The sequence below is a fragment of the Dipteris shenzhenensis genome, chromosome 25 (assembly GCF_047967505.1).
Source record: "Dipteris shenzhenensis isolate YYH24624 ecotype China chromosome 25, Dip_SZ_1.0, whole genome shotgun sequence".
Taxonomy (NCBI): Eukaryota; Viridiplantae; Streptophyta; class Polypodiopsida; order Gleicheniales; family Dipteridaceae; genus Dipteris; species Dipteris shenzhenensis.
The window spans coordinates 7,286,007-7,430,185 of record NC_141620.1 but is presented as its reverse complement, the minus strand read 5'-3'; the positions used below and the strand labels follow the sequence as shown (position 1 = coordinate 7,430,185).

At 44.4% G+C, this 144,179-nt stretch overlaps 1 protein-coding gene across 1 annotated transcript; it reads left to right on the top strand.

Moving 5' to 3' along the window:
- Positions 1-37,120: 37,120 nt before the first annotated feature.
- On the top strand, positions 37,121-143,602 carry LOC147885390 (TLR4 regulator/MIR-interacting MSAP protein). Its single transcript, XM_087396733.1, has 9 exons — positions 37,121-37,388; positions 55,730-55,756; positions 70,567-70,646; positions 96,733-96,805; positions 97,072-97,126; positions 97,269-97,320; positions 97,430-97,454; positions 121,885-121,976; positions 143,359-143,602. Exons 1-9 carry the CDS (start codon positions 37,275-37,277, stop codon positions 143,405-143,407), a joined length of 567 nt encoding a protein of 188 aa, XP_087252859.1. The 5' UTR covers positions 37,121-37,274; the 3' UTR covers positions 143,408-143,602.
- The last annotated feature ends 577 nt before the right edge of the window (positions 143,603-144,179 follow it).

The window sequence follows — 144,179 nt, the reverse complement described above, 5'->3', positions numbered from 1 at the left end:
GAGTCCAAGCAAGGAAAGTACAAGAAGGGCACTCCTTCATTTTGTTATCCACTCCCTCTTGCTTCTTGCGAGGAGGGGGAGTGAGAATGTTGGCATTTTGGGGGGCTAGGGGTGTTGACGTGGGACGATGAATAGGCTCTCGTTTGAGTCTTTTTATTTTTTTATTTTATCGCATATCCCGCTGCTCCACACAACACAACGTCGTCGACCCCGCAATGCAAATGCACACAAGGAGGCTGTGCTCTTTGGAATAGCTCACCGCATTGGATATTTTGTAAACGCTCATCCATAGACACAGAATTGACATGGATCGAGTGAGATTCGTAATGCCTCTGTAGCTTTTTGTCCGCCTTCATTCCCGAGAGACCTCTCCCAATCCCTCCCTCCATCCATGTTCCTTAGATTGTCGACCATGAACACTGTCTCTCAGGCCCAGCCTCTTGGAGATACTTCGCATCGTTGTACGCTTGGCTCGGCGTTGCCTTCTTGGTCTCCCACTCCACCTAACGGCTTCTTGCAACTCAAGCGTAAGTATTATTCCCTGTCTGTGACGGGTCGCTTTCCACAAACGGCCCATGTTTTAGTGAATATCTACAATAGGAGGAGAGCGGTACTACCCTTACGCTGCTCGTCTTCGGAGAGTGCTCAAGCAGATCAAGCGGAATCCAACAGCTTTGTTGAGCTCCCTCTTTTCCCTCTGCCTCTTGTCCTTTTCCCTGGTGCCATTCTGCCTCTTCAAATTTTCGAGTTCCGTTACCGCATGATGATGCACACACTTCTCCAAACCGATCTGCGCTTTGGGGTAATTTACACGGATCCGCAATCCACTGGATTGGCAGAAGTGGGCTGTGTTGGGGAGGTCGTAAAGCACGAGAGGCTGGTGGACGACCGCTTTTTCTTGATTTGCAAGGGTCAGGAAAGATTTAAAGTAGAAGCCATAGTGAGGACTAAACCGTATTTAGTGGCTCAAGTTCAGTGGCTTGAGGATCGGCCCTCAATTGAGCAAGAAGATTTGGAAGCTTTAGCGAATGAAGTGGAGAAGTACATGAAGGATGTGATACGCCTTTCGAATCGGTTGAATGGGAAGCCTGAGAAGGAGACCCCGGAAGACCTGAGGAAAAATCTTTTTCCTACGCCGTTCTCCTTCTGGGTAGGCAGCACTTTTGAGGGAGCTCCTGCTGAACAGCAAGCTCTTTTGCAGCTTGAAGATACTGCACAGCGACTCAGACGGGAGAAAGAAACTCTCAGGAATACCCTCAACTATTTGAGTGCAGCATCAGCAGTTAAAGATGCGTTCCCGTCCTCTGATTAGAGGGTTGCAGGCTTGTGCCATCATTGTGGATGAGTTTTTTGGGTCTTAATGCCAGGCAAAGTTAAGTTTGAAGGCACGCAGGATACGATCATGAACTTGAGCTTCTTGCAGAGCGACTGTTCTGTAAATTAATTGAAGAAAAAGTTAAACCCTGTGCATGCGAGTTTCAAGCTCATTTTGCTTGTCGAGGAGTTCATGCAGAAGGGATTTTTTTCAAAGGTTTTGTTTCCGCTATACTGGAAAAGTCTGTTTTGTGTGCTGATGATTGTGACTAGGTCTTCTAATGGAAGAGTATAAGGAAATTTCCTCTCTCGAACGCACGGGAGCTAAAGTTGAATATAGTATTTTCTTTGGTAATGGAAATCCTGTTGAATTTTTTAACAGTGTGTATAAAGTGTTGGTATGCAGACCCTTGACGTCTCAGCTTTTGGTCGTTTGTACCTCCTCGGGTCTGCCGCATAGTTTAGTGACTTTGTCATGATTTAATCTGATTATTCTGAGCAGGCTGCTCTACAAGGCAGGACAGTGCAGACAGAATTTGAGGACTTAATACGCTTGGTGGTAATGAAAAGACATTGACATGATATTTTTGTTGAACTGCACAGGTTGTTATCGCCTTGTATCAGTATCGGCAAGAACAGGATTGTTAAACTGGTAGCTTATCAGCAATACTCTCCTAATCAACTCCATAGCTTCCACAAATTTCTTTTCTCCTCTCTCTCGAGGCTATGGATACTTACCCCTCTGCATGCTAGTAATGGTTTTTGCCTCGTCCTCTCAAGGTGTGCAGCTGATTTCGCAAATGAAGGTTTGGCAGTTGAGAATGAAGCGTGTATAGCCTTCCTTTTTCTTTTTCGTTTTGGCAGGGGAAACATAATTCTGTATGTAACGATTTGGCCTGTATATGGCCCGCATGCTGAAGTCACAACTTCCACCCACTCCTGGATCAAATCAATTTTTTTTGCAAGCACATTGTTTTTATATTCTATCATATTGACATTTTCATGAAATTGGAATCGACAACTTCCACATTCAGTTAAGGTTCTTTTTTCATAGCATTTGAGTAAGCAATTTGGCCTCCTTTTTTTGAAGGTCTGTGCTGGATGTGGGATGTAAAGGTTAATTAAACTTTGCTATTGATAAGAGATTGTGTTTTTGTTTGACTGCGCTTGGTGTGCTTTCGTAGGGCATCCCCCTAGTTTTCAAAGCCAGCGTCAATCCTTAGAATATTATGAAGCTTGCAGTGTTAACCTTTCCAATAATTCTTTCCCCACATCCAACCATGGAAGGAATTGTAATGTGTGTAAGCCGTTTCCAGATTGTATTACAATTTGTAGTAGCAATTGTGACAAACATGAAAATCCAAAGCCTATCGTTTCATAGAAAGCCCTTGTTGGAAGGTGCAATGTGTGGAACTGGTTAAGGTTGTAATGATATGTGTGGTCACATCAAACAGTCTTTGCAAAGTCACTTGTTCTCTTCACTCCTAGGAGAGAACACAAGTAGAGTGAAAGTGCAACGTGTAGCCAAAGCTGTGCACACACAGCATTCAAAGATCACTTAGAGCATTTGGTGGGAGCTAATTTAGCATCCAATGCACTGGTGAGAATTAATTTTGTTCGGGGACAATGGTCTTTGCAAGGTTGTCAATCTTGGATACCTTTATAATACATGTTAGGCTCCTGAGCTGGTTGACATTTACAATTGAGAATGTGGTCCAGTCAGGCTCTGAGCCCTTTACAGTGTCATCTTTTTAATGTCTGGGCTGGAATTTACCTGGATTTGATGTAGAATCAAGCACCCTCTCTAAGGACTGGAAGGCAGATTACATCTTTTCAGGTACAATTTCATGCAAGTAGCCTCAATAGAGTCAGGTCGACAGGTGTTCTCTTCTCAGAAAAGAACAAATTTTTTTAAGGATTTCATGAAATCAAATTTTAGAAAACCTGTCTTTGATAAGCACCATTGAATGGGTTAAATCATGAGGGAACCCATTGTGAAGACAGAACTAAAAGCAGAGAAGTATTGAACAAGTTCAAAGTCCTCTTTACTTTTTTATAAATTTAAGGGGCTGAAACCTTAGTATATTATTTTAAGCACATCGCGAAATTCAGCTGATGAATGTGCCATACAAGTAACTCGAGGCAAGGGCTGCCACAACTGCCACATCAGTTTGAAATTGACATGTGGCATGGATTGCCAAATCACCAAATTGACATGCTATGGGCTGCCACATCAGCCCCATGACATGGCATTATGTGGTAAAACAGCCCTGACATGGCAGTGATGTGGCAGTAGATCTTCACAGATAGACATATCGCATGACATGGCACCAACTTTCAAGGGAATTCTCCAAAGTCCTCCAAAAGTGGGAAGGAAAGTTGCCTATGCCATAGTCCACCAATGCCAAGTCTACTTGCCAAACCCAGGTGTTCCAGTCCCTACTTTTCATCTGTGGAAAACTCACTCCTATTTTTTGGGGGAGGTTCAAACTCACTTGGGACTATAAAAGGAGTGGGAGGACTCAGAATTCCTTTGCAGCTCTCCTATCCCTTTATTGGAGCAGAGCTTTCCTCCTCTTTGGAGTGCATTGCCGTGGGCCTTCTTTTTCACTCCCTATGGAGCTAATTCAACTGAATTTTCCTACTCCTAAGTATAGTCATGTTTTGCCCTCTTCTCTCTTGAGCAGTGATAACCAGTAATAGCCATTACGGTGCCAGCCTCTTTGCTCAAATATCAGCCTGCAACAACCGAGAGCCATCTTTGCCGCTCTTCATGCTCAGTTGAACAGCTTGCTGCAGTCTGTCATTTTGCAGCACCTTAAACAGTCTATCGTTGTGTGCTTTTCCACCTTAAACAGTCAATTCTTGTGTGCGCTTCCACCTATTGGCAGTCAGCTCTTGTGCACAGTTGTGGCTCAGTTTCAAGCCATTGATAGCCAGGCTGTCAGCTCATTTGCTCAATTTTTTGCAGGCGTTGCAGCCAGCTAGCAGCACATATTGCATGCTCAGTTTTAATTCCCAATTATGATTTCAATTGTAAGCATAGCAACCAGCCAGTCTACTTAGAAGAAATGTGACTTTCAAGTGTGTTTAAGAGAATGTTTTTTTAAATCATGTTTTTAATAAAATTTTATTTACAAAGGGATATCATTTTTTCAAAAAAGGTTATAGATTTGTTTAGAAAAGGTGTTTTTTAATCATACAAAATTTAAATTTAAGGGACTTAAAAAATAGGCCTTGAATGCCCTTGGTATATATAGGGTTTATATATAGTGACTTTCTATACATTGCATCCTAGACACATTATTGCAACAAACCTTAGGCAATGCTATGAGCTCTTTTGGGTTGGTGATGCCCTTGTTTGTCACAATCTTTCTGAATATGTGCTCTCGGTTGCATGATTGGCTTTACTTTTGGACATTCAGCTTTGACATAGCCATCTACAACATACAGTCATTGACTAATTAACTGGTCTTTTATCATCTAAGAGGACTTCATTCTTTCATTTATAGTTTCGTTTTTCCTTTGGCATATCTGGGATGATCTATAACGTAAAGAGCGGAAATGAACATCAATGCACATGATCTAAGTTGTACTCGTTATACAGAATTCCATTGGATAGTCATGATGCTCACACATGCACATATTATTTTGATATTTCAGTATCTTCTTCAAATGTGGTCTCTAGCATATGCACTAGAGAATCCAAAAAGACCTTGTACATGCATCATCTACTTATCCAGTGCAATTTAAGAGGGGGTCGTAGCACGACTCGTCTACTGATGGATGGCTTGCATGAAAATTGCTATTAAGATCGCAAAGGAGTTCGGCAAAAGGATGGCAAAAACAATTAGGATCGATGAAGAAAATGCAACTTGGGCAAGGATTTGCTTGCTGCAAGCTCTACAGGACTCCAAAGGACACAATGCTGGCGTCACTTCTAAAGCACACAAACAGTGATATCCGTACAATTGAACACCAAAAACTAGCTACTGCCAAAATACAATCAGGTTTGAGATGGCTCGAACAAGGTGATAAACCTTCCTCCTCCTTAGCAGCGATCCGTGAAAAGAAATCTAGGGAACAAATCTCTGATATTGCAGACGACGACGGGAATCAATTTACCGAGAAAGAAATAGCCGAGGTGTTTGCAAAACACATCGCTAAAACCTCTCAACCGCCTGATTACAAGCAAAGAGTAGATGCCTTTCTAGAGAATGTGCAGAGGTTTGTGATGCCTCATGAGGCGGTATTGCTGCAGCGACCCTTTTCGGAGTCGGAGATCAAATTTACAGTGATAAATATGCCTAAAATTAAGTCCCCTGTCTTAGATGCTTTTCAATGAACTTTTTCCAACATTTTTGGGAACCCCGTGGGAATGACACGGCACAGCTTATCAATTGGTGCTACCGAAAAAGGCTCCTTACCGCGATCCGTTAACACGGGAGTAATAGAATTCGTTTCCAAATCACCGAACGGACTCTCGGTCAACCAGTGGAGACCATTGGCCATGCTTAACTGCATGTATAAAGTTCTCGAATAGGGTGAAATTCATTCTTAGCCGTCTTATCCAGCAAAGACAGTATGGGTTTTTGCAAGGAAGATGCATACAGGATGCCGTAATGAATGTTATGCTCTTGCTGGACTATGCAATCACCTGCAACGAGAGATATATGATGATAAACCTCGACCTGGGAAAAACCTATGACCGAATCAGTTGGTCATTCCTTCTAGAATCTATACAGAGGCTAGGATTTGGTACAGGATTCTTCTGCACATTGACTAAAGTTCTGCTCACAAATGGTTTTGCAAAGGTCTCTCTCAACGGATATCACTATGACTCATTTAGATTGCAGAGGTCCGTTCGACAAGGATGTCCACGGGCTTCGCTTCTCTTTGCAATAGTTACGGAGACGCTCCTTTGCCATCTGGATTATTGTTTAAACAGAGGAGTCATTAAGGAATTCTGTTGCCCGGTGGCTCAACTTTCTGCTCGCAGATTTTTGCAGACGACAACACTAGCATCATAGAAGCAACGGAGGAGAATGCCCAGAATCTCTTGAAAGTCTATGAGGACTTCGTTGTTGTATCAGATTCCAAGATCAATGAAGCTAAAACCACGGCGGTGATACTGGACTGCAATGGAATTCCGGATTGGTCAAAGAGTTTTAGTTTCAAATGGTTCAATGATACTTAGATGCCCAGTCGGGTATTCTGTTTCTCTCAAGAACAAATTCAAGTGGTGTCTGGACAGAATCACGTCTAAAATTGACAAGTGGAAGGGTAAGAATTTGTCCTTTGCAGGAAGGCTAACAGTGGCAGTTTATGTGATCTCAATTATGCCCCTTTCTATGGAAGGATCAATGGCATTCCTAATCTTGGAAGTTGACCACTACCCCGCAGATAGATGGAGGCCTGGGACTTGAAAGGTTAAGCACCAAGTGTGACCACCTGTGCTCTAAATGGCTATTAAGGTTGGGATGCAATCAACCTTGGGCTGTAATTACTCGTGCATGGAAATGTAGTGGAGCACCCAATGGGATCATGGCCCCATGGCAGCACGCAATTCTTTTGGGGTCGACTGTCAGGATACAGCCCTCAAAACTGCTAAGACGATTTAATCAAAGATGAACAAGGAAAGCTCAAGGGATCTACTAGAATGGTCGAAGAAGTCTTGGAGGAGACGACTCACTGGGGAGATCACTTTGGCTTAGCTGTTAGGCACTAAGCAAAGGGCCTTCCTATGTTGACCGGCATCCTAGAGTGGTGAAAAAACTTGATAGAATGGGGCTTATGCTCTTCTGGGACGTATGGGATCCTAGTGGCACAGAATTAGAGAACTTTTCTCCGTAAATGACGGAAAGAGTATCGATTGTACGTGAACTTCTAGATAGCATAAGCAAAAGCTGGCTGACTAGTGGCTCGCAAAAGGTCACAGGTGAATATAGAGGATCTTCCATGTGGGAAGCCTCTACATAGAAGCTCACTGAAAGATCTAAAACGGCCCCCAAACCTATGGGCTTTGGTGGAATTTTTCGCCCAATGGAGGCGACAGGCGCCGCATAACGGGGAGATTCAGAATCCAAAGGGTATGGTCAGCAACACAATCCAATAAATTTAATCTACTTTGCAAGCTAATTGCGTGCAAGTTCCCTCTACATGAGAGGATTACCAAATGGAAACCCAAGGTCTCTCCACTTTGTTCATTATGCAGAATCAAGGTTGAAACGCACATGCATCTATTCTAGGAATGCTTAGAGACTCGATCAACATGGTGAAAAGCTAGCAACTGGTTGAAGAGGAGCGTGCAATTTTCATCCAACTGTCCAGATAGAGGGAGTTTGAATGATGTCACTTATGTGGTTTGGCAGGTAGCTAGAGCATGCAAGATTTCCAATATAAGGAAGCTTTGCAATGAGATCGTTTCTCAGAGGAGGTTATCTAATCTAGCTCTCTTTAATAAGACACTAGAATACCTTATTGAAGGGGCAAATTGATGTGTGTGTGTGTGTGTGTGCCTATGGGCTTGGAGTCCTATGCAAGAAGTATGTGAGTGTAGGTGTGCTAGAAGGTTCTAGTTAGGTGTGTCAGGTTGGTGTGATGAGTGAGTGATCATAGGAGGTGATTGATTGAGATAATCAGGGAGATGATTATGGATCTGGGTCTACCTACATGGAGGCAGTTGCCTATATATGTAACCACTCTTGGAATAAAGATTTACATTTGTGCCTCATTGCTTCTTCCATGGATTCACACGTGGTATCAGAGCTTGCTGAAGATTCTAGTGTCTTTGAAGAGATTCTTTAAAGATTCCCTCTAGATTCTCTCTTCTTTCCCAAATGGAGTTTTCTTCCTTCCTTCCATGAATTTCCTTAAGCTCATTCTCCTCCTACAAGCCACCATTGCTCTAGCCCTTTCAGGTGTAGATTCTCCTAGTTAGGGCGACCTTCCACCTGAGAGGAATTGAAAGATTATGGCCTCTATAGCCCGTGCTTACACTCGCCCTATCCTGCGCCATTTCTGATGATACAGCCTGCTGGAGCCACCATTTCAAAAACGGTCTGAGGTGCACTTAGGCGACCCTATGGGCTACCTACTGGTGAATTTTGAGAGCAAATGGACTAAGGAATGAGGAGAAACTATAAAAAAACCAGTCGGGTTTTTCAAGGAGACATGTTTTTAGAGGTGGAGAAGATGCTGCTGCCCCTGGAGGTGTGAAGCTCTTTTTGGTATGAGACTTGCAATGAGTCTTCTACTCCCAAGGATCATTAATTACGCAGTAAATGCCCTCTGATTGATGCCTTGTGGTGTGAGGTAGCAATCCTCCAAGGTTACTCTATTTTTGCAAGCATTTCTTGACTATTTTTTTGAAAATAGATGCTACACTAAATGCTAAGTTGATGCTTGAGGAGTTAGAATTCAAATCAGAGATTCAGAGATTTCTTTTTAGATCAGAGAATGCTCTTTGAAGTTCAGGTGATGTTGATTTCTTGACAAAATGCCAAACTCTCAATCTTCTTCTTCAAGTGCCAAGAAGACTATAAAGACAAAGTACAAGGTAAAGAAGATCCCAGTTAAGAGGTTGTGGGAGAAGCCAACTAGTTATGAATATGCCAAACAATTAGGATTTTCAGAAATCTTACCTTGCAATTTGCATCTATATGGTGAAGGTGATTTTTTTGTTCAAAAAGATTGACGTTTTGTAAAGGGATTAGACACTGCCATTAATTTAGTAAGACCTTCCCAAAATGGCTTCCAAACTGAAAATAGATAAGTTTGAAGGAGAGGGGTTCCACACTTGGCAAACAAAACTCAAGTTTATTCTCATGAAAAAGGGAATATGGAAGGTAGCAAATGGAAAAGAAACTAAACCTACAACTAGAGAAGGAGAAGCTTCATGGCTTCCAAAAGATGAAAAAGCACTTGCTATAATTGCTCTTGGTTTGAGTGATTCCTTTATTCATCACATTGATGGATGTGAAATTGCTCATGCTGCATGGACTCATCTTGAGCATGTGTTTGGAGCACAGGGAATATGCTCTAAGTTTAGCTTGCTTATCAAGTTCTTTGACTTAAAATTGGATAGAGGGGAATCCATCTCTTCATCTAAATTCAATGAAGAGCATTTTGACACAGTTATATGGCATCAAGTTTAATGTTGATGAAGATATTGTAATTGCCATCTTACTTAGAAGTCTCACTAAAGAGTATGGCACTATTGTAACCACACTCACCAATATTCCAGAGATAAGTCTGATAGAAATTGAAGCATCACTCTTGGAGGACGAGAGAAAGATCAAACAAAGAAGTGATTACAAAGAAGGGGCATATTACAAAGAAGGGGCATATTTGGCCAAAAACAACTTAAGCAACTTCAAGGGAAAGAGCAAAATGAAATGTAACTTTTGTGGCAAACCTGGACACTTCGAAAAGGAATATTATGCCAAGAAGAGATGTTCAGCCAATCTTGTTGAGGAAGCAGAAACTGAAGAAGAAAAAGAACCAAAGAATGTCAAAGCTCTCACTGCTTACAACACCCAAGTCAAATCTGACAAGGGTAAGGATCCATATGTTTTCTAAGTTATGTGTGTGTAAGGTCAATAATGGTTCTTTGCCATGGATAGTCCATCCTTAAAAGATTGTTAGTCTTTTGAGATTTTTCCTTTTTGGACTCATTAGGCTTTACATACATAGTCAATGTCCATCTCCCAGTTGTAAACCAAGAATCCTAAAGAGTGAGTCACAGGTTAGGGCCATGAGTGTTGCCACATGATGGTGGGCAAGCCATGAAGCATCCCATGTACTACTACTGAGGGATGAGGTCATCAATTTGTGGGGGGGAATGAAGGGGCAAATTGATGTGTGTGTGTGTGTGTGTGTGTGTGTGTGTGTGTGTGCCTATGGGCTTGGAGTCCTATGCAAGAAGTGTGTGAGTGTAGGTGTGCTAGAAGGTTCTAGTTAGGTGTGTCAGGTTGGTGTGATGAGTGAGTGATCATAGGAGGTGATTGATTGCGATAATCAGGGAGATGATTGTGGATCTAGGATCTACCTACATGGAGGCAGTTGCCTATATATGTAACCACTCTTGGAATAAAGATTTACATTTGTGCCTCATTGCTTCTTCCATGGATTCACACTTATAAGCACTATCAAGTTTTTCGCTAGAAAAAATGAGACGTTCAAGCTTTTTACTGCCCTTTATAACTAAAGCTTTTGTTACTACCCACCTAGGGAGGCCGCGGACTTTCTTTGTAGTTTCTCTTCCTTTCTTTGTTAATAAATATATTTTCTCGCAAAAAAAAAAAACAATAGTGTAAATTCAAAAACATATAACCGCATTTTTTGTTGTCATTCTATGGCTATGGGGTTGTCATTGTGATTTGTCATGTGTAGTCCTATATATTAAGGGCCACATAAAGTGTTTCTCCTCACTTTTATTCTTCCTTTGGCCATCATGTCTATTGTTGGATCATCCCTTTTTGAACTCTTTTTTTAAATCCATTTCAATGGCTAAACATCATATTCTAATATTTCTTGTGATTGCTCAGAGTTCCCTTCGAGAGTTCTCTATGTATAACTCCAAGGGGTATCACTCTCTTCCCTCAGTTCCTATTCCAAATCTATCGTATTTCTTTCTAGAATGTAGTCTCTCTAGTGGCAATGTACTATTGGTCAAGAGCTTGATTTTTATTCCATTGACTTTGTTTTTGCATTTGTCTCCTCTTAATGAAATATTCTATGGTGTAAAGGAGGGCTTCTCCTTAAGGAAGTAGTTTTTCATTTAATGCTATAATTTAAGTAAGCTTTTAGGGGGGGGGGGTTTGAGTAGGAAATCCTCAAAAGGAGTATTTTTTCCTTTCACTAAGGCTCTACCCTCAGGGGGGTTTCTCCCAAGGTCAATATAATTCTTTGTATAGGTAGAGCTTCTCTTATAGAGATTTTTTTCCTAATGGCAAGTTTCAACCTATTCCTTCCCACTCAGGTATGTGCTATCTTGGGGAAGGATTTTGTGTGTCTGTATGTGTGTGTGTGTGTGTGTGTGTGTGTGTGTCTGTGTGTGTGTGTGTCTGTGTGTGTGTGTGTCTGTGTGTGTGTGTGTGTGTGTGTGTGTGTGTGTGTGTGTGTGTGTGTGTGTGTGTCTGTGTGTGTGTGTGTGTGTGTGTGTGTGTGTGTGTAAGACATTACAACACCCCTTTCCATAGTGAAGAGAAGAAAATTGAAAGAAGGAATGAGAAATGTTTAATGACAAACTTTAAAATAAATAGAAAATCCACTATGAATGAAATAGCATCACTACAGGGTGAACATTTTTTTATGAAAAAAGGAAATTCGAGAAGTCGAGCTTGATAAGTCGTTGGCAGCATCATTTTTATTGAAGAGGGGAATCTGCCCACCTGCCACCATCCAACAAGAAAAACATGTTAAGAACTAGCTTCAAACTTAGTTGGGAAGACAGGTGTCATAAACACCCCTCCCTTATTATCGAGGTCACAATAAAAACAATAACTAAACCATAAACTTATCACGCTAAATGTAAACCTATGAGTGTAAGGTTGAAAAGAGTAATAATGATGGACAAACTTGGGAATAGAAGAGGGGTTAAAAGTATTCTTAGGTGAAGGAAATGAAAAAAAAGGGGGGGGGGGGGGGAAGTCTTTAAAAGGATAAGTGGTGGAAGAATTATTCTTATCGATCAAATTAAAAGAGAGACTAATCATAACGAAAAATATTTCGACATGACATGTAGAGTGATGAAAAAATAATGAGGGATTAAACTAATCAACAATTAAAATAAAAGAGAGACTAATATAACAAAAAAGAAAAAATAATCTTTACGACATGTAGAGTAATAAGGAAAAAGAAGTCTATGTAAGCAATTAATTACAATAAGATTAGTAAAGAAGTCTAGAAAATAATAAAGGAAGAATACTCAATTTGAAAAGAAGAAATAAACTTTATAACATGTAGAGTAAAGAAGAAAATAATGTGGAAAAAGGAAACCTGTGTGAGCATTAATCATAACAATAAGAGTATATAGGAAAATAGAAACAAGAGGGGGTGAAGAGAAATGTAAAAAAGGGGGGTAAAGAGAGATGTAAAAAGAAGGGGGGGAGCGGGGGGGGGGGCTATAGTAAAGGAGGGTGGCAAAAGTACAAAGGGACATGGAGGAGTTGAAGGAGTGGAACATTGAAGGGTAAAGAGTACCTCAGAATACAGCAAGTGAGGTGGCGAGTGGAGAAGGATTTGCTGATGGAGACTTCGAGATGAGGGCAGATAGTGTAAGTGTGTGTAGAGCGGGGACGTGCATCATGCATGCCACGTAGAAAAAATTGGTCGCAAGGGTGGGAAAGCGGGCACGTGTTAGAGCCAGTCTAGGTGGCGGCTCGTGGCACAAGCTGGGTAGGTGATAGAGTTGATAGATGCGAGCAGTAGAGTAGGCAAAAGGAGTTGGTGGGGGGGTTTATATAGCCAAGAAAGTGGGTGTCGTAATTGGTGATAAGCAATAGTTGAGCCATGGACAGGCCCCTGCGGGACATTACACAGAAGGCGACGATGAAGAATTAATGTAGGGGAATGGGTCAGTGCTGCACGGAGGGTGCCAGAATACGATGACTGTGGTGCGAGGGTAGAGTAGGGTAGAGATACAAGGAGGTGTACGTAGATGAGGTTCTTATATATAGTACATAAGGTAGTCAAGCTAAATGAGAGGGGATAAGGAAGCAAGCAGTCGGGGGAGAAGCTTAAAGATGGGCATGGAAATCAAAGGTCGGGGGAGTCATAGAGGTGAGTGTGGAAAACCATGAGTGCATTAGAGCCGAGAGGTTAATTAGAAGGTTAAGGGGGGGGGATTAAGAAGGGTTAAGTTGGCAGAATAGGAATTAGTTTGGGGTAGTCAGGGAACAGTTAGAGTGCGACTTGGTTAGTGAGAGAAGGGGGGTTTAGTTAGTGAGAGCGAAGTTAGGAAAAAGTAAACAAATTGAAGACAAAATAAAAATTTTGACTTTTAAGGAACTATTAATAAAAATAAACTTTTAAGGGAAGTATTAATTAAAAAACTAACTTTTAAGGGAAGAAAGAAGAGTTAAAATTGAAGAGAATAGCGGTTAAAGGAAAAAAGTATAGGGAAGAAAAAGGGATAAAAATTTCGGTTTTTAAAAGACTAAGAGAGAGATAAAAGGGACCATTAAGTCGAAAGCAAAGGCGAAATTGAGGGAGAGTTGGGTGTAGTAGGAATAAATTAATAATAATGGAAAATTTTGGCAAAATAAAGAGAATAAATAAACATTTTTTTCAAAAAATTAAGAAAATAAGGAGTACTAAGTTAAAATATAGGGTTTTAAATAATTAAAACATTTTTTTGAAGAAATTAGAAAAGTAGAGAGAGAGAGAGAGAGAGAGAGAGCGAGAGAGAGAGAGAGAGGGAGGGAGGGAGGGAAAGAGAGAGTAGAGGAAAATAAGGTTTAAAAATAAGAGAATTTTAAGAAAATATTTAGGAAAGGATAAAGTAAAGAAAATTAGAAAAAATATATATATATAGAAATAATAGGGAGAATTAGAAATTAATTAGAGGAGTTAGGAAATTAAGAAAAAAATAAAAGAGAAAAAAGACAGGATAAGGGATAATATAAACAATTAGCAGAAACCAGTGAAAACTAAAGAGGTGGTAGAGTGGGACAAATCAGAGGTTTTAGGGGGGAAAGTTTAGGAGAAGGAGAGGGGAGAGAAGGGTAAAGAGAGAGTGAGGAAAAAATTCTAGAGAGAGAGAAAAGGGGGAAGGCAATTTTAAAGGAATTTCAAAGGAATATAAAGGGTAGAAAAAATAATTAGTGTGGTCAAGAGGAAAAAAGGAAAAGTGTGTGTGTGTGTGTGTGTGTGTGCGCGCGCCCACCTTTGCCCAAGTAGGATACAATACACTAGGTGAGACAGTAGGTCGTCAACTAGTGTCATGACCTACTGTCTACCCAAAAAGGTAAAGAAGTATTGAGAAGTGCCATTTTAAGGAATAGAAAATATGTACTTGGATAAGGTAGGTATAAATTTAGCAATGTGGAGGCTAATATATTAAATTGAGGTCTTCATAAAAGCAATAACAAGCAAGGAGAGGAAAGTGGGCAATTCTGACATTTGTTTGGGTTTGCAGAGTGCTTAAAAAGGTAAAAATAAAAGAGGTAAGTGGAGTACCTTGATGACTTAAAGGTCCTATGTGCAACCGTCCAAAGTTGCAAGGGAAAGCGTGTGTGTGTAGAAGACATTATGACACCCCTTTCCATAGTGAAGAGAAGACAATTTAAAGTAGGAATGAGAAATGTTTAATGACAAACTTTAAAATAAATAGAAAATCCACTATGAATGAAGTAGCATCACTAGAGGGTGAACATTTTTTAATGAAAAAAGGTAATGTGAGAAGTCCAGCTTTGATAAGTCGTTGGCAGCATCATTTTTATTGAAGAGGGGAATCTGCCTACCTGCCACCATCCAACAAGAAAAGCATGGTAAGAACCAACTTCAAACTTAGTTGGGAAGACAGGTTTCATAAACACTCGCTTGTTATCGGGGTCACAATAAAAACAATAACTTAACCATAAACTTATCAAGCTGGATGTAAACCTATGAGTGTAAGGCTTAAAAGAGTAATAATTATGGACAAACTTGGGAATAGAAGAGGGGTTTAAAATATTATTAGGTGAAGGAAATTAAAAAAAGGGGGGGGGGGGGGGGCAATCTTTAAAAGGATAAGGGGTGGAAGAATTAATCTTATCAATCAAATTAAAAGAGAGACTAATCATAACGAAAAATATCATGCATGCCACATATGGTCGTAGTTCTCGTACGATAGTGGGAAATCGGGCATGTGTTAGAGCCAGTCTGGGTGGAAGCTCATGGCATAGGCTAGGTAGGCGACAGAGCTGACAGACGCGAGTAGTAGAGTAGGCAAAAGGAGTTGGTGGGGGGGTTTATATAGCCAAGAAAGTGGGCATCGTAATTGATGATAAGCAACAGTTGAGCCATAGATAGGCCCCGGTGGGACATCATGCAAAAGGCTACGGCAGAGAATTAATGTAGGGGAATGGGTCATTGTTGCTGCACGGGGGGTGCCAGAATACGGTGACTATGGTGCTAGGGCATAGTAGGGTAGATATAGGAGGGGTTGTACATAGACGGGGTTCTTATATATAGTATATAAGGTAGTTGGGTTAAATGAGAGGGGATAAGGAAGCGAGCGGTTGGGGGAGAAGCTTAAAGATGGGCATGGAAATCAAAGGTCAAGGGAGTCATAGAGGTGAGTGTGGAATACCGTGAGTGCATTAGAGCTGGGAGGTTAATTAGAAGGTTAGGGGGGGGGATTAATAAGGGTTAAGTTGGCATAATAGGAAGTATTAATAAGGAAAGATGAGTTAAAATTGAAGAGAATAGGGGTTAAAGGAAAAAAGTATGGGAAGAAAAAGGGATAAATTTTTTTGTTTTTAAAAAATTAAGAGAGAGATAACAGGGACCATTAAGTGGAAAGCAAAGGGGAAATTGAGGGAGAGTTAGGTATAGTAGGAATAAATTAATAATAACGGAAATTTTTGGCAAAATAAAGAGAAAAATAATAAACATTTTTTTCAAAAATTTGAGAAAATAAGGAGTACTAAGTTAAAAGATAGGGTTTTAAATAATTAAAACATTTTTTTGAAGAAATTAGAAAAGGAGAGAGAGAGAGAGAGAGAGAGAGAGAGAGAGAGAGGGAGGGAGAAAGGGAGGGAGGGAGGGAGAGGGAGAGTGGAGGGAAATAAAAAAATAAGAGAATTTTAGGAAAATATTTAGGAAAAGATAAAGTAAATAAATTAGAAAAAATAATATATAGAAATAATAGGGAGAATTAGGAAATAATTAGAGGAAATAGGAAATTAAGAAAAAAATAAAAGAGAAAAAAGAAAGGATAAGGGATAATAGAAACAATTAGGAGAAACCTGTGAAAACTAAAGAGGTGGTAGAGTGGAACAAATTGAGAGGTTTTTAGGGGGGGAAGTTTAGGAGAAAGAGAGGGGAGAGAAGGGTAAAGAGAGAGTGAGGAAAAAATTCTAGAGAGAGAGAAAGGGGGCAAGGCAGTTTTAAAGGAATTTCAAAGGAATATAAAGGGTAGAAAAAATAATTAGTGTGGTCAAGAGGAAAAAACGAAATGCGTGTGTGTGTGTGTGTGTGCGCGCGCGCGCATGCATATATTAATTGAGACTATCTTGCTGTTGAGACTTTGATGTCCAAACAACTTATGCAAATAACAAGTCTTTCAACACAAAACATTTGCGTAGAAAAAAGCATGTGCTCTTTTGTGGATGTTGTAAAATAACATAAGCATTATTACATGCTACTACTAAAATGGGAACTATTAAAGAATTAGTGCTCTTTTGTGGATGTTGTAGAATAACTAAAGAAGATCATAAGCATTAGTAAATGTTACTAGTAAAATGGGAGCTACACTAACTTCTGAACTACACATGTAAAATATATGCATGCCTAAGAGTGCAAAGAAAATTGTTTTGGTAACCTTAGTACATGTGCTACTACTAAAAAGGAAACTACACTGGCATCTGAACTACACATATAAAAGATATGTTTGATTAAGAGTGCAAAAGAAATTGTCTCATAACCTTGCTATGATGCGAATCTATCATTGGGTCCATGAATTGAAGTCATTTGGGTCACTCTGAACACTCTAGACACCTTATGATGAGGATGAAAAAAGGCAAGGATACTATAGTGGCTAATGCACTTTCTAGAATGTGGGCAAGCCATTGAAGATTAATGAAGAATAGGTGTGTGGTATACAAGAATAATCTATTAATGATTTAAAGGCTTTCAAGATCTTCTAAGCTCTTCAAAATCCTAATTGCATGGAATTTGAATTCAAAATCAAAGTGGATTGATGATGACTTGCATGAGGAATCACTAGTGTAGCCCAAAATGCATGCACTTATAGGGTTCCTTCCTAGTCCAAGCCTTGCAACTATAGCTCTAGAGTCATGGGTGAGGAATTCTTAGCTTAGATAGGGTGTATGGTCATGAGTACAAGATTCATGTCTTCTTATTTGAGATCTAGTTTAGATGGCTCACAAAAGTCCACCATCCCTTGGGATGTTGATCATAAGAAACCAACCTTTACATTTAGAGTTTGGTTTTCTATTTTTTGTCGAACAATCTAGCGAGATTTACCTCTACCTCTATGTAATCAGGAAACTAATCTTTGCACTAGACTGGGGGTGGTCTTGGGTGTTGAGAACAAACAATTCATGATCCAAAGAGGTAACCCTCAAGCGAGTTGAAGATCTACCTAATCACACTAATGATATGCTGAGGATATGCTCTAGGAATGGGCATGCATAGGGAACAACCCCTAGTCCACAAAAAAGGCTAAACCAAAGCCTCAGCCTCCACTAGCCTATAAAAAATATAATTGACTACTACGAGCACCAACAAGGAACCACCTCTTCCTAAGGAAGGAGTTAAACATTTCTAAGGCAAGTACCCAAAAGGGGAGCTACCATGCTATTGCACAAAAAATACCCCCTTAGAGGGTAAATCCGAGGGCAACAAGATTATATGCAAAGATAGATTTGCTATGCTAAATAGAAATTTTATTAAGAAACAAATCAATGAATCCCATAGGCATTGAAAAAAGACGATGACAAGGTTGTTCAAGAATGCTTAGTCAAAGGAATTTGAAGATGACATTAACAAAATGAAGATGATTAGATCAGGGGGTGATCAAAGGATGAAGACTCTGAGGAAGATATACATCCGACTATCTTTCAGAACCAAAGGATCGTAGGAATGGCTAGCATTAGCAAACATCTACACATAGTATCACATAAAATTTAGCAATATATAAGAGGGTAGATGAAGGCAAACAACCAAAAAAAAAGTAGCATCAAGCAAGCATGAAACAACAAACAAGTGATAATTAGCTATAACCAAGCATATGCACAAAAATTCCAAGGAAAATAAGAGCAATGCATAACAATACTACTAGCTATAGTCCACTAGGTTTTTGACAATTATTTTATTCAAAAAAATAATATTGAAAGCTCCATTATGAAGTGATAATGAACCCTTTTTTGTCCTAGTATGCAACATACAGGTTCTTTGTGGGATAGCTATGAAACTCTAGTTATTGTAGATCTCCATAACTTCATCACTTTGGAGGATCATGCATTCTAGGATAGAGCTAAGCCATAAGACTCACATGGTCCATACATCTTATTAATAACCCCCTTTTGTAGAAGTTAGATCCATGGTGGTTTGCTTCTTGCGGAGCCATGAGATGGCCTTAACACTTAACATGAAGTAGTACTCAAAAGTGGATCCATATGTGTCCATATCTCCTGGAGACAATCCAGATTTTGCATTGGAAGCCCATTTGTATTGGTTCATCTTCCAAATGGATCATGGATGTTAAGTCAACATTTTTGAGTGGCAAACTCAAGGGGGAGGTCTACATGAAGCAACCATTGCAATTCCAATCCAAAGTGACAAAGTGTGCAGACTCCAAAAAGAATTGTACAAGATGAAACAAGCTCCATGAACATGATAAGAGAGGATTGGCAATTATTTTGGAAGAGTAATTTTAACTTGGATTGCATTAGATGTAAAACAATATCTCCATTTAGAGAGGGACATGAAGTTGATGGTGATTCTTTCATTAGATGATTTTATTATAACAGTAGAACATGAAGAGAAGATTAAATACATGAAAACTCTATCCAAGGTAGAGTTTATTAGTGTAAAGAAGATTAAAGAAATGAATATTATATTTAAGATAGAGTTTAATATGACTGACCTTGATCTGGTTCATTACTTTCTCGAAGTCAAAGTTTAAAAAGAGTAGGGTAGCATGTTTATCTTGTAAATATTTCCTAGAGATACTAAAGTGACTCCAAACAGAGAATTGGAAGGATATAGGTACTTTGATTGTAGGTCGGAAAAGAGTTGAGCATCAAACATGTGACTCAATGGGTAGACTAGACTCACACACTAGTTTAGGAGTCTATTGTATCTAGTGAATACTCAACTTGACATCACATTCTCTATTAGATTGCTCTATCAAGTTGCATTGACACCAAGGGACATGCACTATATGACTTGGCTTCTTGTGCTACTATATTTGATGGGTAACACCATGTATGAGCTCACATACTAAATTGGAATCAACGTCCATGGGTATTGTGATTTAGATTGGGTGGAGAATTGGTTTTGCCTACTAGAACCTTTCTTTTTCTACTTTTTGTAAGGGAGCATAATCATTTGGACCACCACAAATAGTGCTTGAATTTGACATGTATACTTTCATCCAAGGATCGATGAAGCTTCTACAATTATAAATATTCTTCAAACTTACATGTTAATTTGTGAGATTGTTGTTATTGTTTCATCTTTCATATGAGCTTGGTAATTTATTAGTATCTACCCATTAGCCTTGGAACCCTATGGGTCAATAGTCAATGAACTATAGATTATATTTTTATTCATTCTTCTATCAATTCATGAGTGATTATATCAGTGTAAATTTCTTAGTATAATCATTGATATTTCTCTTTGGACTCAATGAGAATACACATATTAGTTTATACACCAAGTAAAATGGGTTGTTGCCAATAGTCTTTTTATTTGTGAGATTTATGTCCAAATTGCTTGTGTGACTTTCTAATCCCAATCTCTAAGGTGAGTGTGTCTTCCATAGGACCTATTAGTAATTTCAATTTGCCTATTATCCTTGGAATTGTATGTTTCAATAGTCAATGAACTTTAGATTATATTTAATTTCATTCTTCTATCAATTCATGAGTGATTCTATTAGTGTAAATTTATGTGTATAACCTTCTCAAGGTGCTCCAAATTTTAGATAATATGATCCATAAGGGCTTGGTCATGATAACAAAATTGTTCTTATTGGTTGCTACAACTTCACTTTATAAAATTGTTAGTGTTGCCACTCTGGTTTGCCAACTAGAATCCTTGTAGAGATGCCTTTGAGGAGTGCTCAGTACCCAATGTAGAAGCGGTCCAGCCTCTCTCAAGCAATCCATCATGTCTCCTCTGGCCAAATATGAGAAGAGGAGGCTGCCAAGGATCTTGCTGAACTCTGGCTCTCTCCACGGGTCTCTATTATTGATCATGAAGATGAATTGTTCCCATGTGCTCTGCTTTGCTACTGGCATCTCATAGGAGGAGGCACCACCCTGCTTGTCCTCCCCAAACTCCAAGTTGTTGAAGTATCCTCCAATGATTTAAGAGTCAACATCTAGAAGACACTTTGTCATCCTCCTCCAAAAGGTTGGACGGTGCTATCTGCACCCTGGGGCATACACATTCAAGATCCCAATCCTAGACTCACACACCCTGGGATAAGCTCATCCTGATCATAGACCTTTGGGGCCACTGTCTAGGAGATCGAGATGCAGACCCCTCTGCTCCATCCTACACCAGAAGATCACACCTCTGAGCCTCTCACCGAGAGAGGGTGGTAGTGCCGTCTGATGTCTGATTCTGAGAACATGTGCTCCTGTATCAAAAGGAAATCCACTACTCACCCTACCATTGCCCTCTGCAACTTCTATCACCAAAGGGTCAGGTATTGCAGTTAAATACGAGCACGGTCGTGGAGCTCATGCACGTTCCAACTCACTATGGTCCAACTCATGAGGACAGGGAATCAGGAAACAAGGATCTCTTGTGAGTGGGTGCTTGTTCCAAAAAAATTACCTTTTGTTACCTTTAAGGGGGTTTGGAGGGCAAGTAGTCCATGTCTGTACGTCGACGTACCTGGGTGGACATCGGTTCTATGCCAATCTTCTATGCCCACTACAACTTGAAGGAGACGTTTGCTCCAAACAACTTAGCACACTATTGGAGTGGCCAATAGTGTGCTTGATTAATCCTTGCCTCAAGCGGCAATCTGATAAACCCTACTGCTGTCAATCCATAAATTGGCTTCTCCCACGTGAAGCTCAAAACTAAAAATTCACTTCGGCACCATGGGCATGCCAAAGATCTAGTCCCTGTGGACCCATCCATTTGTCCATCATGCATGATATATGATCCCCCATCATAGCATCAAATACCGCCAAGGTCCACTTCTCCAACCCTATGAAGGCGAACTAGAATTGCCAAACTAGATGTCTTTGGGAGCCCACTATGCTGATCAAGCCCCCTTTTCAAAGCTGCAAGGTCATAAGCATCACCTCTAGTGTGACAGAGGGTAAGAGTCTAGGATCTCTAAGTAATTCCATGGCCCCAATCTCCAAAATTCCCTTGGAAGAGGGCACCCAGGCTAGAGTTTGAGAGTTGTTGATCGAGAGGATTAGCCCCTTCCCTTATATGGGAGGGGGGGGTGGGGGATAGGATGCTGAGACGAGGAAGCAAACAGGGATGTGAACATACCCTTTCCTACTGGCAAGGGAGCCGAGGAAGGTCTAACGGGGGGTGGGAGGAGGGGAGGCTGAAGAGGCTGCTATGGAGGGGGAAGGTGGGGCAGAGGTAGGGAGGGAGGGGAGGGGGGAGGTGGGGGGAGGCAGAGGGAGGGGGGTAGGTGGTGAGGATGACCATAACAGGAGGGGTGAGGGTGGAAGAGGGGGTGCGGAGAGAGGGGGTGGGAGAAAGGGGTCCGAGGGGAGGAGGGCAGGGAGGAGGGTGGGGAGGAATAGGGGCAATCATAGGCCCACCCTCTTGATCTAGCACTGGGACTCTAGATCCCCTCCTCCTCAATCGTTGACGTGCTACCCTCCACAGCTTCCACAATCGCAATGCCAGAAGCTCTCAAGGCTCGTTGTTGATGAATGGGTGACTGCGGTTGTTGGACCTCCACTAAGAGAGAATAACCTGGCTGAACAGTAGCCCCTGTTGTGTGGGGGGGGTGTCTCCAACCACGAGCTCCTGTAGCTGCTCCTTCACAGGTGCCTCTATGACCTGCTCTCTCTCTCTCTCTCTCTCTCTCTCTCTCTCTCTCTCTCTCTCTCTCTCTCTCTCTCTCTCTCTCTCTCTCTCTCTCTCTCTCTCTCTCTCTCTGTCTCTCTCTCTCCCCCCCTTGCCCCCTTGCATCTAGCCCATTGCCTATGGCGATTTAGAGCCAATTTGCTTCGTTTCTTTTTCTTTTTCCCCACCTCAGTCCACTCTCCCTATGAAGGTGTCACCCAAGGGGTCTAAGACTCCTCCTACTCTTCTCTAAGGGGGTGTTGGGCCCTAGCTTGTTGACTCTACCTACCCTGCAAGAGTTGGGGGGAGGAGCCCAGCCCTGACCACTGACGAAGTGTACCCCCCTCAAGGGTCTCAAGGAGGATCAACTCTAGGAGGGACTCTGGGCTCTCAACCATCAATATGATCTGGGGGACTCCGTCTTCTGCTACCACTAATGCTGTTGAATTTGGTGGGGACTCCAGCATGATGCCAAATGCTCTACCAATGGAGGGGAGTATGTCTCTATATTCCTTTGGGAGCCCCAAGAAGCAGAGTGTCATCAGGAATCAGGAAACGTGGTGTGTCATGTCCATGTCTTCCACTGTAAATCCATGGTACCAAGGGAAAAGGTACACCAGATGTGGGCCAAGGAGAATGGGGCTCTGCTCCACAAGTGTCAAGGCGGTAGCATGAGAGCTTAGCTGGATGCAAAAGATGCCTATTCTGTAGATTGTGACCTCCTGGATGTGGTCGCCTTCTAGTACCGAGCTCGACTATATCCACTCTCTCACCTGCCTCCTTGTGGGATCAAGGCCCACAATTTTGCCCATGACTAGCTTGTCCTAAAGTGATTGGATTGCAGGCTGCACCTATTTATTGTCAGTTGGAGAAAGGATTACCTTAACGACTATGGGATTCGAGCATGCTACCATAGAGCCCCTCTAGACAGACCAATGGGTCACCACCAAGATTTGCTTTCTCTAAATAAGCACCAAAACTCCTACACAAAGAAGGGAAAAAGAAAAAGAAACTCCACTTGGAATGTGGGAAGATTCCTCACCCCCATGAAAGGCTAGGGAGAGACCTTGAAGAAAGAGTCACCTCAGAAGCCCCTGCAACCCAAACCTTAATGCACGCAAGGCCCAAGGATTAATGGAGTCGAGAAAGGGCTAGAAGGCTACAAGGAGGTCCTTTGAGAAAGGTGGCTAGACGAGAGAGGAGGGAATGGGGAAGAGGAAGGCGTGGAAGGAGGCAGAGAAGGAGGCGGGGAAGGAGGCAGAGGAGGGGGCGGAGAAGGAGGTGGAGAAGGGGGGCAGAGATGGGGAAGGAAGCAGGGATGAAAGTGGTGAGGAAGGAGGTGGAGAGGAAGGCGGGAAGGGAGGCGGAGGGGGAGGCGGAGAAAGGGGGCAATGGGAAGGAGGCAGAAAGGTGGTAAGGGAGGAGACAGAGAAGAGGCAAGGAAGGAGGTGGGAGATGGCGAGGGAAGGAGGAGGTGGAAGAGGACTGGAGGGAGGACGGAAATGGCGGGGAGGGCAGGCAGCAAGAACAACCAGAGAGCTCATCCAAGCACAAGTACAAGGACTTGATTAGGTGTCAAACAATCTAATAAGCTGAAAGGATTACGAGTGTGGATGGTAGAGGAACTCATAAAAACTCAGCTAAAGACTAAGGCCTTAGAGCTTACAAAGGTAAAGGCAACCAAAAAAGAAGCAAATTGGGATGTCTTTTGAGATGGCAAGGCTTTAATAAAAAGCCAAGTCCAAAGGCTCTCACTCTATAATTGATGTATGATTTGCTTTTTTTCTACTCTCAATTCTTTTTGTTCATCTTTATTATTGAAAAAGTTGTATATGCTGGAAGTAATATAATTCAATCTTCTTTCCTTTTAAAAAAACAAGTTGTATACGTTGGAAGTAATATAGTTCAACCTTCTTTCCTTTTTAAAAAAACAAGACAAAACAAAACCAAGAGGACATCACCATTGCTTGATTAGTAGATTTCAATTCTAGGACATTAGCTCTTTGAGGCAATCTCAAACACTTAGAGAATCCTAAAGGAGGCTAGAAAATATAAAGCTATAATAAGAGCTATGAGAATGGATAAGCTTAGAGCAGAGTTGGAAACCATTGAACATAAGGCTAGACAATAGGACATTCAAGCTCAATTGCAGTTGTTGCAAAAGAAAAAATAGATCAGACATCAAGAGCTAATCAGAATAAGGGATGCTAAGATTTATTTTTTTAGAATGGTGGGCAGGTAAGATTGATAGACCTTCAAGATCAATTTTAAAACTCATCAAAAGGAATTTATTGAAGAAAATATGAAATTTATCCTTTGGCACTTTCAAAATCTACTCGGTACAACTTTTGGTAATGATGAGGAAATTCTAGACGCATGGACTAGATGCCATCAAGTCAGGCAGAGTATGGTCTCTAATTTAAGCTCATTTATGGAGGTGTCCCAATTAAGTTTTTGCAGTGGGACCTTGGGGAATGGGAATGGATAGATGAAGGGCACCGAGAGAAGGGCATCCCCTTCTTTCGTTGTACATCTATAACAGTTTGCCAGAAGATTTTGTGCCTTTACACATTGACATGCCAAAAACATAGCAGTAATTGAAGGACTCAATGCAATTGATATGTTAATCCAAATCCCTAAACCCTAGACCCTAAATCCTAAATCCTAAACCTTAAACCCTAGACCCTAAATCCAAAGCCCTAGGCCCAAGACCCTAAACCCTAAACCCTAGACCCTAGACTCTAAATCCTAAGTCGTAGACCCTACACCCTACATCCTAGACCCTAAACCCTTAATCATCCACCCTAGACCCTAAACCCTAATTCCTAATCCCTAGACCATATACCCTACATCCTAGAGCCTAAACACTTTTTTTTTCTGAAATCCATTTAGTTTATATTACAAAGAGCAATCCCCAGGATGGAAACAAGCAATTACAACATCAAAAAATCTCATTGTAAGACAAGTATGTAGGACAACATCTATCCAACAAGCACACATGCAATCATAGAATGATTGCCACTGTGACATCTAGAAGAGAGGAAACTTGGTGAAGGTGGCATCACTAAAGAAACTATGTTTTCCATCTTTCCACAGAATCCAAAGTCCCCAATAACGAACCCAAGTGAATAAGGATCAAACCCCTACCTTTGTGGGTGGATCCCAAACAGAGCCTTGAGACACTACTGTAGAACCGGAAGAAGTCCCAAGTCTTAGGACAATAATTCCCTTGGAGCCAAACATATATGACAAACTATAAGAGCAATGTGTCTCCGTGCCAAGAGTTGGCCAATTGGAATAACTACAAGCATCATCCACCACAAGAAAATATGCTAATAGAGAGGAACTTTGCGGCTCCAAGGCTGTTGCAATCTTTTCCACTTACCACTTTCCATTACATATCATAGACCAAATCTGATTTGCTTAATCTAGAAGGTGGAGGCATTAAAACCTTATATACCTTAGCAAACATGATGTCACCCAACAATAAGGGATGACAGGTTGAACTCTGGGAGTGAAGGTCCCAATCCTTAAGGTGAATCACAATCTCAAGTTTTGGCACTAGTGAGAAAGATTTAAGCATTTAAGAAAGATATTGCCACGAAGGTCGATAATGTAGTACCAAACTATAGCATGTGAGGACACAACGAAAGCTGAGAGACACAAGTTTTGGTGGGTACAGAACGCCCTAATCTTCTATTTCATCCATATATATATGTGTTTGAGTATTGTACATAACCAAGGTTAAGGTACAGTGGCCTTTAGCCCCCATAACCTCCCAGTTAAAGGCCAATGTACCTTTAAGGGAGAACAACTAATGAGCATACTATCCAATGCCCATCAATACATGACAATACTCAAACTGCTAACTAGGTAGACTCTTTGTTAGCATATCTGCAGGGTTATCATTTATATGAACCTTGACAAGCTCTATGTGCTTGTCCTCAAGTACCTCCCTGATAAAATGGTACCCGACCTCAATGTGTTTGGTCATTGCATGAAAGACTGGATTCCGTGCTAGCTGAATAGCACTCATGGAATCACTATGCAATGTCGGTACACCTATACGAATCCCCAAATCTCTCACTAGCCGATCAAGCCATATAGCCTCCTTGCAACACTTTGTGGTTGCAACATACTCAGTCTCTATGGTAGACAAAGCAATGCACTTCTGTGCACGAGACATCCACGACCCTGCACCACCTGCAAAGGTGAACACATAACCAGAAGTGGATCTCCTGCTCTCCACATGCCCTGCATAGTTGGAATCTATGTACCCAAATACACGCATCTCTCCTCTACCAAAGCAGATACACACCTCCTTGGTACCCTTCATGTACCTCATGATGCACTTAACTGCCTCTCAATGCCTCTTTCATGGATTAGCCATATACCGGCTAACAATTGCCACTGCAAATGCAATGTCCGGTCTAGTAGCTATCATAGCATACATAAGACTCCCAACCGCTGACGCATAAGAAACCTTGGTCATCATGGCCCTCTCCTCATCTAATTTGGGACTATCTGCCTAACTCAGTTTCACATATGGAGGCAATGGAGTACTTACTTCCTTCCCCCCCTCCATATTGAAATGTTGCAACACTTTTGTAACATACTCCTTCTATGAAAGCTAAAGGAGTTTCCTATTCCGGTCACACGTGATGCACATACCAATAATATGACCTGCAGGTCCCAAATCCTTCATGTCAAAGGCCTCATGCAACTTGTCCTTCAATGCATCAAGCTCATAAGTGTTCTTGCTAGCCAATAGCATATCATCTACATAAAGTGCCAGGAGTATTAGGCTATTATCCTTAGCCCTTTTAGTGTAGAGGCAGTGATCAATCTCACTTCTTCTAAAACCCTGGGATGGAATGAAAGCATCAAACTTGTGATACCATTTCTAGGCACTTGCTTAAGGCCATAGAGACTCTTATTCAGCTTGCAAACCAAATGCTCTTTACCCTTTTCTTCAAAGCCTTCTGGCTATATCATGTAAATTTCCTCATGCGAATCCCCATGCAAGAAAGCTATCTTTACATCCATCTGCATAAGCTCCATATCCTCTATTGCCACAAGTCCAAGTACACATTTAAGTGTGGTCATCTTCACAATCGGAGAGAATATCTCATCAAAGTCCACACCCTTCTCTTGCTTGAACCCTTTAGCAACCAAACGGGCCTTGTACTTAGGCACATCATCACCTTTGACCCATTTACATGGCAATGCTTTCTTTTCATGTGGCAAAGAAACCAAGTCCCAAGTCTTATTCTTTATGAGTGAACTCATCTCTGATTGCATAGCATACTCCCAATGCACCGTTCCTCGTACATCATAGCCTCTCTGTAGCAAGAAGGCTCCCCGCAATTAGTAAAGCATCACATAGTCTACCCCTAGAACAAATCTCTCAGGCGGTCTAGACACTCTAGATGTTCTTCTCAAGGGCATTTCAGCTTGCTGTCCCGCCTACATATCAGCCACATTTGGCTCATCATTGCCACCAATAGATGACCCATCATCTGCCCTTGATTATGTACCTGTGGGAGTACTAGTGGCACCATTTCCTACACATTCGGTGCATGGACAGCTTGCTATCTATCAACATATGTGGGTGGATTCATATCTTGGAAAGTGATTCTCCTCATTTCCACATCCCTCATGGGTGTCTTATGCATCTTCTTCTCATTGAAGACCACATCATGGCTTCATATGATTTTCTTTGCTTTTGGAACCCAAAGATGATAGCCCATCTGGCAATGAACATAAGAGAAATATTGCCTTAGTCTCCGCGTCAAAATTCATATAACCCAACCAATTTTGGTTGCACTACATACAGTTCTATTTTGGTTGCACTACATACAGTTCTATTTACCTTTGATGATCTTTGGTAAGAAGGATATTGCATGCTTCATGTCCACACTTATGGAGGCCTTCTGGATGGCGATCCATGCACGGTTATAGGAGTATTAGGTTACTCTCAATGGAGCACTTCTGTTCGCCTAAGATGCATGGCAATCTAAAAATTTGACCACTAGTAGCCCACTCACTAGGATTTTCTTCTAGGCTATATGGATGGTAGAGTTAAGGGATGCCCCTTTGTCTCCCAAATGTTTTAGTACTGAAAGGAAATATTTTCTCATCTTGAATGGCATGGTCATCACTCTCTTAATGGAAATTCCTGAGTTTGAATTGGTCAAAGGTGGTTGCTTGTCCACTAGCCTTAAACGAGCATGAATGCACATCTCCCACAAATTGAATCCCCTTAAGACTAATAAAATATGAATGACTGATGGTACTTTTCCTTCAACAGTCAGATGCTATGTGGGGGTTGAAGGCCACTGTACCTTAACCCCGGTTATGTACAATACTCAAACACATATATATATGGATGAATACTCAAACACATATATAAATGGATGAAATAGAAGATTAGGGTGTTCTGCACCCACCAAAACTTGTGTCTCTTAGCTTCCGTTGTGTCCTCACAACTGGTATCAGAGCTTGGCAGTAGAGCCTAGCGGTAGCATTAGCAGCCCAGTGCAAGCCTCTAGCCCAGAGAGAGAGTGATGCATCCCAAAGATCCTTGTTCAACAGGAGGAGCTATAAATTTTGGAGCTACTATAGCAGTTGGAGAGAAAGGGGCAAAATCCTCTTTGGGCATTTGTTTTACTGGGTTGCAAAGTTGAAGGTGCAGGATATAAGCAAATCTTCTTAGACACACATATGTAGTGGCACAAATATCTGGAGTTAGAGATAGAATTTCGACTTGAAGTCTTCAAGGAAGTTGTAGATTAGATTGAGAGCTACATTTTCATTTTTAACGTCTCTATCATCCGAGTTTTCAGTGAAAAGTTACAACTCCTGCAAAAAGTGACGAAATTCATTTCCTGCGAGGATTTCATGTGTTGGATCTCCATATCCAGGACAACATTTGCAGTTCTGACACTCCCAGTGGATCCAGAGTGGTCCAAAGATTCTACTTGAGAAGCTGCTTCCAGTTTCGTGAACTTTTGAAGCTGTGGTGAATCTCTGTCTACTCTGACGTCTTCATTTCACCATTTCCTGCGTAAGTGGGATCTCAACATCCAGGCCTCCATTTGCAGAGTTGTCTGTCCCGTTGAATCCAGGACTGCCTAAAACATATGTCTATAAAGCTGCTTGCCATTCCGTGAAGAATAGAGGGAGTTGTGATTCTCTGTGTTTTTCCATGTCTCTTTGAAGGAAATTTCTCAAAGTTTCCAAGACCTTCTCATTGATTGCCATGTGGCATTTTGGATAAGGTTAAGTTTCCTAAGGTTCATTTTTGCAAGTAAATGCAAGGGTTGACTGGCTCTTACTCCATCCTTGGATGAGATTTTGGAGTTGTGGCAGAAGAGAGATATTTACAAATTGTCTTGTTGAGTTTGATTATGCAGTGACCCCCATGTTTTGAGACATCCCTGGTTCTACTTTCACTAGCGGTCATTGCCGTAAGGCCATGATTTCTTGGATATACCTTATGTAGATCACTCTGGTTGCAGTCTAAGGCATGTGCACTCATTTGTGATTTGGATTGGGTTGCAGTGGATGCTTTACAGGCCATTTGGATGCATTGCGATCCTTGTTAGATGCATTGATAGGCCCAGATTGCCTTGTGGGATGCTTTATTGATGGACATTTAGCACATAGATGCTATTTTATGTTGAGGGACAGCTTTGACATATTGGAGTGGATGCACAAGTTGTGCTATGATATTTTGGATGAGACATTATCGATGCTTATGCCCATGGATGATGTTTATGCTTGAGGCATTTGGCTCTTATTGGCATTATATTTGCCATTGTTTTGTCATTGTGGGTTGACATTTTCTTTTGGGCTAGATTTGCTCATATGGATGCATAGTATATGCACATGAGTCAGATGCATTTTGATGCTTTAAGCCTTGAGTTTTGGTGACACTATCCTTCATTAAAGCAGACATATTGGGTGGATCTGGTATTTGGTGTGATTTCTCTTTTGCAGGTACTAGCATTTGGGATTTTGTTTCATTTGCATCATGGCATCCTCTTCCATGTCTGAAAAGGAGTTTTTCAGCATTAAAAAGTTTGATGGGACAAACTTTTCTTTGTGGAAAGAATAGATAAGGGATGTGCTTATTCAAAAGAAGCAGATTAAACCCTTGGCAGGGATTGAAGCTAAGCCTGCAGATATGTCTGAGGATGGTTGGAATGAGTTGGATGCATTAGCAAAGTCTACTATTAGACTTCATCTTGTAGAGTTAGTTTATTTCACAGTAGTAAATGAGCAGACTACGAAAGATTTATGGAAGAAATTGTGTGCCACTTAAGAGAAGGAAACTGCCTCTAATAAAGTTTACCTCATGAAGAGGTTATTTGAGCTACAGATGAAGGAAAGGGTCTTTATTGCTTCTTACTTGAATGAATTCAATATTATTTTCAGCTAGCTTCAGGCTCAGAAGATGAAGTCGAACGTGTAGTGGCTAAGTAGCTAACTTCCAATATTCCTAAATTGGTTGGGTTATACGAAGTCGTACGTGTAGCAGTCAAGTAGCTAACTTCCAATATTCCAACTTCTTTTCAAGCTTTCTAAGCACCCAATTAATTTGTTTGCAATGAGCAACCATCCACCCCAAATGATAACCCAAATGGTAAACAAGATTATTGGGGGCAAAACAATTTCTCCATGCTATAAAAGATGATGCTAGTATTTAGCATAAAATGGTAGAAGCCTAGATTTTTGGAAGTTCACGTGTAGGCCAAGGGCCACCCATACAATGATTAAACACACATGAGTTGCAAAAGATCCTTCTTAATATTCTTAGTATTCTTAGGACTGAAGAGGGACTCATTAGCATAAACTTGTGCAATCATGGGCTTTCCTCCATGAATCTTTAAACCATGCAATGTATATGCGACCACAAGATGATCCATGTATCGAAGCATGGGATGAGTGGCTATTGCATATAGTGATGCAATAAGAGGGCATTCCTGACGTGATAAATCTCTAAACCATGCAATGTATATGCGGCCACAAGATGATCCATGTATCAAAGCATGGGATGAGTGGCTATTGCATATAGTAATTCACTGAGAGGATGTCCTTGAAGTGTTGAATAATGTGTTGAGATTATCACATCAAGGTGCCTAGAGGAATAGATATCTCGATCACCTTGATTGGTTGGTGTAGATCTTGGTTAGGATTTGGATTCGATGATAGAGGCTTGGGTTGGATCACAAGGAGCCTTGGCTGATAGTCAATGCAGACTCTTTGTGCTTTGGCTTACTTTAGTCTTGTGGTTCTCCATCTCATATGCCTCATCCCACGTTGTGGCTCTAGCTCTCTCCTCCTTCATCTCGTTTCTTGACATGAGTAGCTTGACCCGTCTCAGACAGGTTAATAATAGATGGGTAATATAGATTTCTTACCACCCTTTGGTTTTTTCACCTACTAAAGCTATGGACTCATACATAATCTTTGGTTCCTCACATGCTAAACTAAAATAAATTGTTTTCTCAAACGTTCTCATCACCTCCTCCGACCTCATTTGTTTTGTCCTTCCCTCTCTACTTACTCTCCTCTCTTCCTAGATCTCTGTGCACCCTTTGCTCTCTACCTCTCTCTAAATTCCCCTCATTACTTCATGATTCCTACCACCTTGCCTCTAGTCTCTCTCTCTCTCTCTTTATGACCTTCACCCCCTCGCAACAGTTTCTCCCCTCATTGGCACTCCAACTCATTATCCCCTCCTCACCTCCCCTCTCCTCGTAGTTCCTTCACCCTCCCTTCACCTCCCCTCTCCTTGTGGCTTCTCCCTCCACCCCACTTCTTTGCTCACCACCCCCCTTGCACAGCTGCTCTCCACCTTCGTCTTCTTATTCTTGCAAGCTATTCTACCTCCCTATCCCCTCTCCTTATAGCTGCTGTCTCACCTTTCCTCCATGTCTCCCTCCTTTCTCCTTGTGGAACAGTTGCTCCCTTTGCCCCTCAATCTCTATGCCCTACCACTTTCTTTCACCACTTTTTTCTTTCAGATGTCTCTCAAGCCCCTCAATTTTGTCTAGCTCTCCCTCCCCAGTCCTTATGATTGCTCCATTAGTCCTTAACCATTCCCTTCTTCCATAGCTGTTCTCTCGACCTACATCATCTTTGCTCCACCTTCACCTCCCCTCTCCCTACGGTTGCTTCCCCTTGCTTCTGTCATCAGTCACCCACACCTCCACCCCTCCACCCCTCACCTCTCACCAACCCGTTCTTAACCCCCTCACCTTTGCTCACCAACATTCCTTGTGGCTACTCTCTCAGCCTCCCTCACCTTCATTCTACCACCCCCTTTCCTCTCATCATGGTTGCTTGCCCCCTTTACCTCCCCTCTTCTTGTGGCTACTCCCTTAGTCCCTCTATGTGCAAGTGTGTGCTTCCATTCCAATGGCCATGCGTGTGCATGCCCTCCTTCCGTCTGTCTCAAGTTCTAAACATCATGAGAAGGTATTCAATCAAAATGTCTCTCTCTCTCTCTCCCTCTCTCTCGCTTTTTATATATATATATATAATGATAATATCTATATTATATATTATAAATTATATATAATATGTAATATAATACAATATATCATATTAAATATATACTATACTCTGTAGATGTAATATATTATATTTAATATATAATGTAATATAATATTATAAAATATGTATATCATATCTATTAAGTAATATATAATATATTTTCCCTGAGCCTCCCCGAGCCACCTTCTCCTTAAGATATATAGAGATAGAGATAGAGATAGAAATAAAGAAGAGAAGAGATGGTACCAGAGCCAGCCTGAGATACCTCCTTGATGCTTCATTTGGTTGCCATTGTGAGAAGTCGAAGTGCCAGTTCGAGAGTGGAAGGTTTACTAAGAAGGAATATTGTGCAGGCTCCAGATGCGGGCGAGTGCAGAATGACTTTATTGGTTCTTTTTCTTCAAAACTTGTTGTGCTGACCTTATTATCACGAGTGCTTTATGGCTGCGGATTACCATAAGAAGGCTCTATATTTTGCTGTTATGGATTTTTCATTCAAGGCATATACATCTATGACTATCACATCATAGTCATTGGGCGTTGAATTTCTACCCATGGATTCCTCTAGCATATAGCGATGTATTTGTTGCTTCTTGGTCTCCAAGAGCTTATTTGTAGCATCATATATACGTATTGGCTTTCTCATATCTACTTTGTTTTATCATACATACTTATTTCGATCTACAGACCATCACCTTCTGGCTTTAGAGGAGTTCTGCATCTATTTTCTCCTCCTCTATCCTAGGCTACTACATATTGCCTCCCTTGGTTATCCAATATGCTTTCTAGCTGGCTCACCTAATAAATAAAATAAGGGCCTCTAGGTTCCCAGTTGCAAAGAGTTTCTATTGCGGTAAAGACCTTCGTGGGGGTCCAGCCTTTACTTTTGCACCCTATCTCCCTCTCTCCCTCCATTGTGAACCATGTTCCAGTTCCATCGTTGAGTTTTGATTGTTAAATTGAGTTTCCAGCCACTCTTCAAATTCATTTTTGAAGTGTAAGTGCTAAATTTGCATTGCATTAAATATTAAAGCAGTGTTTTGGTTTGAGAAAGATTTCAAGTATCGCCCACCTTGAGACAAATAAAACCCCAAACTTTGCTATCTACACACACAAGTACGTACACGACCTAAAAGCTCCAAGGCAAAAGGAGATATACATAGCAAGCTAGCCTAGGTAGCACATAGATATGAAAAAAATAAGAAAACCCTAGCCTTAGAGCAAAGAGAAAGGAAGCCTCTCTCTCTCTCTCTCTCTCTCTCTCTCTCTCTCTCTCTCTCCCTCCCTCCCTCCCTCCCTCCCTCCCTCCCTCCCTCCCTCCCTCTCTCTCTCTCTCTCTCTCTCTCATGCACACACACACACTTTTTTTAGTGAAACACACACACATGTGCATGCACGCATGCACACACACACACACACTCACACTCATCACTTTGTTTTTTTTGTAAAAGGACTATTTCATTAAGAAGAATGTACAGTCTAGCTGCCCCAAAGCAGGATAGCTACTCCTTAAGAAACTAGAAACATTGACAAACCCTTCCAATTGGACCAAATTGTCTCCATGAGAATGAGCATCTTGGAGAGACCGATGCAAGGATGAACGGAAGAATTGATAAATATCCACGAAAGAGTGTCCGTACAACCAAATGCGATGGCCATGGTATGGTTGAGGGGACAAGCGACAAAGGGGGGCATAGCAAAATGAGTGGAGGGACACGTAGTGGAGGGGTTGAGGAGTTGAGTGGGGGACATGACAAAAGGGCATGACCAACAAAGGGGGTGAGTGGGTGAGGGGGGGGTGTAACAATAGGAAAGGGATGTTCAAAGGAGGGGGTGAGTGGGTAGAGGGGACATGGAAATGGGGGAGGGGATGCATAATGCAAGGGGTGAGTCGGTGACCTGAGGACATGGCACCAAGGGGAGGGGGATACATAGCAGGGGCAGGGGAGGAGTAATTGTGAAGCATATGAGGAGATCTACTGGTCCCTTATCTTTTGGTTGAGTAAGTATAGCTCCTACGATTTTTGTTGCTTACATAAGTGTGGACATGGAAAACCTTGTTCCAAACTAGATTGACTAGGATTAGAGAATAAACCAATGATCTCTTCATTACATCAAAGGTTTGTTGTTGTCTAGCATGCCAACGAAAAGGAACATCATGATGAAGCAACCCTATGAGGGTGTAGGCTATGTCTACAAAGTGCCTAATAAAATTCCTACATAGCATGCACTCCCTAGGCATCAATAGTTGGATTGATCATGAGAATGGCTATGATTTTCTCTAGATTAGGTCACATTCCCATGCATGACATTACATGACCCAACAAGGTCCTCTTGTGATGAGGAATTCACACTCCATTAGGTTGAGCCATGACCTAGCGATCACACTTTTTGAAACACAAGAGCAAGAGACAAAGGTGCTCCTTAACATAGAACTTATTAGTCACATGCATCTTCTTGTTTTTGCAAGCAAAGTCATCCAAGAACACCTGCATCAAGTGAGATGTTCATGGAAGAGTTGAGTAATAACTGACTCAAATTTGGTGGAGCATTACTGAGCCCAAAGGCTATCTATGTGTTCCCCACTGAGTTACAAAGGTAGCCTTGTTTTGGTCCTCCTCAACAATCAATACTTGGTTTTAGCCATTGAATAGAACCCAATTTCAGTTCAAGATGTGACAGAGTTCATGTAGATTTTTAGATTGAGCCTAAGATTTATTTTCTACCTCCGAATGAGATTGTTATTGGAGATTAAAAATTGTGATTAGTATTGAGATATTGGTAGTATGATAGTAATGCAAAATTGGAGGTAAAGAATAAGGATGGTAGGATAGTAATTCAAAATCGGTATTGGATATTGGAGGTAAAGCATAGGGATGGTAGGATAGTAATTCAAAATTTCAATCGAGATTCTTTCCTCTCTATATTGAGAGATTTATTTTCAATGACAATAAAGCTTTTGTCTTTCAATTTAGGATTTTCTCTTAAAGGTGATTCCTCAACTTTTATGACTTGATGTCTTATAAGAGATATGGATGATGGAAAGAGAAATCAAATTGGATGACATGCCTTGTACACGCCATGGATGACACAAGGAGAAATCAAGAAAAACTCGTAGAAAACTAGAAAGCATTTTGTACTCGATCAAGAATTTGAAACCAAAGATAACCTCTTTGCTATTAGCTCTTGATTAGCTCATGGATAATATAGTTTAGTCTTATCAAAACTGGCCTTGCTTTTTAGAAAATAGTTCACTTGCAATTCCATAAACTACATTTTCACTAGTCTTTGCCATAAGATTTGAATTTACTAGGAAATGAACATGACATTTGAAAAAAAAAAGACTAAATCTCCTTCTTTAAAATGAAAGTCATTTGTTTTTTTATATGTTGCGTCTTTCTAGATAGAGCACTCAAGTGGGCTCATCCATGAAAATTATTGAGAGAGAAAAATATGATAGAGCCTTTGTTCAACACAATGCTATTCTAGATGTTGATAGTTCTATTTTGAGCAAGAGAGTAAGCTTATTAGCATGTACACCAAGAAATATGTGTTGTAGTCGATAGTCTTTTTATGTATGTCCAAACATCTTGTGTGACTTTTTAGTCCAATCTGAAGGTTAGTATTTATTGTCTTCCATAGGAGCCTAGTAATTTATTAGTATTTTCAATCTACACATTGGCCTTGGAATTGTATGGGTCAATAGTCAATGAGCTATCGATGATAATTGAATTAATTCTAGTGATTCATATGGATCATCATTTCATTCAACACGTGAGTTCCATCTTGCTTCTGAGATCCTATCTGCCGATCCTTACTTTGGCTCCCTAAATTCTTATGCTCTCAATTTTGAATTGACTTGAATTTTGCACAAACCATGGCTTTGCATGGACTTTAGGATTTCTATGGAAAAAGGAAAAGCCTGGTGCCTCAAGCGCAAGATGGATATACTAGTATTGAATATTAGCTAGGATGATATTATAGCATATGCAATAGCCTTAATAATCACTAGGTCTTTGTGAATTATTTAGAGCAGAATCCAATCAAATAAAGTATTGATCCTTTCCAGAATGGAAATAGATCTTTGATATAAGACCATTTAAAGGGATAAAAAGATAATTATTAGCTAGATTAAGCTAGTTTTTTAAAAGCTGGGTTAGGGTTTGATTTCTTTGATTTAGTTTTATTAATCTAACTACCAATTGCACTTAGCTTAATATTAATTAATGTGGATTAATGCCAACTTTGAAGTTGTAGATTCAAGATGGCATTTTTCTACACAAAGACAGGAAATGCTGGTTGTGAAAGCTATGAATTTTAAAAGAGAATGTAGGGTCACATTGAACCTAATTAGGAAACCATCTTTCCATAATTCTTAAACCAGGAGTCGAACAGAATCGTCTGAGATCCCTCTTTTAGCTCCGGTCTTTGACTTGCGGGTGTTCAACATGGCCTTCAATCCAGCGTTGTTGCTCCTCCTCCACGGCTATCTTCTCTTTATCGGTGTTTCTCGTCCGGCTGTTTCTTTCTCAGACAAATGCGCCGCCTGCCAAGCAGTTGCGGTACGTTTCTTCTCTCCTTTATGAACGGATACGTATGGAGGGACTGAATGAAGTTTTGTCTTCCAATCTCTAGATATCTAAGGTCGTTGCGTTTAGATACCGAGGGAGACAGGCGCGATCGGCATTATACATTGCTGAAAGAGTCCGTTCAAGAATTGCCCTCGTGGATCTGCAATAAAGTGCCGCAACGCCTGAATTTTCATCATGCTAACGACTGCATTTCCTTGCATTTGGGACACATTTAGCTTTCCCGATGTTTATTCATCATTCAGTTGTCAAAATCTAGAATTTTTAAAATCGAGCAAAGCGGAATACTTCAGCCTTTATGCACCCAAGTAGCACGTATTTGCAAAATAATACAGGAGACAAGCTATGAGCAACCGAAAAGGTCTGTATTGAATTAACTCACATGAGCTCGATACCAGTCGTATTAAATTTCCACTGCGGTACTTGCAATTCAGAAAGCATTTCAGCAGCACCATCACAAATCAATCCGTTGATTTTGCCCCTTTGTGAGATGGACGACAAGGCCTAGCTCTACTATTTTCCGAATGGGGATAAATAGATTGAAATGTTTATCATCTTTCCTAATGGTTGATTCCCACATACTTCCTAAATTTGTACAATTGGATACGGTATATTGTCACGGTGATGTAATTTTTGTATGTACACAAACTGTGACTACTTTGGCTTTGGGGGACTAGCCTAGAGGAGGTGAAAACTCTTAAAAGTCCCTAGGAAACAACGTAAAAAGTGAGGTACATTTACTAGGCCCAAATGCTATGCCCAAGGTCTAGTGCTAGGTACATTTACTAGGCCCAAATGTTAGGGCCCAAGGCAAGGAATAAGTGTGACCAAAAAGAGTGGGTTAGAAGCGTTAATGAGGTCATTGCAGTCCAAGACCTTTTATGTGCTTGCTTGCATGTTTCCTCTCTCTATCACGCATTTCGGGGGGGATTGCTGGCTGTATGGCTGTTTCTCCTTGCTGCATGATCACTTGGCTGCGGATTTTGGCCCTTCTCTCTCTCTCTCTCTCTCTAACCTGCATTTTGAGGCTACTTCCTGGCTGTATGGCTCTTCTCTCCTGCCCGTGCTCATTTCCACGTCTTCTCCATGCATTTTGAGGCTTTTGGCTGGCTGTACGGCTCCTCTCATGCCCCATGATCACTTGGATACCCGAATTCTGCTCTTCTCTCTCTCCAAGCTGCCGTTTGCTCCTGCTGCCCTGTTGCTATGTGGATCTACTGCCCTTTGGAGGTGCTCCAGCCATAAATTGAATCCCAAGGAGCTGGTTCCATGCCATTAGGAGCTGATTCGATCCCATTTGCTGCTGTTCCTCCTCTCTCTCGTGGTTGAAGGTCGTATGTGCACTGCGGGGGGCTGGAGAGAGGATAGGTGCGAGGTTTGAGGTCGCCCCTCTTGCATGGACAGCGGGTACAGCTACTCCGACCTTCCTTTGGCTACTTTTCATTGTTTTTGAAGATCTTTGTCTCTTTCTTGTGGTTCGAATTTCCCCCTGGCCAATTCGAGCTGTGAATAGAGACCCAGACACAGAGGATGTGCAGAAATCGGCGCCAAAGGGTCAGTTGTGGTGGCTTTTCTCCTTGTGTGAGGTCACATGTGCATTTCGGGATTTGTGTTGTTGCTTTGTCGCCCTGAGAGGCTGACACTTGATTTTGGGACTGCTAAACACTCTTTTGCAAGCTGGATGTCTTGTGGGATGCATCAGCCAGCTTTCATTTGGTCATAGACACTTTAGGATGCCTTAGCCTTGCCTTGGCAATTGGGTACTAGTTTGTACTTGGATCTGGATGCCTGTTGAAGCCAGGAGTTGGCTTGGAGTTCAAGGGAGAGCCCTTGTTGTAAAAGAGCATATTCCACTAAAGGAGAAATAAAGAAATACCGAAAGGGGCCCCGAAACATTTGGGGCCAATCTGTGTCCTTGGTGTATGGTATCTATGAGTAGGAACATTCTAGCCTCCCTTCCAGTGCTCTAAAGTTTGTTTCTTAGTGGTTTTAACTAAAGGAAGTGGCTGAAAGTGATGCATTATTGTTGTAACTAATGTGGATGTCAAGTTAGTTGTGGGTTACTGCCCTTTTGGTTTGCTAGAGGCCAGTTTCAGTGGTTCTATTGCCGGGATCATCACCATCTTCTCTGGGAAAGGAAAGTCTTCACTGCATTTTCTTTACAGCCACAAAGTTCAGTCACAATGGTGAACACACCCAGTGATTGGGAGGAGGACTCAAGAGTCTTTTGAATATAAGCCATGGTGGGAAGAAGAAGAGGAGCATAATGATGAGGAACATCATGTTCCCTTAGAGGAGCGCTGAGGGCTCCCAAGATGAAACGGATAAAGGTGAAAAACAAGATGCAGATGCCCTTTTAAAGGCACGGCTGGCAAGTGCAGTGGGCACCTTGACGTAGTTAACACAAAACTTTGCTGAAATTTTGAACGCGCCTCCTAAAAGCAAGAACACAGCTAAAAAGAAGCAAAAGAAACAAAGGCATACACAGTCATGTACCCCCTCGTGGACAGTGCCTCTAGTGCCCCACAGTCTACATTTGGTCCTAGAATGGGAAATGCCCAAGCAGGCCAATAATTTTCAGTCTGTCAACCAAGGACAGCAAACCTTCCCTCACTCAGTGATGCACCAAGGGTATTTTGAAGGAGGGTGTGTTTTTTAGGCAATGGTTGGACATTCTCCCACAGAAGGGATGGGAATGCCTGGCACTTGGCGAATATTCAGCCAGGAATGCAAAGTTTTCAGCAACCTATGACGGGGGTATCCGGGCTGGAAATGCAAATAGGATGTATGCCAATATAGAAATGCAACCTGGAATGCAAACGGGAATGCTTGGGGTCATGAGTGGTTCAATGAACATGCCTCAAATGTAGGGGATGGGACCAACAATTGTCAACCCAACCATGGGAAGTGGCAGTAATGCAGTAATGCACAGAGCAGGGGACAGATGATGCCCACCACCATTTTTGCAGCTACCTATATATATGACTCTCTATTAAAGCTTTTGGCCTTAGCTGCTTCATGGAAACTCAAGGCTACACCTTCAAGAAAGTCTGCCATACATCATTAGAAAACCATCCTTGAGAGTGTAGTGCCCATGTCTTTGGCCCTTAGCCAGCTGATCAAAGATCCTTGCAAAGTCATCATCATTTGCATCCTTCTCTTTCATAGCATCAAGCTCACTGTGGTATGCAATTGTGATAGCTGAAACTTGCGGTTTTATTGATACTGCATTTGGTATCGGCTTCCTTGAAAGTGCATCAGCAACAAACATTTTTCTTGCCAGGCACATGCGCAATCTGAAAATGGAACATTGAAAGGAAGTTTGCCCACCCCATATGTTTTTCGACAGCTTTCGCTGAGGGAGAAAGTACGTCAAGGATTGATGATCTGTTTGCACATAAAAATCAGCACATAAGAGATAGTGTTTCCAAGTGGAAAGATCATGTATGACAATCAACATCTCTTTCTCATAAATCTGAAAATACATCTGAGCATCTCTGAGCACCCTACTCTCATATGCAACCACTCGTTTGTCCTGCATAAGCACTCCTCCTATGCTGTTCCCACAGGCATCACATTGGACAGCAAAGGGTTTGTGTAGATTTGGCAAGCTAATGACGGGATCGGAGAATGGTTTTTCCTTAAGCTCTTCAAAGGCTGCAATTTCCTTAGCATCCCATGTGAAAGGCACTCCTTTCTTCTGTAAAGCATGGAGGGGTGAGGCTATCTCTGCAAAATAGCAGATGAACTGCCTGTAGTACGAGCATAGTCCCAAAAAGCTATGTACTTCATGGATATGCTTTAATGGTGGCCAGTGTAACCAGAAAACGTGTTTCGGGTAGTAGAAATGTGAAGAAACGTTTCTAGGAAACGTGGAACTTTTTTTGAGATATAATTTATCTAAAATACACTTTTTTTATCATTTATAAATAATTATGTCATGACATGCTTGTCAAGATCTTGAAACGTTTCTAGAAACGTTTCTTGTGACACTGATTGTGGCCAATTCTTAATGGCTTCAACTTTGGCGGGGTCCATTCTGACTCCATCTTTGGACACTATGTACGCTAGAAAGTGGATCTCATGCTTGAAGAACTCACTCTTCTTAGCATTAATAAGCAACTTGTGCTTTTCTGAGCTCTGCAAAGACAACTGCTAAATGCTCCTTATGCTTAGCTTCACTCTTAGAGAACACTATGATATCGTCAAAGAAGGTACCCACAAAAGTTCTGAGCTCTCTGAAGATTCTGTCTATCATTCTATTGAAGGTGGCTAGTGCATTTGTCAACCCACAATGGCATCACAAGGAGTCATACAAGTGAAATGTGGTTTTGAAAGCTGTCTTATGCACATCTTTAGGCCGTATTCTTATCTGGTGATATCCACTCTTCAAGACTATATTCAGCTCGATATCTCAACACTCCCCCTCGAGCTCAATCCAATTCTTGCACACCAAGCAGGTCTCTGAACTTGCGCAGCTTCTCTGCACCCAATGCTTTCGTGAATATGTCAGCTACCTGATCCTCTGTGCTTAGATAAACTAGATCAATAAAACCTACTAGAACCTTGTCCCGCACATAGTGATAATGCACCTCAATGTGCTTTGTTCTAGCATGATTGATTGGGTTATTTGCCAAGTGTATACAATTGGCCCATCTGTAGATTGATGCATATCATAAAGTAGCTTATGCAACCAAGCTACCTCACATGCAGCGATTGTTGCACCCCTATACTCAGCCTCTGTACTCGACAAGGCAACTGTAGGCTGTTTCTTGTAGCTCCAAGTGACTGCAGCACTCCCAAAAGAGAACACATATCCACTGGTAGATCGTGTATCATAAATACTACCAGCCCAATCAGCATCAATGTATCCATGCAACTGTATCTGAACCCCAGTCTCATAAAATAGTCCATACTGCAATGTGGACTTCACATACCTCAGTATGCGTCTAGCCGCATCCAAATGCGGTTTCCTTGGAGCCTGCATAAACTGACTTACCAAACCAACAGCATAGCTCAAATCTGGCCTGGTAATAGTCATATAAATCAAACTTCCTACTATGCGTCTGTAGATAGTAGGGTCTTCTAGAAGCTCACCTGCATTTGCGCTCAGCTTCACATTCTGCTCCAAAGGAACTGAAATAGGCTTATAGCCTGTCATCCACTATTTGGACAGCATGTCCAATCCATACTGCCTCAGCAAGAGCCATATCCCACTTGTGGATCTAATCACCTCAATGCCCAAGAAGTAACGCAGCTCTCCCAAATCCTTCATCTCAAACTTCAGCTTTAATAGCATTTTCACATGAAGGATATCTTCATCACTATCACATGTGATGATCAAATCATCAACATAAATGACAAGCAGCATAATACCTTTCTCTGTTTTTCTCACATAAAGTGAGAAATCTGCCTTGGAAATCTGAAAGCCAATAGTGACAAGATACTGTCCTATCTTATTAGACCATGCTCTGGGTGCTTGCTTCAAGCTATACAAGGCTTTCTTCAACCTGCAAACAAACTCAGGTGAACAGCATGAACATAACCTGGTGGCTGCTCCAAATAGCTTAGTTAAAAAGTAGCTTGCTAGAGCTCTTGTGAGACAATGCACTCTTCAGTTTTCTGTCCCCCAACACCCCCCCCCCCGGTCCCCTGCCCGTCATGACCACTGATATTACCCTCATTCTGTCTATGCTTCTCAATACCATCCAGATTTGCATCCACAACGGAGAATCAGAAAGAAAGAGAGGGAGGGAGGGGGCGGAAGGAGGGGTTATATCAAATGCGCCCTTCCCCTCTACCAAAGGTCCAGCCGCACTATGGGACAGCGAAAATGGAAAGGGGGCATCATATTAGTTAGTTCTAGAAAGCTATTTTGAGCTGATTCTGTGTTGCTCCACATTTTTACTTATCATTCCTCATTTTTGGGGACCTTATTTAGAGCTCTGTAGTCTATGCACATCCTCCATGATTCATATTTCTTTTGCACTAGCAAAGCGGGTGAACAATAGGGAGAAGAGCTTGGCTGAATCAGCCCTTTCTCCAAGGGATCCGTTACCAAGTTCATGTTCTCCTGTTGGGGCTGCACTAACTTTGTAGGGAGGCTTGTTTGGTGGAGAGCTTCCTAGGATTATATCTATGATATGATCCTTAGGTCTTTCTGGAGGTAATTCATGTGGTGGGGAGTCAGAAAAGCAATCTTGGAACTCAAAAAGAAAATCTGTCCTCTTTTTCCAGCTTAGAAAGATGAGAGCTTTCTTCATGTGGCTGTTTTTTCTGTTGCAAAAACTAAGTACACTGAAATATGATTTTTCATTACATTAGAAATGGCTGAAGGAGATACAATTGGTATAGACTCCCCCTTTGGTTTTGCATCCAAGACATGGGTTTTACCCGTATGAGACAAAGTCAACGTCTTGTTTCTTGCGTTTAAAAGAGCCCCCACCTTGTAGTGCCAAGGTATACCCAACAGAACATCGCATCCATTCAAAGGCATGATATAAAATTCGTCTGTGTCCACATAGCTCTGAATGTGCATGCGTAACTTTCCAATTACCGGAGTGATTGATTCACGGTGCCCAGGACAAGCCATCTTTGCATCACAAAGAGGTCCTATCTCTTGTGCTTTGATTCCTAATTTTCCAGCCAGCTCTGGAGAGATGAAATGGGCACGGGTCCTGTCTGGTCATTGATTTGTTCCCATGCTCTTCATAGCTCTGTATCATCCCCATTTTGCTCGTCCCCAATCACATCTGGCATAAGACTAGCCGTGGGCTTTGGCCTCTTGCCCTTCTGGTCATTCTTCCTTTCTTCCCTTTGCTCACCCTGTGCCTCGACATGAAGATTGACACAAAGCCATATGATCTCTACACAGGAGAGACTATGATCACTACATAGGAGGAAAGTTGAATTTCCCTAATCTACCCTATACATTTCAAATATGAATTTACTCTATACTTGGAGACTGGCATCTGAAAGATGAGTATCTTGCCATAATCTACCCTATACATTTTGTGCCACTATAGCAGTGGGAGAATGGCATTTAAAAGCTGAATTTCACATTTTTGGCTAAATTTTGCCCTATGTATTGATCAAATATCACTCAAATGCTCGGTGGCCCTCTTCCTTGCATGTGTAGCTCTTGTTGGCATCTTAAAGTGCCTTCTTCTCTTCGGGTGTCATCTTTTGTCGAGGCGGTACTCGCCTTTGTCCAGCAAAAACTTGGACTTGGAAGGCTTTCCAAACTTCCTAAACTTTTAATCTGCCCTTGAATCCCAAAGCCTTTCCTTGCAAGAGGGCATATGTTGTAGTGGCATTTTCTATGAGTTGGGGGATGTTAGAGACTGAGTTTTGGTACAATAGTCTCTTATTTCTTTTGGCAGCCCACAATAGTACTTTTCTACCTATTCTGATAGCTCCACGCGTTTGTATGAACTCACAGGCAGCAATGCCTTCTTGTTGTACTCTTCCAAGCTCTTGCAATTTGCTGGATCAAGTTTGTGTCAAGCTGTCATGATATCCACCTCAAATGTGGTTGTGAGCCAAGCAACTGAAAACACTTGCTTGAATTCCACCCAAGTTACAGGAGCTCTGCCTTGCAAAAGCAACTTTGTCTACCACTGAAGTGTATTTCCTTTCAGAAAAGTGGCTGCCTTTCTTACCTTTGATGACTCAGTAAAGTTTTCACCACCATAAGCTGCATCAAACTGTTGCACAAAGGTTAAGACCTTCAGCCTATCTTGCATTCCACTAAAAGTCTCAAACTTTATTGCAGCCCCATCCTCTTTTTATAAGTCCTTCAACTTACCCTTGGGTCCTATATTATCGCCCCACCATATGCAGGACATAGAGGTATTGATGCCATAGTGAAAGTAGTTGAGCATTTCTTCTATTGGCCAGCTTTGAGGAAAGACGTTGAGGCACATGTGAAAGCACGCATTATTTGTCAGAAAGTAAAATATGATAGGCAAAAGGTACTTGGATTGCTACATCCAATACCTCTGCTAGATAGACCTTGGCAGAGTATTGCAATGTACTTTTGTGTTCGATCTTCCTCGTACTCTGATTGGACATAATGGGATTTGGACAATCATATGCAGATTCAGCAAACAAGCCCACTTTATTCCAGTTAGGAAGGAGATTACAGTGGATCAGATGGCCAAGGTCTCTTTGAGAACATGGGCACTATGCTGAAGGTTTCATCCTCTTTCCACCCACATACAGACGGACAGTTAGAAGAGTCTTTTAAAATGCTATGTCTCAGAGCATAAGGCAAAGTGGGGACAGTTTTTGCCCACTAGTTGAATTTGCATATAACAACACAATGCATTCTTCCACAAGGAAAGCACCCTTTGAAATAGTGGAAGGTGTAAGAAAGGTACCTCCCATTTGCACACAAAGGAAAAGATCTTTGAAGCAGATAGATATGTGGAAAGTTTGGATGCAGCTTATAAGAAGGTAAAAGAAGCCGTCCAGAAAAGCCAGGAAAAGCACAGAAGGGAACGGTCGATCGTCATCGCCGTGAGCTAGTTTTCAAAGAAGGTGATTGAGTTTTGCTGCATTTGAATAGGAAAGGGAAAGAAAGGTTGTACAACAAGCTGAATATGAGGTATTATGGGCCCTTTCAAGTCTTGCAGAAGATCAATGATGTAGCTTACAGGCTGAAGCTACCTGAGCACTGGACAATTGACAATGCTTTTCATGTGTGTTTTTCATGGGGATGTGCCTGAAGTGATGTTTGATGAGGAACAGCCTGAAGTGGAAGAGCAGGATGAGATCTTGATTCCAGAGCAGATCTTGGCACATAAGGAAAAAAAAGTCAGAGGTATAGTTTCCTGTCGTTATGTGGTGAAGTTCAAGAATTATTCTGCACTAGATGCGAAGTGGATGGAGGAAGGTGAACTGGTAGATTCATGTGGGTTATTGCAGCTCTACTTGGAAGCATTTCAGCTTGAGCCCATTGTGGTTGAGGCTCGTTTAGGCTCAATAGAGCTAAGATATGGAGCATTGCTTGATGCTCAACAGGGGGGTAGCACCTCCACTCCTTTAGGATAGACAGGCTCAGGTATCTAGAGGTCTCTTGGTGACACTTCATGTCTCACCTGAGGTATTGATTGCTGACAGTATTTCTGCCACGGGACCTCTATGATGAGTGTAGTAGTCACTCCACACAGATGAGGCATTTATATATGGATGGACTCGCATGCTCTCCTAGACAATATGCTCATTGCCAGTTGTATATTACAGATGATGCACATTGTGGTATGAGCTAATCATGCCTATTTCATTGTTGTTTATTTGCTGTAATTTTCAGCAGCAAACTCGATAGTTTGTTTTCTCAAGAGGGGGGTATGTCACGAGGACGTGATTTTTGTATGTAAGCAAACCGTGACTACTTTGGCTTCGGGGGACTAGCCTAGAGGAGGTAAAGCTCCTAAAAGTCCCTAGGAAGCAATGTAAAAAGTGAGGTACATGTACTAGGCCCAAATGCTAGGCCCAAGCTCTAGTGCTAGGTACATTTACTAGGCCCAATTATTAGGCTCAAGGCAAGGAATAAGTTGGACAAAAAGAGAGTGGGTTAGAGGCATTAATGAGGTGGCAAGGAAATGTGCTAGTGGCAGTCCAAGACCTTGCATATGCTTGCATGCTCTTTGTCATGCATTTCGAGACAGATTGCTGTTTCTCCCTACTCCGTGATCATTTGGCTGCAGATTTTGGTCCTTGGCTCTCTCTAATGGGCATTTCAAGACTGCTCCCTGGCTGTACGGCTCTTCTCTGCTGCCCATGCTCATTTCCACGCCTTCTCCATGCATTTTGAGGCTTTTGGCTGGCTATACGGCTCTTCTCTCATGCCCCGTGATCACTTGGAGACCCAAATTCTGCTCTTCTCTCTCTCCAAGCTGCCGATTTCTCCTGCTGCCCACTTGCTATGTGGATCTGCTGCCCTTCTGAGGTGCTCCGGCCATAAATTGAATACTAGGGACCTGGTTCGATGCCTTTTCGAGCTGATTCGATCCCATTTGCTGCTTCCTCAATGCTCTCCTGATTGAAGGTCGTTTGTGCAGTGCTGGGGGCTTGGACAGAGGATAGGTGCAAGGTTTGAAGTCGCCCCTTGAAATCTCTCCTCGTAAAAGACAGCAGAGACACTCTTATTTCTCTCCCTCTCTCCCTCTCTCAACAGAGACACTAGGGCCCAGGACAATCGTTGGGCTGGACCCCCTCGAAGGTTTTTATTACTTGAGAGAAAACTGAGTACAAGAGTGCCGTGTGAAGGGGAGAACAATGTCTCTCTGGTGAAATTGTGGATTAAAATTTTGAAGTGTTTACTTGCTGTAATTTTTAGTCAGTTACTAATTTTACCCCTTTGTGAGAGTGAAGGCTGGTTTCATGGTTCCATTGCCGGGATTCATCATTCTATTGTGAAAGGTGGACCTGGTGAGGCTGGTGAACGTGCAGAGGTTTTGATACAAGGAAATTCCATAATTACAGCAACTTTTTCTTCGACATGGCCACGTCGAAGCTATTCATACAAAAATCCAAACGTGAATGGAATTACATGAGCTCTTAGGCTCTCTTTCTTGGCAACAAGCCACTTGTCAAATTCTACATTACTTTCCTAATTACATGCCACTAAGGGCAACTCTGGAGTCTTCGAAGCACTTGGTCACGCGAACCGCCTCCTAGACTCTTGTTAGGCTCTCGTGGCGCTTAGGAAAATAACTCTTCCTAGTACCTGCAACAATTAATTAAAGCGCACCACCATGGTACCCATTAATTGTTAGCGCTTTGCATGCAAATAACACACTGTGGACTAATTCTAGTCACGGTGGGCATCCCCATTGAACACATGTGCATACATAACAAATATAAAAATATATATTTATTCTCTGGTTGACCGAAGCCAACGTCCTTGATCATAATTAAGGGGCTTTGACCAAGGGTCGAGGCGCCTTAATTATAGTCAAGTCTCTCCAATTGAAGTTGGCACAACTCTCCAACCGAAGTTGGCACATCTTGGTTAACCGTAGTTAACCCTCTTGGTGCATGCCAAGTCTCGTTGACCGAAGTCAACGCTCTCTGACTGTGGTCAGCTCTGTGATTCTCTGGTTAACCGTAGTTAACCCTCTTGGTAATAAACCAAGTCTCCCCGACCGATGCTAGGTTTACTTGACCAGAGTCAAGCATCTTTGACGGTAGTCAATTCTTTGACCATTAAAAGAACTCTTTGACCATAATTAAGACAAATAAAAACTCTTTAATTATGATCAGATAAATGGTCAACTGTACTTTGACTTAGGATATTTACATTGTGGTGACATCCCCTCGGCTTCTATTCAGTTGACCTCAACTGAAAAGCTTCCTTGTAAACATCCAAAAGCTGTGGATGATCGGATAACATGTTTTCATCCATCCACTTAGCATCTAATGCCATATAATTCTTGAATTTTACAAGATACCTGTAAAACTCCTTGCCTTGAGGGCCTTTGCGTACAATATGGTACACAATCTGCTCTGGCTCAAGGACCTCCTCCAGCTCATCCACTTTTGGTGGATCCTCTGATACTGGCTCTGTAGGCTCTGGCCTGTGGAATTTCTTTAGAAAACTCACATGGAATGCATTGTGAATCCTCCAATGCTTTGGCAATGCTAACCTGTATGCAACTTCATTTATTCTTTCTGTAACCCTGAAAGGGCCATAGTATCTGGGAGAGAACTTTGCATACACTTTCTGTTTGCCTTTGAACTTGTGGAGCCTAGCTTTTTCGAACTTTAAAAGTACCCAATCCCCTTCCTTGAGATCTAACTGTCTCCTATGCTTATTTGCAGCTCTTTTATGTTTCTCTTGAGACCTTTCGATTGCTGTCCGGACTTGGCTATAAGCTGTCTGGAGGTCTCTCACAAACTAATCAGCTACAAATATTTCGTCGTTGGTCCTCAGGATAGGTGGCAGAATCACCTTTCCATAGATGACCTCAAAGGGGGCTTTCCCTGTAGAGCTGTGTACTGTATGATTGTAAGCAAACTCTACCAATGGTAGGTACTTTTCCCAGTCTGAACCTTGGTCACCCACGTAGCATTTCAGCATATCCAATATTGTAGAATTTGCTACTTCACTTTGACCATCTGTTTGGGGATGGAAAGAAGAAGAAAAATTCAGATTCGTCTCCATATTATCAAATAAAGCTCTCCAGAGTAGACTGGTCATTCTGGGATCGCGATCACTGACAATGGACTTAGGCATACCATGGTGCTTAAAGATCTGTGCCATGAAAAGCTTAGCCATATGATCTGCCTTTATGGTTTTGCGAACCGGAATGAAATGAGCTTGCTTGCTGAATCTATCAATGATTGTCCAAATCCCATCATTCCCTGACTTTGATCTTGGCAAATATCCATTGTAATACTTTCCCACGGTGCTTGAGGCACGGGAAGAGGCATAAGTAGGCCAGGTGCCTTCCGTCTATCATACTTCACTTTCTGACACGTAAGGCATTGAGTAACAAACTGATGTATATCTTCCAAAAGAAATACCTCTCTAGTGCTAGAGTTGTTGCTGTAATTCCTCTATGTATAGCATAGGGAGGTGCATGGCATTCCTCCAAAATCTTTTTCCTCATCTCCTGGGTGATGCATAGGCAGTCATCTTTCATTAGATACCCATCTTTCAGGAAATAGTGACTAGTGGACTGCCCCTCTTGCATTTGTTGTAAAATCTCCTGAAAGTCTGCATCATTAGCATATTGCTCCCTCATGCCTTCCAGGTCTTGATGATTAGCAATAGTCACATTGTTGACCTGGGGTCTTCGGGACAAGGCATCTGCCACTCTGTTCCAAATTCCTGGGGTATGGACAATCTGAAAATGATACATTGACAGCATATTTGCCCATTTCATATGCTTCTCTGAAAGTTTTGTCTGAGTTAGAAAATATCTCAGACTTTGGTGATCTGTTTTAACAGTAAAATCTGCACCTAAAAGATAATGCTTCCATGTGTTCACAGCATGAACTACAGCCAACAATTCTTTTTCATAAATTCCCAGATATCTTTCAGCATCACGCAATCTTCGGCTCTCGTATGTTATTACATGTCCATTATGATGTAATGCAGCCCCAACACACTTTCCACAAGCATCGCAATCAACATCAAAAGGTTGATAAAGATCCGGGACTACAAGAATAGGCTCTGTAGTCAACTTCTCCTTGAGTGTATTGAATGCTTTCTTCTGTGATATTCCCCATGTTCAGGCTGCATTTTTCTTAGTAAGGTCATGTAGTGGAGCTGCTATATTAGCAAAATGCCTGATGAATCTTCTGTAATAGGAGCAAAGTCCCAAAAAACTACGGACTTCATGCACAGTTTTCAGCTCAGGCCATTCTTGAATGGCTCGGATCTTTGCAGGATCCATCTGTATCCCATTCTTGGATATTATATGCCCCAGATAATGGATCTCTTCCAAAAAGAATTCACTTTTCTTGCTATTGGCAAAAAGCTGACGATTTCGAAGTTCTTGAAATACCAAAGCAAGATGTTCCCTATGCTCTTCTTTTGTCTTTGGAAAGACTAGGATATCATCAAAGAAAGTATTCGTGAAATGTCTGTACTTTTGAAAGATGCGATCCATCATTCTATTGAATGTGGCTGGAGCATTTGTCAACCCAAAAGGCATCACTAAGTATTCATACAACCCGAATGTAGTGCAAAAGCCAATCTTATGCACATCTTGTGGTTGTATCCTGACTTGATGATAGCCACTCTTCAAGTCTATCCTGCTGAAAATTGTTGCTCCTTTGAGCTGGTCAAGCACATCATCTATGCGTGGTATCGAAAATCTATTTTTGATGGTCATCTTATTCAATGCATGATAATCAATGCACATTCGAAAAGAACCATCTTTCTTCTGCACTAGAAGTATTGGAGAGCAAAAAGGAGACGAGCTGGGCTGAATCAACCCTTGGACCAGCAAGTCCTGCACTTGAGCCATAATCTCCTCTCTCTAAGTCACACTGACTCTATAAGGTGGTCTATTTGGTGGCTCACTACCAGGCATTAACTCTATCTGATGATCTTCTGGTCTCTCTGGGGGTAACTCCCCTGGCAAAGCATCGGAAAAGCAATCTTTAAAGTTTACAAGAAACTGAAATTTATCTTTGTCTGCATCATGTATTTCAGCATGCATATCATTCTTTTTTTCTTTCACAAAAACCATGTACGTGGAAATTGCAGATTTTATTGCTTTACCACATGTAACATCTGATACAATGGGGATAGTCTCCCCTTTATTTCTGGCAACTAAACACTGGTTTTTCCCCCTATGGATAAAAAACAGCACCCTCTCAGCGTATTCTATTGTTACTTCCTTTTGATGGAACCACGGTGTACCAAATATAACATCATGCTGCTTGAGAGGAGAGATTAAGAAGTCCTCCTGATCTACATAGCTCTGCACATGGACACGAAGCTTTCCAATCAAAGGAGTAACTTGCATTGGATTCCCTTGGAACATTTGATCAGCATCAAGAGCTCTGCCTAGCTCTTCAGTTTTTATCCCTAATCTCAGGGCTAATTCTTTAGATATGAAATTGTCTATAGACCCTGGATCAAATAGGATTAATGCTTGCTGATCTCTTATCTTTCCCCATGATAGCAAAAGCTCTTTTTCCTTTGGGTCTGAGGTACTCCCCAAAACATCTGGGACTGCTCCCACCATTGGCCTCGGTGGTACTTGTGGCTTTTTCTGCTCCTTAGAACCCGAAGGCTTCTCAGGGCACTGGGCAGCTATATGCCCCTCTTTCCCACATTTAAAGCATTTCCCATCTCTGCGAAATTCAGCTATCTATTCAAGAGTGAATGGGGGTTTGCCTTTATATGACTTTGAAAACTGAGTACCCCTCGGCTTCTGAGGCTGAAACCCTTCCTTTTCAACCTTGGGATACTCTTTCTTTTCTGATTTTGAAAAGTCAGTTTTCTTTCTTTCAGCACGTCCTGCATGCAAGGATAGTATTGTGGATGGATCTTGTAACGGCACAAGACTAGCTACTGAAGTTGAATGCATAAGGTCTTGAATGTTCTTTGCCCCCAAAGCATTTACTACTGCCTGAATTCTTGGACTGAGACCTGCTCTATACTTTCTCATTTGGGTTCCTTTGGAGATCTTTTTGAAAGGTGCAACCTGCAAATAAGCATCCCAAAACTTTTGATTGTACACATCCCCTGTATCTCCCGCATCCATATGCAAATTGTCCCAATCTTGAAGAACATGATCTCTAAACTATTTAGGCATAAACTGCTAGTCGAAGGCTTTCTTGAAGTCCTTCCACCTCTTTGGGGCTGACCCATCTGTGGTCGTGCACTCCACCATGCACTAGCTGTAGCTGTCAAGTGCAAACTGACCATTCTTAACTTGGAGGATTTTGAAAACTTTTATGTACCGAATGTAGCATCAAACTGCCCGATGAACTGCAATGCTTTGTCTGAATGACCATATTGTCCATTATAGGTCATAAACTTCTGGTTACAATGACTAGACTGGTCTGGTTGGGTCAACTAACTGGACCTCTAGCCAGTCCACTAACCAAAGTTAGGTTAGCTTAACCTCAAGTCTGTCACCTCAACTGTCTAGCTGGCAGTCCAGGTCAGCTGCCACGTGTCCTGCCACGTCATCTGTTGGGCTGGCTGCCACATCATCTGACATGTGTCAAAACAACACATCAGCATATTCTGTGCACTGCCACGTGTCTTCTGTGCCACATCAGCCACCTGTCAAGACCCCTCTACCACGTCAGGTTGCCACGTAAGCCTAAGGTCAGAGACCTTGGGCGTAGGCGACAGAATTTTGAAGACCATCGTGCATCGCACCTTCACGTTCGACGAGAAAGAAGAGAAGAAATCTCCCGTCAGTGCTCAATGTAATTGGCCTACCTAATCTCCATTATGAACCTTCCATTGAGCCACGGACCTGCTCCATGTATGCCTTCATGGAAGCCTCGCCGATCGTTGCGCAGATATATGACGGGACCACCCACGCAATGAAACCATCTGCTCAACAATTGGCCATAGCATAGCCTCCTCGAGCGCTATCGCTTTCACCAGGATTGACATAGGAAGCCAAAGATCACTTCGAGTGTTCACGCGATACCCAGGTAGCTACTTCGCTCGTCGGCAATTTGATTGCTTCCATTTGCTTTGACTCTCCGTCAGAGGCGTCCTTATGCCGTCATAGACATGAGGCCCTAGGCCTACTAGCCAGCACTCCTTGTGCCCACGCCATCACTAGTGTATCTTGCCTCGGGTCACCGTACGCTTTGCCTTAATTCGCACTTGCGTATAGCCTAGCTTCAGCATACGATCTAGAACTAAACACTCTGCGCTATCTCTGCCAGTTAGCCACTATTGCCTTCTCACTAGATCGTCACAGCCTAGGGAGGCCATGAGCCTTGGCTCTGATACCAATGAAATCTCTCCTCGTAAAAGACAGCAGACACACTCTCATTTCTCTCCCTCTCTCCCTCTCTCAACAGAGACGCTAGGGCCCAGGACAATCGTCGGGTTGGACCCCCCCAAAGGTTTTTATTACTTGAGAGAAAACTGAGTACAAGAGTTTAGTGTGGAAGCTGTTCGTACAAAAATCCAAACGTGAACGAAATTACATGAGCTCTTAGGCTTTTTTTCTTGGCAACAAGCCGCTTGTCAAATTCTACATTACTTTCCTAATTACATGCCACTAAGGGCAACTCTGGAGTCTTCGAAGCATTTGGTCATGCGAACTGTCTCCTAGACTCTTGTTAGGCTCCCGTGGCGCTTAGGAAAATAACTCTTCCTAGTACTTGCAACAATTAATTAAAGCGCACCACCATGGTACCCATTAATTGTTAGCGCTTTGCATGCAAATAACACACTGCGGACTAATTCTAGTCACGGTGGCGTCCCCACTGAACACATGTGCACACATAACAAATATAAAAATATATATTTATTCTCTGGTTGACCGAAGCCAATGCCCTTGATCATAATTAAGGGGCTTTGACAAAGGGTCGAGGCGCCTTAATTATAGTCAAGTCTCTCGAATCGAAGTTGGCACATCTTGGTTAACTGTAGTTAACCCTCTTGGCGCATGCCAAGTCTCGTTGATCGAAGTCAGCACTCTCTGACCGTGGTCAGCTCTGTGATTCTTTGGTTAACCGCAGTTAACCTTCTTGGTAATAAACCAAGTCTCCCCGACCGATGTCAGGTTTACTTGACCAGAGTCAAGTATCTTTGACCGTAGTCAATTCTTTGACCATTAAAAGAACTCTTTGACCATAATTAAGATAGATAAAAACTCTTTAATCATGATCAGATAAATGGTCAACCGTATTTTGACTTAGGATATTTACATTTTGGTGACACCCCTCTTCCATGGATAGCAGGTACAGCTACTCCGACCTTCCTTTGGCTACTTTCATTGTTTTTGAAGCTGTTTGTCTCTTTCTTGTGGTTCAACTTTTCGCCCTGGCCAATTCGAGCTATCAATAGACAGCCAGCCACAGAGGGTGTGCCGAAATTGGTGCCAGAGGGTCAGTTTTGGTGTTTTTTCTCCTTGTGTGAGGTCACTTTGCATTTTGGGATTTGTGTTGTTGCTTTGTTGCCTTGAGAGGCTGGACACTTGATTTTGGGACTGCCAAACACTCTTTTGCAAGCTGGATGCCTTGTGGATGCATTTGGTCACAGACAATTTGGGATGCCTTAGCCTTGCCTTGGCAATTGGTACTAGTTTGTACTTGGACCTGGATGCCTGTTGAAGCCAGGAAGTGGCTTGGATGGAGGGATTGCTAGTGAGGATAAGTTCAAGGGAGAGCTCTTGTTGTAAAAGAGAATATTCCACTAAAGAAGAAATAAAGAAATACTGAAAGGGGTGCCAAAGCATTTGGGGCCAATTTGTGTCCTTGGTGTATGGTATCTTTGAGCAGGGGCATTCTAGCCTCCTTTCTAGTGTTCTAAAGTTTGTTTCTCATTGGTTTTAACTAAAGGAAGTGGCTGAAGTGATGGATTATTGCTGTAACTAATGTGGATGTTAAGTTAGTTGTGGATTACTGCCCTTTAGTTTGCTAGAGGCTGGTTTCATATATCATTAAAGCAAACTTGTAGGTCACTAGTGCTTGGATGAAGTCCAAAGCAGGCTGGCAATGTATGATCACTTTTCTGGGTTTTAAGGTTGCCGATGTAATTACTAACTTTCATAACAAAAATTTAAATGCATATTTAGAATCAAAATTCTTTTTCTACGATTCACGAGGGGAGTTCTGGAGTTCTAATAGCTTTGGATGATTTCCTGCAGGCTGAATTGGAGATGGGCTTAATGAATGTGAGTTTTTCAGCTCTGATGCATATCAAATGTTGGATTATGTGATAGTATGGATATTTGAACCTTCTATTGATTGTTATGTAAACGTTGCACTTTTTAAAACTCTTATTTTAATTATATGTACTACATTTTTTTGTTGTTGGGTCACTCGTAGAGGATGTTTTATAGGCCTATGGTATGGGGTAGAGTTGGGGACATTTAACTGGACGACTAGTCATTCCGTCAGCCCGCCATCGCCCTCGACAGCCCCCTCGCCCTCGACAGCCCCCCCTCGCCATCGCCCTCGACAGCCCTCTTGCCATCGCCCTCGACAGCCCCCTCGCCGTCAGCCCGCCATCGCCCTCGACGCCACCTGCGCCATACCTCTCCACAGCCCCCTCGCTCTCCACAGCCCCCTCGCCATCGCCCTCGACAGCCCTCGACAGCCCCCCCCCCCCTCGACAGCCCCCTCACCATCGCCCTCGACAGCCCCCTCGCCATCGCCCTGGACAGCCCCCCCTCGCCCTCGACAGCCCCCTCGCCATCGCCCTCGACAGCCCCCTCGCTCTCCACAGCCCCCTCGCCATCGCCCTCGACAGCCCCTCGCCGTCAGCAGCCCATCGCCCTCGACGCCACCTGCGCCATACCTCGATGCCACCTGCGCCATACCTCTCCCCCGCCATCGCCCTCGACCTCTCTCGCCCGCCATCGACCTCGACGCCACCTGCGCCATCTGCTCGCCGTCAGCCTGCTCGCCATCAGTCCCGCCATCGACCTGCTCCACCAGTCCGCCCTCGCCCTGCTCCATCAACCCGCCACTCACCCTGCTCGCTATCAGCCTTCCATCGCCCTACCCGCCATCAGCCCGTCACCGACCTATCTCGCCACCTGCGCCACCATCTGCTCGACCTCTTCCACTCTAATCTGATCTGTAGGCCACAACGAGCTGTACGCTTTGGCTTGCCACTGGCCCTGCGCAGGCCTGCGCACCCTATAGCAATGAAAAACGCGCCCCGCCTCTGCAGGAACCTATCGTGCACCTAAACAGGCCCCCACCATGGCCCACAAACCCAAACAGTCTCCGAAGCCAATTGTGGGAGACCTCGCAAAGCGTATTTCCAGGAGTGGACTAGCAATTGATAGCCAGCCAGTCCTGAAAACATCAGGTGCCATGGGCACCAATGGAGTTCTTTCTACCGCAGCTATAAGCTCGACTCCGATCACTGCCTCCCCTACCAGTGTACCCACTACCCCCGTTACCACCGCCCTCAGCCTGCCCCCCATAGGAGAGGGTCACAGTTCCTCACTCCCCACACAGCTCCCTTTTTTCTGCACCACTCTTATGTCCCCTCTACCTCTCACTCAGCAGCCTTTCTCGACTCCCCTGCCCTATATAGCCAGCATATCCCCCACGCCCCCCAGCCATACGCCATGTCCCAGTTCTCATCCATTCGGATCCCACCTGAGACGCTTGATTACATCTTTATGGAGCTGCATCGGCTACGGGATCGTACCGTAGTACAGGACCAACTTATCCAGAGCATGAGCCAGGAGATCACTCACCTCCGTCAGGAGGTGGTCTCCCTCACCGCTACAATTACAGCGGTCCCGCGCACCACACCAGATGTGGAGGAGTGGATCGCCACCATCCAAACCGCTATTGAGGAGACTACAAGATGGGTAGATGTTGCGAGACGGGCACCCAAAGCAGCAGTTTCAGCCACCATCGCCAAGCAGGAACAGAGGGCCAGTAAGGCTCTCAACATCCGAGTTCAAGGTATCCCCCGAGCAGATTCACTTACCCCCCTCGTGGACGCGACTGCTTTCGTGACCTCTACCCTCGGCCTCGTCGAGCATGGGATCGAGCATGCATGGTGCACGGGACGGGATCCCACACGTCCACAGCCACTTATCATCCGATTCAGGGACACTCAGGCTCGACTTGCAGCACTCAGGCAGCGCGCTACACTGCGGGACCACCCTACCATTTTCATGGATGAGGATCTCACACCTATGCAGGTAGAGGAGCGGCGCATCCTACTTCAGCAGCGAGATGCAGCCCGTCAGGAGGGGAAGTGGGCTGTCGTCCGAGATGGCCGCTTGCTAGTTGGCCCCTGCCGCCGAGCCCCACCACCTGTACTCAAGACACGGTAGCAGGCTCCCCCCCCAAATAGGGAGACATGGTCTATGAGATTCAGACTCAGCACACAGTACCCTTGGCATGCACCATATGGAACTGTAATGGTACCCTATGGTCTGACCCTGGGAATTTCTCAGAGTCATACATTGGACGTGACATAGTTTTCTATACAGAGACACACCAGAGCCCCGAGTGCCCTCTCCCCTCGGTCAGTGGCTATACCTGGGAGTCAATATTCCGTGAGGAGACCAGAGATACTGGGAGGGTCCGAGGCTCAGGCGGAGTTGCAGTACTCTTCCGTACAGCACTCATTAGTCTGATATCCGTGGTCAGACGGGATGTTCACGCCCGTTATCTATGGCTCCGCTTACGACGCCTTTTCACACGCGACCTTTTTATTGCAGTCTGCTACTTCCCCCCTGAGACGTCACACTTTGCATGGGTGCTACGCGAGGATACGGGTGTATCCTCCTATTTAGATCTCCACCCAGACATTGTGGAGTTTTCCAGACGCGGAGAGGTCCTCCTAGTTGGGGATTTCAATGCACGGACAGGCACACATCAGACATCCCTCTTGGATTTCCACTCAGATTCGGTCCTATTACCTGAGATGGACATAGAGGACTCGGGCTTCCCCCGCTCCTCGACCGACAGTCGAGCCCCCGTTACTGCATATGGGCAGGTTTGGACGTATACATGATCTGGTCATCTACAATGGACTAGATCGGTGGCCCGCCTTCTCTGGTTTCACATGTTTTCCACATGGCGGAGGAGCCAGTGTCGTCGACTACATTTTGGGATCTCCTGCTTTAGCCTCACAGATCACTGACTTCCGTACCGCACCCTTACCCCTAGGAGCCGACCACACTTACCTTTTCTTTCATCTCCTCACGCCTCGAGCCCCTTCCAGCCACACTCCGCACTACACCACTTATCATGATATACACTTTGATCATAATCTCTCACTTGACTACTCAGCCCACCTAGCCTCTCTCCTGAGACACATAGACACCATACCCTCTCTAGATCACCGAGCCGCCCTCATCACCCACTCTCTCCACAATGCAGCCCGCCACATCTTTCCTTACACTACTCGGTCTACCCGCCCCCCACTTGTTGGCTCCACCCCTTGCAATAGCTGGTATGATGACGAATGTAAAGCCTTACGTCGCACACTCCGACTCACGACCCAACGAAATGCTAGGGCTGACCCACACCTCACCCGGGAATATCGCCGCCTAGTCCGTCGCAAGAAGCTAGCCTTCCTGTGCCAGAATGAGGATACGCTACTAAACATCCTGTTCAGTAGCAACTCCAAGGATTTCTGGAGGTAATTTCTAGAACGCCGATCCCCTACCCCCCTCACAGACATGTCACGATCTGTGACGTATTCCTTTCTCTCTTTCTAGACTTATGGATGGTTTAATGAATGGACACTTGTGGAAGGGTATGCCCTTTCGACGGGACACTTGCCCTTTCGACGGGACACTTCTTAATGAGGCACAACCCTTCACAAGAGACATCCTAATGAAGAGACATTCCTATTGTAATGTACCCTCTCATCAAGGGTCACACCCTTCACAAGGGGTACACACCTCTTCATGCACATACCCTTTGGAGTACACACCTTTTCATGTGTGACTCTTCACTCTCTATATAAGAGAGGCCCAATTGTATGGATGACAACTACATCTACCCTACAGATATTCAAGCAATACAATTATTCCTTGTTCTCTGCTATCTCAGTCTCTTTTCTGTTCCTTAGCACATTTCTAAATATAGTAAATCTAGGATTTCTTACAGTGGTATCAGAGCAAAATTCGCTCCTGCCTGTAGGAAATGCCCCCCACCTTCTAGCGCTGATCTGATACATTTTTGCCGCTAGAAGGACATCCGTGCACATTGTGCATGGAAGAGATGGAGAGGATGAGCGTAAAATTTTTAAACGCCTACCGGGCCTAAAGTCATCCTGGCCTCTCCATCTCCCTCACATCACAAGTTGATGTGAATGGACACGACAAAAATCGTGTCTTTTCAGGTACTTGGGCTGTCCCAAAACCAAGGGACGCACCTTTTCCACCATGGGACACACCTTTTGGTGACGAGTCTCGACTCCTCACTCATGGGACATACCCCATCGTGGACAAAAGGACATACCTATTCATGCAGGGTCACACCCCTTTTAACAATAGGGACATATCCCCTCATGAACAGGTGCACCTATTCCAAGGGTCACACCCCTTCGAATAGGCACACCTCCTAGGCCCCAAGTACCTACAAAAGGGTACCTAGAGGGGTAAAAAAGGGAAAAAAATAAACCCATCCCCTACCCCTAGGTTTACCCTAGCTACCTAGGGTTAACTAAACCCCCCATTTAATTTTTGGGGCAACTAACCCATTAGGCAGCCCAACGAAGAGTCGCAGCCTCTTCCCCAAAAAAAACTGCTACGTACGGAATTTTCTGACAGCCTGCGCAGCACCTGCGTCAGCCTGTACGGCCAGCCACCAGCCTGCGCCAGCCTCGCCGTAGCTTCTGCGCAATCCCGCCGTACCACCTGCGCCAGCCTGCGTCAGCCGTACGGATTTTCCGTACCATCTGCGCCGTACAGCCTGCGCAACCTGCCGTACCATCTGCGCAACCTGGCCGTACAGCCCTGCACACGCCTCGCCATTTCTCCTGCGCAGTCTGCGCTGTACCATCCGCCAGCCTGCACGTACAATTTGCGCAGCCCTACACCAGCCTTGCACCAGCCCTGCGCCGTACCATCAGCAGCCTGCACCGTACAGCCTGCGCACGCCCTGCAGCCTTGCCCCTGCCGTACAAACCTGTGAAATTTCCTGCAACCTGCCACAGCCTGCACCATTCTGTACGAACAGCCTGCACACAACTCCTTGGCCTCGCCAGGTTCATTCGCTCATGCCTTTTCCTGCGCAGTCCAGCCCGCAGCCCTTGTTTCGCCAATTATTGGGTCCTGCCAAATCAGCACCAGTTGCAGCTCTTCGCGCGATGAAGACAGCCTGTTGACAGCCTGGACCAGACAAGTATCGAGCGCTCCTCGCAAACCATTGCACCATGGATCTCTGGACACCGACTTGCAGCCTTCTTCTACGCAATAACTTGGCAGAATAAATTATTGCCAGGTGGAGTCTTTCCAATCTGCTTTTTAAGGATTCTCTTTAACAAATTACAGCAAATGAAAGAATCCACATTAAAGCATGGAAACCCTTGGTAATTCTCCCGGCATTTCAAGGACACCTCAGGCATCAGCTACCACACAATATCGTGTTCAAATTGCACAGCCAGCCCATTTCGGAGCCTTTGCATCTTGGGTCTTCTGTGTCACGTGCCCTCCTAGTGACTTGGACCACATCCTCTACCTTCTGCGTGAGGCACCTCAGTTACATTATTTCCTCAGCACAGTACAGGTTGTGTTCCACGAGACACGAAGATATCCGGAACACGATATTCCTTAGGAGTTTGTTGTTCATTTTTGGAGAGAATTTTACCCTTCACCTTCGGCATCTCCAGGGTACTCTCCACCTCCTTCAGCTCCCAGATATCCTCCTCTACAGGTTGTACCTTCTCCAAGTCAGTATTTACATTCTGAAGGCACTCCTTCTCCTGGATATCCTCCACTTCCGACAGCAGCTCCTTACCCTTTTTCAGATCCGTGGACTCTGCTACCTACCCCTGTCCTATCACGAGCAGTAACACCACTTTCAGCATCTCCAGTGTTACCTCAGACAGGACCTCCCTTACCAGATTTCCACGGGTGGTTCCATCCTGCCTCGCTTGTCCCCTCCAACATGAGCAACCTCAGGGAGCAGCCCGAATCCTCTTCCAGGAATGGTACAAACTAGAGCGCAAGTTCGCGCTTTTCTCACAGGGATCTCCGACATGTTGCACCGCTCGCGTGAAGCCTCTCTAGAGATTAAAGAATCAAGTCCCAAAAAGACCCCTGAAGGCAACGTCCAAGGCGAATCCCTATTGCAACTTCAAATATCTCAGCTTCAGGACAGCATCTCCGACTTGGTTCAAAAAGTTCAACAACTTCAAGATTCTCGAAGTCCCGCACATACAGAGGATGACGTGACGCAACCAGACGACGATGCGGACTCTTTCCCACCAGAGGTAGAAAACATTGAACTACGTGCCCTCTACCGATTACTTCAAGCTTTCAAAACTAAAAGACTTGACGTCAAACTTCCGGAAGCCTACACTGGTCAACGTAATCGCCGAACAGTTGACCAATGGCTCGCTAAAATGCGCATGTATTTTGACACTGTTGACCTCACTGAAGGCAAAAAGATTGCCTTGGCAGCCTCCCTCCTGAAGGATACAGCATTTCTATGGTGGCAAAGACGCTTAAAGGACGGAAAAAGTGTGTTAACATGGGAACGTTTTGAACACGTGCTCCGTAAGCAGTTTGTACCTGCCAATGCGGACTTCCAAGCACGTTCAAAACTCCGACAGTTGGAGCAAACGGGTTCCCTGTCTTCCTATATCTCTCAGTTCACCACATTGGTGCTGGAGATTGATGGTTTAACTGAGGATGATCGCCTTCATGCTTTCATCTCAGGCCTAAATCCCTCGTTACGCATTGATGTTCTTAAAGCAAACATCACCACCACAGATGGCGCTATGGCTTACGCAGAGCGCATTACAGATTTCCTAAACACAGGGAAGCAGAGTGCTAATCGCACACAGAACTCTCCTATGGCCAAAGGTGCTCGCCCTCAAGATAACACCAGGTTTCGAAAAAACTTCGGTAATCAAGGTCAGCGACAGTCTCAAGATCCGCAGAAGCCTCAGAAATCATTTGCTGGATTCCAACAGAAGCACTCCCCCAAGGATCGTGTTTCTTCTTCTTCACAGTCATTACCGACATCCCCAACATAAAGGTGCGGCCATTGACAAGAACAACTCCAGCACAAACGGACTTTGTACCATCTGTACAGGCGACCATAGATGGTTCAATTGTCCCAAGCGACCAAAGCAAAATTCCAATCTGGAACCTAGCACTTCCCAAAAAGAAGATGCTACCTCAGCACAAGACAAGAAAGGCAAAGCTGTTCGAATGGCGAATACCATCCACCTGAGCCTTGCCAGCAACCCCGAACCTTCCCTAGCTACTCAAGTACTTTGTGTTCAAGGATCGATTCGTGGAACAACGGTCACCATCCTCATCGACAGTGGCTGTTCTCATAATTTCCTAGCCAGTTCTGTGGTCGATAAACTTCGGTTGACCACCAGTCCTAGTCTCATGGACTATCAGATTGAACTCGCGAATGGAACAACTTTCTTGTGCAACACCAGGATCAAAAACTTATCTTTTCGCATCCAACATTATACGGACAAGTTGAACTTCGACATTATGCCTCTTTCTCGGTACGATGTCATACTCGGACAACAGTGGCTCTACGACTATGATCCATCAATCAGCTTTCGCAGCCATACTATCCAGTTTGTCCACCAGGGAAAACTTATTGAGCTAACTGGTTCTAGGGACTCTCCTTCAACCCCAGTTGCCTCTGCCCTACAAGTAAAGAAGTGGGTTCGTAAACGCCAAGCAAAGACTTCACTTCTGTTGGTTACGGCAGTAGAGGAGACACCAACAAAGGATCCTCCTGAATACCTCAACCAACCTTTTTTCCAGCCCTACCTGGATCTTTTTCCACAGGAATTGCCAAAGCAGTTACCACCTCGACGACCAGTGGATCACCCAATTGAACTTATTCCCGGCAGTAATCCACCGTCGAAACCTCCTTATCGGGTTTCTTACACTCAAAATGAAGAAATCCAAAGACAGGTCACCGAACTACTCGACAAAGGTCACATTCGGCCCAGTCGCAGCCATTTCGGATCTCCTGTACTACTTGTGGAAAAAAAGAACAAGTCAATGCGCCTCTGCATCGACTATCGAGCCCTCAACAAGCTCACTATCAAAAACAAGTATCCATTGCCTCGCATTGATGACCTCTTCGATCAACTTCTACATGCAACACAATTCTCCAAGATTGATCTTCGTTCAGGTTATCATCAAATACGCATACGAGAAGGCGATGAGTACAAGACAGCTTTTCGAACAAAGTATGGACACTATGAATGTTTGGTCATGCCTTTTGGGTTAAACAATGCCCCGGCCACATTCATGACACTCATGAACGACATCTTCAGGCCTTTCCTCGATAAGTTCGTCATCGTTTACCTCGATGACATCCTTATTTTCAGCAGATCCCTACATGAGCACAAACAACATCTTCACCAAGTTTTTGAAGTTCTCCGCGCAAATTCTCTCTACATCAACATTGAGAAGAGTGAGTTCTTCAAGACCCAACTTGAATATTTGGGACATGTTATTTCCGCTCAAGGTATCTCTGTGGATCCCAAGAAGGTCGAGGTAATCCGAAATTGGCCTACTCCTAAGAATGTTCATGATGTCCGCTCTTTTCTCGGATTGGCAAACTTCTACCATACAAAGGTCTATCAGTTTTCCGAAATCGCAGGCAACCAAGATGCATTCTCAGCTCCACACGGAGGCTTCATGTCAAATGCTCACCGTACCGCAAGTTTTCAGCCTTCTAGCCATTTTATTTTGAGCAGTCCGCACCCTAGCATGGGGATTACTTTGGTATTGATGATGCATTCTCTGTGCCGCAGAGAACCTTTTTGCCAGATGTGAGTTTTCCTACAATTGGCAGCTCTCTGCACCTCTGCAGATGGAGCCATCTATCTTGGGCTGACCCGCTGGTTTGCATTCGTTAAGTGCTCCTTTCACCGCACCAGTCAGCGTGCCTTGGTTTGGGTTTACATGGCACTCCACAGCAGTGGGAGAGAGGTCCTCCTCTCAACCTTTTGGTATGTAGTCCTTGTAGAGAGATGCATTTGGCAGACACGCACATCTTGGGGTTTATGCTCCCTTTACTCAGCCCGTGAGCACATATAGCCACGGGCAGCCCTTAGACGAGTGGTTCTACTTTTCAACAGGGTGTTAGTGGTGGATAGCAGGCTGTATTGATGAGATGTTTTCAGATGCTTTGGTTCCCTACCTGAGGACATTTGTGATGAGATGCCTTTCCACTAGTATGTGAACCTTAGGCGTGATGATGCCCGCACTTTTGAAGGCTACCAAAACATGAATTATGCAACCAGGGATGTCAAATATAACCCTTCACCTCTGGAGTGCCGACAGAAACTCAGTATGAAGACGTTTGTATAAATGAATACTCAAGTATGTGTGGGTGTGTGCATTTGTATGTGTGAGAGCATATGTTTATACTTGGTCTACACCCACGGTTGGGCGCTGATGACATCAGTGGGGATGCCATAGTAGCTAGTCCCTGCTATGCGTGATGGAGTTTATGGTTTTCAACCTTATGAGGGACTATCATGAGATTGAAACTGCACACTGTGTTGTATTTTAGAGGATGAGTTTGGGCATGTTCCTGGATTCATCTAGATATAAGCAGTTCGCCCGAGAGCTCAAGAAAGAAAGTGCCATTTATGCATTAAATATGTCAGTGGCTCACACGGGCAGCATTCCTGATGTGAAGGATTTGGAAATGCAGCAATTGTTTTCAGACTTTGCAGATGCATTTGCTGATATGCCATCTTAGTTGGCTGCGCATGTTCCCATGAGGGGTGCAGGTCATTGCTGGCCAGGTCCAGGGCACATGTGGGCATGTCTATGCCATGATGGCAGCCCCTACTTAGGGGCAGGATGAGGGGCATGTGTGGCTACCTATGGGGCAGGATACCAGGCCCCAGCATCCCCTTTTATAGGCTGCTGGGTCAGCTCTTGTGGACCAGCCAGGTCGGCCCATTGGGCAGACTCAGTCCCGCCTCTAGGCAAAGGGGGCCAGCCCCTTGTAGGGCTGAGTGGCAGCCCTTATGTACAGCAGGAGGGGTCGGCCCCTAGGGCTGTGGGTGCAGGCTGGTCGGCGCCCTAGTATACAAACCGACTAGGGGAGGGCTGGGGTTATATATAGCCCCCCCCTCATTGGTGCTTGCCATCTTAATAGTGGAGCAGTTCAGCCCTATCTGTAGCAGAGGTTTTCCCCACCACTTCGGGGTTTCTCCTAAGATCACTTGTTTGGTGTGTGAGAGGTTGGCTCTCTCTCTCTGGTATCAGAGCCACGATTGGCTAGAGCCTGAGGTGTGGAGGGAGTGTTGAGCCAGCACATAGAGAGGAGGTTTAGGGCTGTTGTTTTGAGGAGGATTGTGTGAGGTGTGGACTGTTTGGGAGTCGAGGGAGGTATGCAGACTTTGAAGGGTGTTTTCAGATTCGAAGGGAGGTTTTCTCTCAAGGGCGGGACAACGAGGTGTGAAGGTCTTGTAGGCTGATCCCTTCTTTCCGTCCATCCCCTTTTCTCCTTCTATCCCATCCACCGTCTGTTCTGAGTTTCATTCCCTCTTCACTCCGACATGGCGACCCTGTTTGAGATGGCAAAGAGCAAGGCACAAATTCCAGTTTTGCCCACCTTCCCGATAGTGTCCACTTGAGTAGGCAGCATCAAATTGTTGTACGAATGTCAAAGCCTTCAATCTATCTTGCATCCCATTGAAGGTCTCAAACTTTATAGTTGTCCCTCCCTCCTTGTAATCTTTCAATTTGCCTTTAGGGGTGAGATTGTCATAGGCGGGGGGCTGTTAAAATGGTGGGGGCATCACTGCTCCCGCATTCTGAGCCATTCCACCTGTACCCATGGTGGGGTTTGGCATTCCAGGTCCACTCCCTGCATCTGTGGCATATTCCAAGTATTGCCCATTGTCCCAGGCATTCTTGTTTGCATTCTAGGTTGCATCCCAATGTTTAAGTAGATCATATTGGCATTTGCAGGGGGCAGTCCACCCATCATAGGTTGCTAGAAATTCTGCATTCCGGGCTGCGTGCTGCCCATAAAGCTACTTGGCATTTCGGGTGCCTCTGCGGATGGTGCCACCATTGCCTGAAAAACCGATCCCCCTCCCAAAATATCCTGGATGCATTGTGGGCTGAGGAAGGGCTTGCTGTCCCTGATTGGCTGAATGAAAGTTGTTGGCATTACCTGCTATAGGGGTGATTGAGGGCATCTCTGAAGGCTGTCCACTGAAAGAAACATGCCTAGGAGTCTTCTTATACTTCTTATGTTTCTTGTGAGCTGTCTTTATGGCTCCCGCTACACTTTGCATTCACAACTGAAAAAGGGCATTGGGATCAAGCTTCTCTGCCTCATCTACCTCATCTTGTGAGTCCTCAGTGGCATGCTCAAGAGAAACTGGCTGTGCCCCACTATCTTGCTTCTCATCACCCCCACTGATGCTGTGCTCCTCTTCAAAACTCACTGATGCTCTGTCTTTCGCTTGCCCCTCTTGCTCGGAGATGGTCAACGACCTCTCACGGTGTGACATGCTTGCTAAGATTGATGGCTATTGTAACAATTGCAATGAAGGTGTCCTTCACCCAACACTACCTGGGCTCACCTCTGTTGGAAGATGGTGACTATTCCGGCAATGGAACCACCGAAACTGGCCTTCAATAACTAAAAGGGAAGTGATCTTCTTCTACTCAGTCATAATCTTCATAAATAGCCACAATGCAAGCTTTAGTCAATTCAACAACTTAGCACAACTTAGAAACAAACTTCATCAACAACAAAGGTGAGGCTAGAATGCCCTTGCTCAATGAAAAATAGTACGCAGTACACCCATTGGCCCCAAATTCCTATGCTTCTCAATGGAAATGCTTTACAACAGAGGTTCAACCCTACACTGTTCCTCTCTGCAAGTCCTCTACCTGTCTTCAAGGCATCTAATCCAAGTGCACCACTAGAATTCCCACTGGTATTGCATACTTAGGCATCCACTTTTGATTTGATCCAATTGAGACACATTCAGGCATTTAAACCATTGGCAAATTGAGCTCAAGCAGCCTCAAGGCTATCACATGCATCCACACTGTCCTTAGGCCTTCCACAGGAACACCCTTGCCTCTGGGTGCTTGCTAAAGCTTGTAGGAGTCCTGAAAGAACTGCAAACAACACACATGCACTGCAAAAAGCTACAAAGCAAGAAAGAACAAGGAAAAACAGAACTTGGAACCAACGCCCGCTGTCTATGGCAGAGGGGCGAGCTCCTTCCTTGCACCTATCCTCTGTCCAGGCTCCCCGCAGGGTGCAAGAGGTTTCCAGTTATCGGGAGATGAGAGAAATGAAGGAAGAGAGCTGAGAGAATGCAAGAAAGAGCTGTAGAGGTCAACAGGTAATCAGATCTGCCCCAAAGCCTCGACCTTGGGATTTGATGCCTCGATCTCTGCCTTCCCACAGTCCGTACAGCAGCAAAGAACCTCAAATCGCGTGCCTAGCAGGTCGTACAGCAGCAAAGAGCCTCGAATCCTGGGCCAAACAGCCCGCATAGCAGGAAAAATGCCTCGGAATTTATGTCACAAGCCGTACAGCAAGGCGGGCTCCTTGGAATGCGTGCAGCAGCAATGATGGAGGTCACAGCAGCAAGAAACGTGGGCAAGAAGCAGCAAATGCAGCAGCAAGAGGCTGGGAATGGGTCGACTTCTTCTGTGTAAGCTTTTGCTAGGTTTGGAATGGTCCAGGAGGGTGAGGGGAGAGAGATGGGTGCTTTCTAAGACCTGTAGGGGTCCTAAAAGAACTGCAAACAACAACCATGTACTGCAGAAAGCTGCAAAGCAAGAAAGAACAAGGAAAAACAGAACCTGGAACCAACTCCCGCTGTCTGTGGCAGAGGGGCGAGCTCCTTCCTTGCACCTATCCTCTGTCCAGGCTACCCGTAGGGTGCAAGAGGCTTCCAGTTATCGGGAGATGAGAGAAATGAAGGAAGAGAGCGGAGAGAATGCAAGAACGAGCTGTAGAGGTCAACAGGTAATCAGATCTGCCCCAAAGCCTCGACCCTGGGAGCTGATGCCTCGATCTCCACGTTCCCACAGTCCGTACAGCAGCAAAGAGCCTCGAATTGCGTGCCCAGCAGGTCATACAGCGGCAGAGAGCCTCGAATCCTGCACCAAACAGCCCGTATAGCAGGAAAAATGCCTCGAAATTTGTGTCACAGGCCATACAGCAAGGCGGGCTCCTTGGAATACGTGCAGCAGCAATGATGGAGCTCACAGCAGCAAGAAACGTGGGCAAGAAGCAGCAAATGCAGCAGCAGGAGGCTGGGAATGGGTCGACTTCTTCTATGTAAGCTTTTGCTAGGTCTTGAATGGTCTAGGAGGGTGAGGGGAGAGAGATGGAAAGTGGGGGAAGGGCATGCATACACATGCATGACAAATGGCACCTCCTTCTTGCCATTTGTCCCTTCATTAAAGTCCTAACCCCCATACCGAGGACGATGTTGGTTGTCCTCTGGCCCAACCTTTAGACCCCTCTTTAAAGCCTTTGCCTTGCCCCTTGGACCTAGTGGTGCACCTAGGAAGCGTGCACTTCTTCTAGCCAGTCCCTCATGGCCAAACCATTACTACACTTAACCATGGTTAACGCTGGGTTAAGCGTGGATTGAGTTACAAAGATACTTTACATCCCTTTTCACGTCCCCGTGACAGTGCTTCTGCCTTGTAAGGCTAGAAGATTTGTGGAGGGTTTGTGTTAAGAAGGGCAAGAACTGGATGGCTGAAATTCGAGTTTATTGCCTAACTCAGTGTGACTTAGTATGATTAGCGAGGTTTGGAAAGCTGTTTGGGATTATAGCTGGATTTTGGGACATTAACAAAAGTAGTGCTGCTTTTTTCCCTGTTTATTATGTGTGCGTTTTGGGTTGCCTTAGGGGTTGTTGCTGTCTCTGAGTTGATTTGGATGAAACCGCATCTACATTTAATTGAGAGGTTTCGGTAACTCACCCAAGCAGTACTTGCGATACGACACATCAACTCTATTTAAGTAACATGGATTAGTAAAATACTCATTCACTTGATCCTTGAATGCTCTGATCACTAGAGTTCATTTCATACAATTTGTTAAAATCAAACAAATGGTGATTGAGCTGCAAGATTATTGAAACGATGTGCAAATGTGTCTTGAATCTTGATTATCATGATGGGAAGCTTTGTTCTTCCTTAATTTCTGAACCTCCAGTATAGTCCCTTGGTTGACTGTAAAAAAGTGAGCCTTTCTTGAAATCTTACTGCAGCCATAAGCGCCTGGTGTTTCATCATGTATAACAACGCTGGAGTGATCACAGGAGTGAGTTAGTATAGGCCCCGCCCAGTAAGGTCACGACATATTAGCAATCCATCATAACATGCTGTCAGGTACGCTTATTAGTTAATCCACTTAAGAGGCTGGAAATCTGGCTTGCTTGCATGCCTCCCTGCACGAGCTAGTAGTATGCACGAGGAATAGAAATAATGAACTTGTTATGAATCCTTGTATATGCTTCAAGGCTGTATTTTCACAGGACTGTGCTTATTCAGCACAGTACTCTCTTTGTTGATGGGGATGTACCTCATACATCTGAATGTTATTTAAACCTGTGTGCTATGTTGGCTGTCTCCTGATCCACATAATTAAGGAAAATGTGAGAATATAAAAAGAGATGCATGTATACGGATTCACTCTAAAACTGCTTTAGCAGGCCCAAAATTTAAGCTAATTGCTCTCAGGTCTGCTTCAGTTTACACACGCAGAAGTGTTGAGGGGGAAACAAGTAATAACTTTGCCTGAATTTTCTATGTAAATCATCTTCCAGGAGAGGCCAAGGAATCACTTAGACATGCGGCACCGTTTAGATTCTAAAGGTCAACGCGAAGGAAAACTCATTGATTACAAGTAAGTCTTTCTTCTACTCTTCTCTTATACAAAGTAGATATACTTTTAGTAAAGCGATGGTGGTTCTATGCCATGTCGATGAGCCCTTTCAATATATACTGCGGATGCCATCTGAGAGGGAAAAAATGAAAGGATGTGGCTTTATATAAAGTTTAATCAATTGAACATTGCTAATTGATTCACAATTATTGCTCATGAATATATATTTATGTATTACTGCATTATACTGTCAAAAATAAACTTGTGTAGAAGCAAATGGTGCTTGGAGCGGCATGCATAGACCATAAGAGAGTTTTGTTGATGTGACAGTAATAAACAGATGATCTGTAGCGACGTCAGAAACCAACCGGCATACAAAAAACCTTTATGGCATGGGTATCCAACTTATCACAAGAGTAGTAGCTGTCCAGCTTATCACAAGTGTAGTAGCTGTCCATTTACGAATCACGGATGACAAAGAACAAGGACGAGCGGCGGCTATGCTGATTAACTTTGCATGAGAAGAATGAAAACAAAGAGGTGGATTGTAGCACCAACGATCTGACAGTTTATCAAGCTGCACACCTACAAAATTATAGAAAGACAGCTGCAATCAAAGCCATGTCAGAAGCAAGGGTGACAACCTGCACAAAATTATTCAGGCCTAAACCACAGTTGATAAAGTAGATCATCATGAGCGGAATGACACGAAGAAGAAAGGACTTTGTTGTTATTGTGGGAAGCATTGCCACTTTGCTTCCAAGTGTCGAAAGAAAGTGGAATATATGGCTAAACACGGGTCTAAACGTGGTGGTAAAGACACCGCTAATGTTGCCATGTCTTAGACTAGTATTTTTGAGAAAGCCTTTGGCTATCTCAAAACAAAAGAAGTCTGGTCAAGTTGATGAGTCATGGATCTTTGACTCCAAGGAGTGGTTCTCTCACTTAGAGAAAAGTGATTGTGACCATGTAGAGCTAGCAGACTCTAGACTTCATGAAATGAAAAGGTACTGGCAATATACCTTTACATAGTTGGATCCGTAAGCGTATGGTTGGCTCAACCACACGGCTACTCCTGGTACAACCAATGGTATGCGCCAACCGTATAGGGGAAAAAACGGGTTCCTAGACCTTCGAAAAACATTTCTTGCACATTTTGGTAGGGTATTAGGAGCAGCATGCCGCCTTGGGAATCTCAACCTGCATCACACGTATGGATCTTTGAGGCCGTCATTCCCTACAACCGTACAATACCGTACACCATTGTACAACAGAGCTTGGAGTCCTCAAGCACCTCTTTTGTCAGTGCTGCAGTTGCCAATCAATTCATCCAAGGGCTTCTTGAAAGTTGAGCACAGGGTCTTCAACTTGCGACTTGAGAGGTGGTGAAGAAAGCTCTAGAGAGCCCATCCTCACCTGGGCATTTCTGCCCATCAATAGCGCTCACCGCATCCTGCATCTCTGCCACGGTGAAAGGGGCGAGAAGGGTTTCACTCATGCTAGGCTGCACGAGCGACGGTGTATACCTCCACACCTCCTTCCTGCAACGGCGGGCACGAGGGTCTGGGGGCTCCTGCTGGAACAGGGATCTGTAGAAATCTGTCGCCAAGTCCCGGACCTCGTCTGGATCTGTCCTGACACTACCATCCTGCACTCTAAGAGATCGGAGCTGTTCCCTTGCTGACCTCTGGCCATGAGTCCTGAAGAACTCTCTGCACATCCTGTCGCCTTTCCTAGCCCAAAAGGACTTGGAAGCATGAAACGAGAACTCTGAGCGTCGCTGGGTGATCTCCTCTAGCATGGCTCGGGCTTTAACCTCCTGTCGTCTGAGCTCCTTAGAGCCTGGAGAAGACTGCTGCATCCGTTGTATCGAGGCAAGATCTCGTCTGAGACCCCTCTCCTTCGCCCACCACTGCTGCCTCACCTGAATCGCCTCTTGCTGATAGATGAGACTAGACTCGGCAAGAACCTGAGCTACCTGAGCTGCCATATCCCCCATGGGGTCCCAATCCTGCTCCCACAGGTCCACTATCCTGTTGCAAACCGCTGCTCTGGAGTAGATGGAGTCTGGGATCTAGCACGAGCGTGGAGGTAAGGAGTGAGAGGCTGAGTCCAGGACTAGGATGACTGGGGCATGGTCAGAGAGGGTCGTCCCTGGAACCACTCCTAACTCTCCACCTCTGCCTAGCGCCCAATCGTTGACATAGAAAGGATTTAACCGCTCGAGAAGTCTGCCTCCCTCCCTCCTGTAACCCCAAGAGAAGTCCAGACTCCCTGTCCATCTGCAAAAGGAAGGCTCCCTCCAGCTGTCCCGATCTCCCATAGCGAACAAGAAGGAGTCCCAATCAGCTTGCTCCGCCTGAGCTATACCAAGGAACTCTGAGCCCCGTCCCTGCTGATCCTCTAAAGTCTCAAGGTTATTGAAGTCCCCTCCTACAATCCAAGAATCCATCTCTGGCAATAAGTCTGTCAAAGAGCTCCAGAAAGCGGCTCTCCGTCTGAGGTCGGTCAGGGCATAGATATTGAGGATGCCGATGCGGGATCCCTCAATATTCAAGCCCACCCAAAGCGCTCGTCCTGAGATCAGAGTGCCAAAACCACACACATGCTGAACTAGAGAAGCGTCGATGGAGGTACAGACACCCCCGCTCCTCCCCTGCTCGCCAATCGAAGGTTCCCAGTAGGTGTGGGAGCATCCTGTGAGGACCTTCCCACACTTACTGGTCTGAGAAGCTGAAAGCTTGTGTTCTTGCAATAGGAGCACATCTACCCTTCCCACCAAGGCTGGCTGGAGCTCCTGTCTGAGCACCATCTTCCTGGGGCCGCGGGTTCCTGATGAGTGGAACCCGTTGACGTTCCAAGAGATAATGCGTACTCCACGGGCGGAGCCCTTCCGCGTAGATCCACTCCAGAGGCGGTCGAATGATGACCAAAAGGCGGAATCGTTTGGCGCTGTGGCGCCATCTCAAACGAACGTCACCCTCCTTCCACTGCTGCTGAAGAAGCTCCACTGCTCTGCTACCGATCCAGTCCTGCACCTGCTCTTGGGACTGATCTCGAATCGTCTCCCAAACATTTTCATTCGTCCATTGCTCATTCCCGTCACTGGTGATAGTGAAGGAATAGCTAGGACCATCATGGGGGGCAAGGACGGACACCTTACCCTCCGCCCCCTTTCGGAGGAAGAAGATGCTGATGTCTAGGCATGCAGGGAAGGAGCCAATACCCGCTGCATCCAAATAATCCCAAGGTCCTGCTCGGTAAAACTCCAAAGGTAGAGCTCTAGGAGCTGCCCTTGGGTGTGGGGACGAGGATGAGGAGTCTGAACCAGAAAGAGGGGTGCTGGCTGTCGAACAAGCTAGAGTGGTGCTGGCCATCTGCGGGGAAGGGCCTCTCCCCTCCACCGGGCCAGGAGGGATAGGCGCGGAGGAGGTCTGTGTTGGCTTCGGGGCCGCAGGAGGAAGGGGGGGTTCCCTCGGGATCATGCTCAAGGAAGAGAGGGGGGCTGAAACCAAAGGTGCTGGGGGGGATCCTGGAGGGGGGGGAGGTAGGGGGACCGAGGAGGAGGGGGCAGCGGGGGGGGGGGGCGGGGTGAAGGATGAGGGGGAGGCTGGCTGATCTTCTCCTTCCCTTTCTCCTTTCCCTTATCGGGCTTATGCTGATTGGTGACCAGAGGGGTCTCTTGCTGTAGATGGGAAGGCTTTTTTGGTCCTGTTTTGTTTCCTTTCCGTTTTCTTTTGACCTCAGTCCAGCCTTCCCCTTCGGGAGGGGGTGTCGATGCCTGGCGGGGGGGATCCTGAGTTGCCTGGATGGGGGCCATCTGAGGTTCTGTCCTCGTGAAGCGAGGGCAGGAGCGCTGCTGGTGCCCGAAGCCGTGGCATCTCAGACACTGATCTGGGCAACCAGTGACCATAATGCACTGCGTCACCACATCTGTGTCCGTCTCAATCTCGAACTCCGAGGGGATACTCTGCGGATCTAGGACTGCCACTTTGACACGTGGCACCCCTTGGGCTGCCGTCGCATCAATGAAGGTGTCCTGCATGAGCCAGCCAAAGTGCGCCCCTAGGTCCTTGATGATCGGGCGAAGCTCGGTTGCGAGGCCTGGGAAAATGAGGGTAACTGGATGGCGAGGAATGCGGAAGTGGGCATCGAAGTCCGCTACACTGAAACCCCTATACCATGGGACCATAAGGATGATCTTCCCACCCATAGAAGTAGGGGACCGTCTGACCATATCGCTCACAGCCTGTGCTGAGGAGAGCTTGAGCCAGAAGATACCACGTCCCATGAGTGCGACCTCCTCAATGTGGCTGTCCTCAAGGTAGAGGGTGGATTGCAACCAGTCCCTGATGTCTGCTCGTGAAGGGGGGTAGCCAATGACTCTCCCATAAACGGACGTCTAGGAGAAGTCCGTGGCGGCCTGCTTCACCAAGGAGACCTGATGCTCTGTCAGTGTTATGCGGTAGGCTGATGGAGGGGGGGGGTCCGTCTGGGCCACCGGTTCCGGGCTCACGGCCGCCATACCGCACCGACAAACTGCGAACGCTCCAAAAGGCGGGGGAAGGAAATGGCAGAGACGAGGGAGGGGGGAGTGGGACGGAGGCGGGGGAGGAAAGAGGGAGGGATGGAGAAGTACAGGGAAGCGGGGGGAGGAGAGGTGGTGGAGAGGGAGCGAATGGCGGAGGGGGAAGGAAAGGAGGAGGGAGGGTGGGGGCAGCGCAGTGCAGGGTGGGGAAGAGGAGGAAGGAGAGGGGGGGTGTGGCAGCGCAGCGCGAGAGGGGGCGGGGAAGAAAGGCGAGGAGGGAGGGGAAGGGGGGGTGGCAGCGTTGCGCAGCAGCGGGGAGGGGGAGGAAGGGGCGGGGGGGGTGGTAGCGCAACGCGAGGGGGGGAGGCGAGGAGAGGACAGAGGGGCGGAGAAGGAAGGAGAGGGGGGGGGATGGCGGGCGGAGAAGGAAGAGAGGGGGACGGAGGGGCGCGGAGGGAGGCGGCGGAGAGAGAGGAGGGGGAGGGGAGGGGGGGCCGCGCAGCGCGAGGGGGGGTTAGACGGGAGCGGGGGAGGGGAGGGAGCATTCGTAGGAGCTGTGGATGGAGCTGTCTTTGAGTTTCTTGACGTACCAGGGCTTACGACTTGAGAGCTCTTGAAGGAGGTCGGACTCCCCTTATCTCTCCCGTGTCCCTCTCCCTCTTTGTTGAAGTTTCCTTCTCAGAATTTGTGATTCTGATGTCTCTCTGTCTTTCTCTCTCTCTAGTGAGCAATTCACTGTTGAGGTGCAAGCAATTCAATTGAAATGTTTCTCATCTCTCTCTCTCTCTCTCTCTCGTGAGCAATTCTCTCTCATCTGATGAAGCGACATATTCTTTTGTCATTGTGTCTAGATCTGCGCAGATGGGAAGAAAGGAAGGAGCTGAATGGGAATTTGTGGACACATTGACGCCTTTGGAAAAGGGGCAGTAACCTTGTAAATGCAAGTACTGCCCTCATCATTGGGATGAAGGACCTACCCACATAAGAGCACACTTTGTGGGGCTGACAGGCTTTGGGGTTGACAGTTGTACCTCTCCCCTTGAAAAGATGAAAGAAAGTTGCAGAAGGTTGCAAGCCAAGGCAGGTTTAAAAAAATCTGCAGAAGAGGTTGATGCAAATGTGGCTGATCTGGGAGATGCCTCAGAAAATGGTGCTGCAAGGGCAAGTGCGTCTGCACATGAGCCAAAACAAAAGAAACAAAAGGTGTCAAAGGGAGCCTTGGCCAAGGCATGAGAGGCACATGCACGGAAGGATGCATACATTGCTCTCCGTCTCTTTCTCTGCAGAGGACATTCCTCATTGGAAAGTGAGGAGTTCGTATTTTTTGGAAATGGTTCGTGCAACTGGCTAAGTTAGGCCTAGCTTTAAGCCTCCATCTTACAAAGTTTTGCGCACGAAGGAGCTAAATAATGAGGTTGTATAGAACTTTCAGCAAGGAATTGGTGAAACCTGCACAGATTCGGTTTGCTTACATGTTTATTGTGTTAGCAAACTTGTTGGATGAGAGTCTACAATGGATTGTGCCACATGGTTGTGAGTGATGAGTATTGCAGGAAGAAGGTGTCACGCACTGTGAAAGCACAACAGGTGTCTTCCATTGTATTGGGTGCTTCATGCTGGCAGGAAGCAAGAGTCATTGTGAAGATCTGTATTTCTTTCTTTAACCTCAGTTGCCCTGCCAGCCAATTGAATTGGAGCTTGCATCTTTCATTAAGGAAGGTCATAGATCCTTCGTTTGGCTGATAGGGAAGGGGCTACCATGGGACTTGTATATGAGCTCACTAATCGAATGGTGGAGAAGATACAAATTGTGGATGTGATAGACTCCTCAAAGCCTTGTGTGTTAATAGGTGGAATATGATGCACTCTCCATTGCATGCAACAACTTTTGTTCTCCATCCTATTTAGAGAGAGAAATCCAGATGGTGATAAGGAGTGTATGATGGGTGGATGGAATCTGGATGCTATAGAGCGGTACACAAAGTATGATGTTGAGAGGTAAGGCATCTTATTTGGTGAGTTAGATATTTACAAGTCCATGTCAAGCACTGAGGAGGAGGAGGATTGCACTGATGCTGATGATGATGTTGATGATCGGGATGAGAATGAGGATGCAGCTTGAGGCTTGAACCTCATCAGTTGTGATGTATTCCAGCTTTATTTCCCGGCTGTGGCAGCCTGCAGGCTGATAACCTGCCAGCCTTTTCTTATATGATGTTTTGCCTTTGATGTTTTGGTGTAGTACCTAGTTCCAATTTTCTAGTATCTACTACCTTTGATCATGATGTTTTGGTGTAGTATTGATCTATCACTATGTATCAGAACCTAGATGACTTTGGTCCCTGGACTCTGTCATGAATCACGACTTCAAAATTAATACAAGCTTGAAGTTGAAAGTTTTGTAGCTCTTTGTCAATTAAATGTGTACAATGTATATTTTCATGTGTTTTTTTGTTGTGAAATTAAGGTCACGTATGATTCATCCACAGGGCTGAACCATACTCCAATCATACTAGTATGCTGTATGCGTATGGTAATGTATGAAAAAAACTATGTACCAATACGAATGATGATATATGGGACATACATAACGTTTTGTATGTTCCTGTTTTGAAGAAAAACCTCCTATCTGTTAGTGCCATTACTAAACAGACCAAGAAGATGGAATTTGAGGAAGGGGAATATGTCATTGGAGACAAGGCTGATGATTTCACAATTATAGCCACGCAAATTGAGCAAGAAGGCCTTTATAAACTAATGTCATTCAGGCATAGGTACAAAAGAAGCAATAATATGAAACTATCAGGGTTTACTTATAGTGATCGGGCAAGATGCTCATATGACAGAAGGTCTACTTTTGGATATTGCTTCTGTAGGTCATCTCCTGGTGATTCTAGTGATCCCCTATAGGCCATGGTATGTGCCTTGTAGGCATAAATATAGGCACTTGTAGTGTTAGTGCCTTTTAGGCCACATAGGACACTTAGTCCTATGTGACACCTAGGACACTTAGTCCTAGGTCTAGGTACTTGTACCTTGTACTCCTTTTCCCATTAATCCTAGTTTTGACGTGACGGCTAATCTATCGACTCCTTTGCAATCTGCACTCTCTCTTTTTCAATCGATCCTACAGTGGTATCAGAGCATAGATTTTTCTTCCTACGCACCCTTTTCGTACAGTCCGTACAACTGTACAGACGTTTGTACAGACACGTACGGATCTTGCGTCAGATCCAGTACGGTCATACTGCGTTGCGTATAGTCGCCGTATGTACCTGCGTTGTGTATAGTCGCCGTACATACCTACGTTGCGTACAGTCGTCGTACATTTGTACTTGCTCTGTAGTGCACTACGTACGTCTTCGTACCAACGTACCAGCCTCATACTTGCATCAGTACAGATCGTACTATTCGTACCGTACAGGCGTACGTTGGATTCAGCACATATGATTCGTACAGCCTCCGTACAGTCGTACATGCTCCGTACAACTACCGTACAATCATACATTCTGCCAGTACAGATCGTACTATTCTCGGGATTTCAGTACAGGTTTGGCACGTGTGAATTATTTGCAGTATATTCTCAAAAATTTGGGTTTTTTAAAGGACTTTTGCTATCCTTATCCTCCTCGTACTGTTTGAAATCTTCCCAAGCCATTTCAACAGTTTGGAAAGCCTACATCTTGAGGTCTGTACTCTTGGACAGGTGCACTTTTGCAGTCAATTTGTGGACAGCAAGTCCTAATTCTGTAGTTGCAAGTCTTGAGGCTATTTTTTGGGATTTGGTCTGCAATTTCTCTTTTTATTCCAATACATTGGGACAGATTGGAGAACATTGAGTCAATTTTGCAGGACATTGAGTCAGATTCGCATACATTGGGTCACATTTGCAAAAATTTCAGCAAAATTTGGGGCTTTTCTGCATTTGCCCTCTTTTTGGCCTATTTGCCCTCATTAAATTTGTGGCTTTTGCCAGATTTGCTGTTTTTTCAGTGAACATTGCCTACCACAGTCACATTTGGGTCAGATCTGCATTTGCCCTTTGATTTGGATTGGAAATTTGCAGATATCTGGTGTCGTTGGATAGCCAGCTCTTTGCAGTGATAGCCTTGAGGCTTTTGGGTTTTCAGGTCTTTTTTAGGGTATCACATTTGCTATGGCTGGGAACAATCAAGATCTATTTGGCGTTCTTCGTGAAGATGATAAGTTGGATGGCACCAACTATCCGATGTGGTCTTATCTCATGAAACATATTCTTGTTGCAAAGCATTTGTGGAATATTGTTTCTGGGATTGATCTGAGGCCAGCCAATGCTACAGTGGTTGCCTCTACTGCTGGTCCCCCTGCAGGGGGTAGTCCTCCTGATGCCTCATCTTCTAGCTCTCCTGCTACTACTCTTCCAACTCAGGAACAGACAAGATGGGATGCAAGAGATGCAAATGAATATTCATGTATTGCTTTATCATGCAAGAGAATCATTATTCCACACATCTGGTCTTGCAGGACAGCAAAGGATGCTTGGGATAAATTGGCTTCTCTCTATCAGATTCACAATGAGGCACATGTTGCATATTTGAGAAGGCAATTACAGGAAGTCAGTATGAATGAAGGTGACTCTATGGATGCATACCTGACAAAGGTCAAGGACCTAATGGAACAACTTGCCAACATTGATGAGGTGGTGCCAAATTCACAGCTTGTCAGTACCACATTGAATGGACTGCCAGATACATATCAAGGGTTTGCTACAACCCTTCGATTAGTGGCCATGGGTAATCCAGACCACTATTATTTTGATAAGCTAGTTAATTTGCTTTTGCAGGAAGAGCAAAGTAGAGCTAATAGACACGCCATTATTCCTGATCATGCATTTGCTTCACAGCAGACAGGAAGAGGCAAGGCTTCCAAGCCTATGGGCAAGCCAAAATCTGCGCATAGCAGCTGCAATTCCTCCCATGCATCTAAAAATACAGCAGATAAGTCAAAGAAGAAAAGATGCAACTATTGTCGCAAGCCTGGACATGACATTTCAGAATGCAGGAAGCGCATTGCTTCGGAGAAAAAGAAAGTAGGATTGACAGTTAATGCCTCTCATGCTATTGAATCCCATGAGCCAGCAGATGCTTCACATGCACATGCTCTTCAGGATGATTGGGCATGGGCTGTCCATTGCTCATTTGATCCCTCCAAAGCTGATGCATTCTTTACTGCTAATGATGCTCAGTCCTGGTGCTTTGATAGTGGTGCTTCCAAGCATGTCACATCTTGCAGACAGTTGTTTCATTCTTTAGCTGATGCACCTCGAGGGGGGACTGTCACATGTGCTAATAATGCTTCATATGCTGTAAAAGGAATTGGAGATGTGCAGCTCACATCCATTTCAAGCCATCCTGTCACTCTGACAAATGTTCTTTTTGTGCCTGGAATTGAAGTCAACTTGAATTCAATTTCAGCAATTGCCACTTCAGGTTTTAGAGTAGTTTATGATTTTCGTGATGACAATGCCATAGTTCTCACTGGCACTTTGCAAAAAGGGCCTTATCACCTTATCATCACTCAGCTGCACTTTCTATTGAAGCATTGGCTATTTCAGATTCACAGCTTGCTGAAACTCATCTTTGGCATGAGAGAATGGGCCATCTCAATTATAGAGCTCTTGCAAAGCTACATTCACAGCAGATGGCAAATGATGTACCTCAAACTCACACAGTTTCCAACTTTGGGTAAGATGCATCGATTTCCTTTTCACAAGAATTGTCCAAAACTTTCACAAAGGAAATTGCAGCGAGTGCACAGTGATGTCTGTGGCCCAATGAGGACAAATACCATTGGGGGGTACAAATATTTTATGACTCTCATTGATGATTTCACAAGATATTGCTGGGTATATCCTTTAAAAGCCAAAGCTGAAGTTTTCTCATCCTTTCAGAGGTGGCTGAATATGGTTGAGAATGAATCAGGATGCAAGCTTGTTACCCTCAACACAGACAAGGGGGGAGAGTATATGTCAAAGGAGTTTGATGCATTTTTGTCTTCATGAGGCATTATTCACTCATGCACTACTCCTTACACTCCTCAGCAGAATCCTATTTCCGAAAGGCAAAACAGGTCCACAATGGAGATGGCCAGATGCATGCTTAAGGCCAAGTCTTTGCCCAATAAATTTTGGCTTGATGCAGTGATGTGTGCCAACTATGTGCTGAATAGATCACCTACACGGGCATTGAAGACTGTTACACCTTATGAAGCATGGAAAGGTAGGAAGCCTTCACTTTCACACATGAGAGTTTTTGGGTCTCTTGCATATGTTCATGTACCATCTCAGCTGAGACATAAGCTTGATGACAAGGCAATCAAATGCATATTTATTGGTTACAGCCAGGAGAGCAGAGGGTATCGGTTATATCAACCAAATACTGGGAAGATTATTGTAATCTTTGCTGAACATTCAGCTTCTCCTCTTGTGGACTGCAAAGCTAAGCCAAATGTTGACATGTTTGATGCCTTTGAATCTTGGTTACCTCTGCCATCCTCAGAAGAGGACTTTGACTAGCAACATGAGCCTCCTGCAGGCCCATCCGCCAAGCAATAATCAGCCCCTACCCCATGCTGATTTGCAGGTTTATCTTCCGGCACAAAATGATCCCACTATTCATGATGCAGTCATTGAAGAAAGAGCTGTCAATAGACAGCAAAGGCAAGTTCCTAGATGGCTTCTTGATACATTGAGGGACAGCAACCAAGATCAACCTTTTGTTGCCCGGACAAGATCAGGGAATAGACAGATGCATGGTCACTTTCTTGAGTTTGCACTCCTTGCTACAGCATGCAATGAAGAGCCCTTGCGCCATAAAGATGCTTTTGACAGCAAAGAGTGGATGGATGCAATGAGAGCTGAGTTACAATCCATTGCCAAAAATGACACATGGGAATTGGTAGATCTCCCTCCTGGCAAGCATGCCATTGGTACCCGGTGGGTCTACAAATTAAAAAGGAAATCTGATGGCAGTATAGATCGACACAAAGCCCGTCTTGTTGCAAAAGGGTATGCCCAACAACAAGGCATTGACTTTGAAGAGACATTTGCTCCCACATCCAGGATTACTACCATTAGATGTGTCATTGCCATTGCAGCCCATCATCATTGGCAAGTGCACCAACTTGACATCAAGATTGCTTTTCTTCATGGGGATATGCAGGAAAAAGTCTATGTCACACAACCTCTTGGCTTTGAGGTTGTTAATTCTGAAAATAAGGTATGCCGGCTTAGAAAAGCCCTTTATGTTTTGAAGCAGGCACCCAGGGCATGGTATGCCAAAATTCATGCACACTTACTATCCCTTGGTTTTCAGAATAGTCCCACAGAACCCACTCTTTATGTCCGCGGGAGTGGATCTGATTTTTTAGTGCTGATTTTATGTGGATGATATGCTCATCACGGGCCCAGATACTCAGCAAATTGCAGCTTTCAAAGTTGATTTGCAGCAGGTTTTTGAAATGTCAGACATGGGACAGCTCCACTATTATTTGGGCATTTAGTTTGCTCATGTTGAGGGGGGTATCATGATGTCTCAGTCCAAGTATATTGGACAGCTCTTTGATCGTTTTTAGTTTGAGGATTGCAAGCCAATCTCTACTCCAGCGGACCCTGGCTTCAAATTCTCAGCTCATGATGGGAGCCCACCATGTGATATCACTCTTTATCAGCAGGCTGTTGGATGCATTATTTATTTATGTCACACCAGACTTGACCTATAGTATGCAGTATCTTAGCTCAGCAGATTCATGCACATGCCCAGTTCACAGCATTGGCAGGCAGTGAAGAGAGTCTTCAAATATCTCAGAGGCACTCAGGATTTAGCCCTCTTCTATGGTGATTAGGGTTCACTTGCCATGCATGCTTACACGAATAGTGACTGGGCAGGATGTTCCGACACCAGAGTGTCACATACTGGCAATTGTTTTTTGCTTGGCAATTCATGTATCTCTTGGCTCAGCAAGAAGCAACCAACAGTCGCTACATCTAGCTGTGAGGCTAAGTACAGGGTAGCTTTCACCGCTACAGTAGAGTGTGTTTGTCTTCGACAGTTACTTACAGATCTTGGTATTCGCCAGACATCCTCCACTATTGTCTACACTGATAGCTAGAGTGCTTTGGCCATTGCGCGTAACCCAGTGTTTCATGTGCGTACCAAGCATATTGAAGTTCACTATCATTATGTTCGGGAGCGGTTGTTAGCAGGAGACATAGAGTTGTCCTATCTTCCCACAGAGGACAACATAGCAGATATGTTTACAAAGGCACTTCCTCGTCCCAAGTTCGAAGTCTTCCGACAGGCTTTACACTTGGTTTCCTTTGTTACATGATCTGACATCCCTTGTACATTTATGGTGGCTATATCCTTTTGGATGAACATGTGCCACCATGACCAGAAAATACCAGAATACTTCAGCCCATCCCATGGAGGGGGGTTTGTAGGCCATCTCCTGGTGGTTCTAGTGATGCCCTATAGGCCATGGTATGTGCCTTGTAGGCATAAATATAGGCACTTGTAGTGTTAGTGCCTTTTAGGCCACATAGGACACTTAGTCCTATGTGACACCTAGGACACTTAGTCCTAGGTCTAGGTACTTGTACCTTGTACTCCTTCTTTTCCCATTAATCCTAGTTTTGACATGACGGCTAATCTATCGACTCCTTTGCAATCTGCACTCTCTCTTTTTCAATCGATCCTACAGCTTCAACATTGGATCTGGCCTGATATAGTGGAGCAATACTGCTTTATCCTCCACAAAGCTGAATATAGAGTATCGTCTAATGCAGCCTGTGAGGCTATCTAGTCGAGAAGGATCTTGAATGATATTGGACTTAGTCAAAAAGATCCAACTTCATTATTGAGTGATAATCAAAGCTCCATAAAATTGGCCAAGGATCTTGTATTTCATGCTTGAACAAAGCACATTGAGGTGCAACATATACGTGAAAGGTTAGTAAGCACGGAAATTGAGCTTCACTACTACCTAACAAATATGAGGTGGCTAATATCCTAAACAATCAAGTAGGAGAAGTTTTCTAACTTGGTGGGCATAAAGCCTAATCCACTATTCATCAAGGGGGAGTGTAGGAAAAAGTGATGAACTATGGACTTAGCTCACTATATCATGGACAAGGGTAAGAGATTTGTAAAGGGCCCCATGGTGTGGGATGGTTGCTACATGGCACCATTCTACTGGTCTATCTTGTGTGGCCTTGCCACATCACACATAAATTCACTCAACATCTCACTTACTATAGGGCAGCCAATCTGTTGCATCTAGTGCATGTGTTTGGTGCATTTTTATTGGGAACTCTCTGTTAATGTGCTACATGGGATGGGGCTGAATCTTTAGGAAGCCAGCAAGAAGCTTCTCCAGGATCTTCTCCCTCCTCGCCTCCTCATCTCCACACCTCCTCAGCTGGTTTGCTTTATTTTGGGTATTTGTAGTTCAGTTGCTGCATTTTCAGTTGGAACGCTTTCATTTGAGCCGTTGTTGGCATTTCAGTTTGCAGCAATTCCATTGTGTGTGTGCATCTCTTCCGACCTTTGTTTAGAGGGCATTGCAGTTTAGCAGGTCTTCCATTTCTTGTTTTGTTTAATAGTCCTCATTGTCTTACATTTGATGACATTGTCATCATTGATAATGATGAGGAACCAATATAATAGGCCAAACAGGACTTGAACAGAGCCTTTGATATGAAAGAGCTTGGCTATATGCATTACCATTTGGGAATTGAGCTCTGGAGAGACCAAGATAAATTGTTCATATCTCAAAACAAGTATACGAATGAAAAACAGTACAGAATGGAGAATTGCGAGCCGATCATACCCATGAATACAGGTGAGAAATGGTCGAAAGATCAGCATAATCTTGGAATACGTGGCACTGTATATAAGAAACATGGAGGTAGCCTGATGTTTTTTACCACCACCAGACCGGACATGGCCTATGCAGTAAGTGCAGCATCCAAATATATGGCTGATCTGAAGGAAAGCATTGAAAGCAGCCAAGAATACTCAGGTATGTGAGAATTATTATTATAATTCAGCAGTGACCAATGTAATGTAATAAGTAGGTTAGGGGCACTTTTTCCTCATTTAGAGGTTTTCCCCCTAACCACAGTTAGTTCACTAACTACGGTTAGTGAAGGATAAGGTTTTGTCACTTAGACAAAACCCATCCCACTTCTTGTATCAGACACTTCTTCTATTGCAAGCACTACGTTCAGCTCTCTTGCTTCCTGCTCTCTCACTCTCTCATTTCTAACATTTGGTATCAGAGCAGACATTGCTTCCCGGACCTACACCTTGCTGCTAGCTTCCTTGCCCGCAAGCTTCCTGCTCTTCCTGCTCGTCGTCAGCAGCTCGTCGTCCGTACAGTCCATCCATACAATCTGTACGGACTGATTTCGTACAGCCCGTACACTCGTCGTACACCTCCTGCCCGTTCGTACATCAATATGGATTTCATACATGTGCGTCAGGTTAGTACGTCCGTACAGCTCCTGCATCGCCGTACCTACGTTGCCATTCCGTACCGTCGCACTTGTGCCGTACCTTCGTTGTACAACTGTCGTACAACAGTACGGTTATCGTAGTGTCTGCATTTCGCACGTGCGAACCGTACTGCATGTCACCATTCCATACCTGACTGCGCTGGTTGTCCGTACAGCTACCATCCGTACAGGTTGCAGGTCTGTACAGTGCAGAGCGTGTACCTTCCGTACATTCTATTGCAGAACCTTCTGTGCAAGCTCTATCCTTGCAGGTACTCTTGCAATTTTGTTTTTTGGCAGGCATTGTTTGCAGATAGCCATTTTTTGGCTTAGATCTTGCAAAAATTTGGGGCATTCCGTATTTGTGGATAGACATTGCAGTTGGGTTGCAGGTTGTCCAAGAAATTGGGGCTTTTGTAATTACAGTGCAATTTGCAGTGAAATTTGGGGCTTTTGCAGGCAGGCTGCAATTTGTGCCACATTTGGGGCTTTCAGACCATTTTCCCTCTTTTGTATGCAATTTGCCACAAGAAATTGGGGCTTATGCATTTGGGTTGCAATTTTGCAGCTAAAAGGGCAGTTTGGAAGTTTGCAGACAGTTTTGGACTCAGTACGAGCCAAATTGCAGACTTTTGCCACCTTTTGCAGATTTTTGGGCATTGAGTAGAGCATTGTCGTGCATTTTGAGCCTTTGACAGACTGTGACAGTATTTGTCACTGTGGGCATATTTTTCTTTGCAGATTTTATTTGTGCATCTTACATCCCAGGAGGGGATTTTACTTGTTCAGTTTGCTGTATTTCTGAGTTTATCTGGCCAAAATTGCACATAACAACTCAAATGAGGTGTTCGGGGTTCTCACACAGGAGGATAAGTTGGATGGCACCAACTACTCCTTGTGGAGTTTCATGGTTTGCAATATCTTAGTTGGCAGAAATCTTTGGGATTATGTCAATGGAGATGAAGAAAGACCAGATACAATGCCTATACCTGTCACTCCTACAGCTGCAGGCTGGGGTAGAGGTACAAATACAGCACATGTGATTGGAGCAGCCGCTCCAGGAGCTCCCACAGCAGAGCAGAAAAGATGGGACTCTAGAGATGCACAAGCTCTTTCAGTAATCTCTTTTTCTGTCAAGAGGTTCATTATACCTCATATTCGGTCATGCAAGACATCTATGGCAGCTTGGGTAATACTGGAGAGTATGTTTGCAGCAAGAAACGATGCCAGAGTTTCCTTTCTGAAGCGAGAACTTTCCCATACACATATGGAGGAGGGAGATTCCATGAATTCTCACCTCACGAAGCTTCAAGATCTCAGGGAACAATTGCTGAACATTGATGAAGTCATTCCGGATTGAGAGATGATCTCCACCACTCTAAACTCTCTTCCTGAGTCCTATCTTGGTTTCCACACCTCGCTGAATTTGTCATTGAGGGGGGGCAGCAATCCTCTCTCCTTTCACGAGTTGGTAGGACTTCTATTGTAGGAGGAACAAACACGCAAAAATATGGCAACCAGGGCTGGCGAGCATGCTATGCTCTCTAAGTTCAAGCCCAAGGGTAAAGGGCAGCATAAGCCACATGCCCATCAGCCCACACATCAGCATAAAGCTGATTCTAGACAGCCTTCTTATAAGGCAGAGGGTGATACAAACAAGCAGAAAAAGAAGGGCATCTGTCATTATTGCAAGAAGCCAGGTCATTATATTGGAGAGTGCAAGAAGCGCATAGCCAAAGAAAAGAAAAGGGATTCCGGTATGGCTGTATCAAATGCATCAGGTCCACATTGCCATGATGGAGGAGATGTTGCAGCCAACTTGGTTGAAGAGCACTATGCCTTTTTGACTTGCACTTCAGATTTTTTAGTGGGTAGTTCAGATACTACAGCCACTAATGATGATGACCCATATGCTTTTTTGACTTGCAATTACGATCCTTCAAAGGATGAATGCTCTTTCAGTGTTGATGAGACACTACATACTTGGTATTTTGATAGTGGTGCTTCAAAGCACATCACTTCCAAGAAAAATCTGTTTGTAACTTTGTATTCTTCACCCACCAAGAAGAAGGTAACTTGTGCAAATAATTCTTCTCATTCAGTGTGTGGAGTGGGAGACATTATTCTCACATCCACTGATGGCACAGATTTCAGAATATCAGATGTACTCTATGTGCCAGGTATAAAGAAGAATTTGCTTTCAGTGTCCTCACTCAATAGAGGAGGATTTCATGTTGTTTTTGATGATGACAAGTGTGCAGTCAGAGACAAAGAAAATGAATATGCTTTGAGGTTGTCTGGCACTTTGTATCGGGGTCTTTTTTAGCTTGATTTATATGAAAAAAGATCCCATCTTGCATTATCAGTTAGCACTCCCACTGCTGCGATGCACAATGCGGAGTTATGGCATGCCAGGTATGGGCACATGAGCTGTGGCAGCTTAATGACACTTCAGAGGCATGATATGGTTGATGCATTACCTCCTTTGGAGTCGCCGCCTCCTCATGCATGTGAAGGTTGCATTCTTGGCAAAATGCATAGGCTTCCCTTCAAGAAGGATGGTGCAGTGAAAGCTACAAGAAAATTGCAGCTTATTCACAGTGATGTCTGCGGTCCCATGAGGACACCTGCTTTTGGGGTTATCTCTATTTTGTTACATTCATAGATGACTTTACCAACTACACTTGGGTTTATGGTCTCAAGGCAAAATCAGAAGTGTTTATGCATTTCAAACACTTTGTGGCTATGGTTGAAAATGAGACAGGACTCAAGGTGCAGACACTTCGCACAGATCGAGGGGGGGGGTACATGTCTCATGAATTTGAGACATTTCTGAAAGAAAAAGGCATTATGCATCAGCTTACAGTGAGGCTTACACCTCAACAGAATGGCAAAGCTGAGCGGAAGAATCGCACCACCATGGAAATGGATAGATGCATGCTCACAAGTAAGAAGTTGCCTCACAGGTTTTGGCTGGAAGGCCTCATGTGTGCCAACTATATTTTAAATCGGGCTTCTACAAAGGCTTTGAAGACAATCACTCCCTATGAGGCATGGCATGGGAGAAAGCCTTCAGTGGACCACTTCAGAGTTTTTAGTTGTGTTGCATATGCCCACGTGCCTGTGGAGTTTAGACACAAGTTGTCAGATAAGACACTAAAATGCATTTTTGTTGGATATAGTTCACAAAGCAAAGGCTATCGTCTCTACAACCCTGCTACACGCAAGATTTTTGTTAGTAGAGATGTCATATTCTCTGAAAATTCTGCATATACAAATGCTGAATTTCAGATTCCGGCCTCTTTAGATGATGTGTTTGAGGGGATGCTTCCTATAGCATTTGGTTCCCCCGCTGAAAATCAGAATTTACAACTCCGCCAGCTCCACAAGTACAGATTCAGCCCCCAACTGAATTGGTACAACCTCAGGGTGTGGATGAAGTTGTCAGGCAAGAAATTCAAGAGATACACGCAGCCAAAACAGTCCCACATTGGTTGCTTCAGACTCTCAGGGAGAGTAGGCTTGAAGCTCCATGGCCTGGCAGAACTCGTAGTGCAGTAAAGCACCTGGAGGGAGCTCATTCAGTTGAATCAGCTTATGCAGGTACTCTTCTTGATGAGGAGGAGCCTGAGACATTTGAAGAAGCAAAAGATAATGTGCATTGGATGAATGCCATGCACGATGAGTTGTAGTCCATTCATAAAAATCAGACTTGGGATGTTGTAGATTTGCCACCAGGTAAGAATGCCATAGGTACACGGTGGGTTTTCAAAGTCAAAAGAAAACCAGATGGGTCCATTGATCGGTACAAGGCAAGGCTGGTTGCAAAAGGATATGCTCAGAAAAAGGGCATAGATTATGAGGAGACTTTTGCTCCTACATCCAGGATGACAACCATCACGTCAGTTATAGCCATGGCTGCAAATTTTGAATGGAATGTTCATCAGTTGGACATCAAAACAGCTTTCCTTAATGGAGACTTGTTGGAAGAGGTTTATGTCAAACCACCTCCGGGCTTTCAAATTTCAGAAAATGCACTACAGGTATGCAAGCTGAATAAAGCTTTGGATGGGCTGAAACAAGCCCCACGTGCATGGTATGCCAAAATAAATTCTATAGTCAGGCTGTTGGATGCCTCATTTATCTCTGCAATACACGACCTGATATTTAGTTTTCAGTTTCTCAGGTGAGCAGGTATATGCTGTGAGTGTTGGGGAGAGAGAGAGAGAGCAAGAGAGAGTGAGCTGAGAGCTGAGAGCTTGAAAGCTTAGTTGCAATAGAAGAGTGTAAGAGTACGACTGAAAGAGTGAGAGATAAGGTTTTGTCCTAGTAACAAAACCTTAGTAGTCACTAATCATAGTTAGTGAACTAACAGCGGTTAAGGGGAAAAACCTCTTAAAGAGGGAAAAGTGCCCCTAACTAGCTTATTAAATTACTTTGGTCACTGCTGAATTATATCTATAATTCTAACACCTCCTTGCAGTGCCAATGTCATGTACAAGGCTGATCAATCACCAAGCGGATATATGTTCAGGGCACTGCGAAATGCCTCAAACTTTTCACGTGGTAGTGCTTTGGTGAAAATATCTGCAACGTTGTCATGTGTGGACACAAAAGATCATACTGATCTCTCCTACATGCAACTTCTCTCTGACATAGTGATAGTGAACCTCAATGTGCTTCGTGCGAGCATGAAACACTGGATTCTTTGCCACTGCAATGGCACTTTGACTATCAGTGAGAATTGGAGAAGGACCCTCCAAAGACAGGTGAAGATCAGCAAATAGACGTCGCAGCTAGACACATTCAACTGTTGCTGTGAAAGCTGCCCTGTACTCAGCTTCACATGATGAGGTAGCCACAATTCAGCCTGAGTGTGAGCTGAATTTTTTGCAAATATCACATCTCTACTGACAATGATCTTGCGTGTAGCAGGATTGTAGAGACGGTACCCCTTGCTTTCTGCACTGTACCCAACAAATATGCACTTAATTGCCTTATCTGACAATTTGTGCCGAAATTCAACTGGCACATGAGCATATGCAAGGCATCCAAAGACTCGGAAATGATCCACTGAAGGCTTTCTCCCATTCCAGACCTCATAGGGAGTTTTTGTTTTCAAAGCCTTAGTGGGAGCCCGATTTAAAATGTAGTTGGCACACATCAGACCTTCAAGCCAGAATTTGTGAGGCATGTGTTTGCTTTCCAGCATACATCTGTCCATCTCCATAAGAGTTCTATTTTTCCTCTCAGCTTTGCCATTTTGCTGAGGGGTCAGCCTCACTGTGAGCTGATGCACAATACCCTTGCCTTTCAGAAAAGCATCAAAATCTGCAGACAAGTATTCCCGACCTCTATCTGTGCGCAATGTCTGTATCTTGAGTCCGGTTTCATTTTCAACCATGGCTGAAAAGTGTTTAAACACCATGAACACTTCTGATTTGCGCTTCAGCCCAAAGACCCAAGTGAAATTGGTGTAATCATCAATAAAAGTAACAAAGTAGAGATGACCACCCAATGATGGAGTCCTCATGGGACCACATATATCACTGTGTATAAGCTGTAATTTGCGGACAGCTTTAACTGAACCATCCTTTTTTGAAGGGGAATCTATGCATCTTGCCTAAAATGCACCCTTCACAGGCATGTGGAGGAGGTATCTCAAAAGGTGGCAATGCATCAACCATAGAGTGCTTCTGAAGTGTCATTAAGCTGTTGTAATGCATGTGGCCATATCGGGCATGCCATAATTCTGCATTCTGCATGGCAGTAGTAGGAGTAGAAACTGCAAGAGCATGGGCTGCTCTTTTTTCAAAAAGATCAAGCTGAAAAAGCCCACGCAGCAGAGTACCAGATAATCTCAAGGCATAATCATTTTCCCTGTCTTGGACAGCACATTTGTCATCCTCAAAGATGACCTGAAATCCAGCCCTGTTAAGAGTGGACACTGAAAGAAGATTCTTGGTGATACCAGGCACATATAAGACATCTGAAAGTCTGAAAACTGAGCCATCAATGGCAGTAAGCTCAACTTCTCCTGTGCCACGTACTGAATATGACGAGTTATTAGCACAAGTGACTTTCTTACCAACGGGAGGTGGATGCAAGGAGGTAAAGAGACACTTCCTAGAAGTAATATGCTTGGATGCACCGCTGTCAAAATACCAAGTATTCAGTGTTTCATTGACACTGAAAGCAGATGCATCCGTAGAAGAGTCATAACTAACTGCAAGTCAAAAATGCATATGTATCATCATTACAAGTGGCTATACTATCCCGAGCATCTCGAGCAGCCAGCCTAGAATCTGAAATGCAAGATAAAAAGGCATAATCCTGTCCAACAAAGTTGGCTGCAGCATCCCCATTGTCAGATGCATGAGGAGCTGAATCTGAAACAGCCATACCGGAGCTGTTTTTCTTCTCTTTTGCAAGCCTTTTCCTGCATTCTGCAATGTGATGACCTGGCTTTTTGCAGTAATGACAAAAACCCTTCTTCTTTGGCTTACTTGCATCATTTTTAGCCTTTTGTGAAGGCTGTCCTAACCCACTGGAAGGCTGATTTACTGATGTCTTTGCTTGTCCCTTTGTTTTTGACTTGAACTTTGAGAGCAGAGCTTGTTCACCTGCACGTGAAGCCAAGTTTTTCCTGGTCTCCTCTTCCTGAAGCAGAAGTCCTATCAACTCATGAAAAGTGAGAGGATTTGCACCCCCCCTCAATGATAAGTTCAGTGAGGTATGAAAGCTGAGATAAGACTCAGGAAGAGAATTCAGAGTGGTAGTAATCATCTCTGAATAAGGAATAATCTCATCTATGTTCAATAATTGCTCTCTGAGATCCTGTAGCTTTGTGAGGTGGACTGACATGGAGTCACCCTCTTCCATATGTGTATTACTTAACTCTCTTTTCAAGAAAGATACCCTTGCATCATTCCGGGCTGCATACATGCTTTCTAAGATATCCCACGCTGCCTTCGAGGTCTTACACGACCGGATATGCGGAATGATAAATCTTTTCACTGAAAGAGAGATGCATGACAAAGCTAAGGCATCCCGTGAATCCCATCTCTTCTGCTCTGGAGTAGTGGCTATAGCTACACCAACAACTTGTTCTGCCGCTGCACCCTGTGCACGACCTCTTTCACCTCCTTGCTGAGGAGGGGTATTAGGTGCCATACCTGCTGGTCGGATCTCATTCCCATTCACATAATCCCATAAATTGCGAGAAATCAGAATATTGCGTACCATAAAACTCCAGAGGGAGTAGTTGGTACCATCCAACTTGTCTTCCTGTGAAAGACCACCGAACTGGAAATCATTTTGATTTTGCATAACTGAGAAAGAGATTTTAGCAGATACACGACTGAATTCCCTTACTGGGAATGAAATGCACAACTCCCAAAAAACACAGCCAAGCACTGGCTGTAAATGCAACTCAGATTTCTGCACTTGCACTGTCAGAAATCTGTCCAAGCATAAAAAACTCTCCAGAATCTGCCAAAAATGCTGCAAAACACTTCAAGAAAGGCAGTATGAACTGAAATCTCCAAAATTGCTCTCCCAACACAAAAGCCCCAAAATAGGCCCGAAATTGCAACCGGAAAGAGGCAAATTGATCAAAAGCCCCAAATGTTGCAAGAATTGCGCTATGTCTGCAAAAGCCCCAAATTTCACTGCGAAATTGCAGTGTAATTACAAAATCCCCAAATTTCTTCAAGAAATTGTACTGCAGAATTGAAAGCCCCAAATTTCGAGCTTGAAATTGCAACCAAAAAGGGGCAAAAGCACAGAAAGCCCCAAATTTTGCAATTTCAGCAGAAAGCCCCAAATTTCAGACCAAATCTGCAGATCTGTCTGCAATGTTTGTTTCACAAGCAACTGTGAACCTGAAAATACCCAAATAACTGCAAAGGATTGCAAATGTCTGCTGGTACAATGAATACAGACGACCAAGTACAGATTGTACGGATAAGCAGGTCGTACGATCGCAGGTACAGACGGGATTGCAGGATGTACGGCGACGGCAGGATGTACGGAATCTGGACCTGTATGGAAGCATGTACGACGACGTACGGAAGCATGTACGGATAATGTATGGAAGTAGGTACGGCAGGTACGCGTATGTACGTACGGCGAACTTATGGCATGTATGACTGGTACGACGCTGATGCTAAGGTTGGTACGGCGCTGCAGTACGGACATCGACTGTTGTACGTCGTGCAGTACAGAAACGGAAGCAGCAGGTACGGTACGCGTAGGTACAGTAGGTACGACAGAGTACGGCAGGTACGGATGAGTACGTGCAGGTACGGATGGCGTGCTCCAACGGGAATGCAACAGGAGGAGGAGCTTGGGCTGGGAGCGGGAGCTCAACGAGGCTCTGATACCAAATGTGAGTGTTGGGGAGAGAGAGAGAGAGCAAGAGAGAGTGAGCTGAGAGCTGAAAGCTTGAAAGCTTAGTTGCAATAGAAGAGTGTAAGAGTACGACTGAAAGAGTGAGAGATAAGGTTTTGTCCTAGTGACAAAACCTTAGTAGTCACTAACCATAGTTAGTGAACTAACTACGGTTAGGGGAAAAAACCTCTTAAAGAGGGAAAAGTGCCCCTAACTAGCTTATTAAATTACATTGGTCACTGCTGAATTATATCTATAATTCTAACATATGCACAACCCAAAGATTATGCATTGGCAGGCTGTAAAACGCATCTTCCGTTACTTGCAAGGTACAAAGTCTTTTGGCTTGATGTTTCCCAGGGGGGGTGACTTGCAGATGCATGCTTACAGTGACTCAGAGTGGGCTGGAGACTATGATACTAGGCAGTCCACCAGTGGGAATTGTTTCTTTCTAGGACATGCTTGCATTTCTTGGTTGAGCAAGAAACAGTCTACAGTGGCTACCTCCTCATGTGAAGCTGAGTACAGGGCAGCTTTCACAGCGATAGTTGAATGTGTTTGGTTGCGTCATTTATTTGCTGATCTTCATCTTTCATTGGAGGGTCCTTCTCCGATTCTCACTGATAGTCAGAGTGCTATAGCAGTGGCAAAGAATCCTGTGTTTCATGCTCGCACGAAGCACATTGAGGTTCACTATCACTATGTTAGAGAGAAGTTGCATGCAGGAGAGATCAGTATGATCTATGTGTCAACACATGACAATGTTGCAGACATCTTCACCAAAGCACTTCCACATGAAAAGTTTGAGGCATTTCGTAGTGCCCTGAACTTATCTCCTTTTGGTGATTGATCATTTCCTTGTACATGACATTGGCACTGCAGGGGGGTGTTAGAATTATTATTATAATTCAGCGGTGACCAATGTAATGTAATAAGTAGGTTAGGGGCACTCTTCCCTCATTTAGAGGTTTTTCCCCCTAACCACAGTTAGTTCACTAACTACGGTTAGTGAAGGATAAGGTTTTGTCACTTAGACAAAACCCATCCCACTTCTTGTATCAGACACTTCTTCTATTGCAAGCACTACGTTCAGCTCTCTTGCTTCTTGCTCTCTCACTCTCTCGTTTCTAACAAGGTATGCCCGATAAACGAGGATCACAGCCTGTGGTTGTTGCCCCTTTGGCTCAGGAGGTTAGGGGCACTCTTCCCTCATTTAGAGGTTTTTCCCCCTAACCACAGTTAGTTCACTAACTACGGTTAGTGAAGGATAAGGTTTTGTAACTTAGACAAAACCCATCCCACTTCTTGTATCAGACACTTCTTCTATTGCAAGCACTACGTTCAGCTCTCTTGCTTCTTGCTCTCTCACTCTCTCGTTTCTAACAAGGTATGCCCGATAAACGAGGATCACAGCCTGTGGTTGTTGCCCCTTTGGCTCAGGAGCACAAACCTTTGTAGATTGGACAGGAGAAAGAGCAGCCATAGTAACTGGCCCATCAGCGTCTGTAGTTCTTCTCTCAGAAAAAAAGAATGGTAAGAAGGGAAGCCTTCTTCCCACCTGTTGACAGTCAAGGAGCAGAAGGAAAGGTTTCAAAAGCGAGCACGTCTTTGGAGGAATGTCTTGTCCATCTCAAACAGGTAAGGTCACTGTTTTTTTTAATGATGACCTTCATACTGATTCAGTTGCTTGGCTCAGAACTGATGCCCTGATTGGATTCCTCCCTAATCCAAGGCCTCTAGCTCAGCTCTAAATCCTTGGGTGAAGAAGCTTTACGTTAGCAAAGGTGTGCGAGTCACAAATGTAACATTCTTGAGGAGAGGCTACTAGTCTTCTTGTTTGACACAGCAGAAAAGGCTACTAAAGTCCATCATCAAGGGCTGTGGACCATAAGAAACTAACCTCTATATTCAGAGAGTTAGTTTCCTGATTACTCACCAAACAAGCCCAGATCAACATTGGCCCCGGTTTGCGTGGAAAAACAGTTTATAAACCCAAGAGGTAACCCTCAAGTGTGCATTCAACTGGATCTTGCTTAAGAGCTACCTACCTCAATGGTATACGCTCCAGGAATGCAGCTGTATAGATAACACCCCCTAGCATACGAAAATCTGCTCAACTCAAGATTCCTATGTGGCCTTTTCAGGCACATAGTCAAAAACTGTCTGCGAAAAAAGGCTAAACCAAAGCCTCCCCAGCTTCCGCCTGCCCAGAAGCAACAATGGAACAATTCATGTGGTAAGTCCTAGGGAAATGGAGAGAAAAAGAACGGTGACTAAACCTACATCATGCTTGACACGTTTGTGGGCTAGCTGATCCTAGTAGAAGCTTGGAGTTAGCTAGTTGGCTAAGGAATGACTCATTATCTCCTACTTTTTTAGCTTTTCAAGATGCCAAAGTGAAGGATACTGTGTTGCTGATATTTAGATAGCATAGCTGCTGTCGTTCAAAATTAAGATAGGTATAAGTCTGAAACTGAGAGAAGGAATTATCAGATCTGCAATGTTCTCTAATCAGACTGCAGTGTTCTGCTAAAAATATCAGATCTTTAATATTCTCTAATCAGCAAATGAAGGCAATGTTGTGAACAAACCTCTGCAACATGTATTAGTACTGAAATGGTTCGCTCTTGTTTGGTACTTGATCTTCTATTCAGAGAAAGCGAACTAAGGGTGGTGGAACTCTTGGATGGTCTATGCTCAAAGATGAAGGCGTATACTCTTGAAACAGTAAGCTCTTTTTACTTAAGATGAATGGTTATGTTTTGCACATGAGCCTTCGAAGGAAGCTTGTTCTTCCTGTGAGTTTGCACGTTTTTTTCTGCTGAATGTTATGAATGTCTGTTTATTGATGTGCAGTCTTCGCTGGAAGCTTGATAAGAGTCTATCGAAGGTTTTACTCCTGTTTGTGCATACTGGAAAAAATAGCTAGAATGCTCTCTTCAGGTTTGGTGTTGTCAACTACAAATGACCTTGTGTTTGGTTTTGTTGTTCAGACAGGTGTAGGGAAAGGGAAGTGGATACAAATGGATTATTCTAATTCAATTCAGGGTTTGTGACTTTCAACTCAAAATCCTCAGTAGATATATGTTTGACATGTAGTCACACGAAGGAAATCTTGTTGCTTGTTTTTGTTGTTGATGCCTATAACTAAAGGCATTTCAATGCCTATCTTGATCTTGCAATCTTGCAGATAGGCGGGAAGCAGATGCATATTCCAAGCAGATGACAACTTACTGTGGGAGGTCGTCAATTTGGAAATGTCATTTTGATCTAATTCTGGAGTTGAAGGGTTTTATGCTTAGCTGGTTTACTTTCCAAGTTTTCTAATCTTTGGTGTTCTGTGCATTTCAGGCTGCTGGAAGACACAGAGGAGGAGGTACCCCACTAGCTATTCTTTCCTTCTATTCTTTGTATCCTGGAAGGGTACTTTTGATAAAGTTGCATGATACATTTAGATGGTCTTTTGGCAGCTACTCTGTGAGGGAAGGTTGTGAAAGTGTAGCAATGTAAAACCCATCATAGGAGGGATTTGTTCACTTCAATGATGTAAAGTGACGGGATGTGTGCAATACTGTTGTATCAGTACGCACATTGGGGATGATGTGGAGGCTGCTTCTCAAATTTTAAAATTTAAATGCATGTGGCCATTTGTGTAGTGGTGTCAATAGCTATTTCAGATTTGCACGGAACACATCACAGTTGAGAAACTTGTGTAAGCGGAACTTGTGAACCTTGCACTGTTTGTTTTTGTTTTAGGTTGGATTGCCATTGAATTACCCTCTTAGTACGTCCAAGACCTACCTCAATGGTCGTCACAGCAGCAGCTCAGCTCAATTCAATGCCACATTTACAAAGCAATTGGGCAAGCATGTGGCTTTGGTTGTGCTACTTTCTTTCTTCCTTCCCTGGATGTCTGTTATTCACCCAAAATGGTGAAGGAGGGATGTAAGAAACCTGCATCTTCTCTTCCCATTCAAATTTCTTTCTTGTAACATACATGAAGGAATGTGAATAAGAAAGAAAGAAAAGAAGGAAAGGAAGAAAATTTATTAATGTCTACGAAATACCGAAGACTCGATGAGACTGTATGAAAACCAGATACAGTGAAAACTAAGGGTGGGGCCACTAACTGGGCACCCATACCCAAGGCTGATGTCTGCGATGAGAAAAAATAAACACATTGCGCTATCTTTGTGTGAGGAATAAGGGAACAATGAGGGGAAGCCCCTAGTCATCCACTGATCTATCAACCATCCATCCATGTGACTGGACCTATGTATGCTGTCTGTGGGACCAATTCCACCAGCTGGCTGAGTTGTCGGCGGATAGTGGCTTTGGATCTAGTGAGGACTGGCATTGAGGAAGAACTTAGTGATGGATCGCTGTCGATGCTCGGTCTGTCTGGGTTCCTCCTCTTCTATAGTCTCCATGAGGTGGCCCGTCGTCTGACAAGTGCCATTGGGTCTCTCTCTCCTCATGTCGAAAAGAGAGGATATGTCTGCAGTCGTCATGCGAGTGTTCGCTTGGGGTCGGATCTATTGAGTCGTGCACTCTAGCCCTCTACTATGTCAGGCCCCTTGTTGTCCATGGCTCAGGTTGTCGGAGGAAAAATGCATGATTGTGCTATGTTTGGGCCCTGCTGGTCCCTCTTGTGCGCTCCTCTATACTTGTATGAGATGATTTCTATGTCTTTTGGCCTTTAGAAGGAAAATGGTCACACGTTGCTGATTAGGATGTCCCAGGAACCGTCTAAGTGCGACAACACCACTATTGAGTTGACAGTGATTTTGTCCACGCAAAATGCCCCTCTGTCTCTGTCTCCAGCATATCATATAAAGTGCAGATCCGTCTCTCGTGTGGAATGCCCCTTGCCCGCCTTGTCTCAATCCATAGCCTATGAGAAGAAACACAGACTGCTCGATCAAGATCCTCAGTACATGTGGGAGATGGATTTGAGTGTAGGCTGGTGGTTCCATAAAACCCTTCCTCTAAGATTTCCAAGTGGTGATCCCTATGGAAGCCGAGTTTTACTGAAAGCTCGAGAGGCACCATCCAGGTCCTGTACGTATGGAGCTGCAATAAATTCTCTATGATGACGTGATTCACCTCGTGATAAGTGAGATGAATGGATGGAGCCTCAAGACTATACTGGAATGGTGGCAGTCATCCTTGTGGTGTCCCAAGCTTTGCCTGTCCGGCCATACCAGCCCCGTTGATCCCCAACTACCTCCACCGCATTAGACGAAGTCAAGGCCAGCCTTGGCAATCTATGCCATCTAGATGTCATGGTATTGAAGTCTCTGACTCTATGGAGATAAGTGACCACCTAAAAGACTACATTAAGCTGTAGAGGAGTAACCCCAAACTTTGCTAGTATAATATATGGGACCGATGGCTTGTTGCGGATCATTCAAGCAAGTAGCAGAACATGTGGTCTCTATATACAGGACCAGTTTGTCTCCAAATAGATCTGTTTCCTAGAAGGGGCTATCGTATATCCCCGTCGGACGGACAAGCAAGTCAAAGAGAAGAGACTTGGTTCTGCGATCATGAGAATGTGAGTGAAAGCACTGACCCTCGAGTTTGGCTAGTGCGGCACACCCTTTGCTCAATGGGCCTGCATAGATGGTTGCATTGTGAAGATCGGGCTTGGAAAGAGAACCCCAAAGTATTTATAGGATGCAACAATCTCCATTGGAGCCCCGTCAAAGGTAAACTGCTCTTTGTGCGTTGCCGCTCGGGATATATTAAAGAGCATGACCTTGGTTTTACCTAGGGCGACCTTCAAACAATAAGACGGGAGTGCATCCAAATGGTATTGGAGGCCCTCAATTGAGTCCATGTCTTCTGTGTATAGTGGAATTGGGATCAAGGAGCCATCTTTATGAGGGAACATGTACCTCACCCAATCATGCTCATGGTCTCCTCTGTCCACCATTTGGATTGTGCCTTTGCTTGATACCCGCTCATATAATACTCGGAACAGATGATGTCCTGACTATACTCTGGACCAATAGTCGTTTGAATAGTCGTGGGCTCGTGGTATGGTGCCAAAGGCTTCACGTAAATCCACAAAGCAACAATAAACTCTTTGCTTCCGTGCTCAGGCCTCCTCAATGGTAGCTCTCAGTGTGAAGATGTAGTCTAGAGTAGCACGCGATCTTCCTCAAAGCGTGCTTGCCTCATCTCTCTTAATCCCTCACACTTTACATCTTGGCCTAATGTAGGTGTGAAGTGCTGTTGCATAAACCTTGGACATAACATGTCTGATCATGATGATCCTGTGTTTTTTGGACTTATGGGATCCCTTGCCTTTTGGATTGGGATAATGGTGTTAAGGGTCCTAGTGTGGGGGAGACTGGTGCAAACCGCTTCATTGAATAGCTTTGCCAAGATCGAGGCTAGGGCACCAATCTTGTGTCCAATGTACTGAGCTTTGGATCGGCCATGGCGTAGCTTGAGAGTAGCATGTTTGATATCACCGGTGTCAAGAAGTAGGGCACATTAGAGGCAGGAGGTTTGGTATAGGCTGATGAGGGATGTCAAAAGTGTGTGCATGTAAGTGTGCCAAATGATTGGGTCAGCGATGGGGGATGTAGACCTCCGCTCGAGAAACTTACGCTAAAAATCCTTGGAGTCATTACATAAGAGAATTCTTCCTCATTCTAACGGATAAAATCTCTCTTCTTCCGATGGACCAGAAGGTGATACTCTCGTTTGGTCTCTGTTTCAGTCAGAAGGTGATTCTTGGTCTCAAATTGGAGATGATGGCCTTACACTCATCATTGTATCAGTTATTGCAGGGGACTGAATCGATGGGTGGATATAGTAGTGTGAGGGAAGGATTGGATGGCGGCGTCATGGAGGGAATGGGTGATAGCTGGGCAGCATAGGCGGAGATTGGTATGTGGGAAAAGTGAATTTCTTGGAAAGTGGTATAAGTGGGGTGGGAGGGGGATGGACTAAAGAAAAGGTATGTGGCGGTGGAATAGAGAAGTTTGTGATGTAAGAGGTGAAGACAAGTGATCCCACAAGATAGTCAACTACACTAGTCCCTCCTATAAGAAATGATTATTTTGTTAATTAATAGGGGTTCCCCCGAGATAGCCAACTACACTAGTCCCTCCTATAAGAGAAATTATTATTTTATTAATTAATAGTCATAAGAGAAATTATTATTTTATTAATTAATAGTCATAAGAACATTGTTGCGTTAGGCGCCGATATTGATGGTGCGGCATATGTTTGTATTTTTGATGGATCAAGCGGTATTGATAGTACAACTATACGAGGTAATATTGGCTATTGATTGTTAATAAGGATGCATCCATGTGTCTAGGTCCTAGTAGGGGTAATAGAAAAGTGAAGGGTGCAATAGAGTGCACAAAATGGTAGGTGCATGAGTCGTACATAGGCTAAGGCTAGGTCTAAATGGCAAGATGGACCTTGAGTGATCTCAAGGGACATGAATGAAGGGGTATCCTCTTCCATTGTGAATTACAAGTATCATTCGCTACCACCTTCCATGCATGCATGATCAATGCCAGGCGCCCCCTCGTGCGCGTCCTACGCTCTCTCTCTCTCTCTCTCTCTCTCTCTCTCCCCCCCCCCCCCTTGCATAGATGTCAAATAAGAAACAAATGCTCTCACGAGGATGCTCTTCTCTCTTTGGAGGGGCCCAACTAGCGTGAAATTTGTGCATGCATTGTACACATTTACATTCTAGAAAGTTTGGTTTGTTACATTGGAATTAGAGCGGCAACGATCCACTCAAGGTGGGGGGAGAGAAAGAAAGAAAGTTTATTAAAGTCTTCGGAGGACCGATGGGTCTATGAGACTGTGAAAAACCTTTACAATGAGCTGTGGTAGTGGAGCTACTAAACGAGCATCCACACCAATGCAGAATGCAAAAAACGCCAAATGGCAGTACTAAGTCCTAAGTAGAACATAGTACAACATAGTCATGTCGATAGTCGGCTATATATCAATCTCAGCATCATCGTCATCATCAACATCATCATAATCATCATCATCCTCATCATCAGCAGCGGAAAATCAGGATGGATGAGGCAGTGGAGGCATGAGGTAAGCAATAGAGCGTTGTTGGCCCATCAAGGGTGCAATCCTGTTACATCTCCTGGTCGTAGCTCTGTGTCTAACCAGGGCCACTGTGACCCCCTTCGGTCGGGCTCCGACCCTAAACAAGGAGGGGGTGTCCCCAAGTATTATCTATGTGTCAACCCTTTGTCTGAGCTATTGGGTCATAGGCTCCGGGTCACGGTCATGTCGAGGTCTCGCCTTGTGGGGGTCTATGTGATCTGGCTGAAAGAACTCCGTGATAGAGCTCTGAGAGGTATTAGTCGAGGAAGAAGTCTGCTTCTGTCTCCGTGCTCGGAGTATCCTCTCGCGGTGTCTAAGCATCTCATGAATGAAACCAGCCAAACACCGTTGGTCTGGGTAGGAGAGGAGACGGGCCAAAACCCCATAACTATCTTTGAAGAGGTAGTAGAAACGCCCTCGGATCTCTTAGTAAACAGGACACCTGAAGATGAAATGCTTCTCTGTCTCAACCTCCTGCATGTCACACAGTGTGCATATGTGCCTCTCCCTAGGTAACCGCTCTGCTCTGTTGCTCTCGATACGAAGTCTGTGTGAAGAGACCTAGAACTGCCCAAGAGAGATTCTCAGTGAGTGGGGTAGGTGAATCTGCGTGTATCCTGGTGGATCAATGAAACCCTTCGTTGTGATATGTAAGAAGTGATCTCTGTAGAAGCCCAGCTTCACTAGAAGATCACTCGGGCCCAACCAAGTCCGGAATGTGTGTAGCTATAGTAGATCCTCACAGATAACCTGGTTGACCTCGTGTGATAGGAGGGGAGAGAACGGAGCATCCATGTTGTATTGGAATGGAGGTAGTCTGTCCATGTGGAGCCCTAGCCCCTCAAACCATCTCTTTGTGCGTGCATACCAGCACCTCTGGTCCCCCCCTGTTGCAAGTGCCATAGAAGAGGACAATGCTAGCCATGGTATCCTGCTATGCCCAGAGGTGTAATCCCCATACTCTCTGACTCGGTACAGATACGTGATGACCTGAAATGCAGCATCTAGCTATAATGGGGGTGACCCAAACTCCGCCCGAATGATCTGGTGAGGAACGGATGGCTTACCACGGATCATCCGTGATAACATGAGAAGTTGTAGCCGCTCCATCCTGACCCACTCTGTATCCGACAAGTCTGGCCCCTAGCATGGACTACCATACATCCCTGCTGGGCAGACCAAGGAGTCAAAAAGCAACCCTTTGGTCTGTGGATCCTGAAAGTGAGAGCGGAAGCACTGCCTCTCTATTCTAGCCAATGAAGCATATCCTCTGCTCAGACGTGCATGCATCGCCAGTCTCATAGTGAAGATGGGTTCGGAAAAGACGACACCAAGATAAGTATATGATGAAACTACCTCAACAGGGGACCCATCAAATTTTCGAACTGCTCCAAGCGCATGACGGTTCGAGACGTATTGAAGATCATAACCTTGTTTTTACCCAGGTTGACCTTCAAATCATGAGACTTACAAAAGGACTGTAGTGCATCAAAGTGTCTCTGGAGCCCCTCTGCTGAGAAGACAAGAGAGCCACGTCATTTGCGTAAAGTAGTATCTGGATCAGCGTGCCCGCGAGAGAGCAACCTACCCCCCTTGTGTCTGCATCACTGTCTCGAGCTTGTCAATGTAGAGGCCAAACAAGGTAGGTGATAATGGACACCCTTATTTGAGCCCAATAGTGCTAATGATCTCGTCTGTCCATCCAGATCCTGTCCGGACTCTACCTGAAACTCGCTCATAAAGTGCCATGACAGCCCAAATGATCTCCTGGTCATAACCAAAATCCTGTAGGCGTCATATGAGGCGAGCTCTCGGAACCGTGTCAAATGCCTTGCGGAAATCCACAAAGCAACAATAAACCCTTTGCTTTCGTGCCCTCGCCTCCTCGATGATACATCTGAGCGCAAGAATGTGGTCCATGGTCCCATGATCCCGCCTAAAATCGGCATGTCCTGCTGCTCTAAGTCCTCGATACTACACAAATCTGCTGACCTCAGAATCAAGTACTGATGCATAAATCTTGGACATGACATGTCCAATCATAATGGTCCTGTAGTTCTCCAGGCTCATGGGATCCCCTGCCTTGTGAATGGGTGAGATAGAGTTAATGGTCTAGGTGCGTGGAAATCCCAAGCAAACAGCTTCATTGAATAGCTTTGCTAAGATCGGGGCTAGGAGGTTAATCGCATAAATGAACTCAGTGCATAGTCCCTCGTGATCCTTCGCTCGGCCATTATGAAGTTTCATTACGGCATCCTTTACGCCCCCTAGTGAAGAGGGTGCAGGATGTGGGATGTGGCATGCGTGATAGGTTAGGGACTGGCTGATTTGGGATATCATAGAGTGTGCGTGCATAATCAAACCACACCTGAGTGTTAGTGAGTGGTGAGGGGGACCGTCCCTCTAGAAATCTCCGCCAAAAGTCCTTAGAGTTGTTACTAAACGAAATGTTCAATAGCTCCTCCTCGTTCCGGTGCGCAAAGTCAAGTTTCTTCCTGCGTACCAGTCGACGGTACTGGCGTAGCGTCTCTGGTTCGCTCGGAAGATTGTTTTTGGATTTGAATCTGAGCTGATGGTGTAAAGCCTTACTCTCATCATCGTACCAGCTATTACAAGGTACGGTCCCAGGTGGTGGTGGGCGGGTGGTGTGGGGGAAGGCGTGAAGACTAGACTCGTGTAGTGAGCGGGTGACTAGGGCAACATGGTCCTCTAATAGGGGTATAAAGTCAATGTATGCGAGACGTATGTACAAACGGCCAGAGTAAGTAGGTGAGTGATCGCGATCAAAGCGTATATCATGGTAGGTAGAGTAAGAAGTCAACAGGGTAGAAAGTGCTGTGTGGCAGGGGGTAGAAATGCTAAAGAAAAGATAGGTATGATCAGCCTCTGGAGGGAGAGGTGCTACGGTAAAGTTAGTGATGCGAGATGTGAAGGCAGGGGATCCCATGATGTAGTCCACAACACTGAAGCCTCCCTCATGTGGAAAGCACGTGAAGCCACCTGATGCAAGCCATCTGTCAAGACCATTATAAATAATGGGATCATGCATCCTACCGAGGTCTAATAGGGCTTGCCCATAAGATGTGAACAGTCCTCCTCTGTCAGTCGAAACTCGTAGCATACTTGCCTCCTCAAGGTCAATGTCTGGTAGCAGAGTGGAATCATCCTTGAAGTCGAGGAGTGGTGCCTGATGAGCGCCTGTCCTCGCGTTGAAGTCCCCAACTAGGAGGACTTCTCCGCGGCTAGAGAAGTCAACAATGGACTGATAAAGAGCAACAAATGGGGATGTCTCATCCTCCCCTCAAATATCTCTGGCAAAGCGGGAGGTCTCGGGGGGGAAGTAGCAAAGTGCAATAAACAGATCCCGGCTGTCCATGTGCCGAATTCGGATCCAGAGAAACCTGGAATGTGTCTCTCTCTGCTCCACTGAGATGGCCCCCAAAAGTGTGGATTTGTAAAGGATTGCAACTCCTCTTGACCCTCGAACCCCTCCAGTATCCCTCGTCTCATCTCTGTAGGCAGACTCCCATGTATACTCACTGACTACTGGTAGTGGGCGCTCTGGACTCTGATGTGTCTTTGTATAAAAGACTATATCGTGACCTGTATAGGATTCTGAGAAGTTTCTTGGTTCTGACCATAAGGTACCATTACAGTTCCAAATGGTACAGGACAGGGTCTCGGATATCTGAGTCTCATAGACACCGCCTACCTACGCGGGAGGAGAGGTGGGTGTGCGACGGGGGCCTGTAAGGAGTCATCCATCTCGTACTACTATCCACTTTCCCTCCTTGCGGGCCTGGTTCCTGTAGTGGAGTGAGGTCCTCATCCATGGAGATCGCTGGCTGGTCTCGTAAGGCTGATCTACGACGTAAAGCCTGCCTGGGCGTCGTGGAATTGTATGATAAGGGGCTGCTCTCGGTTGGGATCCCTCCCAACCCGCCATGCTCTCTCAATCTTGTGCTCAGTCGCCCCTAGAGTAGTGGCCACGAAGTCCATCGCATCTGCCAATGGTGAAGCCTCAGTGCGTGGGATCCCACGTACTCTGATGTTGAGAGCCTTGCTGGCTCTGCGCTGCTGCTCCAGGAGGGTAGCCGAAACGGTTACCCTTGCAAGTTCCCGTTTGGCTACATCGACCCATCTGGACGTCTCCTCGATGGCAGATTGCATGCTCGCAATCTGTGCCTCCACAACTGGGGTGCTCCTTGGGACTGTACGTATAGCAGTGACCTCCTGTCGGAGCTGTGAGATCTCTGTCTAAGCCCCTGAGTAAGATCAGCTTGGTCTCAGATAGCCTGAGACTGCTCCTGTATGAGACGTGCCTACTCGTGGGTGAAGCGTGTCTGCTCCTGTGCGAAGCGTGACAGCTCCCTCTTGTGCTCTCGAATGCTATGAACCTCCATCAGCAAGTTCTCCTAAGCCTCTGATGGGTCAGCTCGTCCGTGCTCTAGCGGAAATTGAAAGGACTGTGGCATGAAAGTGTGCGGATGAGACTGGAGGCTGGGTGATGACTGGGTGCGGTATGGAGATGATAGTGGCCCGGAGGAGGCGATCCCAGTAGGGTGTGGGAACGTGGGCTGACTGAGAGGCAGAGGGGAGAAAAAGGTCGAGTAGTGCGGAACAGTGTATGACCCCACCAAAGTAGGTGTCATAATCGGAGAGGGAACTGTAGCGGGAGAAGAAGGGAGAGATGGTGTTAGTGACAACCCCTCTATCTTAGGGGAGGGTGGAGCAATTGACATCATGGGTAGGGGTATATCAAAGCCAATAGCTGTAGCTATAGAGGATGTGGATGGAAGTGGAGCTGAAACTGGAACTAGAGCTGATGCTGAGGCTGGCGCTGAAGGTGAGGATGAGGATGTAGCTGAGACCAAAGCTGAGACTGAAGCTGGAACTGAAGCTGAAGCTGAAGCTGAGACTGAGGTGGACCTCGCCTTTGCTTTGCTGTCAAAACTCTGAGTCCACTGCGGTTGTAGCTTGTGTTCACATCCTCCAGTTTCAGCTGTGTTTATTTCTTGGCTTTGTTGTCATCTTTCTTGGCAGCTTTATCCGTATCTTTGCCACCTTTCCCCATTTCGTTTGACTGACCCGTGTTCGGTGCAGGTCTTAGTGCAAGAGCGGGAGTGGGAGCAGGAGCATGAGCCCCCCCCCCCCCCCCCACGACGGGAGGTACCCCCAGGGGGCTGAAAGAAGGCGGGAAGCGGGAGAGCTCAATGGAGGGGGCAGGAGGCGAAGCTGTAGGTTGGGGTGGAGGGGAGATTTTCTCTGATTTTCTGATTTTTCTGTTGTTTTCTGACAGGTACAGATTGTCTCTGACGGACAGAAAATGACAGGTGACACCTTTTTCTTTTTCCTTTTTGGGGGGGGGGGTGTGGGGAGTAACTGGGTGAGTGATTGTTTGGTTACTCTAACCAGACTGATTGGTTCTAGTCTGGTTAGCCTCTAACTAGCCTACTAGCTAGAGTTAGTTGACCAAGGTTAATCTAACCACTAGTCTAACCACTAGAGTTTGTTGGCTGAGTGGAGGGGAGTGTAGGCAAGTGGGAGAGCGTAGGAGAGCAGTGAGAGAGTGAGTAGCGATGGCTAGTGGGGAAACGTAGGCTAGGGAGAGCATAGGCTAGCGGAGAGCGATGGCTGAGAGCGTAGGCTAGCGGGGAAGTAGACGAGAGGGAAGTAGAGAGCTATGTAGGGGACGGGCTATGCAAGGCGATGGGCTACAAAAAGACGGGCGACGCAGAGACAGACGTTGGGCTATGCAGGGCGACGGGCTACACAGAGATGGGCTACGCAGAGACGGGCATTGGGTGACGCAGAGCTAACTTGATGCAGAGCGTGAGCGATGGAGCAGATCGTGAGCGTGGAGCTGAGCGTGAGCGTGAGCGTAGAGCGTGAGCGTGGAGAGAGCAATGGCGATGGATTATGAAAGAAATAAAGATAAGACAAATGCTTTATGTCGCAGCAACTAAACGTGTTCAACACAGAGAGAGAGAGAGAGAGAGAGAGAGAGAGAGAGAGAGAGAGAGAGAGAGAGAGGAGGCTCTTCATTCCATTGTGCGATAGAGGTAGGGTAAGGATGCGTTGATCAACATGGCACGACACAGTGACTGAGGCAGTGAGGGCAAAAATCTAAGGTAGAGAAGACAAAATCAGACGCAAAGAAGGGTGAAGTTTTGTTGCTGGCAGGGAAGGGCAGGCAAGAGAAAATCCCAGCTTGCTAGGGAGGGTTTTCCCTTTAGAATTCATTGTGTCTCTATTTTTGGATGGTGCCCAGGTGTCCTAACAAGGTGACTCCCCCCCGTCCTTAAATCGTCACATTTGTGGAAGAAAAGGGCTGAACCCCCCACCCACCCCCATTCTCCCTAACAGGAAGTCAGGTCAGAACAAGGTTTGGAGGGGATGATCTACCCATCATATATCCCTTATAACAGTATTGAGACCTCCGATTCACTCAAACTAAGAAGCCTAAGGTCAGCGTACGAGTTTACAGCAAAAGACAAGGAAGAAGCTCTTATTTCAGCTCGTTTTTCGACAAACATCAAGTAGAAGACGGATTAGTATTATTAGACGGATTAGTATTATTAACTCTACAACATTTGACTTTTGCTGTAAAATAAACCTCTATTTTTTAGATCACATCAACTCAATTTCCTCTTATTAGTAAAAGGAAATAATGGAAGGGGAAGGGATGCACAATAATGAACTTGTCCCATTGCTCAAGGAGAGAGAGAAAGAACACCAACACCTCCGCCTGAAGAGGATCCAGTAGTTGAGACTTATAAACATCTTGATTATGATGACCCACAAATAGGATTACCTTCCTCTTTCCTACAGGAACCTCCTGATATTGAGTTCTCCTTTGTAAGTGAGAGGAGATATGAGTTCAGCCAAGAGCGAGGTGATGAGCTTTCACATTTAGCACAAATTCCCATACACATGGTTTGTATCCAAACTGCAAGGAGAAGAGAGGAAGCGTCTCTTGTTGATAAGCTGGTTTCTCAGCTTAGTAATATGATTGAGCAGTCCATATTGACAAAGCTAGGGATCAAGAGGGTTCTTATTTTTGGAGAGGATAATTTGAGTACTCCTCCAAAAAGAGTCAAGTTCCATCCACAAGAGAGAATCGAATTCCCTGCATATTATGGTGCAAGGGAGGCTGATAAATCCTTAATTGGATCGCCATTTAAGCTGTACTTTGCCCATCAAGACAAGACTTATCAAGAGAGGTTTGCTCTTGCTACATTGCATCTACAAAAAGATGCTTTAATGTGGCGGTGATTGTTACTGATAGGAAAAGAGCCTTTCCTTGAATGGCCTAAGTTTGTGGAACAGACTACAGTCCAAAGCAACTTTCATGCCACCAAGGCATGAACAGAACTTGACCTTTGTTAGAAAATGAAATCCCTACAGAGGGTATCCCGCAGCGGAAGACGGATAGAAGGGCCCAGGAATGACACGCGGAAGTGTTTCACTATGGAATCAAGCTTCACAAACATGTGTCTAGTTCACAACCATTCATGAAGACAAACATAGGAGCAACACTTATATATTTTCCTAAAATATTCTCCTACTATATGCTTGGCAGCTCTAGATCTCTGAGCCCGTGTGCTCCACTGAGCTTATGTAGACTCTCTGTCCAAAGGATCCCTTCCACCTTGCTGTCCGGAAAGCCAGCCTAGGTGGGCTGCTACTTTAGCTCAGTCTGCAGCTTCTTTTGGGTCACCTTTTCCTCCTGAATGTAGGCCCAAGGCAGGTCCCTTTGCTGCTCCTGTCTGCTGTCTGGCTGCTCCAAGTCATCTGGTGAATGGGGGCCCAAAAGCCCCCTTTTATAGAGGCTGGTTGCCCCTCCCTACTGGCCGACTTCTTGCTACCTACCAGCCGACTCACACAGGCTCCCAACCGACCCAATCTGTCCAGCCTATAAATCCCCTCCTGGGGGCTCCATTTCTGGTCTTTGGCTGGCCCTGCCTGGCCAGGTGGCTGGCTGCCACTGGCCCAGGCAGGCCTGCCCATACTCAGCCTCGATTCCATGCCCCTAGGCCCTCCATAACCTGCATGTTTGCTGTCTTTTTTGTCTGCAACAGACCTGCCTCTGTTCCGCCCTGTTCCAGGTCATTCAACCAGTCCGTACCGAGGTCTCCCTGCATAGAAAGCCCTGTGGCACTCCTGCAACACTACTGCCCACTATAGTGGACCTGATCTTCTAGGTATCTCCTCTCTCTCTCTGCTGCCCACATGGCAGCCCATGTGCTGGCCATGATAAGGAACTGAAAGAGGGAAAGAGTTTATAGTGTTGTACACCTGTCCGAACCTGAGCCTCCCACCTTGATACAGTCCTTCCTCAACTTGAGCCTCCCCCGTAGGTACAATCCTTCAGACACCGAAGCTAATTACTCCGAGCAATGAATCAAGGTTGTCCTTCAGCAAGCGCCTTGCCTTCAAGCTCCACTTCTCGAGAACTTCTGTGAGGGCTCTGATACCATGTTAGAAAATCAAATCCCTAGAGAGGGTATCCTGTAGCGGAAGACTGATAGATGGGCCCAGGAATTACACGTGGAAGTGTTTCACTGTGGAATCAAGCTTCACAAACATGTGTGTACCTCACAACCATTCATGTGTGTGCAGGCCAGCAAATAGATTGTGCATCAAGACAAATATAGAAGGAACACTTATATATTTCTGTCGGTCCACAAACTGGATAAGATACAATACCAAAATGTTCTCCTACTAAATGCCTGGCATATCTAGATGTTTGAGCCCGAGTGCTCCACTGAGCATATGTAGACTCTTTGTCCAAAGGATCCCTTCCACCTTGCTGTCCGCGTTAAAATGTTCAACCCAACCACTCTTAGAGACCTCACTAAATTGACTGAAATATTTAAAAGAAAATTGAATCCTTGTAAACCCTTCAATAAGGATGGTGGGTCAACATCAAAAGACTAACAATATAACAAATTGGTTCAAGAGCAATAAGGGAAAGGAAAAGGCTGTTTTGTAGAATGTAAATGGGCAGTCCTGGATGGGTGCCATTTCTTTCCACGATTAATGAAGAAAAGAAGAGCTCGATTAAGGAAGGATGGATTGTAGCTCCTTTATAGGATGTTAATATGATCCTAGGTAAACCATGGCAGTATGATTTCAATTCTACATCCTCATACTCATCATTTTTGTTTTGTACACAAGGATGAGAACATATGTATCGTAGGGGATTGAGATGTGTATTCCATTCTATTAACTATTCCTACTCAAGCAAAAGGATTGATAAAAGAGTACACTGTAATCTTGTGTACATACGAAACTCAAGGGATCTTCATATTTCAAAATAAGATGAGGTAAGTTTTTTGAAATTATGAGGATTGATTTTCTAGAGACGACTCCTTGAAATACCTATGGAAAGAGAAGGTGGTCATGCCATAGACTTGGAGTGAGGAGATTCTCCTCCATGTAGAGCTCCTTATAGGATGAATAGGATAGAAATGGAAGAGCCAGAAAAACTCATTGATGATCTATTTTAAAAAGGCTTAATTCGACCAAGCGGTTCTCAATTTAAATCACCTCTGTTAGTGAGTCAAAAAGATATCGTACGTGTATAAACTACCAAGCTATGAATAAACTTCCAATTAAGAATTCCACGAGTGGTTGTTTTATTAGATGTGCTTAAGGGTGCGAAGGTTTGTAGTAAGTCGGATTTAAAATGTGGGTATCATTAACCTTGATGAAAGCAAAAGATGTACATAAGATTGCTTTTCACACTCTTATTGGACATTATGGGTTTTTGGTTATGCATTTTGGCCTAACTATGCTTCAGCCACTTTTAGTAGTCTTGTGCGAAGGGTTTTGTGATGTACTTGGGAAAGTTTGTCATAGTCCCCCTTTTGGGGCTCCTATGTTGGCTGCTCCTGCCCTTCTGGGCTCCTACTCTAGACTGAGACGTAGACCTAGCTAAACCCTAAGATGGAAACACTAGCCTATTGAGTTCTTTAGTGCATACCAATGAACAAAGATTGATCTAAGGCTTGAGAGATTGACCTACATAGCTCGTGCCTGACTCTGGACTAGGGCTCACAATCGGGGTCACAGCATACGACAAAATCACCTAGATTAGGGATCTACTAGCACTTGTCGATGTAGCCAATTGTCACCTTGCACCCGAGTCCAGGGGTGCATGTGACACTGCTGCAGTCTGGAATCTTACCACCATCAGCATCTGCCTTACCCACTCTCCAAGATGCCTCATAAGTGAGATTGACACCCATCTTGGTAATTAGTGCTTCAGCATCTGCCAAAGGGGTTATCACGGAGTGCCAATCCTTTGACAAGGACATTTAGGGATTTGTTGTTCCTTCTCTTGTCCTCCTCCAAGGCATCATATATTAACTCTTTCTTTAGGGCTGTTGCACCCTTCTTGACTACTTCCATTCTCACATCTTTGTCTTCCCCCTAGTTATGTGATGTGAGAATTCAGCATGCTTCCCCTGCATAGTAGCTTGCATGGTTGCCATTTCCTTCCTGAGGTGCATTAAGCCAGTGATGGGGCGTTGACAGATGTCGGTATGTGGTTCATTGTGGTCTCTTGGCTATGTCCTTGAGACGAACAAGTGCCACCGTCACGCTCCTCGGTCTTGCCCCTTGATCCTGTGCTCAACCCTCTGACGGGATTGTCGTGTCTCTCGCTTTTGTCTTTGGATCCGCTGTCCCCCTATGCCACGATGGTCAGTGCTACCTGGTCGGAAGAACTCAGTCATGGTCTGAGTGGAGTTAGGCTGTATGCCTTGATCTCGCCTATGTGTCTTGAGCAAACGCTCCTTGTGTTGGACGGCTGGGCACCTCTGATTTGGTTAGAACAAGACACGAGAAAGGGGTCTAAGCCTGTCCCTGATAGCGACCTTTGATCTCAATAGTATACCGTGCATCCGAAAGCGGTGAGACCCTCTTTGGGTATGCCCTTCGCCCGTCCACCCTCAGTACAAAATCGATGTGATGAAACGTGGAGTGTCCGGTCGACACCCTCAAGGAGTGGGGGAGATGGATCCATGTGTATCTAGGTGGATCGATGAAGCCCTATGCATAAAATCTGCCAGCAATGTTGCTGTAAAAGCTGAGCTTCACAAGGAGCTCACGGGGTGCCAACTGTAAGTGCAAAGATCCTCTAAGATAATCTAGCACCTTGTGATACGTGAGCGGGTCGGACGGGGCCTCAATGCTATACTGGAATAATCTGTTTATGTAGAGCCCCAGGCTCTCAAACCACCTGCATGTATGTGCGTACTAACATCTCTCGTCAGTCTTTGGTGCCAAAACCATGGGTGATATTGAATTGAAGTCTGCGCGAGACACTATGAAGTATTGAATGATATGATTGTATTGAAGTCTGCGCGAGACACTATGGGACTTGGAAAACTATCAACTAATAGTCCCTTATATCCAGTAAAGAAAATATTACAAACTTGCTATGTAGTGAGTATTTGTTGGGCCAGCTTGTGTGCTAGTGTTGGTACCTTGATGCGGTGTTCCGAAACCTCTTTTAAGTAGCTTTCTAGTTTTAAATAAGAGAGAGAGAGAGAGAGAGAGAGAGAGAGAGAGAGTTTCTAGTTTTTTGGAAGTTTTTGTTTCTTGACTTGCTTGTTTATTTTTGCTTAAGTCACCTGCTTCGTTTCTTCTTTATTTCTTGTTTTCTTTCTCTTTTGTTTATTTGACGTATTTTAGTAAGCACTGGGTTTGCCCAAGAGACTCCGCGGGTCTTTAGAAACCCAGTATAGCTGCTTATGCTTGGGCACTGATGACGACATAAGTGTTGCTTTGCTTGCTTAGTATGTCTTCCTTTTGCTTTTCATAAAAGTTTTTGTTTACCTCTTTTTTCTTCTCTTTCATTTTCTCTCTCTCTTTTTTTTTTTTTTTTCTTCCTTTGTAGTTTTTTGATCTTTAGAACAACAAAATTTCTAAATTTGTATGATTGGACTTATTCTAGTCTTACAAAGGTATATAGCTTTCTAGTTTTTTGGCTGACTGCTCCAGCAAATTTTTCAAATTGTCTTTGCTGTCCCCATAACCTTCTCTAATGTGTGCAGAGTACATGCTGCTCATTTTCTACTTTGCGGGGCAGATTTTGCAGGTTATTTCTTCTCTGGGGATCCTGGGTCTTGCCCATCTGCCCCTTTCCACCTCTAGATCATGTGAACTGGTTCTGATTTTGCAGACTAGATGCCTTTTAAACATTGATGTGTCTTCCCTGAGGTACTTTTGCATTCCGTAGCTGTCCACTGAGTTAAATTCCTGTTTGTAGAATTACATTTTATCCTTGGTTTTTCCCATAGCTTCTATAGTAGTTTTTACGTCACTATCTCCTAATTTCACATGTATCTTCTAGTATATCAGTTGTTGTTATACCCCATGTTTCCATCCACTTCATTCTCTCTTTGTTCCATCCCATAATTTGCATAGCTTCCATTGCCTTGTGTGGTATCTTATTGGCGTCCATCTTCTCAACTTCGCTGTGGTAAGCCATGAATTGACACAATGCCTCCCCTTTTAGAGGTATCATACCAGTCTTAGCCAGTATGACGGGGTAGGGTGGCTGAGAGAGAGAGAGAGAGAGAGAGAGAGAGAGAGAGAGAACTCCATTAACATTGGTAGGAGACCAAAAGGATTTGTGGGACCAATAAGTAGCTTTTACATAAAATCCTCAAAATGTAACTTTATGAAGCATTTCCGAGAGAGAAAAGAAAGATATATTAACGTCTGCAAAAGGCCTCGTGGGCCTATGAGAGAAAGTGTGAATCCAAAAGGTACCTCATACAAGCCACTGAGGGCTGAAGCAAAGGGTTCACTAAGAACCTTGCTGAAAACTGAAAACTGAAAGCTAAAGCTAAAGTGCTAACACACTAAACTAGTGAACATAATACTAGTGTAACAGAGTAACAGAAGATTGTCAGGTGCTCAGGGCTAGCACTCCTAGTACATGCTCAGGTTCCACATATCCAGGTAACCTAGTGGCACTTTGATGAGATGTGAGAAGCTCTCGTATCTGTGTCTGTCGAGCTGTCTTGTGATGTGGGGGAGGGCATGGTCTCCTCGACCTCTGGATTCGGTGGGCTACGTCAAGGGCGGTGCCTTGCCTCTGAGAAGGGATGAGATAGATTGGACCTCGATTGTGCGTGCTTTGGTCTCTCTTTGTGTCGCATGTGGAGTGTGTGTCCCTCGTCTGGCCGCATCGTGGTGGACACTCCTATTGTTGATCCATGTTGCTCTCATCTCATCAAGCTCCTCTCCCTCAGCCACACTGGCAGCTAACTTAGATGCATAGAGGTTAACAAAAGTTCGTGATCCGTCAACGATGACCTGTGGCATCAGTCCATGTTGCTCTCTGGCTTATCGCATCAGTGTGTCTCTTCGTCGGCACATCTCAAGCAGGTAGAGCCCAACACAGACCTGATCGTGAAAATGTATCAGCCGTGTGAGTGGATCTAAGCCATGTCCCTCTTGAAAGAGGCAGTGATATTGTTCTCGGATCTCATAGTAGACTGAGCAGACATATAGAAAATGCTCCTCCATCTTGATCTCCCCCATCTGGCATAGTGTGCAAGTCCTCTGCTCTCTGGGTATGGATGCAGCTCTCCCTCCCTCAATCCGCCAGCTGATGTGATGAGACTCGTAACTGACCGATGGCAATCCTCAGTGCATGAGAAACTCTCCTGTCCTCGAGTTACTGAGGTCTTATGACAAGACTATGCTCTAAGATCCTTAGGAAGTGATCATGGTAGAACTAGATCTTGGTGGAGAGCTCCTCTCACCCCTAAGCCCTAAATGTGTGGAGCTGGAGGAGGTCCAACCGTATGATACAATTGATCTCATCTCGTGGGTTCATCTCGAGTGGTGCGTCTAGACTGTACTGAAAGGGAGAAAGTCTGTCCATCTGAATGCCGTGACTACCAAACCACGTCGATATCCGTGCGTACCATGCCATATCAACACCACTCTCCGCTAGTCGTCTGGAGGACTCTAATGCTAATCTCGGTAGTCTCCACTGGTGTAGGGCCCAAACTTTGTGGAGGAACACCACTGTTTGGAAGATGGCATCACTGGGGTAGGGGTCATGGCGAACTCTGCCTGTATAATCTGATGAGGGACTGAGGGTTTACTCTGAATCATCATGGATCCCATGGTCACCTGTAGTCTCTCATATCTCTTCCACTCAGTCGTCGCTGAAATATCACTCCCCCAGAAAGGTGTTGCGTACATGACAGTCGGTCTCATCAGTGTGTCAAAGAGCCAACCCTTCATCGAGGAGTCTTGGAAATGTGCCTGGAAGCATCGCCTCCTCTCTAGTCGGGCCAAAGCACCCCATCCTCGTTTGAGTCGTGCCGTACCCGCATGGATCATCGTGAAACATGGTCCAGTGAACACGATCCCCAAATATGTGTAGGATTGCACTATCTCCACAGGCTCGCCACGGTATGTGAAACTATGGTGATGGGACACTGCTCGTCAAGTCTCTCTCCCTGCAGAACATCTCTAGAGCCTCTAGTGTTTCTGCAGTCCCTCTGCTGAGGATGATATGAGGACTATGTCATCGGTGTATAGCAATATCTGCACCATCAGGTCATCCAGGAGCGAACCCTGTCCTCCTAGTTGATCAATAAAAGAAGTGATCTCGTCAATATAGAGCCCGAAGAGAGTCGGTGATAGGGGCAGCCTTGCTTTACTCCAATGATGATATCGGGGAGCTGTAGCTCCTGTAATCTCTTGATCATGCGACAACTGTATGATACGGTTGATCTCATCTCGTGGGATCATCTCGGGTGGTGCGTCCAGATTGTATTGAAAGGGGGGAAGTTTGTCCATCTGAATGCCGTGACTACCAAACCACGTGGATGTCCGTGTGTACCATGCCGTATCAACACCACTCTCTCCTAGTCACCTAGAGGACTCTAATGCTAACCTCGGTAGTCTCCACTGGGGTAAGGCCCAAACTCTGTGGAGGAATGTCACTGTCTAAAAGATGGCATCAACCTGGAGAGGGGTCATGGTGAACTATGCCTATATAATCTGATGGGGGACTGAGGGTTTACTCCGAATCATCCTGGATCCCATGGTCACCTGTAGCCTCTCAAATCTCTTCCACTCAATCGCTGAAATGTCACTCCCCCAGAAAGGTGTTGCGTACATGGCAGTCGGTCTCACCACCGTGTCAAAGAGCCAACTCTTCGACGAGGGAGGGGTCCTAGAAGTGCGTATGAAAGCATCACCTCTCTAGTCGGGCCAGAGCACCCCGTCCTCGTATGAGTCGCGCTGTACCTGCATGGATCATCGTGAAACATGGTCCAGTGAACACTATCTCCAAATATGTGTAGGACTGCACTATCTCCACAGGCTCGCCACGGTATGTGAAACTATGGTGACGGGACACTGCTCGTGAGGTGTTGAAGATCATAACCTTGGTCTTCCCAAGGTTAACTGTCAAGTCTCTCTTCAGCAGAACATCTCCAGAGCCTCTAGATGTGTCTGCAGTCCCTCTGCTTAGGATGATATAAGGACTATGTCATCGGCCTACATCAATATCTGCACCATCAGATCAGCCAGGAGCGAACCCTCTCCACCTAGTCGATCGCCAACAGAAGTGATCTCGTCGAATTAGAGCCCGAAAAGAGTCGGTGATAGGGGGCAGCCTTGCTTTACTCCGATAGTGCTCTCAATCCAGTCTGATAGGCCTCCTGGGGCATGTACCCTCCCTCTGATAGACTCATATAGACTCATGACCCCCCAAATCATGATCTCTGGGAGCTGTAGCTCCTGTAACCTCCTGATGAGGCGAGAGCGTGGGACAATATCAAATGCCTTATGAAAGTGTACGAAGCAAGTGTAGACTTTCTGATGCCTCGACTTCGCCTCCAGTCTTCAGGGTGACAATATGATCCAGGGTGGGGTGTTGTCTCGGAAATCCTTGTGTCGAAGTGCCCGCTGCCCGTGACCCTCTATGTGGCTACTGACCCCCCTCTCTAGTACTGACCCATATATCTTACCCAAAGTGTGGCCAATCATAAGAGTGCGGTAGTTCCCAGTGTCCATGGGATCACCTGCCTTGTGTATTGGGACTATGGTGGTGGTGGTCCAGATAGGTAGGAAACCATGGCATACGGCATGGTTGAATAGTTGTGCTAAGATCGGGGTAAGGATCTCTTGCCCATGTGCACAAGGCTCAGTGTGATAGTAGTTAGAATAGGCATGGTGCAGATGAGTGGGTGAGCATTCGAGCGGATGAGTAGGGGAGCGGATGAGTGATGAGATTTGGAGAAGGGAGCATGAAGTAGACTAGAGCAGGGGCAGAAGAGAGCTGGAGGAGGGTGCGTGGAGCAAAGTAGCAGAGGGTGTGGAGCAAAGTAGCAGAGAAAGGGCGAATGAGAGCAATGTAGCGTAATGCCAAATGCCATGGATCTTATATATTACAAAGTTTGTTACAAAGTTTGAGCCACCGTGGTGGCTGGAGGTCTGGTGTCACGTTGGCTGGACGCCTGGTATTCCATCCATATTAATTGCAGGCCACCACGGTGGCCCGATGGAATCTTAGGCAAAGGGCAGCTCGTGCATTCTACGAAGTAAACAAATGACATGTGGTGGGTTTGGGCATAGACGACATATCAGGTGGTACCTGACCTGGGACATCATATAGAGAGCAAGCATATGTGCGCCAAACTGCGGGATCTGTGATGGGAATGGGTGACTTCTCTTCTTACAAGAGCCCCCATCCCGTAGTAGGATCTCCACCTCGAAAGGAACTGATCACCTCATCCATCCTATGCATGAGGAAAGCCCACTTCTTACACCGTGTCACTTGGTGTGAGATCCGTTGTGCCTCTGGTGAAGTCAAATGTCTCATTTCTCACTCACGTGTAAGGTGGTCTCTCATCTCTTTGCACTCATCGTTGAACCAGGGATTTTGGGGCGTCTTCCCACACGTGCAAATCGTGTCGTGGGAAAGGATCTAGTGGCAACATCCTGTATCACCAATATAAGGGTGTCTGATGCATGTGCGAGGTCCATCCCATCTCCAAGTAGTACTGGAAGCTCAGAAGCCAGGTGGCTCACGTATACCGGGTCAATAGCACGGTCAAAATGGATCTGAACACGAGTGGGTGGTGGGAGGGACCTCCTCATGGTTGGCATGGCGACCGATATACAGAGAGTAAGATATGAGTGGTCGGCTCCGAGTGGAGGAGGCGGCACAGTAAAATCATGTATCCGTGGGGCAAATGCTAGTGAACTAAGCAGGTAGTCTACCGTACTACTCCCCCCTCCATGTGGGAAACAGATGAGCCCACTAGATGATGGCCATTTTCGGAGACCGCTATATATGATCAAGTCATGTATAGCCCCCAGCTCGAGTAGATATCTCCCATATGCTGTGACTGGTGCATCTGCATCTGCCGACTACCTCACAATCCCCAGCTGTGCTGCATCCATCTCCGGTACTATGAGGGAATCGTCATTGAAATCTAACAGGCCCACCTGTCTATTCCCAGTATGTGAATTGAAGTCACCAAGGAGGAGAGTGTCCCCGTGTCTTGAGAACTCTGTGATATCATCATCATGAATAGTCTCATATGGGCTATGCCCGTCCGTGGTGACCTCTCGCGCATAAGATGATGTGTCTGGGGGAATGTAACATATTGCATAAAGGTCGGTTGTGTGTCTGGTGATTGAACGCGAATTCACATGTGCCGTGCATGTTCTTCCCTTTGTATCACAGAGAGGAGTGGCCTCAGATGTGATCTGAAGAGAACAGCCATACCTCTGGATCCTCATACTCCACTGTCCCTCCTCAGCTCCCTCCTATGGCAGACTCCCATGTGTATCATGTTATTGTAGGTAGCCCTCTCTCTGGGCTCTCATGTGTCTCGGTGTTAGAAGATCACATCTCTGTTATGGTATGTCTCCAAGAACCCCCTTGGGCCAGACCATAGGGTTCCATTACAATTCCACACTGCCATCCTCAATTTGTTTTGCATACTCACCCATCGTTCAGACACCATCATGTGCTGTCCCCTTCTCCTGCATCTTGTGCTTCTTTTTCTGACCTCTCTCGAATGATCACCCTACCATCTCTGTAAACTGCCCATTTCCCCTAGTCTTGCAGCCATCACCCGTACCATTCCTTCCCTTTGATGCTCGTGCTGTAGGAGTGTGAGATCTTCATATAGAAAGATCTTGGTCCCCTTCAGTGCTGAAGGCAAGTGCACTTTGGGAGCAAGGGGAGTTTCAGCCACCTTTAAACGAGGAGCTGACACCATCAAAGAACAAATGCAACAGCTCAAAAATGCAAAGGGGACGTCAGAGGAAGGATGCAAGATCATTGATGTGCTGAAATCAGAGTATGAACAGCTCAAAAAGGAAATGGCAGCTTTGCAAACAACGGTACAAGGGAAACACTTCATACCACAAATCACAAAGGGGAAAGCAGATATGCTTCTATCGAAAGATGTACTAAAGAAAGACACAATACCAAAGAAAAGGGAGCTCATTTCTGAAACACTTCAGGAAGAAAAACGCCAGGGCAGCAACATTTTGAATGTGCTACGCAGAGGCCTAGCAGTAGGTGATAGCCCCATGTCAGATGCCAAAATCCTTTTTGACAAGATGGGAGTAAACCTCACTTGTGAATCAGCCTGGAGAGTGGGTAAAGCCGATGCACCGACGAGGCCTTTGGTTGTAAAGTTATGAACAGCCACAGATATATCCACCCTTAAGTCTCATCTTGAAGGGCAGCAACATGGGCTCCCAATGTCTCAATTTTAGAGGTCAAATTACTGGTTTTTGCACCTAGAACACGAGTCATGTCTTGCAACATTTTACCTTTTTCACATGTTCATTTGGTTTGCATCTACTCTTGCCATTTCTTCATTTCATCTTGCATTTGGGCTCGGAGGTTTGAGAGCTCATCTTCTTTAGTCTCTCTCAGCTTCTTGCGTAGGCATTCAATTTCTGTGTCTTGCATCTTACATATTTTTGTGAGTGTTGATATGCATGCCCCGAGCTCGAGTAGATGTCTCCCATATGCTGTCGTTGGTGCATCTGCATCTGCCGATTGCCTCACGATCCTCAGCTCTGCTGCATCCATCTATGGTACTATGAGGGAATCCTCATCGAAATCTAACAGGCCCACCTGTCTGTTCCCACTACGTGCATTGAAGTCACCAAGAAGGAGAGTGTCCCGGTGTCTGGAGAACTTCGTGATATCATCATGAATAGTCTCATACGGACTGTGCCCGTTAGTGGTGACCTCTTGTGCATAAGATGATGGGTATGGGGGAAAGTAACATACTGCAATGAAGGTCACTGTGTGTCTGGTAATAGGACCCGAATCCACATTTGCCGTGCATGCTCCTACCTTCGTATCATAGAGTGGAGTTGCCTTAGATGTGATTTGAAGAGAACAGCCACACCTTCGGATCCTCGTACCCCACTGTCCCTCCTCAGCTCCCTCCTGTGGGCAGACTCCCTGAAGGGCAAATTGATGTGTGTGTGTGTGTGTGTGTGTGTGTGTGTGTGTGTGCGCCCCTATGGGCTGTGAGCTCTCTTTTGTCCCCATAATGGCAGCCTTTCTTGATCCGATAGTCTTCTGGCAGGTACGGTGTAGATTGAGAGAGAGAGAGAGAGAGAGAGAGAGAGAGAGAGAGAGAGAGAGAGAGATTGATTCTCTAGCTTTATTGTGCCAGTTAGAAGAAAAAATCAGGAATGGCTATGTGAAGGTAGGGGAAGTGGAGAACACATTATGTTGGGAATTGAGTCAACAATGCACCTCTTCAAGGTTAGTGCTAATGCGCTCAGCTATTTCTTTGTAATTTGCATAAAAATGGAATAGATCAAACCTATTGTATATGTACGTGTTGATTGAAACTATGTGTTATGTTTTTAGAGGATTAGTTTGGGCATCTTTCAGGATTCATCTAGATACTTGTTCGTGTTGTATTAGTGGACATGCAAATTTTACCTTGTGAAGTTTTCGTCGATGTTGCAGCTTGCTAGTATAGCGATAAATTCTTTCCATCTTAAGTTGTGTGTTACCGTATTGGCTATTTTTTTTTGCTTAGATGCTTGTTTGGGAGAGACTGAAAATGATATCATATAATCTTCACAAGCAATTGTAGCTTGAATGAACTACTGTTTGATTAGCCTTCTCCTTTAATGCTAGCCTTTGTCACAGTTGAGTCTACCCTTTACCTCCGAAGTGCTAACAAAAACGAAGTACGAAGACCTTTGTATAAATGGATTCTCAAGTTTATTTGTATGTGAGCATATGTTTATACGATGGTCCACACCGCCATTGGGCGCTGAGAACATGGGTGGGAATGTCCTAGTAGCTAATCCTTGCTATGCGTGATGGAGTTAATGGGTTTCGACCTTGCGAGTGACTACAATGAGATTGAAACTTCATTATGTGTTGTGTTTTTGTAGGATGAGTTTAGTCATGTTCTGGAGTCATCTAGAAGTGCACACACACACATGTACACACTTTTTGTGTGTGAAAATGTGTACACACACACACGTGTGTGTGTGTGTGTATAATTTCACCACAAATAAAAGTGTGTGTGTCTCTCTCTAGAGAGAGAGAGAGAGAGAGAGAGAGAGAGAGAGAGAGCGTGTGTGTAAACATACTTATATAAATACACACACACACACACACATATACACACATGTGCGTGTGTGTGTGTGTGTACATACATACATACATATGTATATATGTACACATACACATTTATTTTTTTACATACATACGTATGTATGCATGTACACACACACACACACACATTCATACAACACACACACATGTGTGTGTGTGTGTGGGGGGGGGGGGGGGGGGCGTTGCATGAAAGGCTAGCCATTCTTAGCAGCTCTTGTTGTTGCACTAATAAAAAGTTTGCTTGTTTAGTTGATAGTTCTTAGGACATATTGTTATCGGTGACACTTTTGTTCTTCCTACTATCTTTCTAAGGGATCTTCTCGTAAAATGGCACAAGATTTCGACTTTCTTATTCTAAGGATTTGTCCCTATTAAAAGGCATAGAGAAAGGAGTTTCATGCTACCAAAGTAGAAGAATCTTTAGGGGTCCAAGGTCTCTTATCACATTGGAAATCGACAATTTCGAATCTAGTTGCTTCAAAACTAAGAGAAAATCTCTTGGTTTGCACATCTGATAATGATAGCTCTCTTTGTTTAAAGGATGAGATATCCTTTCATATATAGTTTGTGATTTCTTAGGTAAGTAAACAAATGATAAAATAATTTTGTCCTCACTTGGAAAAACTTTTATTTGCAATGTCACTATGAGAGGTTAACTCTACGACAAAGACATATGCTAGTTGTTCTATAACTCAAAAGGATTTGATACAAAATTTTGAAGTCCTCCTTTTGCAACCCAAGTCTTCCTTCTCTGTGCAACTGGGAAATTTCATAAGATTCCTAGGAAACCTAGATTATAGGAGCTTGTAAGACTTTTGTAACCGATGTCTCAAAGTGGTTGAGTTATTGCTTCAAGGCTATATTACCAACTATCCTTGAACTTGGAAAAACATATTGAGAAAGACTGATGTTCCGGTAGATTTAAGTTGGATTTTGGATGATTTGCTGGAGTTATACTGGCCATAAATTTTTTTAACTCTTTTTGAATTGTAGAAGAGAAATGTACTCCAATCTTGCTTGGAAGATTTGATTTTACTACACTCTACACTAAGATAGGTTTGGAAGATTTTAAGTCACAAGTAAGAATGCTTATTTTACAAGTTCTGAATTATAGATTTGAAAATCGTAGATGCAAAGTTTTGAGTGTTGGAAGGGAAGTCAGCAGCTCATCACAAAATTAGAAAGGCTACTCAAAAGAATTCTATGGTTTACAAGTTCTAAATTATAGATTTGAAAATTGTAGATGCAAAGTTTTGAGTGTTGAAAGGGAAGTCAGCTCATCACAAAAGTAGAAAGGCTACTCAAAAGAATTCTATGGTTTACAAGTTATGAATTATAGATTTGAAAATCGTAGATGCAAAGTTTTGAGAAGCTCATCCAAAGACTAAGAACACTTTTCCATATCATCATCACACTACTCAAGTTTGGAAGCCAAAAGTGATTCTTGTTAGTTCTCTCCATTCACCCAATGATGATATTAGAAATGTTGCATCTACTTCTAGACTGATGCATCGTGTTTTTTGCGATTCCTTATTAGAAAAATTGCATCTACTTTTAGAGCAATAGATCTTGTTTCTAGTGATTCTTCTTCTCAAATCAAAGAATTTTTTGCTTATAGGGCCTATAAGAGAAGGTTATAGTTCTTTGATCGACTTCTGTTTTTGGGTAGATTTTCTATTTGGGTTTTTGAAAGATATAATATTAAGGTTCTTTTTAAACTTGTATATACTTTAGGAAACTTCATTTAAGAAATCAACATTGCTTTCAATTGAAAGTATTGCTAGAGAGTTTCTAAAGTCTCAAGTTGTTGACCTTGAAAAGCACTCCCATTTTAAGGAAAGAGCTTATGATCACTATATTTACTTCTCCTTAGTCTTGATAAGGTACTCTATTGAAGTGAGTTCATATTATGAGTGCTTTTCCTCGTTTGGTGTTAAAGGGGTTTGGAAGCATCTTGTGATTGCTTGAAAATACATAAAAATTTTAGGATAAAAGGCCTTCAATCATGCAAACATTGGTAGAAACCTTATAGTGCATGGAAAGCTAGCCATTCTTGGTAGCCCCTGTTGTACTATGAAAAAGTTTGCTCGTTTTGTGGATAGTTTTTAAGGCCATGTTGTTACTGTTGATAATTTTGTCCTTCGTACTACCTTTCCAAGGGATGTTTTCTTAAATGGCACAAAATTTTGACTTTTTTATTCTATGGATTTATGCATATTAAAGTCCATAGAGAAAGGAGCCTTCAATTTTGCCATCCAAGTAGAAGAAGCCTAGGGTTCCAAGGTCTCTTATCACATTGGAAATCTATAGTTTTGAATATAGTTGCTTAAAAACTAAGAAAAGTTCCATTGGCTCGCTCTTCTGATCGTGCTCTCTCTCTCTCTCTCTCTCTCTCTCTCTCTCTCTCTCTCTCTCTCTCGGATGAAATATCCTTGCTTAAATTCTAGCAAAAGTTTGTGATTTCTTATGTCGACAAATGCTCAAATAATTTTGTCTTCACCTTATAAAGTGTTATTTGCAATCCCTACTAGGAGTGGTGAACTCTGTAGCAAATACGAATGCTAGTTGTTCTACACCTCAAAAGGATTTGATTTTGAAACATTAAAACTTTTGTAAGTCCTTTGGGTCCATTTGCAACCCAAGTCTTGTCTTTATGCAGCTCAAAATTTTCATTAAAATCTTATGAAACCTAGATTCATAGCAATGGTAAGACTTTCTAAGTGATGTCTCAAGTGGTTGACTCATTGCTTCAAGGTTATGCATATTACGAACTGTCCATGAACTTTGGAGAAACTTATTGAGAGAGGGTAATGTTCTAGTAGATTTAACTTGGTAGATGGAACTGTACCAAAGAATGCATAGATATCTTGTGGAAGGTGTTGTGCAGTAGGAATGAATTCATCAATGATTTGTTTCGCAGTAAAGATCAACGAATCGAGGAATGCATAGCTTGGGAAACTCCAACAATGAATCCCCTTCTCTATACCGTAGGCAAAATAGTAGCGCGTTTGTTGCGTCAGTCGAACTCAAAGTTGAGAAACCCTTGGGTGGTGTTTGCTAGTAGACTTGCTATATACCTGATATGCCTTGTGGCTTTGAAGATTTGAAGATTTAACTTTGAAACTCTATCTATGCATGCATTTAAGAGCACGTCATTTATTTCTTATGCATCGCGCTTTTCGAAATAGAGAAGACTCTCTCTCTCTCTCTCTCTCTATACATACATATACACATATATATGTACATACATATATATACATATACACACACACACACACAGATATATATATATATATATATATACATATATATAACATATATATACATATACATACATAGATATATACATATATATAACATATATATACATATACATATATACATATAGATATATATATACATATATACATATATACATATCTATCTATCTATTTATATATATACATACATATAGATATCTACATACATACATACATATACATATATACATATATACATATATATACATATACATATATACATATATATACATATACATATACATATGTATATATGTATCTATATATATCTATATATGTATATATGTATACGCGCATATGTGTGTGTGTGTGTGTGTGTGTGTGTGTACTGGGGTTTCCTTTCGTTTTTTTTCCCTAGCTGGTCTTCCGCCAACTCCTACCTATCCCTTTGCTCTCTCCTTACCAGTTATACAATTCCTCTTCTCTCTTGTGGGCTTCCTCTAATTTTCCTTTGGGACTGTTTTTTTGGCTTTCGCCACCCTCTTACAGGTACTTTATCCTCAAGCTCCTTTTCTTACCAAGTCATGGCAGAGTATTCATATGAAAAAACATTTCAAAAGGAGCGCTCGGCTCCCTGCAAGAAGCAAAAGCAGGTTGAGGGTCAGCATGACCCGATGCATGACACACTTGAGGCTCAACTAGTATATGATGTAATGCATGAAGGATTCGCAGATACGAGAAAAGACTGGAAAGACTCGGTTCCCTCAGTTGGCCTCATGGTTGAGGTCGATGAAATTGTGGATCCAGTCAGAGAGTATGCCAAGAATGCAGTTATATTATTCTTTCCAGGCCGGATGCCACCTGCTGCAGAGATAGGCAACTAGCTGACATGCACATTGGCTGGCTCTTTTGTTCGTAAAGTACACTATGCAGCCAGGGGCTTTTTCGAGGTTATCATGGTGGATGAGATCCACAGACAAATGCTTTTGGAACATTCACCTCTCTTTTTTGGGCAGCAAATGGTGCATGTCTTGCCATGGTCTCCCACAAGGGACTTTCAGGCTTTAATCAGACACAGATGCCCAGTCTGGGTTGAAGTCGTTGATTTCCCCCAATGCATGGCCTCACTTTTGCCTAAAATTGCAGCCTCTTTAGGTAAAGTGGTCTGCCCACCACGGCCAAATGGCAATTCAAACAGATTTTGCATTCTCTGGGATACTGATAATCCCACACCGGACTCTTATTCCGTCACGGTGAATAATGTGAACATGGGGAGTGCATTTTATAAACTCAAATGGGGTTTATTTGCAGGGCCTGTTTTGAATGCAAAAAGTTTGGACACATGGCTTCACAGTGTCCACTGAACCCACATAAATGCCTCATGTCACCTTGCCAGTCCACATGCCCACCAAAGATGCTCCTACTCCAGTTGCCAACAAAAATAAAAGCAGTAGACAGCATCCTGGAAGTCAGGATAAAGGCAAAGATTCAGTAGTTACCAATGCGAATCTCACTTCACATTCACCTCCTGCTACTCAATCCTTGCCCAAAGGAAAGCAACCTTCAACTGATGGCTGGCAGAGCCCAAGAAAAGTTATTTCTGCTCGAAGAATTCCACCCCCCCGCACTTGGAATGGTGCATCTTCTAGCGGAAACACCCCAGAGATCAATACAGGAATTGGGATTACATGGGCTGCAGTAACAGCCAGCAGAACACTCTTCCCTGAAGAAGAGGTTGCTGCTTTGCTGTCTACTTCTCAGGCGACTACTTCTTCTCAGGGGCGAGGCCTCGACCCTGAGATAGAAATGCAAGGCTGACCTCATACTTTTTGCTGCTGTACATAGTTGTTACATTACTATAAATATCTGTATATATGACTGCTCACATCACCTGTTTTACACTCAATGTCCAGGGCATGTGTGACAGTAGGAAATGGAAATCTGTGTGGCTGTACATCAACAGATTTCAGCCTGACATAGTGGCATTACAAGAGCACAACCAACATATTTATGCAGGCAAGATAGGACACTACTGTGGGTATGACATTTTCTATGCTGGGGAGCACTCTTTCTCAGGGGTTGTCCTTCTGATCAAACATGAGCTTCAACCAGTCATTGCATTAAATGACAACAAAGGCAGATGGCTTGTTCTCCAATGCATTATTAGAGGAGAGGTGTTTGAATTTGCTTCAGTTTATGCACCTCAATCATCTCGAGACAGAACTGTAATTTGGGATGCTATGCAACAATACCCGTGGAGATATCATGCCTACATATGTGGGGATTTCAATAATGCTCCACAACAGGGAGACAACACTTCCAGCCACGATCATATGTTATCTCCTGAAAGGCATGCATGGTCTCAACTACTTTTGCATTTAAATCTGGTTGACCTTTGGAAGGAATTGCAGCCTTTGTCACCGGGCTACACTTTCCAACATAATGCTCTTTCCGCTTATCAGGCAAGACTGGATCGTTGGTATAGTGTCGCTCCCCAACAAAATGGGGATTTCGCATGCAAAATGTGGATTGACTATGCCTTTGTGCATTCAGACCATGCACCACTATGGCTGCGGTTATCTTTTCATAAGATGCCAGAAGATAGATTGCCGCAAAGGCGACATCTAATCATCAACAATAGTTATTTGCAACATGCTGAATTCAGGGCAATGGTTACTGAAGCAGCTCATTGTCTTTTCTCTAGCAGCTATCTTCATGCTGATGATGCCTGGGCTTCTTTTATTTCTAAAATGCAAATGGTGATTAGAGCTTATGGCAAGTCTTACATGAAGACTCTGAGGGAAACCATTACTCAGGCCAAGTCTACTTGTCAAGACCTCACTAAACTCAGTCATCATCGTTCGTTGTCCATGCATGAGCAAACCACACTATGTCGGGCTAGACATTGTCTTAAACTAAATGATCACAGGAAACTGGCAAAATGGGAGACTAGAGCAAGACAAAGAGCCTTCACAGATAAAGGTTGCTCTTTCAAAGAATTTTTCAAGAGTTTGCATCAGAGGAGAATCAAAACAGAAATTTGCAGAGTGCTTATGCTCGATGGATCATGGACTACTTCACGGTCACAGCTTGCCTCTGTTTGTGTGCATCACTTCTCCCAGCAATTTGGCTCTGCAGCTCCGCTCTCGCAACAGGTTTTGCTTGCATGAAATTTACTGTTGCAAAATGTTTCCCCAATAATTTTCCCTACTCAAGCTTTGGAATTGGAGGAACCCTTTACTGAGAGGGAACTGTCAGATGCAATCAAATCATGTGGTAGATGGAAATCCCCCGGATGGGATGGTTTAACAGTCAAGTTTTTTCTAGCATACTGGCCTATTTTGAAGCATCCATTACTATATATGGTGAATGCTGCATGGCAACATCAGAAAATGCCAGACACATGGAAGAGAGGTCTTGTTAAACTGCTTCCTAAAAAACAAATTTGTGAGTCTTTGGCAGACTGGAGACCTATCACTCTTATGCCCGTAATTTACAACGTCACTACCAAAATGATTGTTGCTCGGCTGAAGGGGTTTTTACATGATGGGTTGCATCCTGCACAATATGGCTTTGTCCCGCGTAGGCATATCACCGATAACATTGCTTATGCCTACATTGGAATTGAATATGCCAAATACACACAGCAGGATGTTTTGTTATTGCAAGTTGATATTGCCAAAGCTTTTGATACAGTTCAGTGGGATTTCATTTCATCGACTATGCAGGCTTTGGGTTTTGGCACAAAAATGCAGCAACTCATCAATTGGCTATATCAAGATAGTGAAGCTGCCTGCATACTTTCAGGAGATATTTCTCCATCCTGGACTCTTGCTTGCTCTGTCAGACAAGGATGTCCACTGAGTGCTTTACTTTTTGCCATAGCCACTCATCCACTGCTTCAATATCTGGATCACCTCTTGGACACTGACCAGCTGCATGGTTTGGAGATTCTTGGCAGTCGCAGCATGATTGCTCAAGCATATGCTGATGATTCTTTCTTTACTCCAAAAAATACTCGGGCTGATCTGTCCATGATTATGCATGCTCTTTCTACATATGGATTGGCTGCTGGCCTTCAGGTCAATTTTCAAAAATCAAAATTGCTGCCTTTACATGCACAGGACTGGCACAATCTTTTGTGGCCTGGGGAAATTGTCCCTGCTTCTCAATTCATTCGACATCTTGGTTATCCTCTAGGCTTGGGACTCACCCGTTCACAACAAACTGATTGGGTGCTAGTAAAGTTAAGGGCAAAACTTGAATATTGGAAGCTTGCAACTTGGCCATTACATGTTCGTCTGCGAATTACACAATCCATTTTGATAGCATACATACAATTTTATCTGCCTCTCACTATGTTCACTAAGGCATATTTGGTTTCATTTATGTCAGCTATCATGGAAATTTTCTGGCGTTCAAAACATGGCAAGAAAAGTCTCAGATTACTCTCTATGCATCGTCTCTGTTCTCCAAAGATGCACGGGGGTCTGAACATTCTCAATATTCAAATGCATTTGCTTACTCACAGGGGGAAAATGATGATGCAGTTTCTACAAGGAGATCAGCCTTGGGCATTTATGATCCGCTCTCTCTTATTACATCTTCATACATCTGCTTTTGGGAATTGGCAGCCTACTCAGTGGGAATTTTGATTTGGCTCTATCCAAGGCAAGATCAGAGGATGCCCTTTTGTCTCTTCTCTGCTTCTTGATTGGAAACATATTCTATCCCACTTGGAATGGAAAGGAAGGGACTCTCTCTCGGGCAACTCTTTGAGGGTAGAGAATCTCTTTTGGTCTAAAGTATTCCATCCACCTTTGGCCATACAAGAACCCCGACGTTCTTATTTTCTCTCCTTCAAAGGCATTTCATCTGTGGCGGATGTACTTCAGGATGATGGCACAATTCTATCTTTTTCTTTGGCTGCTTGCAAATATGGTTTGGGAGCTCATTATCGTCCTTTATGGCATAAAATTTCAGCAATGCTCCAACCGTACTTGCCGGTACCTCATTTAGAAATTCAGCATCGGCTTGAGGATTGGATTTTACGCTCTCCTTCCTCATATGTCCATCCTTTGAAGCTTTCACATATTACAGTGTCATCACTATATAAAGTGTTATTACCTCCACCTTGGATTTCCAACAGAGCAAATACTGTTTGGCATATGGATCGTCCAATGAAGTGGTGGAGAAAAAGGCTGCGTCTCCTTTGGCATTACAAAGTCTCTCTTCGACAACAGCTTTTCCTATGGCGAGTTCTCCTTGGCATTTTTCCATCTGGACAGTTACTTCACACAGACATATTGCTTCAGCTGTTTGTCACAGATGCTCGCACTCTACTGAATCAGTGCTCCATATCTTTTGGTCCTGTCCAAACACTTCTGATCTCATTGCTCTCATCAGACAGAGGCTTCGACAACGATTTCCTACTGTTACTTTTGGCAGATTTTTCTGGTTGTTCGGATTTCATCCCCAGAGATAGGGTTTTGATTTATTTTTTGTATGGGTGCGATATTGGACCCTATGGACTTTATGGATGGATAGAAATCATAGAGTCTTTGGTGATCCACTATTTTCATGCTTTGTTTTTTTCAAACGATCTCTGCAACAATCATTCTACGATTGTTTTCAGACTCGTTTGATAGATCAGGATGTGTATACAGCTTATACTGAGATCTTTTGTTGAGTAGTAGCTACTTCGTTTTTGAAGCAGCTATGAATGTAATTATTCCATAGAAATAAAAGATTTCTTCTCACAAAAGAAAGTATGTACATATACATATATATGCGCACGCGTACATATATTTATACATATATACATATGTACATATACACATATACATATGTGCGCGCACACAAACACACGCACACATTGATGTGTCTGTGTACCTATATACCTCTCTCTAGCAAAGAAAAGGAGGACCAACCTCGTGTAATGGACGCAAGGGAGGTACTATTGTTGTAGAGTGCGTGTGTCAATAATGAATGGATGGGAGTCTTTAAGTAGAAAGAAAGAAAAGAAAGAAAGAAAGTTTATTAAAGTCTTCGAAAGACCAATGGGTCTATGAGACTGTGAAAATCCTGATACAACAAGCTGTGGTAGTGGAGCTACTAAACGAGCATCCATACCAATGGAAAATGCAAAAATGTAGAATGGCAGTACTAAGTCCTAAGTACAACATAGTCATGTCGATGGTCGACTATATATCAATCTTGTTAGAATTATAGATATAATTCAGCAGTGACCAATGTAATATAATAAGTTAGTTAGGGGCACTTTTCCCTCATTTAGAGGTTTTTCCCCCTAACTGCAGTTAGTTCACTAACTATGGTTAGTGACTACTAAGGTTTTGTCACTAGGACAAAACCTTATCCTACTCACTTTGTGTTGTACTCTTTACACTCTATTCTATTGCAACTACAGCTTCCAAGCTTTCTACTCTCTCACTCCCTCTTGCTCTCACTCTCTACATTTCCTTCATTTGGTAACAGAGCTGGTCCAAGAGCTTTGCGCTCCTTGCTCCCTTCAGGTCCAACACTCAGCCTCGATTTTCAGCCTGCGCCAATCTGTCCGTACAGTCCGTACGACTGTACGGAATTCTGACGCAAAGTGTCGCCCTTTGCGTACATCGCCGTACAAGTGTCGCCATTTGCGTACATCGCCGTACACGTGCTCGCCGTACAATTTCGCCTGCCGTACATCTCCGGTACAGCCTTCTTACTGCTTCCGTACAAGTCGACGTACCACATCCGTACGTTTCGAAAAAGGCGTCCGTGCAGCTCCGTACAGGCGTCCGTGCAGCTCCGTACAGGCGTCCGTACATCTCCGTACACTGACCATACAGCGCCGTACAGTCTGTCTTGTCTGTCGCAGGAGCATCAGTACACTCCACCGTACTGCCGTACACACTGACCGTACAATACGTACAGTCTGTCCTTGCAGATCTGCACCAGTCGCTGCCAGCCTCGGGTGTTCTTTGACAGGCTCATTCTTCAGAAAACTACAGTGTGGTGCAGTTGTTTTGGAGTATATTTGAGGCATTTTGTAGATTGCAGACATTGCAATCATTGGGCAAGTTTGGAGCTATATCAAGAGCAAAATTGCAGATATAGTCTGAAATTTGGGGCTTTTGTATTAAAATTGCAGATTTGGGGCTTTTAGCATTTTTACCCCTTTCTGGCTGCAATTTCTAGCCACAAATGGGGGCTTTTGTGTTTGGAGAGCATTTTTTGGAGTATTCAGTACATACTGCCTTTCTTGGAGTGTTTGGAACACTTTTGGCAGATTTTGGAGAGTGTTTTATGCTTGGACAGATTTCTGACAGCTCAAGTGCAGAAATCTAAGTTGCATATACAGCCCGTGCTTGGCTGTGTTTTTGGGAGTTGTGCATTTTATTCCCAGTAAGGGAATTCAGCTTTGTATCTGCTTCAATCTCTTTCTCAGATATGGCCCATCAAAATCAGAATGAGTTCCAGTTCGGTGGTCTTTCACAGGAAGACAAATTGGATGGTACCAACTACTCCCTCTGGAGTTTCATGGTACGTAATATTCTGATTTCTCGCAATTTATGGGATTATGTCAATGGGGATGAAATCCGACCAGCAGATATTGCACCTGCTACCCCTCCTCAGCAAGGAGGTGGAAGAGGTCGTGCACAAGGTGCAGCTGCAGGACAAGTTGTTGGTGCAGCTACAGTCAATACTCCTGAGCAAAAGAGATGGGATTCACGGGATGCCTTAGCCTTGTCATGCATCTCTCTTTCAGTGAAAAGATCAATCATTCCGCATATCCGGTCGTGTAAGACCTCCAGGGCAGCGTGGGATATTTTGGAAAGCATGTATGCAGCACGGAATGATGCCAGGGTATCTTTTTTAAAAAGAGAGTTGAGCAATACACATATGGAGGAGGGTGACTCCATGTCAGCCCACCTCACTAAGCTACAGGATCTCAGAGAGCAGTTGTTAAACATAGATGAAATTATTCCTGATTCAGAGATGATTACAACCACTCTGAATTCTCTTCCTGAGTCTTATCTCAGCTTTCACACTTCGCTGAATTTATCATTGAGGGGGGGTGCAAATCCTCTTTCTTTTCATGAGCTGATAGGACTTCTGCTTCAGGAAGAGCAGACCAGGAAAAATTTGGCTTCACGTGCAGGTGAACAAGCCATGCTCTCAAAATTTAAATAAAAAACAAAGGGACAGGCAAAGACAGCAGCAAATCAGCCTTCCAGTGGGTCAGGACAGCCTTCACAAAAGGCTAAAAGTGATGCAAGCAAGCCCAAAAAGAAGGGTTTTTGTCACTACTGCAAAAAGCCAGGTCATCACATAGCAGAATGCAGAAAAAGGATTGCAAAGGAAAAGAAAAACAGCTCAGGAATGGCTGTTTCAGATTCAGCCCCTTGTGCATCTGACAGTGGGGATGCTGCAGCCAACTTTGTTGGTCAAGATTATGCCTTTTTATCTTGCATTTCTGATTCTAGGTTGGCTGTTCCAGATGCTCGGGATAGTACAGCTTCTTGCAGTGATGATACATATGCATTTTTGACTTGCAGTTTTGACTCTCCTTCAGATGCATCTGCTTTCGGTGTTGATGAAACACTGAACACATGGTATTTCGACAGCGGTGCATCCAAGCACATCACTTCGAGGAAGTGTCTCTTTACTTCCTTGCATCCACCTCCTGTTGGTAAGAAAGTCACTTGTGCCAACAACTCCTCATATTCAGTACATGGCACAGGAGAAGTTGAGCTTACTGCAATTGATGGCTCAATTTTCAGACTTTCTGATGTCTTATATGTGCCTGGCATAACCAAAAATCTCCTTTCAGTGTCCACTCTTAACAGAGGGGGATTTCAGGTCATCTTTGAGGATGACAAATGTGCTGTCCGGGACAGGGAAGCTAACTATGCCTTAATGTTATCTGGTACTCTGCTGCGTGGGCTTTTTCAGCTTGATATTTTTGAGAAAAGAGCAGCTCATGCTTTGGCAATTTCTACCCCTACAGTTGCCATGCAAAATGCAGAATTATGGCATGCCAGATATGGCCACATGCATTACAACAGCTTAATGACACTTCAGAAATTTTCAATGGTTGATGCATTGCCACCTCTTGAGATACCTCCTCCACATGCCTGTGAAGGGTGCATTTTAGGTAAAATGCATAGATTTCCCTTCAAGAAGGATGGTTCAGTTAAAGCTGTTCGCAAATTGCAGCTTATACACAGTGATGTCTGTGGTCCCATGAGGACTCCGTCATTGGGTGGTCATCTCTACTTTGTCACATTTATTGATGACTACTCCAATTTTACTTGGGTTTATGGGCTGAAAAAGAAATCTGAAGTGTTCACAGTGTTTAAACACTTTTCAGCCATGGTTGAAAATGAAACCGGGCTCAAGATCCAGACATTATGCACGGATAGAGGTGGGGAATACCTATCTGCAGAATTTGATGCTTTCCTCAAACATAAGGGTATTGTGCATCAGCTCACAGTCAGGCTGACCCCTCAGCAAAATGGCAAAGCTGAGAGGAAAAATAGAACCCTCATGGAGATGGACAGATGTATGCTGAAAAGCAAACACATGCCTCATAAATTCTGGTTAGAGGGTTTGATGTGTGCCAATTACATTTTGAACAGGGCTCCCACTAAGGCTTTAAAAACAAAAACTCCTTTTGAGGTCTGGAATGACAGGAAGCCTTCAGTGGATCACTTCCGAGTCTTTGGATGCCTTGCCTATGCACATGTGCCAGTTGAATTTAGGCACAAATTGTCAGATAAAGCCATCAAATGCATATTTGTTGGATACAGTGCAGAAAGCAAGGGGTATCGTCTGTACAATCCTGCTACACGCAAAATCATTGTAAGTAGAGATGTGATATTTTCTGAAAATTCAGCTCACACTCAGGCTGATTTTCAAATGCCTTCACCTTCAGAAGATGTCTTTCAAGGGTTGCTACCCATTGCTTTGGGTTCCCCTGCTGATTTTTCTGATCCAAATCAGAATTTACAGCAACCTTCAAATGCTTCAGTTCCGCCACAGGATGTCATGCCTCCTCCACAGGCAGTGGAACAAGCGATGCAGCAAGAAATTGCAGACATACATGCAGCAAAAACAGTCCCAAACTGGCTGTTACAGACTCTCCGGGAGAGTAAACTTGATGCTCCGTTACCTGGCAGGACTCGCAGTGCAGCAAGGCACATGGAAGGTGCTAATTCAGTGGAATCAGCATATGCAGGTACTCTCCTTGATGAAGAGGAGCCTGCCACATTTGAAGAGGCACAAGGTAATGTGCATTGGATGAATGCCATGCACGATGAGTTGCAGTCCATTGCAAAAAATCAGACTTGGGATGTTGTGGACTTGCCACAGGGTAAACATGCTATTGGCACACGATGGGTATTTAAAGTCAAACGGAAGCCAGATGGCTCCATTGACAGATATAAAGCCAGGCTGGTTGCTAAAGGCTATGCTCAGAAAAAGGGCATAGATTATGAGGAGACTTTTGCTCCTACATCCCGGATGACCACCATCCGATCAGTAATTGCAATGGCTGCACATTTTGAGTGGAATGTTCATCAGTTGGACATCAAAACAGCCTTCTTAAATGGGGACTTGCTGGAAGAGGTGTATGTCAAACCACCTCCGGGTTTTGGAATTACAGCAAATGCACTTCAAGTCTGCAAGCTTAATAAAGCTTTATATGGGCTGAAACAGGCCCCTCGTGCCTGGTATGCCAAGATACATGCCTTTTTGACCAGCAAGGGGCTGCACAATAGTCCTACTGAGAGCACCCTCTACATCAAGATGGATGGGGGGGAAATCTTAGTCATCCTTCTTTATGTTGATGACTTACTGCTCACAGGGTCCAATGACGACAAAATTGCAGATTTCAAAACTGATTTGCAGACCCACTTTGATATGTCAGATTTGGGGCTGCTTCACTTTTATTTGGGGATCCAGTTCTCTCATGAGAGACGTGGCACTGTTATGTCTCAGTCCAAGTATGTTCAGAAACTTTTGGACAGATTTAACATGCAAGAGTGTAAGCCCATATCTACTCCTATGGAACCGGGGCTGAAACTCACAATGCATGATGCAGGAGAATCAGTTGATGCCACACTTTACAGTCAAGCTGTTGGATGCCTCATATATCTCTGCAATACTAGGCCTGATATTCAGTTTGCAGTATCTCAGGTGAGCAGGTACATGCACAGCCCCAAAACTATGCATTGGCAGGCAGTTAAGCGCATCTTCCGTTATTTGCAAGGCACCAAGTCTTTTGGCTTACTATTTCCCAGGGGGGGTGACTTGCAGATGCATGCCTACAGTGATTCAGATTGGGCTGGTGATTATGACACTAGGCAGTCCACTAGTGGCAATTGTTTCTTTTTGGGAAAATCTTGCATTTCATGGCTGAGCAAGAAACAATCTACAGTGGCTACCTCATCATGTGAAGCTGAGTACAGGGCAGCTTTCACAGCAACAGTTGAATGTGTCTGGCTGAGACGTTTATTTGCTGATCTTCATCTGTCTTTGGAGGGTCCTTCTTCAATTCTCACTGATAGTCAGAGTGCCATTGCAGTGGCAAAGAATCCAGTGTTTCATGCTCGCACGAAGCACATTGAGGTTCACTATCACTACGTCAGAGAGAAGTTGCATGCAGGAGAGATCAGTATGATCTTTGTGTCCACACATGACAACGTTGCAGATATTTTCACCAAAGCGCTACCACATGAGAAGTTTGAGGCATTTCGCAGTGCCCTGAACTTATATCCGTTTGGTGATTGATCAGCCTTGTACATGACATTGGCACTGCAGGGGGGTGTTAGAATTATAGATATAATTCAGCAGTGACCAATGTAATATAATAAGTTAGTTAGGGGCACTTTTCCCTCATTTAGAGGTTTTTTTCCCTAACTGCAGTTAGTTCACTAACTATGGTTAGTGACTACTAAGGTTTTGTCACTAGGACAAAACCTTATCCTACTCACTTTGTGTTGTACTCTTTACACTCTATTCTATTGCAACTACAGCTTCCAAGCTTTCTACTCTCTCACTCCCTCTTGCTCTCACTCTCTACATTTCCTTCAAATCTCAGCATCATCATCAATATCATCATCATCCTTGACACCTGGTTAGACGCAGAGCTATGACCAAGAGACGTGCTAGGACCGCACCTCTAAGTGACCGACAGCACTTTATTGCCGACTTTATGCCTCCACTGCCTCATCCATCCTGATATCCTCTCGCGGTGTTTAAGCATCTCATGAATGAAACTAGACAAACACCGCTGGTCTGGGTAGGAGAGGAGATAAGCCAAAACCCCATAACTATCTCTGAAGAGGCATTAGAAACGCCCTTGGATCTCATAGTAAACAAGACACTTGAAGATGAAATGCCCCTCTTTCTCAACCTCCTGCATGTCATACAATGTGCATATGCGCCGCTCCCTGGGTAGTGGCTCTGCTCTGTTGCTCTTGATGTGAAGTCCGTGTGAAGAGATCCGAAACTGCCCAAGAGAGATCCTCAGCATGTGAGGTAGGTGAATCTGTGTGTATCCTAGTGGGTCAATGAAACCCTCCGCTGTGATATGTAAGAAGTGACCTCCGTAGAAGCTAAGCTTCACTGGGAGTTCACTCGGTGCCAACCAAGTTCGAAAAGTGTGTAGCTGTAGTAGATCCTCACGGATAATCTGGTTGACCTCGTGTGATAAGAGGGGAGAAAACGGAGCATCCATGCTATACTGGAAGGGAGGTAGTCTATCCGTGTGGAGCCCCAGTCGCTCAAACCATCTCTCTGTACGTACATTCCAGCACCCCTGATTTCCTCTTGTTACAAGTGTCATAGAAGAGGTTAGAGCTATGCATGGTAGTCTGCTACGCCCCGAGGTATAATCCCCATATTCCTTAACACGGTATAGATATGTGTTGACCTGAAATGCAGCATCTAGCTGTAAAGGGGGTGACTCAAACTCAGCCTGAATGATCTTGTGAGGAACAGATGACTTACCACGAATCAGCCACTCCACATGGGCTCACTCTGTATCCGACAAGTCTGGCTCCCAACAAGGGTTGTCGTACATCCCCGCTGGGTGAGCCAAGGAGTCAAAAACCAACCCCTTGGTGCGTGGATCCTGAAAGTGCGAGCGGAAGCACTGCCTCTAGTCTGGCCAATGAGGCATACCCTCTACTTAGCATGCTTGTATTGCGGGTCTCATAGTGAAGCTCGGTTCGGAGAAGATAACCCCAAGATAAGTGTATGATGAAACTTTTGCAGATGACCTCGCAAATGTGAACTGCTCTTGATGCATGATGGCTCGAGATGTATTGAAGATCATGACCTTGGTTTTACCCAGATTGACCTTCAAATCATGAGATGCACAAAAGGACTGTAGTGCGTCTAGGTGTCTCTAAAGCCCCTCTGCTGAGGAAGACAAGAGAGCCACATCATTTGCATAGAGCAAAATGGGATCAACGTGCTTGCAAGAGAGCAACCTACACCCCCTTGTCTCTGCATCACTGTCTCAAGCTCGCCAATGTAGAGGCCAAACAAGGTAGGCGACAAAAAACACCCTTGTTTGACCTCGATGGTACTCATGATCTTGTCTATCCATTCGGATCCTAGCCGAACTTTGCCAGAAACTCTCCTAAAGTGCCATGACAGCCCAAATGATCTCCTGGTCATAACCCAAGTCCTGTAGGCGTCGTATGAGGCGGGCTCTCGGGATCGTGTTAAATGTCTTTCGAAAATTTTCAAAGCAACAATAAACCGTCTGCTTCCGTGACCTCGCCTCCTCGATGATACATTTGAGCGTGAGAATGTGGTCCATGGTTCCATGATCACGTTGGAATCCGGCCTATCGTGTTGCTCTAAAACCTCCACACTTTGCAAGTCTGCTAATCTCAGAGTCAAGTACTGATGCATAAATCTTGGACATGACATGTGCGAAGGGAGGTGAAGATGCGAAAGAAAAGGTATGTATGATCAGCCCCTGGGGGGAGGTGTGCTACGATGAAGTCAGTAATGCGAGATGTAAAGACAGGGGATCCCTTGATGTAATCAACACTGGAGGCCCCCCATGTGGAAAGCATGTGAAACCACTTGAAGCGGGCATCTGTCAAGACCATTATAGAGAATGAGATCATGTATCCTACCGAGGTCTAATAGGGCCTGCCCATAAGATGAGAATGAATCTCGTGTGTCAGTTGAAACCCGTAGCATACATGCCTCATCAAGGTCAACATCTGGCAGTAGAGTGGAATCATCTCTGAAGTTAAGAAGTGCTACCAGTGAGTCCTTGTCCCCGCGTTGAAGTCCCCCACTAGGACTTCTCTGCGGCTAGAAAAGTCAACGATGGACTGATAAAGGATAGCAAATGGGGATGTCTCATCATCACCTCGAATATCTCTGGCAAAGTGGGAGGTCTTCGAGGGGAACTAGCAAACTGCGACAAACAGATCCTGGCTGTCCATGTGTCGATCCGGACCCAAAGAAATCTAGAATGTGTATCTCTCTGCTCTACTGAAATGATCCCCCTGAAGTGTGGATCTGAAAAGGATTGCAACTCCACCTGAACCTCGAACTCCTCCTGTATCCCTCGTCTCATCTCTGTAGGCGTCTCTCCCATGTATATCTGCTGACTATTGGAAGAGGGCGCTCTGGACTCTGATATGTCTATGTATAGAAGACTATGTCGTGGCCTGTATAGGATTCTGAGAAGTTCCCTGGTTCTGACCATAAGGTACCATTACAGTTCCAAATGGTACAGGACAGGGTCTTGGATAACTGAGTCTCATAGACCCCGCTTCCCTATGTAGGGGAGGGGGCAGGTGCCCTACGGAGGCCTCTAAGAAGTCGTCCCTCTCGTACCATTGTGCACTTTTCCTCCTTCCGAGCCTGATCTCGCTGCTGCAGCAAAGAGTGCCTCTCCTCAATCTATAGAGGTGTGAGTGTTGGGATATCTCAAGGTGTATGCCTCAAGCACACCTTGGTTTCTATGTGTGAGTGCTAGAGGCACAGTTAGGTGCCCATAAGCACAGTTAGGTGGTGGAGAGCCACATAGGATGATTGAGAGAATCTAGGAGCAGATTGAGGAGATGATTGTGGAGCTCTGAAGTCATCAGTGATGTCAGTGAACATGTATGAGGTGCCTACTTAAGGACCTCACTCTTCTTCATTCCATAAGCAAGTAATGCAAGTATTCTGAGTTTGTGTCCACTCTTTCCTTTCCTTTCAGCTTACCAACAGTGAGGTCCTCATCCATAGAGATTGTTGGTTGATCTCGAAGGACTGACCTGCGTCGAAGAGTTGAAAGTCGTGCCTAAGTGTCATGAAACTGCATGATCAAGGGTTGCTCTCGGTTGGGATCTCTTCCCACCCGCCATGCCCTCTCTATCTTGTGCTTAGCCACACCTAGGGTAGCGGCCACGAACACAATCGCATCTACCATCGGTGTAGCCTCAGTGCGTGGATCCCGTGTACTCTGATATTGAGAGTCTTATTAGCTCTCTGCTGTTGCTCCATGAGGATAGCTGAAATGGTTATCCTTGTGGGTTCCCGTTTGGCCACGTCAACCCATTTGGAAGTCTCGTGAATAGCAGATTACATGATCGCAATCTGTGCCTCGACCTCCGGGGTACTTCCTGGGACATTGTGTATGGCTGTGACCTCTGTCGGAGCTGCATGATATCTTGTTTGAGTCTCTGAATAAGACCCGCCTGCTCCCTAATGGTCCTAGCCTGATTCTGTATGATACGGCTCTGCTCCTGGTTGAAGTGGACCTGCTCCCATGCGAAGCGAGTCAGCTCCATCTCACGCTCACGGAAACTATGTATCTCCATGAGTAAAGTCTCACGGGCCTCTGGTGTATCAGCCCACCCATGTCCATGCTGAAACTGTGGTGACTGTGGCATGAAAGAGTGGGACTGAGTCAAGAAACTGGACGTTGACTGAGTGAGAAACAGAGATGACAATGGAATGGATGAGGCAGTCCCAACGTGGTATGGAAGAGTGGGCTGACTGAGAGGGAGAGGGGAGAGTGAAGCGTAATGTGGCACAGTGTATGACACCTCCGAAGAGGGGAAGGGAACAACAATCGGCGCCATGGGCATGAGTATGCCGCTGATCGTAGATGTAGAGGGAGCTAACTAAAGCTGGGCCTGAAGCAGGGGCTGAAGTCGAAGTAGAGATAGAGATAGAGGGAGCTTAGGCTAGAGCTGAAAACGAAACTGACACTGTAGCAGGAGTTGAGGTTAAGGTAGAGATAGAGGCTGAAGAAGCTGAGGCGGGTTCTACCTTTGCCTTGCTGTCTACCCCGAGTCGACTTCGGTTGTAACGTGTGTTCACATCCTTCAATTTCAGTTGTGTCGTTTGCTTTTTTTTTGTTGTTATTATTGTCTTTCTTGGCTTTGTCCCCCATTTCTCTTGGGGTGTGGGTGCCGGTCTTAGTGTCCGATCGGGAGCGGAGCACCGGTTTCCCCTCGATAATGGGAGGCACGTCCAGTGCGAGGTGGTGGAGAGGCAGGGCGGAAGCTTGAGGTGGAGAGGCAGCCAGGAGGTGGAGAAGGAGAGGCTAAGATGGTGAGGTTTTTTTTTGGAAGTTTTAAAAAAAAAGTGAAGGTGGCGAGGGGAGCAGAGAAGGGGGGGGCGGTGGATGAGCAGAAAAGGAGGGAGGGAGGTGGCTGAGTGAGGGGTTAGTGAGGGGTTGAGTGGGGAGCAAGGCTGAGCGAGGAGTGGGGAGTGAGGGAGCTAAGCGGGAAGCGAGGGAGCGGGGAGCGAGGGGTGGTTGAGCGGGGAGCAGGGAGCGAGGGAGCTGAGCGGGGGAGCAAGGGGTGGCTAAGCGGGGAGCAAGGAGCGAGGGGTGTGTGTGTGAATGTGTGCATTTCTTATTCTTATTTTTTTCTTTGTTTCTTCCTTTTGTGCTATCAAAGTTTTTGTTGTTTGGTTGCGATTCTAAAGCTTAGTAAGCTTGAGAGATTATGTAATCTTTCAAAACTTCGATGGCAATGTATTGATGAGAACATAAGCACAGCTTTGCTTGCTAATTTATAATAAATGTTAATTTTTCTCATTTACTCATAAATTTGTCTATAGTCATTTACCAACTCCTTTTCCTTGTTCTTTTGTTTGTTCTATAAAAAAGTTTAATTTGTAAGATTGGATATATTCTAATCTTATGAAGGCATGTGTGTGCGGTTTTATACACAAAGAGAGAGAGAGAGAGAGAACTAGCATTGGTTAATCGTTTGCTTCATGAAACCAAACAGTGTTGTGAGGGAATTGGAGACTGGAACAGAACGTGAAGAGGAGTTATAAACTTAGAAGGATGTTTCATGATCAATTGAGTTCTTTTTTTGATCTAGTGAGGTGAAGAAAAGTTCTTGAAACGTATTGATCTTTTTGTTGAGCAAGTCTTTGAGTAGAAGGAACCAACATTTGTGGCTTTTAACTTCTAAGGCCAGAGGTACCTAAAGCATGTGTAATTTTTTTAATTCAAACCTTTAACATTCATTCATTGTTGATATAAACCAGGTTAGGGTAGGGTCTAGCTTATTCTTGCGAGGCTCCTTAACACTCTCTATCCTACAATTTATTGCTTCAAGTTTTTTGGATTTACATTAAACGTTCTCGTGCTTGAGGATGTGTTTTATATGGCGATGTGCTATCTTGATGAATATATGATGATGTTTCTTTATGGAGGGAGAACATAAGGCCTATGACCAAAAGGTTTGATAATTGTGCCTCCATGAAATTCCACAATTTGATGGGGCGTATCTACTCTTTAAGGAAAGGATTTGTCAAGATGGTCGTGCGTACCTATGGTGATTGGTCGTAATTCATTGTAATTAAAATCATTATTTCTCATCAAGTGGAAGTTTAATTAAGATTTGTTTGCACATGTAATTTTTAGAACTTAATTCATTGTCCAATGTTTAGAAGTAGCATTCTAAGATTTTAGGTAAATATTTTTGAGATTGAATGTTTGATTAAGAGGTAAAACTCATCAATTCATAGGGTTTTGTGTAAACCAACTTCTCTTGCTTGACTTTAGATTCTTGGCTCATGATCTATAAGAACCTTTTAGCAA

Excerpts from the sequence above, each read along its gene's own strand:
- LOC147885390 (XM_087396733.1), top strand. The coding sequence starts at position 37,275 with ATGGCCTTCAATCCAGCGTTGTTGCTCCTCCTCCACGGCTATCTTCTC. Across the intron at positions 37,389-55,729 it reads CCGCCTGCCAAGCAGTTGCG|GCTGAATTGGAGATGGGCTT; the intron begins GTACGTTTCTTC and ends GATTTCCTGCAG. Across the intron at positions 97,455-121,884 it reads TGGAAGACACAGAGGAGGAG|TTAGAAGAAAAAATCAGGAA; the intron begins GTACCCCACTAG and ends TTATTGTGCCAG.